The sequence below is a fragment of the Aquila chrysaetos genome, unplaced genomic scaffold (genome assembly GCF_900496995.4).
Source record: "Aquila chrysaetos chrysaetos unplaced genomic scaffold, bAquChr1.4, whole genome shotgun sequence".
In the NCBI taxonomy this organism is placed as follows: Eukaryota; Metazoa; Chordata; class Aves; order Accipitriformes; family Accipitridae; genus Aquila; species Aquila chrysaetos.
Window position 1 is genome coordinate 669,788 of NW_024470381.1, and position 141,687 is coordinate 811,474.

The 141,687-nt window shown below is 47.6% G+C and overlaps 5 protein-coding genes across 10 annotated transcripts in view; 2 read left to right on the forward strand and 3 right to left on the reverse strand.

The window, feature by feature from the left end:
* The first annotated feature begins 35,972 nt into the window (after positions 1 to 35,972).
* LOC115337661 (leucine-rich repeat and fibronectin type III domain-containing protein 1-like protein) lies at positions 35,973 to 111,065 on the forward strand. 4 transcript variants are annotated; one of them, XR_003922209.1, is made up of 6 exons: positions 35,973 to 36,159; positions 77,098 to 77,257; positions 77,845 to 78,119; positions 97,296 to 98,690; positions 99,893 to 100,015; positions 109,147 to 109,260. XR_003922209.1 is itself a non-coding variant. In XM_041121751.1 (6 exons), exons 3-6 carry the CDS (start codon positions 77,992 to 77,994, stop codon positions 109,655 to 109,657), a joined length of 1,548 nt encoding a protein of 515 aa, XP_040977685.1. In that variant the 5' UTR covers positions 35,978 to 36,159; positions 77,098 to 77,257; positions 77,845 to 77,991; the 3' UTR covers positions 109,658 to 111,065. The 4 variants fall into 4 exon arrangements, 3 of the variants coding, with proteins under 3 accessions (XP_040977685.1, XP_029861877.1, XP_029861878.1); XM_041121751.1 differs by lacking the exon at positions 99,893 to 100,015 and having other exon boundaries at positions 35,978 to 36,159; positions 97,296 to 97,484; positions 97,971 to 98,690; positions 109,147 to 111,065; XM_030006017.2 differs by lacking the exon at positions 99,893 to 100,015 and having other exon boundaries at positions 35,978 to 36,159; positions 109,147 to 111,065.
* A 12,202-nt stretch (positions 111,066 to 123,267) lies between these two features.
* On the reverse strand, positions 123,268 to 132,886 carry PPP1R13L (protein phosphatase 1 regulatory subunit 13 like). Of its 3 annotated transcripts, XM_030006016.2 has the most exons (14): positions 132,731 to 132,886; positions 132,345 to 132,406; positions 131,142 to 131,204; positions 130,929 to 131,048; positions 130,670 to 130,828; positions 129,246 to 129,344; positions 128,509 to 128,606; positions 128,024 to 128,387; positions 127,322 to 127,764; positions 126,326 to 126,463; positions 125,999 to 126,132; positions 125,184 to 125,350; positions 124,104 to 124,303; positions 123,268 to 123,550 (listed from the first exon to the last, which is right to left on the reverse strand). In XM_030006016.2, the coding sequence occupies exons 3-14, from the start codon at positions 131,194 to 131,196 to the stop codon at positions 123,512 to 123,514; spliced, it is 2,016 nt and encodes a 671-aa protein (XP_029861876.1). In that variant the 5' UTR covers positions 131,197 to 131,204; positions 132,345 to 132,406; positions 132,731 to 132,886; the 3' UTR covers positions 123,268 to 123,511. The 3 variants fall into 3 exon arrangements, with proteins under 3 accessions (XP_029861876.1, XP_029861875.1, XP_029861873.1); XM_030006015.2 differs by lacking the exon at positions 132,731 to 132,886 and having other exon boundaries at positions 130,432 to 130,828; positions 132,345 to 132,494; XM_030006013.1 differs by lacking the exons at positions 132,345 to 132,406; positions 132,731 to 132,886 and having other exon boundaries at positions 130,432 to 130,828; positions 131,142 to 131,219.
* LOC115337654 (ras-associated and pleckstrin homology domains-containing protein 1-like) lies at positions 131,863 to 134,589 on the forward strand. Its single transcript, XM_030006008.2, has 3 exons — positions 131,863 to 131,866; positions 133,110 to 133,152; positions 134,094 to 134,589. Exons 1-3 carry the CDS (start codon positions 131,863 to 131,865, stop codon positions 134,533 to 134,535), a joined length of 489 nt encoding a protein of 162 aa, XP_029861868.1. The 3' UTR covers positions 134,536 to 134,589.
* On the reverse strand, positions 134,566 to 140,264 carry ERCC1 (ERCC excision repair 1, endonuclease non-catalytic subunit; the record flags this gene model as incomplete). The annotated part of the gene is given in 10 exon segments (XM_030006009.1): positions 134,566 to 134,670; positions 134,764 to 134,832; positions 134,916 to 134,987; positions 135,084 to 135,183; positions 135,272 to 135,321; positions 135,323 to 135,349; positions 138,160 to 138,259; positions 138,330 to 138,433; positions 139,724 to 140,013; positions 140,138 to 140,264. Coding segments are annotated over 10 exon segments (993 nt in total), but the record flags the coding sequence as incomplete, so codon positions are not given.
* A 634-nt stretch (positions 140,265 to 140,898) lies between these two features.
* LOC115337663 overlaps positions 140,899 to 141,687 on the reverse strand; it is a 2,177-nt gene continuing 1,388 nt past the window's right edge. The window contains exon 5 of the mRNA XM_030006020.2: positions 140,899 to 141,328. Coding sequence (XP_029861880.1) covers positions 140,930 to 141,328 — 399 coding nt within the window. The 3' untranslated portion in view covers positions 140,899 to 140,929. The remainder of the gene's footprint in view (positions 141,329 to 141,687) is intronic.

Consider the following 141,687-nt stretch of genomic DNA (forward strand, 5'->3'; position numbering starts at 1 on the left):
AAAATCAAAACAAAAACAAAGAAGAGGCTGCCAGTGAACCGCCAATCCAAGCGAAATATGACTCTCAAGATTTATTTGCAGCCAGGTATTTGCCCAACAGCTTCTGAACAAGACAGGGTGAGAAATATGAACAACACGGCTGTTTTATTCTCTAGACTACAGGATCCTGACAACCTCAGCCTTCACTTTGGGAATAAGAAGATTGTCCATAAAGAAGCTGGGGAATGGCAAACAGCACAATCATTAAATTAAAATATCAACAACCAGCCCTGGGAGCACGGCAGCGCCCTTTCCTTTAACTCCTTGCTATTTTTCAAGTCTGCAAAGAAAAAAATGCTCATGCCCTCAGCCAGACCATGCAGGACGGACTCCAGCCCCAAACTCTTTGACTCTATGATACCTCTTTGACTCCTTTTTTTTTTTGCACTAAGCATAGAGAGAAAGAAGCAACAATGCTGCCGTGTAAGAGCACTTACAGTCAGACCCCTCTGTATCCCGCTGCCAGCTCTGCTTTCTGCAGCACATCAGTTTTCCATGAGATTCACAATCCAATCAACTCCCTTGTGCCTTAGGTAGGTCCTAAGGAGTTCCAATATCTGGAGGCATGGCATAGGCATAAGACATACAGGTGTATGAGTACCACTATATACCACTCTGAGCCCAAATTGTATGAACGCACCGCAGGTGTAGCTGGAATTGCGTGTATGCAATAAAATCTCATGAACTACAGACAGGGTGCAAGGTGGATCTCATGTTGGATGTGCTAAGGAGCAACCTAAGCTCCTTTGAAAGCATTCGAGTCCAAAACTCATCAACAATGCATGCATAAGCAGAACAACACTGAGGAAGCATCATCATATTAATCAACAGACCGCTCCTAAATGAGGCCAGCACAGCACCCCTTCTAGCACACAAAGGCAGAAACTCAAAGCACCACAGGAGAGACTTAACAAAGTTTTTTTGCTCCATATTAGCAGAGCTGAGCTGCAAAAGCATCTCCACAGCAGGGGACAACACTGAGCTGAAGTCCCAGTAAGTGCACAGATATTTTAGGGACAAATTGAACAGGTCAACCAGTCTGAAGTTGGACAAGCAAAGCAAAGTAATTAAACAAAACTGCTCTTTCTCATCATCACCAAGCATGCCTCACCCCAGTGAGAGTCTTGACAAACACCAACACACATATACAGGGAACAAACAGATGGCTGCGTCCCAAAGAACAGCAGCCCAAGATGAACACTAGAGCAGACCAGCAACGAAGAGATTCATCACACAGGGGTTGCTGACAGAGGTTTTTCCACTTTGCTACAGCCTCAGGGCTCTCAAACCTTGGCTCTTCATCCTCCAGCAAAGTTCACAGAGTCACAGACTGATTGAGGTTGAAAGGGACCTCTGGAGGTCACCTGGTCCAACCACCCTGCTCAAGCAGGGCCACCCAGAGCCGGCTGCCAAGGACCATGCCCAGACAGCTTTTGAACATCTCATGGATGTCTCCACAACTCCACAAACTCTTTGCAAGCAGAGATCAACAGGACTGAGGTCAGGGTCTGCTGATGGGTCCTGTGCTGGAAGACAAGAGACAGCTTATATTAATTTTGTTTCCATCCACTGTCACTAAAAAGAGATGCATCCTCAACACCTTGCACATCTTCTTGCTTTCCCAAAAGCCAGAAAATGTGTGTACTCACCACCATCTCCTATTGCTTCATGTGTTCATTACAAGCCATGCTTGCTAGATATGGCTTTACTACTTTAGCCGTGCCAATGTCACACCACCACTTCATGTCATCAGCTCATCTTAGACCTATCCTGCACCCTCCACTGCCTTTTCCTCACTCTGCACTATCCCCACTCCCCAGCCTCCCAGCAAAACCCTCCAGCTCCCCTACTCTGTTGCATCATTTTCTGAGTGCACCTAATGCTGTGGCAGATCCCTCAGAACCTTTACGGGAACCTTCTCTCTAGGAGCATCCAACAGCATTCAGAGCATGCTCTGATGAGCATACCCATCATGACCTGATGCTCTCCCCACCCCATCACCCAAGGGGGGACACCCCCTTTGCTTCCCTCACTTTGATCAACACAAGCTTCTTGCTAAGATATGGGTCAGGTGGACTCAGAATTGGGGACCCCCTTGGAGAGTGTGGCTCAGGACAGATTTTGGGTGAGCTGCTGGATGAGAAGAGCCCTGAAAAGCAAAAAGGAAGAAGCCTGGATACCCATTGATAAAATTTCTGTTGGTACACTAAGAAATCATGGTGTTAGTTATCTGTTCACGTAACCATGGGAAGATCATTTCAACCTCTATTGAACTATTTAAGATTCATGCTATCTCAGTCACCCCCATACACTTTATTTCATGAGGAACAGCACACTGGGACTTGATTTTCAGCACCTATTTAGGATAGATGTATAGACAAATACCTACCTTTGAACAGCTGCCTTTTAAACCTACATCTCATGGGTGTAAATGGCAGAGGAGGAAAGGTGAAGCATCATGGCTATGTCCCATCTGCGGAGAGGCAGCTGAAGGTAGAGCGCACAAAAATTTCACAGGTAACCATGTCGTGACCGACATTTTTTCAAAGATAATGCAATTTTTCTCTTGAAGCTTTGGATGAAAGCAGACTTTCCTTGCCTCGGGCAGAAGCCAGTCAGGTGGAAAGGGACAGCAGGAACAAACCAACAGAGCAGAACATGGTTTGGAAAGAAGTTCAGGATTTGGTATAGAAAAAAAAAAAAGCTTCTTCTCACTGAAAGCAGACAGATACAAGCTGTTAGGCTCGCTGTGCTAGCCCAGTCCTGCATAAAAATCCCCCTCACCTGATCATTTGGTCTCATGTTTATCAAAGATTTTTATTAAAAAGACAGGACCTGAAAGCTTAGTTCTCCTCTTGCTCATCTAAGATAAGCAGGCAATTCCAGCTTTGCACTAAAAATAACAAAAATCAAGCCTCATACATTTAAACTTTCCATCATTCAAGTCACTTTTACGAGCTCAGGACCACAAGCCAAACTAGCAGAAACAATCTTTTTCATGAATCCCATGCAAGGGTGACATCAGATGATGTCCAAATTTGTCCAATTTGTGCAAGCACAACCCTGGAGATGGCTGTTGGTCAAGCTGATGGAAATCTCAGCTTCTAAAGCAGCTCCGCAATGGAACAGGCATCAAGCAAAGCCACAAGCTCTCCGGTGCCTGTTACATCCTCATGTCCCAGCAACTGGTAGTGTTGACCCTCAAGGAGAAGAGATGGTGATCTACCTCCTTTTGGCTTTGCCATAGACTGGGTGGCTTTGGCCAAAACGCTTGAAGTAGGAAGACCAAAACCCATCCCTGGAAACATTCAAGGTCAAGTTGGACGGGGCTCTGGGAAACCTGATCTAGTTGAAGATGTCCCTGATGATTGCAGGGGGGTTGGACTAGATGACCTTTAAAGGTCTCTTCCAACCCAAACCATTCTATGATTCTATGATTAGACATCATCTCCAGTTTATACCTAAAATATTTTGGTTGGAACAACAAAAAGCTGGGAACCAGTAAATTAAATGAAGGATGCAGGAGGGGGAAAAGGGAGCAAGACACACCAAGAGACATTTGTGAAAGACATATTGCTAGTTAGCAGGAGCAGCGGTAACAACTTGTCTGTGCCGTTGTTCATGTTTCAGACTTCTAGCCTTCTCCTGAAATTTTTTAATTAAAAGTGTGACTAAGTCTCTAGCTGCTACCAAAAAAAAATTAAGTAAGGCTGTTGCTGACAAATAGGCTACACCAAGCAGAAGTTGCTGGCTCAATATAAAGCCACTGAGTGTGGTCCTATGACCCCAACAGGTCAAGGTGGGGATCATCATGATGTTGCTGCCCTGAAATATATCCACGCTGCTCCATATGTATGCTGCTCATTTTTCCTTTTTTTCCTTTTCTCCTTCCTTCTGGTCACCTCATCTACATTTGTTCAGCAGCTGAGGCCACTGCCCTGCAACAAATCACCCCGGGCAGCTTTCCTCCCCGGCTCCTGCCTATAAGTCCCTCCTCCAAGAAGAGGGAAAAATCCTTTCATCGCCAAGGAAAATTGTCCCCGAAGCTTGTTTCAGTCTGGCAGGGAGCAGATGAATCATGCAACAGGCCTCTGAGCAATGACAGCAGGAGCCAGTTAGTGTTTCAGAAGAGGTAGCTCCGGGGCCATGGCCGCTTCGCACAGTGAATGCATCTCATGTCAGTCTAGTGTTAAGTCCTTCTCTTTACAAAAAAGGAATTTTTTTTTTTACATAAAATAACTCTTCAAAACAAACATCTCATTACTAAAGTATATGATGAGTGGCTATCTAGAAAGCCTCTCCTTACCATAGAAATGTTTTAGTGAAAACTCTATAGCTCCATAAAACGCTACGTTATAAAAGCGCCATCTGTTTCTTTACATTTTCCTTCCATCTGGGTATTTTATAGAGAGATTTTATAGCCTTTTGCACTTTTATATACCTCTTTCAAAAAAAAAAAAACATACTAAATGGGCAGGATATCCATTCAGAGCTAGGGACGGGAAGGTGAGAAGACTGGGAAGGGATAAAGAACTTGAAGGATATCCTTGAGACATTTCAATTAACAAAGAGCTACACCCCAGCAGTGCTGGATTCCTTCATTTTGCATTTTTTTTTTGCAAATGGTAGGTGACGTTACAATGAAATACAATTTGTTTCTTCCGTTTAATAAACCATCTCCCTCCAGCTGGGAGAAAGAAATGATAAAAGAAGAAGAGGCTGGTTAGGATTTAAAGGAGCATTTGAAAACTTAAATCCTGCTGGAGAGGGCAGAGAGGGGCTCATCCCATGGCACAGTGAGAGCACTGCGACTATGACATTCTTCCCACCAGCAGACCAAAAGATTAAATAATAAACAAGACTGTTGTGGTTTAACCCCAGCCAGCAACTAAGCACCACGCAGCCGCTCACTCACTCCCCCACACCCAGTGGGATGGGGGAGAAAATCGGGAAAAGAAGTAAAACTCGTGGGTTGAGATAAGAACGGTTTAATAGAACAGAAAAGAAGAAACGAATAATGATAACACTAATAAAATGACAACAGTAATAATAAAAGGATTAGAATGTACAAATGATTCACAGTGCAATTGCTCACCATCCACCAATCAACACCCAGTTAGTCCCTGAGCGGTGATTCCCCCCGCCCCCACTCCCCCCAGTTTATATATGAGATGTGACATCACATGGTATGGAATACCCCTTTGGCCACTTTGGGTCAGCTGCCCTGGCTGTGTCCTGTGCCAACTTCTTGTGCCCCTCCAGCTTTCTCACTGGCTGGGGATGAGAAGCTGAAAAATCCTTGACTTTAGTCTAAACACTACTTAGCAACAACTGAAAACATCAGTGTTATCAACATTCTTTGCATACTGAACTCAAAACATAGCCCTGTACCAGCTACTAGGAAGACAGTTAACTCTATCCCAGCTGAAACCAGGACACAAGACAAAAGGACAGCAAGTCTCCTTTGTACTGGCGTTGCACTGTGCCAGCACATCTCCAGAAAAGCTTATAGAGTCGCAACACAGTTGTACTCACTTTTTTCTTCCTGGAACTGCAAGAGAAAAAAAAAAAAGAAACATCACTGCATGTTATTTGAATCCTGATTGCAAGTGCTCCAGGGCAGGCACCATCATGTCACGAGGAGACACAGAGGAAACTGCTCTTCCCCATGTGCAAAATCAAAACCTCAGATAAATACTTAAAAGTTGAACCCCCTAAGCTCATACCCGTATTTCCTTAAGAGAACTTGATCCTTTGGTGAGCTACAAATGCTGTATCAGTAAAAACTGATGCCACACAACAAACCCAAGGAGGATAAGAAGCAGCCAGACACGCCATTTTCTAAATCCTCTCATGTTCTCAAACATTTATTGATGGACACATGCAGAGTCAAAAACCCAAAATCACTGTTCAAACAGTGCAACCATAACATGCCTCTCCATCTCCATCCACAAATGTGCTCGAGCTCTCACGCTGCCTCCAAGCTTGCTGCCCTGACAAAAGCAAACAAGCTCCTGTTGCCCCACACCTTTAATTTTTGGTCTCCACACTGGCATATTGGTCAATAATTCCAGATGCTGTGTTCCTATTTAATGCTTAGTCATTTAAAATCCTTTATTCAGCGTCTTTTCTCCCATGTTTCTTCAGAGGAAGTTACGACTATAGCCATAACTAGTTGAAAATAGTTGAAAATAGGGGGCACCAGCTGAAAATGCTGCAAGATATTACACAAGGAAGAACTTGTATTAAAGCAACACGGGGCTGGATCCGAAGAGACAGCAACAGTAGAATCAGACCTCAATGATTGACAGCTGTCACAACGAGCAGGCAGGATTTCCTCCAGGGCAATACTACCAAAAAAAAAAAAAAAATTAAAAGAAGAGACAAGCACTTCTTCAAAAGCTGAGTCCTGACTTCCCAGCGGGGTCTAGGGAGCTAGAAAAGTCACACTCCCCCCCTTTATAACCCAAGGTGACAAGTGAAGCTGCGGAAGGAGGCGAACAGGAGAGTTTCTCTTGCTTGGATGGGGCTGCAGCAGAGGTCTGCCATTTGAAGAGCAGCTGCAGAGCCATCCTTAGCCTGCCGCAGCGGATTAAGATAACTCCCCAAGCTCCTGGCATGTCTAAAAGATGCTCTCAGTTATCCCACTTCCCACACATTTCAGTTGGTGAGGACCAAACACCAAGGGAGATAGAGAAGTGACGTGACCACGTGTCCCTGAAGGAATAAGGAGGTCATCTGGCTTTGGCAGCCAACATCCGTATTTGCTGCTCAGTAGAGGATGCTTCTGCAGCTGTGCTAAGCCTGAAGTTCGACAAAAATGTGCCAGCTCTAGCGATGCTTCCTCTACTCCCCCATAACATCTGGTCCTGAGAAGATCAGTGCTTTTAGGGCTGAAAACCCACAGCTTGCAAAAGGCACAGGCCATGCCATTTCTCTTGGGATAAGCCTGCTGACCCTTTTTTAGGTAGATTTAGTGCATTATCAGAGCTCCAGGATTATTATTTTTTTTAATCTTTTTTTTAGGTTCTCCTCTACAACACACCTCTGCGTAAGCGAAACCAGCACCAAGGTAGAGCATCCCACTTTTGGCACATGGAGAAAAGGGCTGAAGAGGCAGAATAAAGCCATGTCTATGTACCAGGCTTACAAAAAGCCTTTTGCACTTGGACACAAAGAATGTCACCTGCACCATTTATCACTCGGACAACCCAGAGACAACTTGATTACAGTGCATCATATCTTAAAGAGGAGAAAATACCAGGTATTAAAGGATCTTTAAAACCAGAGGAAGGAACTGTATTGCAAATCAACAGCTAGAAGCTGCAGTCGGCGATTCAGATTAGTACCAAAGCTCACACTCTTAACGATAAGTAGGATTGAGCTTTGAAGAAAACTACCGTGGGAGGTAGAGGATTTGCCACTTGTGTCTTGATACCAAGACTAGATATTTCTGGAAGAGATGCTGTACTCCAATTTATTTTTTGAAGAGGCAACTAGCTGTCATTTAACAATCAAGGGAACAGAAACTGTGACCTAGCAGCCTCTCCTTATCATGCTGAGGGTTGGTACTGGATCCAGTCAAAATTTAAGTGGGCTTAGACAAAACATAAATCCCTGCTTTTAAAGAGCGAGCATGCTATAAAGAGCCATTTAATAAAAACAGTTATATCGGATACCATTCAAATGCGAAGAAATACTGCATAACATGAAGCAAAGCCCTTACCCAGAAGCGTAGTTCAGGTGGGAACTGACTCTGCACACAACACAAATGATGAACAATTTTTTTACCTTCAAAAAAATGGAGTTCCGACTGAAAACCAGGCAGGTCAATCTGAAAGACTGACCAAGGGTAGTAACACAGTATTACCTACTCTTAAATCCCAAAAGAGAATTTTGCTCGTGAGGTTAGTGATAAGTAAGCTAGGAGAGAGAACTCTTGATTTTTGCAGTTGTTAATATGGCAGATACATCAGTTGGTTTTAATTATCCTTGGGAAAAGTTAAATCAGCTTATAATAAGTGGGACCATATGGTCTTTCCTTGTCCTGTAAGTACACTTAATTAAATCCCATTGAAGTTATCAACAAACAATCACATTTTAACACAAACTTGGAAACGGACATGAACTCACAGTCAGTCTTCAACTGAAGACCCAGCAGCCAATTCCCATTTACACCATGAATATTTTGCAGATGCTTAAATACAGCATAGCATACAGAACAAAACACGTTCAAACTCCTCTAACTAATGGTTCAGGCTTGAAGTATGTCCTTAAGACACTTCTCTTTATCATACCATGGTGCCTGTTGCCTTTAACAGTTTCTATATTAAGTTATTTAAGCAATAAGCCACCATAACCTTACATGGTAAGAGCTTTTGAATAAGAAATTAATATCCATATCCATGTTTTACCCTGATTTGGAAATTAATTTCCTTTTAATACCATGACAACCAGAAAACAATTGTTTTAGGGGTATGAAAATATGGATTTTCAGCTCCGTATTTGCTGTTTGCAAATGTCCTGGACTTAATTCAGCCACGCGTAGATGTTCTTCCTGGGAAAAAAGACTGAAGCAAAACAGTTATTTAATACAGACCGTAATTTTACTTCTCGGTCTGTAAAATTGCTTATTTCCCAGGTAGCAGATAGACCAAAGGTTTTTATGCCATAAACAGGCTAAAATTGTTCAGGATCACATTTCTGGTCATTGTTTGCACAGGAATCCAAACTATATTACGATGCTACATTACCAAATATTAAACAGATGAAAGCTCAGAAGTCAAATATTTTGATGAAAACCAGCTAAGGGCAAGAAGACAGTGGGATACGAACAGCCCAATGAGCTTCCATCCATCGTTCAAGCCATCATTTATTTGCAGAAAACCATTTTATAAGTACGACCCTACAGAGCTGAAGCTCCCTTCGAAATTTCTCATTTCGATCAGGTTTTGCAAGCATTTTCCATTCAAAAACTATTACCAGTTGCAGTGTCTTCTACAGAGACGGACACCACCAATGCCATGTAGCAGCACCACGGGCAGCTAACCTGCTGCATCTACAATCATTTCCCAAAGTCAATGAAAATTGACACTTGCCCCTAAATTCTTGCTATTTCCACTTGGCATGAATATTTATGGCACAGCTGATTTTTTGGCTTGTGGGGAATCTCAACTCTGGTAATTATGCCAGAGATTCTATACGTGATGAAAAATTAATCAGATTTCCTGCTAGTTCATTTGATGTTTTTACTTTTAAAAAAAGTGCTTTGATAAGAAAATATATTCGTTAAACTCCTGTCACATGGGGAAAAGTCGTAATTATTCACAGCTACCATGCGCTGTTCAACCCCAAACCCTTTGCAAAGGATCTTTAAGCCTTTAAAATAATTTGTAATGCACTGGAGCATGGAAGAGGCATAGAGTCCAGCATACAAAGTTAAGCTGAGTAATAATATAAAGGGAAATACAGTGGAGGTAAGAATTAGTTTAGGCAGTGAAAATGTCAGGAAGATGGAAAATCTTCAGAAAAGTTCAATAGGTTCCCTTGAAAAATAATAGATCCTGCTATCCAAGCAATCTAACCCTTTTGTTAGTGTTTTGGAAGAAAATCCAACAAAAAAAAAGTCGGTATCACTATTTAATGAGGAAGACCCCTAAGCTTTTAAATATTGACAGTAGAAGTTCAGAAATGAAATAAAAAATGTATTTTGCAGAAGGCAGTAGGGGGAGGAAGGGGGAAAAAGAGAGATAAATAGTTCAAAGGCCCTTCCACTTGCAAATTCAGCAACAGCCCAATTCACTTTAAGTAAAGAACATCATACAAATTCCTCACTGACTTCACTCGTATACCTTTTCTGTTTTAATTTGGGTTTGGAGGATGAAGATGAAAGCAGAGGACCACGAGAAGGTCTTTCAATATTGACCACTGCCAGAGAGACCATCAACCCAACACGTACAAACATACAACTTCAAGCCCCTTTATAAAGTTTAAGTGAATTATGTAAAAATTGGTAGCTGTTGAAAGCAGGATGTGTCATCCCTCAAGTCTTGACATGGAAGCACCTGGGTTTGTTGGGTATTCATTTTCAAAAGCAAGTTTGGTCTTATATGCAGGACCTTGGCCAAACCTGATGACTGTCCTACCTGTCTCCCACAGCAAGGTGTTCAATCCCTCTGTATGAAAAGCTAATTAGAATAATCAAGCTGGTTATATCAAGAAAACACAATATGGAAGACCCTTCCCAATAGCACTTTTAATCATAGTTGTAAATCTAACTTTACTTAAACCCTAGGATGGGCACACTATCCAGCTACTAGAAATAAAGCAAGACAGCTACATAAGTCATGCTTGGTTGATGTACCTATCTAATTAACCTAAGTAATAAGCAATTGCTGTGTTATTACTGTGAAGCTGCCTCTTTGAAATGTCTCTTTTTTTAAAATAAAGAAATAAGATTTATTTTTTTTTTTATTTTCAGTTCCTACTGAAACTAAATTGCTTTTAGGTTTATGTAATGCAAACAAAAGGGGTTTTGCCCTGCAGTGGTGTGCTGGGAGGATGCACTAAGTGGGCATTTTCTGTGCATGTGAGAAAGCAGATTAATTTACAAAAAAATGCTCTTCTCAACCCCTCCCTGCTGCAGTTCAGTTCAGGACAGGGCATTTTGACAGATCATAGGATGCTTCTCCATATGCAAGTGGCGCTCAGCAAAAGAACCCACCAAAACCCAGCAATCTACTGAAATGAAAAGATACTCTGTGAAAGCAGGTGGATGTAGCGGGGATGAGGTTTGGGATGCTCAATGTTGCTTTTACGGAAAGCCCAGTTTTTACAGAAACAGTGCAAAACAACAACAACAACAACAAATTTTTCTGATTATTGACAGGAGTTTTACATAGGTTTGGCTACTTCATTCCTTTGGGCTATACTGTCAAGCAGGATTAAGATCCAGGCTGTCAGTACAGTCTCTTCCCAAACTAGACTAGACCATCTAGTCTTTGTAAGACACAGAGGAAAGAAAAAAAACTAGGAAAATACAGATTCTGCTCACACACACTCACGCCAGCATCTCAAAGCTGCTCAGAAGCCAACACCACATTTTTTGAGCAAGCAACTCACAGGAGACGGGATATGCACTTGCTATGCCTGCCCTAGTTTTCATTCCCTTTACGTTCCGCGGCTGCGAACAACGTGAAAAGGTTTTTGGCATCGACATGTTCTCCATAAACCAGCAAGCAGAGTCCCTTACTCCATCCTCTCGAGGCAGAGCATCTCTCCCCCTTGGCAAGAGCGGCATTAAAACTTGCATCAGCAGCGAAAACTAGATGAAAGGGGTTATTGCCCATGCTCTCCCAGCAAGAGCTACCTTCCTCCTCCTCGCTCTAGTTATCTTGGATGAGTTATCAAGCAATAAGATGGAAACACTAAGTAAAACCCTTACAAGGAGCCAGCTTTTTGGGAATAGATGATAGACAGTGTAAGTATTCAGAAAAGGGCTGTAAGTGCTGTCAAAATAATGTATGTCAAGAAATAGAGCCTGGTCTAGAATAACTATTGCTCCTGTAAGGTTGTTTGTGGTTTGTTTGTTTTTTTTAAAAGCCTTTCTTTTAATTGATATTTGGAAGAAAAATGTTTTGTAGTTTATGGAACTTACCTCTCCTTATTAAAAAAAAAGTGCAGCAGCAGGGTGTTAAAAATAGAATAACCTTCAGCATCAGAGTGAACACTTCCTGCATACAAATCGAGTCAGAAGAGACAGATTAAAAAAAATGGTTTGTGTATACTTCATTTATCAGGAATCTCTTCCTAAAGCTATGGCCTATGCAAGTGCCGTAAATTTTCTTTTAGACTCATTTCCTTTAGAGGGAAACTTCATGTTTACCATCTTAAAAATGAAAAACAAACCTCACACACTACTCATTATTTTTTTAATCATCTTGGTTCTATGCAGACCATAATTAATCCGGGAAAATAAAAGGCTTACAGTTGTATCGCATCACTCAGCAAACCTGCTAACTCAGCAAAAGTATTTCTTCCCTTGCAATGCGTAAAAACCACGATTCAAACCAGAGAGAACTTCAGTGTTCTGGGTCCTGTCATAGGTTCATTGTACTTTTAATTTTAAGCAAATTTTATTTTAAACCTTAGATTTCATTGGGATGCTAATTTGAGCTTTGTATGCAGATACACCCAATTCAAAGTTAGCTGTAATTAAATTTCTATCCTGCAATTGCACAGGACACCAAGAGACTATATGCCAGCTTCCCAAAAAATGGTGTAAAAATTAAAAGCCAGGAAAAAGGCAGTAAATAGATTTCTTTCCATCCTGACCTTAGTATTGGATTTATTTTTTTACCCCTCATTTGATTGATGGCTTTTACATACTACCTCCAAACTGCACACATGCACATTGTTCACTGACTTTAAATGACAATCCCTGCCACAGAATTAATGTAAACAGCTGCAGCTCTGCAGGTTTTCATGGTCTAAATTTCAAGGACCAACATTATGAACACTGTCCTGGTTATGTGAATGTTTTTATTTTTTTCTAAACTGCTTAAATAAAAGTACAGTTCTTCTGCATTTTCAGGTTCAAAGGTTAACATCTGATACTGAGGTTGAAGCATTCTCTCTTTTGTGCCCTCAGGGAAAGAAATACATTATTTTTTCATTGCTGCAGAAGGCACCTCCCCCACCCCACCCCAGGTTTTCTCCTTCATTAACATCAAAGAAAGGACCTTGTAGCCCAGATATAATCCAGCCATAGGACTGACATATCAATGAGATGTTCTGCAGTCCAGGAAAATTTAGTGATGTTGCTCTCTAATTCAAGAAAAAGAAAAAAAAAGGATGTGGGGGGGAATTGATATGGATATTCACCCTGCTTTTGACAACTCATGATGGAGATAAGCTTGGGAAAGCCACCCTGAAGAACACATATCAACAAGCAAGCCTAAAATCCCTGGACTGCTCCATGCTACTTTGATGCTTCCCCAGAGCAGTCCTATAATATTTGATACCAGGAGGACACTTAAGAGCCAAACGTGTTAGCCAAACACCTCAGTCAAAGCAATAAATCTGTGCTCAAGGCCAGTGACTCTGCAAGATGGGGAGCACGTGTTAGTTGCTCAAAGCCCAGGGTGAGTGGTCTCCATCACGATCCACATCTGGACCAATGTCCACTATCAAACCCTGTGAATATGTTTCGTGGGCTTTTATGCCTAAGGTGATCCTGCAATAGCAGATGCCACCATTGTCATAAGAATTTCTTTATGCACTAATGACATTTTTTGCAGTAGGGGATTCAACTGGATCTTCACCATGAGTTGTTCTCACCATCAGAAGCATTCACCCTTGAAGACTTGAAAAGGAAGCCTCTTCCAGAATGTAGTTATGCACCTCTTCCACCATGGAGCAAGTCTTTCCCTTCTTCCCACACGTATAGGAATATTGTAGATCTGTAGTCATGCCACAGACCATCTAGCTGTCTGGATTCCCTTCTCCTACATGGGTTATTTTGGAGACATTAATTTTGTCTTCACAAGGGCGGGCAGTACATTCTTCCTTCACAAGGTATACACAAAACTCCCTGCTTTGCATAAGCTGCTATTACCAACTATTATACAAATTACTTAAGCTGCAGCTATTAGTCTAAAAATACAAGATGTTCCTAGCTATAATGATAAAAGAGCAAGGAAAATATCTCTAGGGCATCAGACAGTCGCATGAAAGGAAAGCTTTACAACTCTATTTTCCATTGCTCCTTCAACTAATGCTCATAATTAAGTAAAAAGGGGGAAAGTCTTTTTGCTCTGCATTTCTCTCTCTCTCTCCCCCATTAAACTATTTCATTAATCAAGTTGCTTTCAAAGTCAAACTACAACAAACAGCCTCCTCTAGGAAATGCGTGACCCATTACTAGTCCTTGAGTTAACTATACTTACACACTAATCAACTGAAAAGCAGTGCATAAAGACTGTTTGAGGTCAAGTTGTGTATATGTTTACGTAAGCCTGGTCCTCCTTCATTTAAGGACCCTGCTGATGAATACTGGTGAAAAAGCTGAGCAAACCCAAATCTAGATGCAAGGGGAGCGAGAAGTCTAATTTGGGTTAGTTATACCCTTTTTACATCATTCTGACAGCATAAAAAGTAGCTAAACCATTGTGCATTGCTCATTTTAAAGGTGAGAGCAATATAAAGTCATCTTCACATCCAGAGAGTTGTGCATCCCTACGCTCACCAGGAACTCAAGAAAAATGCACATTTTCCTCCAGTAAATTACTCCCCTCCCAGTTTCTCAGGACTTCCCTCGGGCTTCCCTTCTGCAGCTGATGCAACTACAACCAGCATTTTATGTGCAAGTCAGGGTTCCCAGTCTTGCTGACTGAATAATTTGCCACAAAAATCTAATTTTATCAGGAACACGAAATGGTTCTTCTCACTTCCAGACTGCAGGTGAGTGACTAAACTGAACAGGAACTGAACTATCAATATTTCTATCACTGAAAAAAACACAAATCCACTTTAAGTTCACATTCAAGGGTTTTACACCATGTTAATGTGAATATTCCATGAAATGAATTAATAGAGCTCATGTTGCTGCTGCTGCAGCCAAGTGAGATGTAACCATCATCCTGACCGCGACTGTCCCAAGATGGTCTTGAGGGACCTGAAGACTGGCGTCCGTGACCATCCCCAGCTCACTTAGACCTTAACGTGGCAAGTTTTGGTGTTGCTGAGCATCAGTAGAAGGGAAGGGGTGGAGGTGGCTTGTCTCCATTTGCTCTTGCTTGAACTCACAAGACTTCAGAAAGCTGTGTTGGCTGCAGGACAGCATCCAACCCTTCCCTGGCAGCAAGCTCTCACTCCCACTCAAGCCTCTATATTTTTATTGAAGAAAGTAACAGTTAATGCTATTATGCCCATTCCCAAGCAGATGGATAACGAGATCATCAATGGGAGAAAAGATTTCCATAAAGCACTGTTGGCACCGCTGGCTTTTCTCCTTATCAGCAGTTGTACAGGTTTTTCCTCATTTTCTACCAATCATCACAGTTTCTTTTCAGCTGCAGCCCCAGGAAAGCCATTTTCCAAGACCTCCCTTAGACCAGTCACTGCATGGCTTTGGGACCTGCATAATACGAAAACTAATGATTTGCTTTCTCCCCAGCTGCTGGTTTTCTTTGATAGTTTGGATGAAAGAGAGGGTGAAGAGTGGTAAGAGGTGAGGATGCCCAGCACATACCCATAGGAAACCCTAAAGCCTTAAACCTCGCTCTTCCACACCAGAACAACCACCACCTCCAATTTTCAAAGGAATTCAAGTTTGCTCCCAAATTCTCTGTTTTTTGGGGGTTAAGTTCATGTTGGGGAAACACCCCCCCCCCACCTCCAAAGCAAGCCATTTTGTATTTCATGGAAGGAAGCTCCAGGGGTTTTTTTTCACCTCTGTACAGCAAACTGACAGACCATATTATTAAATGATATTGTGTTACAGAATCCTGAAATTTAACTAGTTGAACATTATTTCAACCCCTCCTAAGTATCCACCGCTTCCATTCATGTCAAGTTTTTGAGCTGTTTTAATAATGAAAGTCATTCTTTCAGCACACTGTTAAAATGTGATATTTGAAGGTGATGATTGAGGCAGCAAGAAAAGTGGGCAAGAGACAACATACAACCAAGTGACAAAAAATAAAATAAAATAAAAGGGAAGCATCCAGGAAAGGAAGTTAGTGGAACTATGGATTTAGTAGAAAAGAAAAAGCAAAATAAGCTTAACAAATGGCCCCACAATTTCACTTGATAGAACTTGCCAGTAAGGAAAACAAACTGATTTTTGAAATAATAACAAAAAACCCAACCTGAAACTGTAGTCCAGCACCTTTTCTGAGCACAAGCCAGTTGGTTATCTTTATGTCCAGGTTCTCTTCTAGCCCCCATCACTGATAAGACAAAAATTGCAAGCCTACCTCTCCCGAGCTTTTCAATATCATGCAGAATTTTTCACTTCAGGATTTTATTTCTTTTGTCCAGGAACAGTCCCCATCTCCTGATCATGGAAAATTACATTCAGAAATATTCAGCTGCTTGCTGGAGTATGTCTGTCCATTCTGCAGTCCTAAAGCGAGTTCTGTCCTGTTGGAAAATAATAACCAGGACTGAATTAGCAAGTCCTCCAATTATTCTGGCATACGAGTCTTAAGAATGTGAACAGTAGCACAATGCATGCAGCAGTTAATACCTTAAATGCTTACTTGATTGGAATCACTGGCACAAGCCGTGTTTGCAATTACTTTCCCTGAGTGTTACTTAAATACCGAAGCCACAATATGCCACCACCAGGCCCTCAACCTTGCTTTCTGAAAGAAAAATTAAAACAGCTTCCATTGAGAGGGAAGATTATCACTTCAAAATCCCATTTAAAGACAATTTCGCCTGCTCTAGGGTTGACGCATGAGCCTGTAAATTCTTTCTGACTGCTTCAGGGCAGCATTAGAGAAAAATTCCAATGCACAACTGAATTTATTTTGAGCAGCACATCTGATAATCAAGACAAACTCCATGATATGGCAAATAAAAACCATGAGACTCAGTAAAAATGGCACTGTCTGTGCAGGAGCCCATGCTATTTCTTCCACCAGCTTTAAAGCAGTGACTCAGATCAGTGGGGGAATAGGGTGCTTCTATCTTGACCAATGTTGTTTGCAATAGGACACTCTGCAGAGGTGACAGAGACAAGCAATCCCAGTGTATTACTAAAATCCCTGTTTATTTGTACACATACAGCAGATCCTGATGCTTCAAGACTTGGCCTCAACCACCTGCATTGCAGTCTCCAGGGAGAAGCATTAGATGAGTTTCCACTTCTCAGATATTTCATTGCAGCAGAACAGAACTCCCAAACATCATGTTTGCTGCTTCCCCTGCTCCCTTTGAAATAAAAATCTTGCTGCCAGCCACAATGAACTAACTTCTACCGGGTCCTCTGAGACCACCACAGCATGGAGCGATGTCAGGCATTTTCACGGCTTACCATGTTGAACACCTGTCCAAAGTCACCTCCAATACATGTTCAGGTTTGGAGAAGGACTTAATGGGGGTAGAAAATCTAAATGTTAATGTTAGGGACATAAACGTTGCTAGTAAACATACTACTGTCTGTCTTTATTACAGCCTGGGGAAAATAAACCCGTTAATAGTGGTACAGCTCAGGTATTTTGGAGTGTACTCATAGTCAGCAACAGCCTGGATGAACATTAAGGAACAGCTGTTAGCAAAGAACCACAAACAGCACAATCCTGTGCTGATTCAGTTCCTATTAAAGAGAATCTTAAGTCACCAGGTATGATTTTATTATGAAGGACAGGTCTCTGAAAATTCAGGTGAGTAGTGCATCGAGTCAACCGGAGCAAGCAGCATGTAGCAGCACAGGCAGCAAATAGCCTTGCAGCTGGCTTTCAAGGGAATTAAAATCTCAACTTGATGGAAAAAGTGCCCAAAACCTGAGCTGCTGGCCAGGGTCAACCCACAACTTGTTATTGCATTTCAACAACAAAAGGTCAGAGAACTTAGTCCCATTACATGGAGTAGCATTATTCATCACGTACAGACTTCACTGCTGTATGCTGGGCTATAAGCAAGAATACAAGATTAATCTTGATGCTGCTCATGCAGGTGGAAGCGGCTGGGTTGGGCACATTTGGAATTTAATAGGAAAAAGTTCAGTCAACTCTGCTATTGAATTATTTCATGACTTTAGAAGAGAGTTAACTAGCAAAGTTCCAGCTGTGAAACAAGAAATCTCTGTCAATGTGATTGCAGATGTTTGCTTTGTTACCCACAAACACAGGCATTGGTACATGAGCACAAAGATGCGACAGATCATGTCTGAGCAAATGCATAAGGAAAATGAACTCAATTTGTGGCTAGTAGGCAAAATATTAAAAAATGGTTTAAGTTGGGGGGTTTCTTTTGTCTCCGCTTTCTGGATTTCAACTGTTTTGAATAGGCTAGACTGGACAAGCCTTGAAGTGCCAATTATTATTTCAGCAATCATGCTGAAACCAAGAACTACAGAAAGATGAAGTGTGGAGAAAGATACAGGGTATTTACCCTTAAAACAGATACAGGGTATTTACCCCTGTTCCCATGAACAGCATCTCCTTGGGTGGAGATACATCTTCTCATGGGTACCTAGAACAAGGCCAGAACACAAGTGAAGAAGAGTATTTCATTAGCAGACTTACCCAGGTCTTCTCCACCTCCAATATCTGCATTCCTTCTTCTGTTTGTTTTGCTTCTGCGGTATTAAATATGTTGGGTCGCATGGTCACGATGAAAAGCCAAACACAGTATGCTTAGTTGTGCTTGCACATACTGCTCAACAAATTAAATTGAGGGAGATTAATTCAACTGAATTCAATAACACTAACAAAGGAAATCAGGCACTTTCTGCTCCTCCTGTCTTCTTGGCATATTTTCCATTATCTTGGTGCTGGTTACACGGTAAAAGCCTTTTTAATCAAGTGACATGGGCAAAGAAACCAGACCCTACAAATGAGTTTTGATATGGAGACATCATAGACTGAATGCTCAGTCCATTGCTCTAAGAGGTACTCATCTACCTCAGATATCACTCAGATGAGTCTAAGAGACCTAATTTGAGTTCTGGAAAAAAACCAAAGCATAATCTTTCCCCAGCAGGTCTTTTCCCCCCTGTCCCAGCAATACACAAAGAGCCATAGTGAAGAGGAAACACCCAAGACCTAGTAAAAAAAAAGCCTGCAGCACTGCTGGCACACAGTTCAAATGCTTCCAGGTGAAAGAAAAAACTGAGCACCCCAACGAGACAACTTGAAGGTAAAAGCAGTGGGTCTTCTCAGGAGACCCCACTTCACTAACAGCTCTACATAAATCCCTGGCAAACCAATCCAAGTCTCATCTAGCCCACATTAGACTGTTTTTAAAGCCTTAGGTCCATACTAGACCCTATTTACTACATCGCTACCAGCAACAGCTTCTTTAGAAGAGACACAGACAAAGAGGATCATGCATGCATATAGCGATTTCACCAATTTGGTCTTCATATGACATTGCTTTCCTTTCTGGCGACTACTGCAGTTCCCTACAAAGAAACATGGCAGAGAAGAAATAAAGCTCAAAGGTTGGATATAGAAGCAATCCTCCATTAACATCTGAGCATCCCCAGGAAGAAGCAGGCTCAATGCAATGAAAGAGTGGTGGCAAGTGAGATCAATGGACTTCACGTACCTACCTTCTCTCCTTTCAATAAAAAAAAAAAAAGAAAAAGAAAAAAGGATCATTCAGAGGTTGACATGGTAACCAACTGCAATGTGGTACGCATATGGCACTTCACAAAGGGACAGTCCCTACTGAGACAAAGATACGCTGAAGTCCACAATGCAGCCTCCGTGCTCCGAGCAGAGGCTGTGTGCAGCAGGATGGCATTAACTTATAATGTCTTGAAAGTTGAATTTTTTTTTTTTTTAAGTCTAAGATGAATTCTGGTAGTTTTCTTGCAATAACCTTATACTGCAAAATATCGAAAAACGCAATAGAAAATACCTTGTTCAAACCAAAAGAATGAAAGGTATATAACAAATCTCAGTATGAAAGAAACTAAGAAGAAAAATAAAGACAAATAATAATAAAAAAAAAGAGCATCCTAATAGCATGAAACAAGTTGGAGAGAGTTCTAGCAGCAAGGCAAGGACCTAAAGTGGGTGATCTAAAGTGGTTGGACTGCCTTAGTGACCTTGCATCATCACTGTTACATACTCCCATCTGGCAGAGCCAAGGGCCAGTTCTCAGATGCAAGAGCTGCCTCCCAAGAGGTGTTTGTGTCTACCTAGCTGTATCCCTAACTTGGAGCAAACATCTCTACTCTTGTTAGCTATTTCATTTGCTGAGGAGGCCTCTGACAGTGATGCCAACAAGCAGAGGAGTCTTTTGGAAGAAAATACCGCCATGCAACCTGAGGAGCTAGCACCGTTTCAGGAAGGCGTTGCTTCAGCAGCTCTTTGGGACCCTCAGAATTGACTGGAAACTCAATGTGGTCATCGGGTTGGGTCTGGAGACCAGTCCGCATCAAAAGTCAGTTCCAGCAGGAATGACTCATTGGAGAGGAAAAGAACAGGCTCAAGGGATGGTGAACAAGGGAAGGCGTTCTCTGCTAACATTTACTTCTCAGTGTGGATAATACTGACCTCAGCTTTGGCAGCAAATCTTCATTAGCTCATTGCAAAATAATCTGAGATCCTCCACAGAAGGTACAATGTCATCTTTTATAATGGTTTCAATGGTCACCTGGTTATTTCCTCCAATGTACAAAGAACCTTTTCTGATGTCTTCTTGGAAAACAGGAATGAAGAAAAATCGCTGGCTACAGAAGATACTCCTCTAGACCAACAGAGCAATTGAATTATTAGACTGAGCTGAAAACAGTCAACATTTCTAAAAGCAAAGATGTGCCCTCACTTAAAAGAAAAACAGCATGGTACTGACATCTTGAACCAGCCCCACACCAACCCCTGCCTCCTCCTAGGAAGAAATAAAACATCAGGGCCAGCAGAAAAGTCCTCTCATCTGAAAGCAGAGAGGCTTTACTGAGGCCAGGAGATGTGGATGTGGTTAGAAAGGAGACACTCATGAGGACCAAAAGGTTATTTCTTGACCTCCTTATATTCATAAAGAGCCACCAAAGGAAAAAGAGGAGTAGGGAATGCTTGGCAACCCATTCGTCCAACATCATTCTGTCTTGGTAATATAGCATAAAGATCCCAGGACTCAAGGTAAGAAAGGTTTAACCAGAAACAAAGGGAACTGAGATAAGGGGCAGATGACAAGATTAGGACGTGGGCAGGCACTTTAGAAAAACCCTCAGACTCTAGCATGCGAGCCTGTAACATTTAAAGGCTGCCAGAGCCTAAGCAGAGAACGGTGCTCTGATCTGTGATGATTCATAGCGTGCAGGAACACAGATATGATATCCAGCCATCTCTAGAAGGAGGTGTCACAATGCATCTCCAAAAAGCCACTCTCAGTCTGTTATTAGCTCAAGGAGACATCCCTGAAGGCATGGCAACAAGTGCTGAAATACAGTATTTGACTGAAAAGACTTGCTAACTCTTCTTTGCCGAGCTTCAGAGAGTTACCAGACAATTGGTTATCACAGTGACAGTTTGTGCTTGATGGAGAGTGGGCACCGAGGGGCTGAGTTAAACCTGTTATTCAGACCTGGCTGTTTGGTCTAGACAGGCATCAGAAGAAGCAATGAGGTGCCGATGGTCCTTCATCAACTCGGCTGTGAAAGCACACATCCCCTTACACAGCAGAGGAAGATGTATTGCCCCAAAACCGGCCACATAAGTCCCTTTTTGCTTTATTTTTATGGATGCAGAACAGAGTTTAAACCAGCTTACGTTCAGCCTTGAGGATTAAAGGCATGAAGGTACTTCCACTGCTGTGCTTCAGAGTTGTGCCTCTGAGGGTTGGATGCAACCAGGTATTGAAATGAGACATCTGAAAAATGGAAGCCACTTACACCCACTCAAAAGTCGGGGGGGGGGGGAACCAACAAAACAAACAAACAACAAAAAAAACCCCAAACCAAGAAAAAAAAACCCTGTTGTTTTTATTGCAGGTATTCTGGACTGCAGAAGTTTCCCTTTTGTAGCGAGAATGCTGATGGGCTTTTACCTCCCCAGGTCTCTACAGCAGGGTGTCTATTTTGTTTCGAGTGTTACAGCAAGAATACCTTGCCTAGTTGTTCCTCCATTAAAGGATTGTTTATTAAACCAAAGGGCCTAATTTGCAGTTTTCCACAGGCAAGAACCAAGCTGACAAGTATTTAAGGTTTATGTTGGATACCTTTCCTGTGCTGATGCCAATGGAATATTTTGGACTGAACAAGGTGTTTGAAAACCCTGCGCTGCCTTCCTCCTGTGCGGCAAAAAAACCACCTTCTCTGCAGACAACAAGCCCCAAATCCATTCATATACAGAAATCGCAATTGCAATTCTGCAGTCTCTCCTCTCCTCCAGAAAGCCAGATGCCAATAACCGCTTCTAATTTTGAAGTCATCAGTGATGCAAATAAATTCAGATTGCAGCTCTAAGAAATACGGTTCTTCCCAATTTTCAAATGCCTCCAGCCTACAGATGTTAACAGATATGTATTTTCTTGATCTTATTCTAGGACAACACACAACTGGAGAGGGGAAATAGCTGGCGGCGCTCCCATCAGCAGCTGTAAAGCCAAATCCTGACTACACCAGTTCCAAAACAGGTCAGCTGGGCTGAAATAACCACGGATAGATGATGCAAGGGGTAAAGCCTGACTCCAAAAGCAACCTGAGCACCTCAAAGCTATGGTTTACCTTTGCTACCTTCAGCTTCAAAGTCAATCCGCCGCCACAAAAAGCTGGTTCAGATTCAACAGAGAGGCTGGCTGTATATTTTATAGAAAAGATCATCAGCGGCAGCTAAGAGGGGTTGCTCCTCAGCCTGTAGTAATCAAAGACTTCTAAAAATAAAATAAAATTAAAAAAAAACCAACAAAAAAACATAACCAGGAGCTATAAACTGTACTTGGATAGCAATTTGTCTGTGCAATTCATAAGTTGTATTTTTACATCCGTGCTCCATTGTGTCTAGGAGTAGCTTCTGTTTTCTTCCCTTGGCATTTTTCCTACCTGGAGGCTTATCACACAGATGTTTGTGCTGCCTGCTGCCAAGGCCCTGGATTTGACACGTGTGGGAGCACTTGACTCAGTGACCACTTGTGGAAACAATGATATTATTGCTCTGGTTGGCAGAAAGCCATGGGAACAGTGAAGTTCCCAGCGAAGTAATCATGCTGGAAGGACACGGAGCCAAGAATAGTGTAGAGATAAGATAGTTGCTGCTGAGTGGAAAATTTTTAAAAGCTTCTGCCCATGATTGCTGGCTGGCTGCGTCGGACACAGCTAGCAGATATAAGGACTCGTTTTGTTCAATAAAGGGTCTTCATTTGCAACCAGCTTCGGAGTCCGTTTTTCAATTGCAACAGACACGTGCTCGCTTTCATCTCCAAATTCATGTGGTTACGCCGTGGCCAAACAGCAATTGCTGCTGAAGTTCCTAGTGAGCGATTGGCAGACTGGTAAAGGCAGTCGCAAGCACCTCATGGTAATAACATAACACCTTCCCATATTATTCCAGGAATCGGATTAGTGGATGCCCTTTCTTGCCATGCAATTCCGTATATATTGCCCTAGAAATATCCTCATTCAGAGATTAGTTCTTTGAATCAAGAGAGCCCAAGACCCTGAACAGGGCGGAAACTTGCTGCACACACTAAAGAAGCCAAAAACCAAATTGCTCTGATAAACCACGTTCACCAAGGCATTCATAAAACATAGAGGTGGGTAGTTATGTAATTTATTTATACAATTGCATTATAGATGATTTATTACTGATACTCCAGCTCTCGTCTAGCACAGATCCCTGATGGATAGAAACCATTCATCATAGCATCAGCCTAGAGCTGAATATGAAGATCATCAGGGTCCTGCACTCCCGTTTTGGAGATGAGCTCTACACCAGGACCACACCAAGATCTTGGATCCTGCTGGAACCACAGGCACCAGGCTCATGTTGACGTGCTGATCCCATACTCCATGGGACACACTGATTGGTCCCAGGGCAATTCAGCAACATGTCTCAGCAGCTTTCTGGTCCAGATTTCATTCACAGCGTGGGTCCATCATCAGCCAGTACCTCCGATTCAAGCACAGCCTCATGGCAGGATGAGCTAAAGACAGCCATGAGCTGCCCCTGGAGAGAGGCTGGTCACCCCCAACTCAGGTACCCAGAGGAAGTGAAACCAGTTGAGGTTTCCATTCCTGCGACCAAGGATATCACATGCATAGATCTTCCAGATGCCCTTTCAGATCTGCCCCAAGAAGCAGTTGTGTGCTCTCCATATCGCAGCATGGGATATATCCTTAGGTTTTCAGAGACTTCTCTGCACACAGCAATAACACAGGCCTTTCATCTAGTTTTAGCACCTGGAACCAACATCTAATATGAGCACAAACCTCCTGGGGTTTGCTTGGCAGGAGCATGTTGTGATTTAACCCCAGACAGCAACTAAGCACCACGCAGCCACTCACTCACTCCCCCACACCCAGTGGGATGGGGGAGAAAATCGGGAAAAGAAGTAAAACTCGTGGGCTGAGATAACAACGGTTTAATAGAACAGAAAAGAAGAAACTAATAATGATAATGATAACACTAATAAAATGACAACAGTAATAATAAAAGGATTGGAATGTACAAATGATGCGCAGTGCAATTGATCACCACCTGCTGATCGACACCCAGTTAGTCCCCGAGCAGTGATTCCCCCGCCCCCACTTCCCCCAGTTTATATATGAGATGTGACGTCACATGGTATGGAATAGCCCGTTGGCCAGTTTGGGTCAGGTGCCCTGGCTGTGTCCTGTGCCAACTTCTTGTGCCCCTCCAGCTTTCTCGCTGGCTGGGCATGAGAAGCTGAAAAATCCTTGACTTGAGACTAAACACTACTTAGCAACAACTGAAAACATCAGTGTTATCAACATTCTTCTCATACTGAACTCAAAACATAGCCCTGTACCAGCTACTAGGAAGACAATCAACTCTATCCCAGATGAAACCAGGACAGAGCAGGAAAGAAGTCAAGAGTGTAGAGCTGGTACCCACAGCATTAGGCATCTCGTGATCTTAAAGACAAGGACAAAAGAGAGAAATGCTGATATAGGAAGACCTCAACATTCTTTTTTTCTTTTTTTAATTTTTTTTTTTTGCTACATGCCATTTCCCAGGGAAGACCAGTGTTCACAAAAGGCAAATTTGGAGCACCAGGAACTCTTATTTGCAGTGAGATATCCGCAATTTATTTTTATCAAGTCTGCAATAAACCCCCTTGAATACAGGTAAGAGAATGTGACATCAAATGCAAGTGCCAGTGATTAGGCTCCCCCAGATAACATTTTCTTGTTATTTTGGGGGTGGAAAATACAATTCCCCCTCTCTCACCCCCCCCCATCAGCTTCGGTGTTAGCATAAAATGAAGTTTCTTCTGGCATGTGCCCCCTTCGAATAGCGATGTAGGATCACACCAGCTCATACAGCCACACATGGAATGTTATATACTGTGGAATCCTTAATTTTCTTACTTGAAAGTAACTGCTCTTCAGCAACATTTTGTCTCCACGCAGCATTTAATGATGCCCCCCCTGCATGCTCAGGTCAGAAACACACACAGATGCGTGTAGACACATCTACAGGTCAGAAAAGTCTATTCTTCTGATGAAAACAGGGGTCAATTTCTCTCCAAAATACTGTTTCAGTATAAGAACTATGAGAATTAGGAGCTGCTTCTGCAGGGCGGAGAACAGGACCAGAGCTAATCATGGGTATTGTGATGCTGGGAAGCTCAAAACACCTCCCAAGTATCCCCTCTGGGAAGCGCCAGCTTGGGCAGTCACCAACTCATGCTGCTCCTCACCCAACAAAGCACAGAGCGCACGAGCAAGGACCGTCACAGATCAACCCTAAACACACCAGCGACCTTCAGCTTCCAGAATAGGTCAGGAAGGAGAGTCATAGGGTCCAAATAATTTTGGCTGCCCCCCAACCCCTTCCAGTTACGCCTTCCATCTTTGCTTCCACACTTACCATCATAATCTGAATTTCCATCTGAGAAACCATCCACTTCGTTGAGACAAAAATACCTGGAGGTACTGTCTTAGAGAGAAGGCATTACCAAACTCTACCTGCCTTGTCCCTTCTTCCCTTTCTGCTGCACCTATCGTGGACCCAAAGAGCAGGTCCAAAGGGTCAAGACTGGAAACCAGTCCCCACTCCCTTCTTATCGACTTCTCTTCCCCACCCCCCAGAGAGATGAATTATTTTTGCTGCTCCTCAACACATAGCACACTCATTTTCTCCAGCATTTGTATTTGTTATCCCAGCTGTCATCATTTAGTTTGTCAGGTCCTGCAGAGAGTGATCGAGCCAATGGAAATTGCTCTGGCATTAATTACACACGAGGTCCTCCACCGCAGTTACTCCTAATGATGAGATGCCCCAACATGGCAGATACACCGTTAATTTAGCGAAACATTTAAAAACTAGAGCAAAGTACTTAAAAAGGAAGGGCAACCAAGAGCCCTGGTCACACCGAAGCTGTTGTTGCCCCATACCTGTGGTTAAAGCTGTGTATTGGCAGCAAATAAAAATTTCTAGTCCCAGATTTGCTGTATTATCATGCACAGCCCTCCTCAAGAAAATTTGGGGAGAAACTGCCTCACACCTGACATTTGTACCCAACTGAAACCAAGACCAAGCATCCCTGGCCTGAAGTCCCATGGGATGATCAGGGGCAGAGTCGTGAAAGCCATCTCAGCCTTGGGAGCGTGCAATTCCCCCCCCCAATAAAATTCCCATCCTAGGAACAAGAAGATGCAGAGAGAAGTGGCTGAGGAGCATCTTTAAAGGACGCTCAGTAAAGGATCGCTTTCACAGTAAGTTCACTGCTCTATCATTGATCCTGGCACACAGGGGCAAAAATACTCATACCTAGGTGCCCTAAAAAAAATCCCCAAGACAGCTGGAGATGAAGCAGTAAAAGCTCTTTGAGTGTCAGAGGGAGTGTACTGGTTTCAGCTGGGATAGAGTTGATTGTCTTCCTAGTAGCTGGTACAGGGCTATGTTTTGAGTTCAGTATGAGAAGAATGTTGATAACACTGATGTTTTCAGTTGTTGCTAAGTAGTGTTTAGACTAATGTCAAGGATTTTTCAGCTTCTCATCCCCAGCCAGTGAGAAGGCTGGAGGGGCACAAGAAGTTGGCACAGGACACAGCCAGGGCACCTGACCCAAACTGGCCAACGGGGTATTCCATACCATGGGACGTCCCATCTAGTATAGGAACTGGGGAGTGGGGGCAGGGAATCACTGCTGGGGGACTTGCTGGGTGTCAGTCGGTGGGTGGTGAGCAATTACACTGCGCATCATTTGTACATTCCCATCCTTTCATTATTGCTGTTGTCATTTTATTAGTGTTATCATTATCATTATTCGTTTCTTCTTTTCTGTTCTATTAAACCGTTCTTATCTCAACCCACGAGTTTTACTTCTTTTCCCGATTTTCTCCCCCATCCCACTGGGTGTGGGGGGAGTGAGTGAGCGGCTGCGTGGTGCTTAGTTGCTGCCTGGGGTTAAACCACGACAGTCCATTTTGGCGCCCAACGTGGGGAACGAAGGGTTGAGATAACGACAAACCTGACCAGAGCTCGTTAAAACAAATTTGTTATAAGCATTCATTATATTGGTCTAATAGTCACTGGTCATTATGTTGATTTATGTGTTCTTAGAGTTGTTGCTCTGGTTTTTAAAGTTCTGTTATGTATCACCTCGCTTGCTGTATGTAGTCCCTCTTCTGCTGCTTATCATCCATGGGAGGTGGATTAAGGTTTTCGCTTTGATGTATTGTATAACACTGGTTTATGGTATGATAAAGTCATCGGTTGTGGGATTAATCCGGTATTTGCACTCAGCATTGTCACCTTTATACTGCGGGAGCCACCTGTGGGAAACTATTAATAATTATACCATTTACCTTTCCTCCTTGGAAAACCAGTCTATGGGTGGGATACCTCTCTTCCCCTCTCCTTTCTCCTTCAGTCCAGTTACAATGGTGTTTGGGAATTTTGAAAAATTTGAATACTCTTGGGATGTTGAGACCAGCACGGCCCTAGCCCTACTGCTGGGAATTAGCATGCTCCTGAATGTGGTTCAGCTCTTGTTTAAGGTTAAACAACTATTTAAGAAGATCACCCAGAGGTCTGCCCCGAGGCTGGATAATTAGGAGTGCAGGGTGTGTGGGGTAGTATGGGCAAGTACCTAGAAAAGTGGGCACCTCCAATGTTTTGGAAATTCACCCCTGAACAAGTGCAGAATCCAGAAGAACTAGTAAAATATCTGGAAAAGGTATGCTGTCACCCCGGCAGCTCCAGAGAGATACAAATCACTGCAACGTGCTGGGGCCTGGCCCATGCCTATCGAGCCCTGTTCGACACAACTCAGCACCCTCAAGGGGAAGAGAAGGTCTCCGGATCTAACAACAAAACGATGAGCACTGCGGTCACCCAAATCTCAGCAATGGGCACTGCGACCCCTCCAGCCCCGGCGACAAGCACAGCGGCTACCCAAACCTTGGCAACGGGCACTGCGGTCCCTCCAGCCCCAGCGACGAGCACTGCTGCTACCCAAACCTTGGCGACAGACGCTGCGGTTATCCAAAACCCGGCGAGCGATACTGCAACTGAACCAGCGGATCAACCTGCACCAGTATCAGTTGCCCCCGTCCAGAAAAAGAAATATACAAAAAAATCAGCTCGCTTAGCAAAGGATGAAGGTGAACCAGGGTCATCACGGGAACAGGAGGAAGAGGCAGAACCAGAGGTAATAACCCGGTCCCTATCCTTGAGTGAGCTGCGGGATATGCGAAAAGATTTTGGCCGCCGTATAGGTGAGCATATTATCACCTGGCTCCTCCGATGCTGGGACAATGGGGCTAATAGCTTGGAATTAGAAGGTAGGGAAGCCAAGCAGCTGGGATCGCTTGCCAGGGAAGGTGGCATTGACAAGGCAATTGGAAGAGGAACACAAGCCATCAGCCTCTGGAGGCGACTCCTGTCAAGTGTGAAGGAAAGGTACCCCTTTAAGGAAGATGTTATATGTCAATCAAGCAAGTGGACCACCATGGAAAAAGGTATCCAATATCTGAGGGAATTAGCTGTGCTAGAGACGATTCATCATGACCCGGACAACCCACAATTACCCAAAGATCCAGACGAAGTCCAATGCACACGACCCATGTGGCGGAAGTTTGTACGGAGCGCACCATCGTCCTATGCCAACTCACTGGCAATAATGACCTGGAAAGATGAAGAGGCACCGACAGTGGATGAAGTGGCTCGCCAACTCCAGCAGTACAAAGAAAATCTCTCCTCCTCCCTACAAGCCTGCATTTCGGCTGTGGAGAAGCTGTCCGAGGATTTCCAGCAATTCAAAGAGGATACGTCCTATTGCCCACCTGTAAGGACCAATGTCTCAGCTATTAGGAGTGAGCGCTCCTCTGCCCGAGAGAGAGAATATAGAAGGTACACACCGCGAGGTGCCCTGTGGTTTTACCTATGTGATCATGGAGAGGACATGAGGAAATGGGATGGAAAACCTACCTCGGTCCTAAATGCACGGGTACGCGAGCTGCGAGGAAAAACCACCACAAAAGGGGATTCTACTAGGAAAAATGCCGCTCCAGTTTCCAAACAGAGTAGAAGGGCTGATCTTATTTCTGATCCTCTTGAAGGGACTTCTGAGCCAATTTTACGAGAAGTGAATACCGGACACTCTGGCCAGAATGAGAGGGGCCCTGCCTCCAGCCAGGTGGAGGAAAGGGATAACCGGGTCTATTGGACTGTGTGGATTCGATGGCCTGGCACGTTAGACCCACAGGAGTACAAGGCTCTAGTAGACACCGGCGCACAGTGTACTCTAATGCCATCAAGTTATAAAGGGGCAGAACCCATCTGTATTTCTGGTGTGACAGGGGGATCCCAAGAGTTAACTGTATTGGAAGCTGAAGTAAGCCTGACTGGGAATGAATGGCAGAAACACCCCATTGTGACTGGTCCGGAGGCTCCGTGTATCCTTGGCATAGACTATCTCAGGAGAGGGTATTTTCAGGACCCGAAGGGGTATCGATGGGCCTTTGGTATAGCTGCCTTGGAGACGGAGGGCACTGAACAGCTGTCTACCCTGCCTGGTCTCTCTCAAGACCCTTCGATTGTGGGGTTGCTGAGGGTTGAAGAACAACAAGTGCCAATTGCTACCACGACGGTGCACCGGCGGCAATATCGCACCAACCGAGACTCCCTGATTCCCATCCACAAGTTGATTCGCCAACCGGAGAGCCAAGGAGTGATCAGCAAAACTCGCTCACCCTTTAACAGTCCCATATGGCCAGTGCGAAAGTCTAATGGGGAGCGGAGACTAACAGTTGACTATCGTGGGCTGAATGAAGTCACGCCACCGCTGAGTGCTGCCGTTCCAGATATGCTAGAACTTCAATACGAACTAGAGTCAAAGGCAGCCAAGTGGTATGCCACAATTGACATTGCTAATGTGTTTTTCTCAATCCCTCTGGCAGCAGAGTGTCGTCCACAATTTGCCTTTACTTGGAGGGGCGTCCAGTACACTTGGAATCGATGTGCCCCAGGGGTGGAAACACAGCCCCACCATTTGCCATGGACTAATCCAGGCTGCACTGGAAAAAGGTGAAGCTCCGGAACACCTGCAATACATTGATGACATCATCGTATGGGGCAACACGGCAGAAGAAGCCTTTGAGAAAGGGAAGAAAATAATCCAAATCCTTCTGAAAGCCGGTTTTGCCATAAAAGAAAGTAAGGTCAAGGGACCTGCACAGGAGATCCAGTTCTTAGGAGTAAAATGGCAAGACGGGCGTCGTCAGATCCCTATGGATGTGATCAACAAAATAGCAGCTATGTCTCCACCGACTAATAAAAAGGAAACACAGGCTTTCTTAGGTGTTGTGGGTTTTTGGAGAATGCATATTCCAAATTACAGTCTGATTGTAAGCCCTCTCTATGAAGTGACCCGGAAGAAGAATGATTTTAAATGGGGGCCTGAGCAACGACAAGCTTTTGAACAAATTAAGCGGGAGATTGTTCATGCAGTAGCTCTTGGGCCAGTCCGGGCAGGACAAGATGTTATAAATGTGCTCTACACTGCAGCCGGGGAGAATGGCCCTACCTGGAGCCTCTGGCAGAAAGCACCGGGGGAGACCCGAGGTCGACCCCTGGGGTTTTGGAGTCGAGGATATCGAGGATCCGAGGCTCGCTGTACTCCAACTGAAAAAGATATTGGCAGCATATGAAGGAGTTCGAGCCGCCTCAGAAGTGGTTGGTACTGAAACACAGCTCCTCTTAGCACCCCGACTGCCAGTGCTGGGCTGGATGTTCAAAGGGAGGGTCTCCTCTACACATCACGCGACTGATGCCACGTGGAGTAAGTGGATTGCACTGATCACACAACGGGCTCGCATAGGAAACCCCAGTCGCCCAGGAATTTTAGAAGTGATCACGGACTGGCCAGAAGGCAAAGATTTTGGAATGTCGCCAGAGGAGGAGGTGACGCGGGCTGAAGAAGCCCCGCTGTATAATAAACTGCCAGAAAATGAGAGGCAATATGCCCTGTTCACTGACGGGTCCTGTCGCATTGTGGGAAAGCATCGGAGGTGGAAGGCTGCTGTATGGAGTCCTACACGACAAATTGCAGAAGCTGCTGAAGGAGAAGGTGAATCGAGCCAGTTTGCAGAGGTGAAAGCCATCCAGCTAGCGTTAGACATTGCTGAAAGAGAAAAGTGGCCAGTGCTCTATCTCTATGCTGACTCATGGATGGTGGCAAATGCCCTGTGGGGGTGGTTACAGCAATGGAAGCAGAGCAACTGGCAGCGCAGAGGTAAACCCATTTGGGCGGCCGCACTGTGGCAAGATATTGCGTCCCGGCTAGAGAATCTGGTTGTAAAAGTACGTCATGTAGATGCTCACGTACCCAAGAGTCGGGCCACTGAAGAACATCAAAATACCCAACAGGTGGATCAGACTGCCAAGATTGAAGTGGCTCAGGTGGACCTGGACTGGCAACATAGGGGTGAGCTATTTATGTCTTGGTGGGCCCATGATGCTTCAGGCCATCAGGGAAGAGATGCAACATATAGATGGGCTCGTGACCGAGGGGTGGACTTGACCATGGACACTATCGCACAGGTTATCCATGAATGTGAAACATGTGCTGCAATTAAGCAAGCCAAGCGGTTAAAGCCCCTGTGGTATGGAGGGCGATGGCTGAAATATAAATATGGGGAAGCCTGGCAGATTGACTATATCACACTCCCACAAACTCGCCAAGGCAAGCGCTATGTGCTCACAATGGTGGAAGCAACCACCGGGTGGCTGGAAACATATTCTGTACCCCATGCCACCGCCCGGAACGCTATCCTGGGCCTTGAAAAGCAGGTCTTGTGGCGACATGGCACCCCAGAGAGAATTGAGTCAGACAACGGGACTCATTTCCGAAACAACCTCATAGACACCTGGGCCAAAGAGCGTGGCATTGAGTGGGTGTATCACATCCCCTATCATGCACCAGCCTCTGGGAGAATTGAGCGGTACAATGGACTGTTAAAGACTACATTGAGAGCAATGGGGGGTGGAACTTTCAAACATTGGGATACACATTTAGCAAAAGCCACCTGGTTAGTCAACACCAGAGGATCTGCCAATCGGGGTGGCCCTGCCCAGTCAGAATTTTTACGTACTGTAGAAGGGGATAAAGTCCCTGTAGTGCACATAAAAAAATATGTTGGGGAAGACAGTCTGGGTTACTCCTGCCTCAGGCAAAGGTAAACCCATTCGTGGGATTGCTTTTGCTCAAGGGCCTGGGTGCACTTGGTGGGTGATGCGAAAAGATGGGGAAGTCCGATGCGTGCCTCAAGGGGATTTAATTTTAGGTGAGAATAGCCCGAATTAACCTGTATGATATTAGTTGCTATATAACCCTGCTACTGTATGTTATCATTACTGTAATTGTTATATGCTATATCCATAGTACTATAGTAAGAATCACTTAGATCAAGCAAGAAAGAACTGTGATAAAACTGAGCAAAGCGCAGTAGTGATGGAACCAGAACTGACTCCGGCATGCAACAATCCAACGGTGCACACCATCCTCCTGCTGCGACCAATGTCACCTGCTCGTCACACCGCACTGAAGCCCAATTCTGCTCTACTGACTGAGAGGACTTTGCACCATCCCTCCTGCCCAGAAAGGCTGGTATGACAGATGGAGCCCAGAGTGGGGAACTAAATGAACTCAACAAACATTTAATGAACATAACCCATAAACTAAAGGAATGATATCTCTGTGTGTGTATACATATATACATATATATATATGTGTGTGTGTGTGTATATATATATATATATCTCATTGTTCATATGTCTCAAAGGGATGGAAAAGCTGATGATGATTGACCAGGATGTAACTGAAGGTATGGGAACTGAGCATGACGTCAATGGTATAGAATAAGGGGTGGATACTGTCCTGGTTTCAGCTGGGATAGAGTTGATTGTCTTCCTAGTAGCTGGTACAGTGCTATGTTTTGAGTTCAGTATGAGAAGAATGTTGATAACACTGATGTTTTCAGTTGCTGCTAGTAGTGTTTAGACTAATGTCAAGGATTTTTCAGCTTCTCATGCCCAGCCAGCGAGAAAGCTGGAGGGGCACAAGAAGTTGGCACAGGACACAGCCAGGGCACCTGACCCAAACTGGCCAATGGGGTATTCCATACCATGTGATGTCACATCTAGTATAGGAACTGGGTGGAGTGAGGGTGGGGGGAATCACCACTCAGGGACTAACTGGGTGTCGATTGGCAGGTGGTGAGCAATTGCACTGCACATCATTTGTACATTCCCATCCTTTTATTATTGCTGTTGTCATTTTATTAGTGTTATCATTATCACTATTAGTTTCTTCTTTTCTGTTCTATTAAACCGTTCTTATCTCAACCCACGAGTTTTACTTCTTTTCCCAATTTTCTCCCCCATCCCACTGGGTGTGGGGGGAGTGAGTGAGCGGCTGCGTGGTGCTTAGTTGCTGCCTGGGGTTAAACCACAACATGGAGATACAGGAAAAGAGAAAGAGAAGACTCCTTACTACTCATTAACACAGGAATTATTCTGCGGAGCAGTGGGCTATTCCCAGAGAAGGCAGAACACAGTCCTAATGCCATAGTTGTTTTTTAAAAAAATAAATAAAAAAAATAAAAAGATTGACAGGCTGCAAAAGTCTGGTAACCCAGAGGTCTCTTACTGGATGGAAAATTTAGCAAGAGAAGGGAAACAAAACCTAACAACTTCAACTTCTTGACTCGCCTGCTGCATCCTCCCCTCCCTGCTGGCAAATTCCTTCCTAAAACTTTGGAATTTATTAGAGAATTGCTAAAAGAACCCATAAAGTAGCTTAAAACCCACTGTAAAACACTGGATGGAGATGATCAGTGGAAGGTCCCTGCAGGAGGGAGGAGATGGAGGCACAAGCCCCTTCCTGCTCTACATCCTGGAATATTCAAATATCATTTGCAGCCACAACTTAATCAGATACAATAAGTATTCTCCAAATGGAAGAAGACTCAGACCCAGTTTTCTTCCATGCATGCCTGGGTACTTCTCATCTCAGCCCAAAGATGCATTCCCCGTGCAGTTATTAACATCATGCATACACAGATTAGAGTCATTAGCATCTCTACATGGAAAACATTGACATGCAAGCACACAGCTACCTCTCATCACAAAGGGGAAGATACTACTCACTGTAAATATTACAGCCTGCCCTATTCTGGCCTCCTCAGGAGCATGAATCACGTCTCCAGATATTTTTTTTATACTTGGTATTATCAAGGCATGAGTCACAGGAGAGTAGCAATATAGTAGCTCTTCTTGTTCTCCAAACCTTCCACAGGGCAGGCTGAAATCCATTCCTGTAATGAAGTTATGTAGTAGAGGAGTCTGCTTTGTGGTAAGCCATTATCCATATCAACCAACGAGGTATTGTCTTAAAACAAAGAAAACCCCTCAAAACATAGTCTTTACATCCATTAGACTTAAAAATCACATGGGGTGAAGTAAGGATTTGGAGAGTTCATCATTGCTTTGACTAAAGATTCCTCCAGTGCAATAAGGGGAGGATTTTGCAGGGTTTTTTTTGTGGTTAGCTGTTTTTCCTTGCTTCCATGGAATTCACTACCTACGCCTACATTTTACACCCGTGAGAACGGGACCCAGTTTCTCACTACGAGAGGCCACTTCTGCAGCCGAGCAAAAGCACAGGGACCCTGTGCACCGGGGGTCCGCTCAGCATCCCACCGCTCACACAGCCAACCGTACAGACAGAGCAACAACATCCCTGCTCCACATTCGTGCTCTTCAAGTTACATAAAATACAACCCAAACCAAAATACTCCACCAAGCCCAACCTGATCAAATACAAGGTGTGGTCCAAGACCCAAACCAACCCAGCCCCTCAAAGCCCCTGAGATGCTCTGCAGCTCTGAACCAGAAGAGAATCATAGAACCATTTTGGTCAGAAAAGACCTTTAATGTCATCGAGTCCAAGCTTTAACCTCACACTGCCAAGCCTACCACTAAACCATGTCCCCAAGTGCCACATCTACCTGTCTTTTAAATTCCTCCAGGGACAGTGACTCCACCACTTCCCTGGGCAGCCTGTCCCAGCGCTTGACAACCCTTTCCATAAAGGAATATTTCCTAATATCTAACTGAAACCTCCCCAGGTGCAACTTGAGGCTGTTTCCTCTCATCCTATTGCTTAAGAAAAGAAGGAAAGGGGGGGAGGGGAAAAAGGAGGGAGGAAGGGAGGGGGGAAGTCCCACTAACCCCACCTAGACATTACCAGTATCGGAGGAAGGCACTTTACCCTGCTTTTACCTTTTATTTCCTTTTTTTTTTTTTTAATATCTGCACCTGCCAGCACTTTGTAATTAATGACCAATTAACGGCCGATCCTAATTCCTCAGCTCGCAGCTGGTTACCCATCACTGGGATGCTCCCGGGGGATGCTGCTCCACCCTACCCCGATACTGGACCACCGGGACTGGGATGCTCTTGGGGGGAGGGTACCACGTCTCCCCTCCCCGGTCGCCGCACCGGGGCTGCGGCCGTAGGGCGGGGCGCGTTTCTTTCTCCTCCTCATCTTCATCATCATAATCCTCCTCCTCCTCCGCTGCGCGGAGCCGGGGCGGGGCGGCCCCTGCGGCAGTGGCTCTGCCCGGCTCCGCTGGTGCGGGTTGCTCCGCCGGGTGAACGGCGGAGCTGGAGGGTAACCGGCCATGGATGGGGGGGGGGCGACCGGAGCGATGCGGGGTCCGCCGCCCCTCTAGGCTCGCCGGGGGAAGAGGTGAGCTGGGGTGGTGGGGTTTAGGGGTGCGGGGGGGGTTGCGGTTCCCCTCCATCCTTTACCTGCTGCCTCACCAGAGCATCACTGGGGGAGATGGGGTGCTCCTTCCCCCTTCCCCCCCCCCCCCCCCCCGAAATGTTCATCCTCCGGACTTTCTGGCTTTTAAGATTCTCGGCATCGTGTAGGGTAAGAATGAATACCCTGGGACCAGCCAGAGCGATGCTTTCATGATTTTTTTTTTATTTCTTTCCCTCCCAGTTCTTGATAAATTGCAGTGTCATTGTCAGATATGCCTTCCGTTGCTGTGCTCGGTTTTAACGCTTCACCCTGAAGACAGAGGTGGGATCCACCCTTACCGTTGAGAGGCATGCATCGGGTCTGTGAGAATGCAGCTTGAGCCACTGAATTTGAAGCACAAGTGGATTTTTACAGGGCAGAAGGGTTCCTAGTGGGCAGTTCGGATGATGGTTACCGATGCTTTCATCTTGCTTTTCATGCATTTTTGTTCCTTTTCTTCGGTACTTGGATGGCAAGGTACGCCTGCTTGGTTTGCAATCCTATTTTTTTTTTGCAGGGTCTTGAGCACAGCATGTCCTTTACGTGGTGGTACAGCCCAAGGATGGTGTGTTGCGGAGGGGTGTAAAAGGCCACAGCGAGCTCGCAATCGCAACCGGTGTTAACATTGGAGTGAAACAACCCTTTAGGCTCGTTTGCTCTCTGGCGTGGAGGGGGAGCGTATAGCGTTCGTGTCAGGGGTGACAGCGTTGTCATTGAGACCAGCTAAGGTGATTCTCCACAATCGAAGTGGTGAAAAGACTGCATGGACCGTGGAGCCAGACTGAGTTTGCTCAAACAGGAGGAAATCTCCTCCGACAGCATGCTGGGGAGCAGAACAGCATAGGAACTGGGGGCCTTGTTACCAAGAAAATCAGTTTGAGAATGGGGTTGTGTTTTTAGCAAAGGAAGATTTTGTTCTAAAAGAGCCCCAGAATCTCCTATCATAGCTGATTTTTTCTTTTTTTTTTTTTTTTTTGCATTCTGCAGCTGTGAGTGAAAACTTTTGCTATGAAGCATATAGGGTATTTAATCTATTTTTAAACCTTAAAAATACCTTCTGTAGTCTTTAAAAAAAAAAAAAGCGGTGGTTGTACTTAATGCTCAATTTTTTTATGTGCCTGGATGATCATAATTCACAGGCAACTGGCCATTCCCCCCCCCCCCTTTACATAATTTAGGAAGAAATTATATGTTCTTAATCTTCTGTATGATTTTCTAGGTTGGTAAACCGGGCAACTCTGAGATTGCCAGCATTGCTGCGGGCAGTGCAGCATTTTCTCTCTGCTACCTACTGGCTTGTCTGATGCTGGAGGATTTTTCTCCAGCGCAGGGCTTGCTCACCGCGTTTACCGCGAGAGGGCCCATTCTGCGCCTGGTTTTGGTGATGTGTGTGTGGGAATGGAGCTGCCTCACACTGGACCCACGCTTTTCCTGGGGGGGGAATATCTCATCCCCCACCTGGGCTTTGCACTGATGCTCCTAGGGCTGGTAGATCTGTGCTGTTTTCGGACCTGTCAGGATGTTTTTAGAAGTGGATTGCATTATTGTTATAACCTAATGCTTGTAGCGGAGCAAGGAATCACTGGAAAAAAATCCCACCCTCCTGTAGTTGGGGTTGTCAATGCTTTTGTTCAAAATCTTCCATGGGAAATAAGCGGCATGTTTAAGATGCCCCTTGTTGCCACGGGAGGTAATGTCCTACTTGGAGCTGGCAGGTGTGAGCTTAACGGTGAGTTATGGGCATCATTAGGAAGGCATTCCTGCGAGTGGGTTGTCTTGCAATGTTTGCACTTCCAGTTTGCAGGTCAGAGCTGGTGGTTGTGCGCGGTGGAGTTCTTGTACTTGCTTCAAATGAGGTGTGTAATGTGGGTTTGTTGGGGGGAAACCCTTAGGTTAGAAAAAGGATGATTATGCTCATCTCCTCTCCCCTGCTGCCAGAAAACTCCACCAAGCAATTCTTGCATCAAGCTCATTGCCACTGATGAGGATGGAGGACTGCTCTTTAGAAAGAGATCCACGGTCCTGAACTGCAGAGCGAGGGAGAGGTTCTAGCGTGTCCTTTGGCATCAGATACTCCTGTAGACCTGACAAAGAGCTTGGATGGCTGCAAGACAAAGGTCTCCAGGGGCGCTGCACTATGGCTGCCAGGAACTTGGCATGGCAGCTTGTTTGAAGGCTAAATTAGCAAGTTTACAGCCTGAAGCTTCGTTGGTGTTGGCTCCTGGCAGGCAAGGCAGAAGCAGTGTCTTCAACTCTCTTGTTGGCCTCAAGAGCAAAACTTTCTGCTCGGGTAGAGCAGGTTCTGCTGTTCCTGGTAGTGACGTGAATGGGGTGGGTTGCTTCTGAGAAATGTGCTCCCAAATAAGCATGGACCATTCTCACGTCACACGTCTCATCAGGTCTTGGCCTTTTTGGTGATGGAAAGTTTTGGTTTCTCTCCAAAACAGGTGTTGGTTTTGGATGTCTGAAATTCAGCTTTGAAAAGGAAGTGATTGTACCTACTGATGTCCCCCCTTTGGAGGGGAGAGTTTGTCCAGAGGGAGGTTTGTTCCAAATCAGCCCTTCTCCACCACTCTGAGAACAAGGACCTTCATAGCTGAAGCTCCTGGCATGGGGGAAGGGAAGAAATTGCAGATTTCTGTTGTGTTGTTTTTTTTGGTTTGTTCCCCCCTCCCCCCCCCCCCCCCCCCCCAAAAAAAAAAGGAACCTAATGAAAATTTCCCAGGACTTTTTTTTGTCTTTCTTGCAAAAGCTTCTTTTTCATTAGGAGATTCAAAAACCAGGCAGGGAACTTCAAGCTGTTCTTATCTTTTTCAACCAGCTCTACTCGCCTGTTCTGGTGGTGGGCGTTTGGAGTGGGTTTTCCCACAGACTGTCAATGAAATGCCACAGTGACAGCTTCTTGGCCCATCAGTATAATCAGGCTGATCAGATTACTCCCTCCTTTATAAAAAAACCCATATAATTTGCTTGAATTAATTAGGTATTAAATGACTGGATATAGATATCAATTTTTTTTTCCCAATACTTTCTGTGTACCCCAGGTTGGGACATTGCAAGGAGACACTGAACACTCAAATGAGGATGATGCAGGTGGCTTTCCAGGTGGGCTCCTTGTTTGGTCAGAGTCTTTGGATGATGTAGGAGATGGATGGACAAAAGCTAAATGCTTCCTATTGCATCTGCAGATATGACAGCATGTGTGCATGCCTCAACCAATCCCTGGTCCCCACCACAGAAGAGTTTTAGGTTGTGGTTGAAATGAAGGTGAACCTGGCGTGGGCCAAGTAGTATTTTATTTGCTGTTTGAGCTCCACTTGGTTGCAACTGGATTTCCACTTGTTGCTTCTGCTGTTGCAGTTGACCACTGTCCTGGGAAGGGTTCATGTGTTGGTTATCCCTTAAAGGGAATAAAAAAATCAGGCTTCTGACAGATCATTGCAAGGTGAACACCTCTCCTTGGGGTTCACAGTTTATGTTCACAGATAGGCCACTCACCAGCCCAAAATTGGGATTTGTTTGGGTGGGGTTTTTTTCTCCCAAGTGTTGTTTGCCAGCCTGCTCGTAGGCTGCCTAAAGCAGAGAGCATGACTTCACAGCAGATGTTTCTCATTGAACTTATTTTAGAAAATGGGGGGGGGGGGGGGGAAATCATTGTCATCTGCATGAAAGATTTTTCACTAATGTAACAAGGAAAACATTTCTATGGATTGAATTAATGGAGTTTTGTTGCAGTAGGAAATACTGGACAAAGGAAAATTCTTTGTAATCTCAAAAGAGAAGCTGCACTTTTTTTTTTTACTTTAAATTTTTTTGTAACAAAGAGAATCTCCACTTCTCTGATCCAACACTAAGCTCTGTGTTCTTTTCTAGAAGAGCAATTAGTTTGGGAAAACTGGCAACACTTAGCCCCAAAATGACAGGAGTTCACCATGAAGCAGACTGTCTTTGAAATATGTGCATATTCTTTTCTAATCAGTAACAATCACACTTCCAGATAGATTTCAAGGATCACTGAACCTCTGCTGAGCCCTGTCATATGCACTGACTGCAATCCTGCAAAGACCAAATATCTCCTCTCACTGCTGTTCATTCTTTCACTTTTCTTATTCAAAGCTGAATTATTAATATTCTTATGGATGTTCTGTGACACCCAACCGGTTTCAGCCAGGCTTTTGTAATGTAAAAGTGGGAAGTTTTTGTTAAACTTCAGTCTTGCCTGATGGTCGCAGCTTGTTATTGTTTAAGGTGCTTGCAAGCGTATGCTTCATACGGTATCTAAAAAAAACATTTTGTGGTACCTTTGTATGATTCTTATCTTTAAGTTTATTGAAATAATTGTATGTGACTTCATGACTCTCCTTAGTACTCAAAATCTCAGCAATTTCAGAGCAGCTTGTGGTACTTGTGTACGTCACGAGTTTGCTATTTCTTGCTGCACTGGCCTTTAAAGGGTGCAGGTAACGTTGACCTCCGCTTGCCTTTGAACTTCATGAGCTGGGAAGTTCTGGAGTTGTGGGGAGGAGTGGAAGGGATGGGAGGTGGGAGGGAGGGAGACAGGCAGCTTATAAGAAAAGCTTTTCAATTGCTATACTAAAAGAGTTAACAGCTTGTGCTCATGTCGCTGATGGGTTTTTTTGGGTTTGTTTTGGTATCTAATGTGAGGTGGAATCAACTCTTAGATGGATATGCTTTGTATTTTGGAGGTGTATGTGCTTGTCTGTTTTCTGGGATGAATGCTGGGAGCCCTGGCTGTGATGAAAATGTGTATTGATTGGAAAATATCTTCTGGGATCCGGTTTAGCAAAGTCAGCAACTTGATTTCAAGCATGGGCAAACCTGCTCACCATGGTGGACAAACAGTAAATGAAATGTGTGTTGGTGCAGAGATGCATGTCTCAGAATGCATCAAGGAGGAATATTTCTCTGGGAATTGGTGTCGTTCTGTTCATAGTGCCTATCTTCTGTATATCACAGTAAAATGGTGATGTAACTTCTGCTTTGACTTTATATATGCAAGGTAGAGCTGGAAGGTGCAGCCTGGCTTTCATATTGCAAGAAGACCTTCCACGTTTGTGCTGAAGTCTCTCTACTTGTGTTGCTGGCTTGCTTAGATTATTTTGCCAGATGACCTTTATGTTCAGAAAGGGCTTTTTTTTCTCATTTTACTGTCTCTGAAAACAGTTTGGACTTAGCCTATTGCTTCAGGTCATGACTGAAGCCAGAGAGAAGCATGATTTGGGGGTTGGACTAGATGACCTTTGGAGGTCCCACTCCAACCTAAATTATACTGTGGGTTCATGGGATGTAACAGCTGTTAAAACGGTAGTGTTTTCTTGGTGTGCTCTGTGTGAGGCTTTTGCATTTCTGCGTAATAAATAACGATGGGAAACATTGCTTTTGCAGTGCATTTGCCCATCCATGCTGGTTGCAAGCCAAGTCTGGACAGGAGGTCATGTAACTACATGACCATATAAACTCAACCTGGTGTGACAAACTGTTGTCCCCAAGCATGGTGCTGGCTGGGGCTAGGACTGCCTCAACCACAGCTGGTGGTTCCTGCTGGGAAGCTGGTTCATGTCCTTTAGATGTGGAACACGGGGAGCGTGAGCTGTAATCTGTTGGCAAAATACTGTGTGTAGGCGTACTTAAAACTATACTTGTTATGAGCATGAGCCCTGCCCTGTATATTGGTTAGACCTGAAAAAAAGGGTTGAGAAAATTGCATTTAGCACCAGCTGGTAATCTTCTGCGAGACTTGGATCCACTGCCCTGTTGTGCCTGGAAGTAACGAAGGTTGTTCTCCTGGAGAAGACCCTGCAAGGAAAGGCGACTGCCACTTGGCAGGAGGTCTGTGATGGCTGCAAAGCAGCTGAGCATCCTTCGGGAGCTGCAAAGTTCAGTAGCAAAAGGGCAGCAGGCTCCCTCTGTGGTGGGCTCACAGGCATTTTTTTGCTGTGGAAAAACAGTGGGGTCGAACAACCGCATGTTTCCTTTTCTTTGTGGTTTAAAAACACTGATCTATTTAGACTTGTTGCTAGAATTGAACCTATTTCTTTCTACTCCCTCCACTTCACCACCACAAGAGACTTGAGGTACGGAATAGCTCTTTGTTTCCAGCTGGAACGAAACATGGTTCCTGGCACGAGTTCCCTGGGTGACGTTTTCACGAATTCAGAAATAGCCGTGCTTGGAGCTGCCATCTGTCCTGCTCAGCTGCTGCTGAGGCAAAAATATGTGCAAAACCTCTTCTTTTCAGTGTGAAGAGATCATGGGTTCCCTTCATGCTGAACACACTCGAAAGAGCAAGGGTGCTTTGAGTGGTTCTTGTTCCCCTGATGGCTTGTCAGGGATGGGGGGTTTTTTGGTGTGGTTTTTTTGGTTTGTTTTTTTTTGTTTTGTTTTTTTTTAATTAGACAAGGGTTCTCAGAGCAATGTAATTTCCTTTTTTTTTTTTTTTTTTTTTTTTTTTTTTTTTTAATCTGAAAAATGAGATGGGTAGGATGAATGGTGATATGTAGAGCTCCATGCTACCCATCAAAGGGATCGGCAGTAATGCTGTCTTAAGGAAGGCTGTTCCATCTACCAGAGGCTGATTATTTTTGTAGCTTCTAATGATTCATTAAACCAGAGCTTGAATTTAAGAGGAAGTTGTTTGGGGGGTTTTGGGGTGATTTGGGGTTTTGGGTGGGGTGGGTTTGTTTTTTTTTTTTTGGTTTTCTTGGTGCTAATAGGAGCTTGCTTGAGGTGTGAAACACCAAGATTCATGCATTCTTCATGCAAAGTGGGTTACAAATGCTTTCAGTCTTCAATATCTACTGTATAAAATCACTAGGTAACCCAGAAGAGCATAGCTCACTCCTGCTTTCCCATGAAATATGTTTTAAGGGCGTGGAGGATAAGGTGGACATGTTGTTTGGACTTGTCCTTTCAAACTGACCAGGCATGTGGCAGCCTTCAGATGCAAATGGAGCCTCTTAGCACTTACAAAAGAAGCCAGATTATTTAGCTTTTTTTTTTTTTCACAGCCCTTCCTTCTCTCACTGTAATTAGAAGCCATTTCTGTGTCTGAAATTACAGACTCTTAAATTCACCTGAGAGCAGATCCCTTTCACTGAATTCCCCAGTATTATTTATGCCATCAGCAACAGAGAGAAATCCTAGAATAGTGTTATTGCATGGCACTCTGACATTCTTATAGAGCTACTGATTTCGCTGTGATGGCACATTTTTCTCCTGTTCTTATTTTTCTGTCATGAAATGCAATATGCATAAGCAATGCTAAACCAGGTCATCAACATTAAGTTGTCTGTATTTGTGCCTGCTTAGTGCTGGCTTTCTGTGTTATATTAAGCCCAAAGTGTGTGTTCTTAGTTTCATATGATTGGTTTTGTTTTGGTTTTAATCAAAGGTGTGGTCTAGGGTGGCTAAATTATCCTGATTTAAGGTGAATTTCGGGTAGATGGATATAGAGGTTGAATTTGTGGATGTTTTCTTATCAGGCTGAGCTGCCAGAGCACCAATGAGCAACTAAATTGTAAGATTTTTTTTTTTTTTTTTTTTTTAGGGCCAGTGCTTCCTTCTAAAACACAGCTCCTTAATCCTTTGAATTCCATTGAATAGCAGGATGCCCTCAGGCTGGATGTGTATGTACATGGGTTCCCCCTGGTTTTGTATTTCCAAGGGATATTTGCATGAGAATGAGTAACGGTGCAGCATTTTTTGTGTCGGGATTCCTGTGCCAGAATGAATTGGCGTTATTCATAGAATTAATGCGAAGAAAGAGGAGATTTTGGCTGCTTCTTCCTTGCATTGAAGGAAGTCGTTTGACCCTGGTCTTGACCCGTTGTTGGCTGGGATGTGTAGGAGAGGGACCTTTGTCTGCAACTGCTGTGCAACACTGGGAAAGCTGTTGCCTTTTCTTGCAGCTTCTTTATCTTCTGGCTTTTACTTGCTTTACCTTTTTGAATTCAACCTTCCAAAACTGCCTGTTTTCTTGCTTATGGATGGCCACGAGCGGAGTGCGGCGCAGCGGCACTGTCCTACCACGTGTAAATATTTGGAGCCGTTCAGGCTGTTCCAAGATACTCGTCTTAATGCTTCATCAAACACTCGGGTTACCACAGCACAGGCCTGAGTGTGTGTCTTTAGGTCAAGTTTTACCCCTGAAATATTTTAGGATGACTGATGTCAGCAGCATGTGATTCGTTGAATTTTGCCTTTTTTTTTTTTTTTTTTTTTTTTTTTTTTTTTCTGGACATCTGCCTAGGTCAGAGGGTTGCTAGGCTGGATGGGTTGCCCAGAAATTACTTGTATTAAGGAAAGAAAAAAAAAAAAAACAACCCAAAACCAAAGAAAAAATAGAAAGAAAAGACTTGGCAAGGCTTTGGTTCTCTGTGACGCCACTCTTATTTCAAGGTACCTGAAGGGTCTCCTCAACCTGTAGCTTGTGGCACTTGTGGAGGCTTAATTCATTCTCATTTTGAAGCCTTGAATTTGTTTCTTTCCTCCAGTTCTGCTCTTTGTTTTCATTAAAAAAAAAAAAAAAAATTCTTCCTTGAGTCACCATAACTAAGATCTGAATTGCAAATTATGTTCCATCAGAGAAAAAAGAGGGGGTTCCCCAACCCCCTGACTAATCATACCCAAGCAGTGGAAGTCAGTAGTGCTATTAAAGGAGCCAGGATGGGAAAACCAAATGAAACTGGGTGTTTTTCCTGCATTAACATAACCGAGAATCGACGCTTAGCTCGCTTGCTTTTCTCTGAAATAAAATGCCTCTTCTAGGAATATTTTTATAATAGCGCTGGGCTGTCTGCAGCTTCTGAACTCATTCCTGTTGGCTAATTTCATAATTTCTTCCCCTGAACTTCCAATTTAGCACCCACACCTTACTAATTAGCAGAGTTATGAGCACTGGCAGGGAGTTCTTTGGCAAACTTACAGATTTCAGACAAGTATTTGGCTGAGATGGGCAGAAAAGTGGAGGATGCAGAAAACAGAGGTACTGTGAATTGTTCAAATGGCATTTAGGGGTCCTATTCCTCCTCCTTCACTTAATTAGAAGTGAAATCTGCTTTTATGCCACAGATATTATATATGTTACTTATATATGTATACACACACCACTTGCTGGCAGAGAAAGGTCCCACTTAAGTGGTGTGTTGCTTAGCAAGCCACCTTGGTTATTATTTTGAAGCAAAATAAAAATCCCTAAAAATGAGCTAGAGATGACAATGAGTGGCCTTGAGGATGGAGAGAATTCAGAACTGGTCTTTTATTTAGACGAGGATGGGAATAGTGGGAGCTGGATGCACAGAGTGGAGTAAAAGAGCCTGTTGGGAATATCTGCAAGAATCAGTGGCTTGATCTGTTTGAAGTTTTTGCTTTAAAATGTAGATCAGCCCTGTCTGTGAAGAGTGAAAACTACAGTCCTTGTCATGCTTCTGATTTGGGGGTGGGTGGGTTGTTTGGGGTTTTTTTTGGGGGGAGGGGGGGAAGTGTCCTTTTTTCTTTTTTCTTTTTTTTTCTTTTCCTTTTTTTTTCTTCTTTGTGAGGATGTGGTTGTGTGGTGGGTTTTGGGGTTGGTTTTTTAGTGGGTTTTTTGTGTTTGTGGCTTTGTTTTGGGTTTTTTAGCTATATCTGCAGCTGTCTTACATAAGTTGCTTAACTTTGCAGCTCTGGCAACCAGAGGGTAGGCTGCGTCTTTCCCTGGCGGGGCTTGGAAGCTGCCTATGTCCAGGCACATATCCTTTCTTTTAAGGAGGAATGAGCTAAGATTGGCTTTAACAGTTCACATGCTCCCTAAAACTAGTAAAGCCACTCCAGGTATGATTCCACTGCGCAATACAGCATGCTGCAAAAACATCAGATTTATTTCCAAAGCCAGGTTCGGCTGTGTCAGCATGCCACTGGAGGTGAATCAGCCCTGATGGAGCCAGAAATAATTAACCTTGGGTGCAGAGCTGTGCTAATGCAGCTGCACTTCAGTGAATTACAGCATGAGCAGCTCTCTGCCTGAAGTAGATACTTTCCCGGTTGCTCAGAGACCCATTTGGACTTCTCTAATCCTGTGGATGCTGGAGCTGTGCTGATGAAGAAGCATTCCCTGCCTCTGATAATATGAGGTCTTGCAGGAGATCCTTTGACCTCAGTACCGGGGAAGATTATGGAACAGTTTGTCTTGAGTGCGCTCACATGGCATGTGCAGGACAAACAGGGGATCAGGCCCAGTCAGCATGGGTTTACGAAAGGCAGGTCCTGCTTGACCAACCTGATCTCCTTCTATGACCAGGTGACCCGCCTAGTGGATGAGGGAAAGGCTGTGGATGTTACCTACCTTGACTTCAGCAAGGCCTTTGACACTGTCTCTCACAGCATACTCCTTGAGAAGCTGGCGGCTCATGGCTTAGACAAGCATACTCTTCACTGGGTGAAAAACTGGCTGGACAAGCCCAGAGGGTTGTGGTGAATGGGGTGAAATCCAGTTGGTGGCAGGTCACAAGTGGTGTTCCCCAGGGCTCGGTGTTGGGCCCCGTTCTGTTTAATATCTTTATCAATGATCTGGATGAGGGGATCGAGTGCACCCTCAGCAAGTTTGCAGACGACACCAAGTTGGGCGGGAGGGTTGATCTGCTGGAGGGCAGGAAGGCTCTACAGAGAGATCTGGACAGGCTGGATCGATGGGCTGAGGCCAACTGTATGAGATTCAACAAGGCCAAGTGCCGGGTCCTGCACTTGGGTCACAACAACCCCATGCAATGCTACGGGCCTGGGGAAGAGTGGCTGGAAAGCTGCCCAGCAGAAAAAGACCTGGGGGTGCTGGTTGACAGCCGGCTGAATATGAGCCAGCAGTGTGCCCAGGTGGCCAAGAAGGCCAACGGCATCCTGGCCTGTATCAGAAATAGTGTGGCCGGCAGGAGCAGGGAGGTGGTTGTTCCCCTGTACTCGGCACTGGTGAGGCCGCACCTCGAGTCCTGTGTTCAGTTTTGGGCCCCTCACTACAGGAAGGACATTGAGGTGCTGGAGCGTGTCCAGAGAAGGGCAACCAAGTTGGTGAGGGGCCTGGAGCACAAGTCTCATGAGGAGCGGCTGAGGGAACTGGGGCTGTTTAGTCTGGAGAAGAGGAGGCTGAGGGGAGACCTGATCGCTCTCTACAACTGCCTGAAAGGGGGTTGTAGTGAGGTGGGTGCTGGTCTCTTCTGTCAGGTGGCTGGAGATAGGATGAGAGGAAATGGCCTCAAGTTGCGGCAGGGGAGGTTTAGGTTAGATATTAGGAAAAATTTCTTTACTGAGAGGATTGTCAGACATTGGAACAGGCTGCCCAGGGAAGTGGTTGAGTCACCATCCCTGGAGGTATTCAAAAAGCACGTAGACAGGGTACTCCAGAACATGGGTTAGTGGGCATGGTTGATGGTTGGACTCGATGATCTTGAAGGTCTTTTCCAACCTAAATGATTCTATGGGCATGGTGGTGTTGGGTTGATGGTTGGACTTGATGATCTTAGAGGTCTTTTCCAAACTTATTGATTCTATTCTATTCCCACTCAGACCTCCCTAGCCCAATTTGCAAGGAACTAATGCTGCTTGGATATCTCTGTGTTCTTTGGAAAAAGGCTTTGTGCTTCAGTAAGTGCTGGCTGAAGGGGAATGTCCTGGTTTCAGCTGGGATAGAGTTAATTGTCTTCCTAGTAGCTGGTACAGTGCTATATTTTGAGTTCAGTATGTGAAGAATGTTGATAACACTGATGTTTTCAGTTGTTGCTAAGTAGTGTTTAGTCTAAAGTCAAGGATTTATCAGCTTCTCGTGCCCAGCCAGCGAGAAAGCTGGAGGGGCACAAGAAGTTGGCACAGGACACAGCCAGGGCACCTGACCCAAACTGGCCAAAGGGGTATTCCATACCATGGGACGTCCCATCTAGTGTAGGAACTGGGAAGTGGGGGCGGGGAATCGCTGCTGGGGGACTAGCTGGGTGCCGGTCGGCGGGTGGTGAGCAATTGCACTGCGCATCATTTGTACATTCCCATCCTTTCATTATTGCTGTTGTCATTTTATTAGTGTTATCATTATCATTATTCGTTTCTTCTTTTCTGTTCTATTAAACCGTTCTTATCTCAACCCACGAGTTTTACTTCTTTTCCCGATTTTCTCCCCCATCCCACTGGGTGTGGGGGGAGTGAGTGAGCGGCTGCATGGTGCTTAGTTGCTGGCTGCGGTTAAACCACGACAGGGAATTATTTGGCCCACTGTTTTTGAGTTGATGGTAGGAGGAGAGGGAAGATTTTTGAAGGCATTGGTATGATGGTCTCTGAGCAGTGACTATGTGAGTTTGCTGCAGATGGATATATATGACCTTGCAAACTTGTTTGGGACCTGGGTGGCTTCTACACTTGCCCTGGTGCTAGAAGAACATGTCACCTACAGGCTGTCTAAGTGGATCTGCAAAGCTTCATACATTCATCTGGAGACCTTGGAGCATCCCTGCTTCACTATCTGACATGGTTCACAGGTATACCAGGGCAAGTGCATGGGCCAAACCAGTGGTGATGCTGGACTGGAAGTGTTTGAAGGCATATGGGCATATGGGAATGATCTTCATTGCTGCTACGAGGTTAAATGAAGGGGATGATGCTAAATTTGCAGGGAAGGCTCTTGTGGTTGCATTCATACTGTTCCATGGAAGCAGAGCATGGTCTTTAAATGATTTTGCCCATTTATTCTGCCGTCTATGAAAATGGCTATAGCAAATGAAACACGGTAACGTTTTGTTTTCTCAGCAAAATTAGATATCGAAAGGTAAGCAGCTCTTGGACCATGCACTCAAAGACCAAATTAAATATACAGCTAACAGATTGTATGGCCTGACAGTGCACACCATGGGAGGAAACAATGGGCATCAGCAGATGTGGTCAGTTTACAGCTAGATACGCTAAATATTTTTGCACTCTAGAGGAAACCTGGTGATATTTCTTCTGCAGTGTCAGTTTGTCGTGGCTTTTTTGCAGGGGGGTGGTGTGGGGGGGCGGTCTGGGTCTGGTCTTGCACACAAGGATATGTAGACTTGGAGACCAAAAGGACATGTATGTCAGTGGCACATGGAGCATCCCACTGAGGTATGCTATATAAATATGCAAATAGCTTGTGTGGGTGGTGTGGAGAAGGGCAGATGGAGATGTGGATAGTTAAAGTGGCTTTTCCTGTGGTTATACAGTATGTAGCTGGGAAAATGATTTATTTTATATGGATATATGTTGGCCTGATGAGAGCTGTGGGTCTTGTTGCTGCTTTGTGCTTATTGGATGGACAGTTTTGTCCATGTTTAGCAGGAAATTTCCTCTGTCCCTGAAGTCTGCAAGGACATCTCCAGAGGGAATATACTTGATAGCAGAGTATTCTCAGAAGGAATATACCCCTCCCCTGGAAAGCACAGGGTGTCAATCCTACATAGAAAGCCCTGCTATCCTCAGGTCTGTTGATGTTTTGCAGGAATGCTTTGAAAAGTATCCTTGTTTGGTAGCGGAGGCACAGAGAAGGAACAGGAGAGGCTTATCTGGACCAGCAGGTTGTAAGCTGCTGATGCACCTTTCTCCCCCATCTTGCGGCTCTGAGAAATAAATCCAAACACTATTAAGGTGATAATACTAAAGCCCAGAAGTATCAGGACCTGAGGAAGAGGCCAGAGCATTTATCAAAACACACTTAAATGTTTTCAGCCTCCAGCCTTTCACACCATGGTATTGGAGAGATGCCTGCAGGTAATTCTGCATCTACAGGATTTAGACAGCCATGAGTGATGGGTTAGAGTCTATTAACTATGCAGAAATCGGATTTTTCTCTCTGGGGTTGACTGTCTTTGGTTAAAGCTCATGTAGGAGGAGTTCATTCACAGCTCTTTGGAGCGAACCAGCCATCCATGAGCGTCAGCGGTGGAGGTGTGGGCTTGGAGATGGCTTCTCTTTGCCTGGTCTGGCGGGCTCAAGGCTTGGGGAAGCCTCTGCATGGTTTGTTGCTTCCTTGGGTTTCCAGTAGCTGTGGGGAAAGCTGCTTCAGCTCTCTGGGTTTGCTAATATCTCCTGAAAGCAGGAAAAGTGGAAGATGCTGCGTTGCTTGGCAAAGTCAGCGACTGGGATCCAGGAAGGGCTGTGTTGCGGATGGAGTGACGCACTTCACTCATAAGAGAGAAGTAGCAATACCTTTATTGATATGAAACAGCAATTTAACAAAGTTTGACAGTAAATGCGACAGTGGTTTAACAAGATTTGATGGCAAGGTACACTTGAGTATTTACTGCATAGAGGACAGGGTCAGACAAAGCTGTTGGGGAGACCCTCCCATTGAGTCGTGAGGTTCAGAAAGGACCCCCTTGTGTTCTAAACTCCTTCTCAGAGGGGAGTTTAGGTGTGTCTGGATCCCAACTTAGTCAACGGTTTATGTCTAAAGGACTATATGTGCACAATCAATCCTTATTATATCACTTAGGGTTTCAAAGTTTAGCATGCTATTAAACACTTACCAAGAATCTGTTGCGGCAAGGACTTTCTCAACGTTGAGGAGTGACCTTGAGAGGTGTCCCTACTCAAGGGGAGATCCCAGCGTGCAGCCCGCTGCCATGCAGGAGAGCTCAACGGGCCCTGGGCTGTCCACTAGTTATGGAGTAAGATAATTGACTTATTTACATACTGACTACAGAAGTTGGTTTCTTCCAAATTTGGCCCAAGTTGGACGTTGACCAGCACTGTGGTTAGGTGGGTGCATTGCTCAATTTAGCCCTTGGCTATTGCGTTGTTATCTGTCTCCCCTAAATCCACGTGACCAGACGCATCCGTTATGATCAGTACTGGTGGTTATCATTTAAGCAGGGTCATGGGAAATACAGGTCAGGTTGGGGAGGTGGGGTGAGCACACCGCCACAGGCTACTGATGCTTAGCAGAAAATCAGGATTAACAATTATACAAGGAGCATATGGAAAGACTAAAGCAACAAGGCAATGCTAGGACCAAATAAATTTGATGGGGACCGTACTGTGTTGTTGTGCAGCCCTACGAATGCCGCAGAGGAAGCTTTCCATGCACAAGTCTTAACCTGCTGGAAAAGCAGCGCAATTTTTCTTTCTTTTTTTTTTTGGCTTGGTACAAGGCTTACCAGCTACAGTCTGGGGAAGATTGTCACTTTGAGAATAAGGTCAGTTCAAGAGGATTCTGGATGTTGAAATGCAGCTAATTCAGTCGGATGCGGCAACCCTGGGGTATCAAGAAGCTTCTGCTCTAGTATGGTAAATATCAATGTCACAGTCTTCATTACTTTTTACTCACTGGAATATAATCCTCCCCTAAAATGCTCTGAGAGATAAGATTGTGCCTAGACTTCCAGGTCTGCTTTTACATTTACATTTTCTCTGTGACATATGCTCTATCAGGAGCCATTTGCCTTTGTGTGGGTGCTTTTGGAAAAAAGACTTTTCTGCATCTCAAAGCATATTTGAATTTAACAAGAGGATGGTAATGCCTTTCCTGATATATGCTGCATCTTTTAAAGTTGCTTTCTTGCGTATATAATAGTCATTATTACTCTATCTCATTTTCTTTCTTTTCAGCTGTTTGCAAAGGTTTTTTACAAAAGCTGATTCACCAGTGACTACCATGTAATACAATAGTTGCTGCCTTTTTACATGGTGTTAAAATGAAGCTTTAAAACTGTGTCTATAAAACACCAATTTATCAAATCCTCCTGAAAAAGAGACTGTCAAAGCAGGGTTTTTTACATGTTTATTATATTATTATTAAAAGCTTGCAGAATATATGTTTATACTGGATGGTTCTAGCTTGCATCTGCATCCCTCAATGTCTGAGGGAATTTGAGGGATTAAAATTTTTTTCCTATTTTTTTTCCCTTTTAAATTTCTCACCCTTTTTGTTTCCTGCTTTCCAACATGTTTTCTAATGGCATTTGTGTGGCTATTGCTGCAAAAATTCAGCACTAGGATTCTTCTGTCAAGGTGTTCATTAACCTTTGAAGCAGTATGAATTCTAAGGCGGTGGTGGGGGAAATAAATCCCTAGCTGGGACCCAAAAAGACTGTTATTAGTTGCAGAGATTAATGAAGCTTGACACAAGCTGGATTTTGTTTGCAAGCATGCTCCTTTCCCTTCCTAGAAAGGGAGAGAACAAAACATTGATGCCTTTCAGTGGTACAGCGAAATGTGCTTCCTGCAAGTATTTGAGATATGACTGGGATAAGTGTAGAGTAAAAGTATGTCTTGGACTCCCTGGAAAAGCAAAAGGAAATAGTTGAAGGAGTTAATGGTAATTGTATAGTTGCCTGATACCTGTCAGCTGTGTCAGCTCATCCAGCTAGGGATGGTGCAATGCTTAGCTCCCAGAAGAGGATGTTGCCAAAGGAGAGGGTGGCTCAGAGGATGACTCGCATCTGGATGATGCAAATCCTTGCCTTGGGGAAGGTTTTAAAATAAAGGATGTAGAAGGACTATCATGAATTTCCCAAACAGTGTGGGGAAGGTGGAGCTGGAACTTGGGCTATGGGAGCATCTCAAGGCTGGTAGGGGACTTACCGACCTGGTGGTTTTCCATGAACCTGGCCAAGAGTTTGGTATGTTGTCCCCTTTGTGGTCTTCTGATGAGATGCACAGAGCAAGAGGGCAGCTTTCGCCTCTGTAAATGTCCGAGCCAGCTTTCCTGACTGCTTTCCTGCCAGCACGATGGCTCGGTGCCACACGTAGCTTTGGCAGAAGAGCCATCCAACACCAAGATGCTCAGATGGCCGAGTCAGGGGGTGCGTGGTCTCTGTAGCATGCTGACATCACCTCTCCTAGCCTTTCTTGCTTTCTGGCTGAATGACGACGTTAGCGAGCGTAGCTGGCTTTAGACATGTGTGGCAGAAAAAGACTTGACTGCAAGGTTCAAGCAAATGATTTATTTGAACTTCACTTACAGACTTAACACACCACTATTGCAGGTTTTACAGATACAATGGAGGAATGCACTATTGCAATTTTTAAGGCAAGAGTAGTACACTATTACAACCACAACCGATTCACAGACAACCATAAGCACACACGTGTTTACAAACTTAAAGCATAAACAATATTCACTTACCCCTCCAGGTAAGGGCTCTCAATCCCAGGGAAGTTACCTTGACCGGCGTCCCGATCAAGGGGGGAAGGGTTTCCTTCACAAGCCAACTGTATAGTTGGAGAAGTGACTCCCCCATTTCCAACCTGAATCTTAGAGTTTTTATCCCCTGACTTGTGGAATGGTGTATATGACTATGTCTGAGTGGATTATGATATATGCCTAAATGGATTATGTATATCTGAGTGGAGTTTCCCCTTATCTTTCCTTTGTTGGTCTGTGATTGTTTGAATACACAAGGTTGTCATTTGAAACTGAAGCTGAAACCCTCCAGGTTTTGTTGTTTTTTTTTTTAACCTTGCTTCCTCAGCAACTGAATAGTGGTTGGATTGAGACTCAGGGCATACTATTTGTTGAGGGATTTCAAGGCTCAGTTCAGGTTTTGGTTCTTTGAATGGCACAGCCACTGCCCTGTTTAGTTTAGGGTTTATCAGACAACCCAGGGCTAAGCTGTCTACACAGCTCCCCATGAGTCATCTCTGCAGAGAGACAGGGCCTCAAGGCAACCCAAGGCTGGGTCACTTTTGTAACCCCCCCCATGAGTCGCCTGTGTGCACTAGACATGGTGAAACTCATTTGTGAACTATGAGCCGGACAATCCACACAATATGTCCTTTCTTACTCTTTATGGGATCTCTCTAGGTGTGCGCAGTCACTTATCGAAACACGATACAATTTTTCAGAGAGTTCTCCGGTGGTTTGAGAATGACTGAATTATGTCAATCTGCATGCAGGAATATGAATGGAAATGTTTGGGATTTTAATGGGGTAGATGGGAATAAAGGTCTCAACTGGGTTAATGCGCCAGGAATTTGGAATATTGGTAGCTTTGACACAGGTGGTGTATGCAAAGCAGAGGCAGGAAGGCAGAGCTGCTTCTCTTGATGCAAATTTAGCCTGCTTTACAACATCAACTTTCACAGCTAGGCAAATCACAGCGATTCCCATAGAGGTTAAATGTTTTCCTTTGTAATTTTTTTTTTCTCTGTAAGCCAACAGCTTTGTGGCATTAACTAATTGGCTTTAACGTTGAGGGAGTTAAAGCAAAATAAATCCCCAAGTGCATGATTTTGTTCAGAATTAAAATGCATTCATTCATTGTAGATTAGTGGAGTTGGCTAATCCTGATTTGCAGCTGGGATTAAAAGTGGTCACACGAGGATTAAGTGCAGTTTAAATAATCTATTAGGAATGTAATTCAGATTAAATAGCTTGTGTTCTTGTAAAGGCAGTGTGGTTTGGATTACGGCACCTCTGTGTGGCGTGCTCTTCCCTTTCCTTTTCCAGAATGAAAAGTAAGACATTCCTGTAAGTCACAAACTGAGCAGTCATTCCCCAGCAGCTTTTTGGGTTTGGTTTGGTTTTTGGTTTTTGGTTTTTTGGTTTTTTTTTTTTTACTTTCCTTTTAGATTGTGCTTTGTGATGTGCATTTAATTCATTCCATGTTTCCCTACACTGTAAAAATATGAAATTTATAAAGAAAATATTCAATGTATTAGATAATCTAAAATCCAGCTTTGGTTGTGGTGGGGGGTGGGGTGTAAGTAAATAAACCAGAAAAAAAAGGTATTGTTCTGTGTGCTAGAAACTGTATTATTATTCAATAATGGGACATTACTCACCCACACAGATGGTGAAGTAAGATGAGAAAAGCAAGTGTTTTGGGACTGAATGGGGATAGAATTGCCAAAGAAAGATGCCTTCAGTGGGTTTGCTGGGAATTCAGGCTGAGAGGACCTTCCTAGAAAGAAGACCTTCCTAGAAGGACCGTTGTCCTTCTAGCTGGAATGATATCTCCTAGCAGGCTCCATAATGAATGTCATATGGAAGTATTCACTTCCATAGGTATGGGGTTTTTTCTTTCCTCTAGTGCAGTGACTTTTCCCGAGCCCCAGAACTCCTCCCCTCCGTTTCACATGGAGGGATGCTGTGATTGCTGATGCTGACACATATACAGAGAGCCCAAACTTGCCTTGGGTGCACATCTAGTATGCTTGGCAGCCTCCTGAATTGTCTTCTGATTCATTTTTCTGCTTAGGATGTGCTGGTTTTAAACCAGCTTCAGAGATTTCTTGGGGGGGGGGGGGGGGGGTGTCTGCAGAACAAGGATAAACCATGATGACCTACAGTGATGTGTTGAGAGACGGCCAGATGATGCACCAGTTTGTCATCATGTTTATTCAGAGGAAGCTTGCAAGCTTGCCAGATTTATGATTGTCCTGGGTTTAGCTGGGATAGAGTTAATTTTTACAGGAACCTGGGAGTTGGGGGGGCATAGCCGGGGCAGCTGACCTGAACTAGCCAAGGAGCTATTCCATACCATGTGACATCATGCCCAGTATATAAATGGGGAGTGGGCCGGGGGGAGGGTGCTCTCTCTCTCGCTCTCTCTCGACTTTCGGTGGGGGAAGTGGCGGAGCGTCGGGTCCCGGGTGGTGAGCCGTTGCACTGTGCATCACTCTTTTCTGTATACTCTTTCATTAGTACCGTCGTTGTTGTTGTAACTTTTTTTGCGTTGTCCCAGTAAACTGCCCTTATCCCAACCCTCGAGGTTCCAGTTTTTTTTCTTTTCTCTCCTCCGTCTCCCCCCTATCCCACCGGAGGGGGCGGGAGGAGTGAGCGAGCGGCTGCCTGGTCCTTTGTTACCGGCTGGGCTGAAACCACGACAGTCCTTTTTGGCGCCCAACGTGGGGCACGAAGGGTTGAGATAACGACAGATCTGTCCAGAGCGTGTTGAAACAAATTTGTCATACGCATTCCTTATATTAGATAAATAGATGTTAGTCACAATGTTGATTAATTTGTTTACATGGTGGCGTTTTGTAGGTCCTTATATGCTCTATGTATTGCCTGTAGTTACGTTTCTCACCTCTGGGAGAGTGATTGGGATTATCATTTTGCTGTACTGGGCAATGTCGACTTGTGAAATGATTACATCACTGGTCATGAGGTTAAGCTGGTATCTGTATGAGGCAGTGATATCGTTTCCATACTTTGGGCACCTTCTATCGGATTTTATTGGTAATTGCACCCAATCCATGGGGAAGTCGGGGGGGGATACTTCCCCCCGTCCGTTCGCCTCCCTTCTCTCCTTCCGACTAATTACAACAGCTTTTGAGAACTTTGAATATACTTGGGATGCACAAGCCAGTGTGCTGTTAGTGCTATGCCTCCTGAATATGTTTCAGGTCTTGTTTAGGGCTACAAAAAGGCTCTTTAAGAGTACCACCCAGAGATCTGCCCCAAAGCTGGATATTCATGGGTGGCACGGCATGTGGGAGGATATGGGCAGGTATCTAGAGAACTTCTCACCCCCCAGTGGCTTGGAACTTCACTCCCGAACAACTACAGAACCCTCATGAAGTGGTAGAATATTTGAAAGAAAAATGCTGTGGCTATTCCAAAGACGTACAACTCGCTGCACTGTGCTGGGCCCTGGCCAGTATCTACTAAACACTGCTTGATATTAGGCAGCACCCTCAGGGAGAAAAGGGGGAAAAGATGGAAAACAGGACAACAGGCACCATGGCTACCCCTACCCTGGCAACAGGCACCGTGGCTACCCCTACCCCGGCAACAGGCAGCGCGGCTACCCCAACCCCGGTGACAGATACTGCAGCTAAACCAGAGAACCAACCTGTGCCAGTATCAGTCGCCCCTGTACAGAAAAAGAAACACACAAAGAAATCAGTTCGCTCAGTGAGAGATGAAGATGAACCAGGGTCATCACGAGAACAGGAGGAAGAGGCAGAACCTGAAATAATCACCCGATCTCTATCCCCGAGTGAGTTGCGTGACATGCGAAAAGATTTTAGCCGCCACCCAGGTGAGCACATTGTTACCTGGCTGCTCCGATGCTGGGATAATGGGGCTAGTAGTGTGGAATTAGAGGGTAGGGAAGCCAAGCAGTTGGGATCTCTGTCTAGGGAAGGGGGCATCGACAAGGCGATTGGGAGAAAAACACAAGTCCTCAGCCTCTGGAGGCGACTTCTGTTAGGTGTAAAGGAAAGATACCCCTTCAAGGATGAAGTTACATGTCACCAAGGCAAGTGGACCACCATGGAGAGAGGTATCCAGTACCTGAGGGAATTAGCCGTGCTGGAGGTGACTTATAATGATCCAGAAAATGCGCAGTCACCCATAGACCCAGATGAAGTCCAATGCACATAACCCATGTGGCAGAAGTTTCTACGAAGTGCACCACCAACCTATGCCAACTCATTGGCAGTAATGTCCTGGAAAGAAGGCCATGGACAAACGGTGGATGAATTGGCTGTCCAACTCCGGCAATACGAAGGGAGTCTCTCTTCCTCCCTACGGACCTGTGTCTCGGCTGCAGAGGAATTGTCCCGAGAGTTCCAGCAATTCAAAGTGGATATGTCTTCCTCCCCACCTGTACAGGCCCGCATCGCAGCTATTGGGAGTAAGCATTCCTCTGCCCAAGAGAGAGGAGAGAGAAAGTACACACGACGGGCTAACCTGTGGTTTTACCTGCATGACCATGGAGAGGACATGAGGAAGTGGGATGGAAAACCTACCTCAGTCCTGGATGCACGGGTACGGGAGTTGCGAGAAAAAGCAACCAGAAAAGAGGATTCTTCTTGGAAAACTGCTGCTCCAGTTTCCTGTGAGCAGTCCCCCAGATGCAGTAGATGGGCTGATCACATTTCTGATCCTCTTGAAGGGACTTCTGATTCACGTGTGCGAAAAGTGAGTAACGAATATTCTAACCAGGATTAGAGGGGCCCTGCCTCCAGCCAGGTGGAGGAGAGGGACAACCGAGTCTACTGGACAGTGTGGATTTGATGGCCTGGCACATCAGACCCACAGGAATATAAGGCTCTAGTAGACACTGGTGCACAATGCACCCTAATGCCATCAAGTTATAAAGGGGCAGAACCCATCTGTATCTCTGGTGTGACAGGGGGATCCCAAGAGCTAACCGTATTAGAAGCTGAAATGAGTCTAACTGGGAATGACTGGCATAAACACCCCATTGCAACTGGCCCAGAGGCCCCGTGCATCCTTGGTATAGATTATCTCAGGAGGGGATATTTCAAGGACCCGAAGGGGTACCGTTGGGCCTTTGGTATAGCTGCATTGGAGACAGAGGAGATTGAACAGCTGTCTACCCTGCCTGGTCTCTCTCAAGACCCTTTGGTTGTGGGGTTGCTGAAGGTTGAAGAACAACAGGTGCCAATTGCTACCACGACGGTGCACCGGCGGCAATATCGCACCAACCGAGACTCCCTGATCCCCATCCATAAGCTGATTTGCCAATTGGAGAGTCAAGGAGTGATCAGCAAGACTCACTCACCCTTTAATAGTCCCATATGGCCCGTGCGGAAATCTAATGGGGAATGGAGACTAACAGTAGATTATCGTGGGCTGAATGAAGTCACGCCACCGCTGAGCGCTGCTGTGCCAGATATGTTAGAGCTTCAATATGAACTGGAATCAAAGGCAGCTAAGTGGTATGCCACAATTGACATTGCTAATGCATTTTTTTCCATTCCTTTGGCAGCGGAGTGCAGGCCACAGTTTGCCTTTACTTGGAGGGGTGTCCGGTACACCTGGAATCGACTGCCCCAGGGGTGGAAACACAGCCCCACTATTTGCCATGGACTGATCCAGGCTGCACTGGAAAAAGGTGAAGCTCCAGAGCACCTGCAATACATTGATGACATCATCGTATGGGGCAACACGGCAGAAGAAGTTTTTGAGAAAGGGAAGAAAATAATCCAAATCCTTCTGAAAGCCGGTTTTGCCATAAAAGAAAGTAAGGTCAAGGGACCTGCACAGGAGATCCAGTTCTTAGGAGTAAAATGGCAAGACGGGCGTCGTCAGATCCCTATGGATGTGATCAACAAAATAGCAGCTATGTCTCCACCGACTAATAAAAAGGAAACACAGGCTTTCTTAGGTGTTGTGGGCTTTTGGAGAATGCATATTCCAAATTACAGTCTGATTGTAAGCCCTCTCTATGAAGTGACCCGGAAGAAGAATGATTTTAAATGGGGGCCTGAGCAACGACAAGCTTTTGAACAAATTAAGCGGGAGATTGTTCATGCAGTAGCTCTTGGGCCAGTCCGGGCAGGACAAGATGTTATAAATGTGCTCTACACTGCAGCTGGGGAGAATGGCCCTACCTGGAGCCTCTGGCAGAAAGCACCGGGGGAGACCCGAGGTCGACCCCTGGGGTTTTGGAGTCGGGGATACAGAGGATCCGAGGCTCGCTGTACTCCAACTGAAAAAGATATTGGCAGCATATGAAGGAGTTCGAGCCGCCTCAGAAGTGGTTGGTACTGAAACACAGCTCCTCTTAGCACCCCGACTGCCAGTGCTGGGCTGGATGTTCAAAGGGAGGGTCTCCTCTACACATCACGCGACTGATGCCACGTGGAGTAAGTGGATTGCACTGATCACACAACGGGCTCGCATAGGAAACCCCAGTCGCCCAGGAATTTTAGAAGTGATCATGGACTGGCCAGAAGGCAAAGATTTTGGAATGTCGCCAGAGGAGGAGGTGACGCGGGCTGAAGAAGCCCCGCTGTATAATAAACTGCCAGAAAATGAGAGGCAATATGCCCTGTTCACTGACGGGTCCTGTCGCATTGTGGGAAAGCATCGGAGGTGGAAGGCTGCTGTATGGAGTCCTACACGACAAATTGCAGAAGCTGCTGAAGGAGAAGGTGAATCGAGCCAGTTTGCAGAGGTGAAAGCCATCCAGCTAGCGTTAGACATTGCTGAAAGAGAAAAGTGGCCAGTGCTCTATCTCTATGCTGACTCATGGATGGTGGCAAATGCCCTGTGGGGGTGGTTACAGCAATGGAAGCAGAGCAACTGGCAGCGCAGAGGTAAACTCATCTGGGCTGCCGCACTGTGGCAAGATATTGCTGTTCAGATAGAGAAGCTAGTGGTAAAAGTACGTCATGTAGATGCTCACGTACCCAAGAGTCGGGCCACTGAAGAACATCAAAACAACCAGCAGGCAGATCAGGCCGCCAAGATTGAAGTGTCTCAGGTGGACCTGGACTGGCAACATAGGGGTGAGCTATTTATGTCTCGGTGGGCCCATGATGCTTCAGGCCATCAGGGAAGAGATGCAACATATAGATGGGCTCGTGACCGAGGGGTGGACTTAACCATGGACACTATCGCACAGGTTATCCATGAATGTGAAACATGTGCTGCAATTAAGCAAGCCAAGCGGCTAAAACCCCTGTGGTATGGAGGGCGATGGCTGAAATATAAACAGGGGGAGGCCTGGCAGATTGACTATATCACACTCCCACGAACTCGCCAAGGCAAGTGCCATGTGCTCACAATGGTGGAAGCAACCACCGGATGGCTGGAAACATATCCTGTGTCCCACGCCACTGCCCAGAACACTATCCTGGGCCTTGAAGAGAAAGTCTTATGGCAACACGGTACCCCAGAAAGAATCGAGTCAGACAACGGGACTCACTTCCGAAACAACCTCATAGACACCTGGGCCAAAGAGCATGGCATTGAGTGGGTGTATCACATCCCTTATCACGCACCAGCCTCCGGAAAATTCGAACGATACAATGGACTGCTGAAAACTACATTGAGAGCAATGGGGGGTGGAACTTTCAAACATTGGGATACACATTTAACAAAAGCCACCTGGTTAGTTAATACTAGAGGATCCACCAATCGGGCGGGCCCCGCCCAACCAAGACTTGCACATACTGTAGAAGGGGATAAAGTCCCTGTAGTGCACATAAGGAGTATGTTAGGAAAGACAGTCTGGGTTAGTCCTCCCTCACGCAGAGACAAACCCATCCAAGGGGTGGTTTTTGCTCAGGGACCTGGGTACACCTGGTGGGTGATGCAGAAGGATGGGGAAGTTCGATGTGTACCTCAGGGAGATTTGATTTTGGGAGAGAATAGCCAGTGAACTAGGCTGTAGGATATTTAACTGCTAAATAACCTGCCAATGTATGTCATTGTATCTATAGTGTCTATATGCCATATCAAGGGTATTACTGTAAGAATTACCCAAATGACTGAAGGATGGACTTTGAAACTGAGCCAAGAACAACAGTGATAGAACTTGAACTGGCGCCCAGCAATTTCCTCAAGATCAACATCTTCGACCTGCAGACCAAGGGTGTGGGTTGCATCAAATGTACCAGCCAGAAGTTCCAGAGACAGCATACAACAACCCAACACCTCACACCATCTCTCTTATCCTGAAGAAGTGTTACAGCAGATGGAGCCCCAAAGTCATGGACTAAATAAAATTGATGGACACATTGGAGGGATAACCCATTGACTAAGGGAATACTATTTGTATGTGTGTGTGTGGGGGGGTCCATATACATATATATCTATATATAAGACAAGGAAAGTGGTAGTGGTTGATTGGAAAATGTAAGATCTGGGCATGATGTAAATGGTATAGAATAAGGGGTGGATAATGTCCTGGGTTCAGCTGGGATAGAGTTAATTTTTACAGGAACCTGGGAGGTGGGGGGGCATAGCCGGGGCAGCTGACCTGAACTAGCCAAGGAGCTATTCCATACCATGTGCCATCATGCCCAGTATATAAATGGGGAGTGGGCCGGGGGGAGGGTGCTCTCTCTCTTGCTCTCTCTCGACTTTCGGTGGGGGAAGTGGCGGAGCGTCGGGTCCCGGGTGGTGAGCAGTTGCACTGTGCATCACTCTTTTCTGTATACTCTTTCATTAGTACCGTCGTTGTTGTTGTAACTTTTTTGCGTTGTCCCAGTAAACTGCCCTTATCTCAACCCTCGAGGTTCCAGGTTTTTTTTCTTTTCTCTCCTCCGTCTCCCCCCTATCCCACCGGAGGGGGGCGGGAGGAGTGAGCGAGCGGCTGCGTGGTCCTTTGTTACCGCCTGGGCTGAAACCACGACAATGATGTTTAGCAAAACTGTGCAGTCTCTCCATTTTGAGACAGCCTGTTTAACCCCAGCGGGTGGCACTTGTCACAAGTACGTGGGCTTGGAAGAGACCTTGGTTTTACCTTGCCACCCCAGTGCAGGCTTCATCCGGTACCATGGGGTAGAGGGTGATGGTCAAGAATTTAAATGGCTCTCATTCATCATTGTTACAGGTTGTTTGGTAAACTATGTCCTTAAACGATAAAGGATTTCGCTTTACCTGATGCACTGTTTTCTCTGCCTGGGAGAACAGAAGAATTTTACTTCAAGAGTTTTGTTAATGCTTCTCAAGGTGATATAATAATTTATGTGAGAGTGGGAGAACTTGCTAAAGGGCTCTTAATGAGCCCTCTCCACTGTTATTTCATAGGACTGCAGCCTGGATAGTGCTTTTCATGTGTTTAAAGCAGCACTTGCCATCCCAAATTAGCATCCAGCTGTGAGCTGAGGGGTCATTTTGCACTACAGAAAAATAGCAGAACAGCACTCAGTGCTTTCTGGCAGGGGTTACCTGTGGCGTGGGCTCACCTGCTCCGTGTGGGTTCTGTGCCGAGCAGTCAGGTGTGGATTTGTTATGCTCGCTCAGCATATACTGCCCTACAGCATCACGCCTCTCTCTTCCCATTTCATGAGTATCCTTCAGCTGTAGCACCCTCCATACACTCCAGGACTGTTGCTTTGCCCTCTTCATGTGCTTATATCCTCACCCTCTTCAGCTGCAGTAAGTATAAGTATATGCCCTGAATTGCAAATTGTGTACTAAGCAAGGAGGTCACATTTTCTTTGCCTTGGTCAAAGATGTGGCTTGGCTACTTCTCTAAACAGAATGATGAGATAGTGTCTATCTGTCCCACTTTGGCCTTTGAACTACCCTCTGCTTCCAGGATCATTAATCCATTATAGTATTTAGATAGTTCATCTCGCCCTTGGCAGTATGATATTTAATGTGACGCTCTCAGAACTGAGGATGTGTAAGCATTGCTCAACAGAGGGACGATGATTTCTTTGTCACTGCAAGAAAAACATGGCTTGTGTGACATTGCAGCGGGTTTGCGATCCAGCTTTGGTTGCATGCTCAAAGCCCCACCCAAACAGAGCAAAGCTGCACTGGTATCTCTTTCCCAGACAATGTCTGGCTTTTGCATTTTGGAGGCTTGATAGCAATCCGGGTTGCACATGTAGCAGGCTCTCTGCTTCCAAGCAAACCATCTGAACTTACAGTAGTCCCCGTGTAGGAGAGGAGTTTTGTGCAAGCTGCATCTTGAATGACTTCACGTTGGAGATTTTAGCTAGGTCAGCCTTAAACAAGGGTCCACCAGAGATCTTGAGAGTGGACGACTTCTTGTCTTGTTTCTGCTAAGCCTGCAGTTAATTAGATGGTGGTTGCAGTTGCTTTTGCATTTCAGATGAATGCTCCTCCCCAGGATTTTTAAACATCTGTAGCTTGCAGAGTTGAGCTTAGTTTGTTAGGCCTGAGCTATCATCTCCTCTGACTCTTAACCACAGGGAGTTGTTTTTATTATTATTGTGCCATGTGCATTTTTTTTGTGAAAGATACTGTTAGAAGATAAATGATGTTTAGGAGATACTCAATACAATTAGAACTACAGCAATAACCTAGATTTACTGGAGCAGTGCAGCCATTTATTAAGTCTAAGTGTGCAGGTCCTTAAATTCATGTTGGGATTTTGTTTGTCTATTGTTCTGTTTGTACTCAGCATAATATCAGGAATGGGTTCTCTGCCAGAAACAATTCAGAAGATAAACTGTTCTATCCATGAAAACATCAAAGGTTTTTTCCCTTAAGACGGAGTGCTTGTTGAAATAGCCCCTGTTTTTCCAATAGCTGAATTTGAGAGTGTAAAGATGTGATGAAAAGGTCTGATCTTGCTTGATCTTGGAATTGTAGCTACTTTATTTTTCCTCATTGAGACATGAGCCTTCAGACTAATTTAGTACAAGTTACTCCCTTAACAAGCTACACTACTGTTACTTATTTTGATAACGCTGTGAGGTTGTGCTTGCATATGCACAAAAGGCACAGAAGAGACAGGCATCAAAGATAAAACAAGGCTATTGCAGCACAGAAGATTAACCCAGGCATTTTTCCATCTGAGCGAGGAAGGGGAATAAATACCCGTGCCACATGCAGGACTCAAGCACCTAAGCAGTTGTACAGTCAGATCTCTAATTAATCTCAGTGGAAATTTCTACAGGTCGCATCCAGAAAATTTTACCTTGGGGTGTGAGGGCAACGGGGACAGTAAGAGATCCTTAACAAACCTGCTAGCTGTGAAAAACTTAGGTTCCTAATATTAAAAGTTTGGATTCTTATTTCTTTAGCTGTGCCCTAATTTTATCCTTGCTTCTCAGGACCGTCTACTTTGACAGGCAGACATTTTCCTCTACGTTTTAAAACTTGGGGAATTATTGCTTACCAAAGTAGAAGACAAGCAAAGAACATGAAATCAGTTGGCTTTGAGAAATGTTTTAGCAGGGCTTCAACAGATAAAGGCTGTAGGTCTGAAGATCGTGCACCAAAGGAGCATTAAGTCTTGAGTGTGCACAACATTTAGGGGAAGCTTTGTTAGGTGCTAACCATTAATGTTATTTCAGACTTTCTCCATGATTTCCAACTTCTCTTTGTGTGCTTGGGTTGCTGTCTCTCCAAGAGAAGAGTTTTGGAAGGAAATTGTTATTTTGGTTTGAAAGCCCCCTAATTCTATTGGTTTACTTTGACTGTCTTAAATCTTTTATGGTGCTCACAAAGGATGATGCATTAGTGCAAAGTATTTCTGGATTTGAGTATGACTTTTGGAAAGGAAATCACCTTTAGTGCTACTTAATTCCTCTGTAATCTCATCTCACTGTGGACCTCAAACCCAGTATATTTTGCTCAAGCTCTTACGAGCTCTTAATCTGAAACATTTCACTTTTCTTGCTGGCAGTCAAAGGATTTGTTTTGTGTGAGTTTTCTTGCTTCATTTTAATCCTTCTAACAGAATTATAGTCCAGATCTTTTGGATCTACAGAGCCATTACAAGCCTAGTGACAGTACTTATAACCTATGCATCTTGTGAATCCCGCCTAAACAGATACGAGTGGTGGACAGCATAGACCAAATATTAGCAGCAGACACCAGAATGCAATTTATCTTTGGAGAATTAGCACAGAGAACATGCAGATGATTTGCCTGTGGGCTGGGTGTTATGGATGCACGCACAACCAAATCCAACAGGTGTTAAAACTCAGATTTATTCTTTAGTAAAAAGTTAGTTAGAACTCTGGTAACATTTTATAAAACCACAGGCTCAATGATTGTATTGGTTTTGCTGGCAAGGTTTTGGTAGCGGGGGGGGGTTACAGGGGTGGCTTCTGTAAGAAGTTGCTGGAAGTTTCCCCTGTGTTCGAGAGAGAGCCAATACCAGCCGGCTCTAAGATGGACCTGCTGCCGGCCAAGGCCGAGCCAATCAGCAATAGCGGTAACGCCTCTGTGATAACATTTTTAAGAAGGAAAAAAGTTGGGACAGGCAGATTCGGCAGCCGGAGAGAGGAGTGAGAACATGTAAGAGAAACAACTCTGCGGACACCAAGGTCAGTGAAGAAGGAGGGGGAGGAGATGCTCCAGGCGCCGGAGCAGAGATTCCCCTGCGGCCCGTGGTGAAGACCACGGTGAGGCAGGCTGTCCCCCTGCAGCCCGGGGAGGTCCACGGGGGAGCAGATCTCCACCTGCAGCCCGGGGAGGACCCCACGCCGGAGCAGGGGGATGCCCGAAGGAGGCTGTGACCCCGTGGGAAGCCCGCGCCGGAGCAGGCTCCTGGCAGGACCTGCGGATCTGTGGAGAGAGGAGCCCACGGAGCAGGTTTTCTGGCAGGACTTGTGACCCCGTGGGGGACCCACGCTGGAGCAGTGTGCTCCTGAAGGACTGCACACCGTGGAAAGGACCCACGCTGGAGCAGTTCGTGAAGAACTGCAGCCCGTGGGAAGGACCCACGTTGGAGAAGTTCGTGGAGGACTGTCTCCCGTGGGTGGGACCCCACGTTGGAGCAGGGAAGAGTGTGATGAGTCCTCCCCCTGAGGAGGATGAAGCGGCAGAAAACAACGTGTGATGAACTGACCGTAAACCCCATCCCCGTTCCCCCTGTGCCGCTGGGGGGGTTGGTAGAGAATCTGGGAGTGAAGTTGTGCCCGGGAAGAAGGGAGGGGTGGAGGGAAGGTGTTCTGAGATTCGGTTTTTTTCTCATTACCCTACTCTGGTTGATTTGTAATAAAGTGAGTTAATTTCCCCAAGTTGAGTCTGTTTTGCCCGTGACAGTAAGTGATGAGTGATATCTCTCCTGTCCTTATCTCGACCCACAAGCTCTTTGTTATATTTTCTCTCCCCTGTCCAGCTGAGGAGGGGGGAGTGATAGAACGGCTTTGGTGGGCACCTGGCGTCCAGCCAGGGTCAACCCATCACAATGATGTAAAAAGAATTAATACTACACAGCCGACTTAAGAATCCTTAATATTTTAAAATGATGGCTCCAAAACATGCATATCACTCACCTAAAAGCTGAGGGCGCTCTCCCTCAAAGAATTACCTCGGGCAGTGCCCCGACTGCAGACCCGCTGCTGCTCCGAGGAGGACTGCCGACATGTCCTCCGGCGGGACCCCGTTTATACCCCTGTCGAATCTGACCTGTGGTCATTTAATCCCTATTGGCCAAGAAGGTCACCTCAGTGTACCTGGTGCATCTTGATTGTCCAGTTCAAATTTCAACCTGTGGCCTCCAGGGTTTAGGGGTTTTTTTTCCCCTTTCTCCCTGCCTGGAGAAGTTTTGTTTCCTGCTGGTGGGGGGGGGGGGGGGGGGGTGTACTGCCACACTGGGAGCCCTAAGGATAAACTCCATTCTGTTGATCAGAGGATCAGAGGATAACTCTTTCCCCCTGAATGTGATCTTAGAGATAACCATCATTTTCTAGAAGGTGACTTGCATTTTTTGCATCTGCTTAGCTTGTTCACAAGCAGGTTGGGAAATGCCGCACACTGCATTATTTCCTGCTGACTTAGTGAGCTGCATCGTTCAAACTGTGAAGCCAAGGTGATTTATTATGGGCTCTGTAGGTTTGAAAATGATCAACAAATATAACATTTGAACTACTGCTGATAGTAAGGTGAAGTTTCAGTGAGCTCAGCCAGGGTGCAATACACTACTCACATTAGTCTTGTTGCCCAACGTAGATGTGGAGGAGTTGGTCTGCTTAAGGTGTCCTCTTCCATATTGTCCTGGTCTTGTTTGTTCTTCTGAATCTTGGGCTTTAAATTTTACTGCCACTCAGTTGTTCCCGACTTACTGTTCCCAACTCAGTCCACCCACTGCAGTTATTGGCTTCCTTATCAAGGCAATTAAACTGTCTATCAGATTTCAAAAAAGGCCTTAGCTGAAATTTCACCCTGTTCAGATTTGTCAGGAGTTTTGAGAATGACAGGTTTGATTTTTTTTTTTTTTTTTTTTTAAGAGGTTTCAAAATTCCCCAGCATTTCTTCACTTTCCTGTGCCGGTGTTTTTTGTTGCCACCCAGCTGTTGACTCATGATAACCCCTTCTGTGTCTGCTTAATGGTGAAATGTCAAAGTTATATTGCAATTAAAAAATATATACCAGCTGTTCAGTGTCGAGGAGCTGCAATATGGCCAAAAGTAAGTTCAAAATTGTGACTCTTAATGCATCTATGGTAATGATCCCCTGCAGTGGCATCTTAACACTAATTAACCTTGCATTGAACTCTCATTACTGGTAGAACTCTAAACCAAAGCAAGAGATGAAGGGCACAAAATCCCCGATGCTAAACCTTTGCAGGAGGCTGTCGGCAGTTTTTTTGGGATGGAAATTTCCTCTTTTCATCTCAGGACTGTTTTGGTTGTCTGGACACCTCCTCCCCAAGAAAACAGAAAGGATCAAGTCATGTATTTTGCCAAACCCTGAAAGACCTGCAGGACCTGACTCCGCAACCCTTAGGGGTTGGGATATTTGCCCGTTGCTTCCTGCTTTTGAACAACCTCACCCTACAGCTTTTTGTTTATGAATAGATTGTAGGTGTCTAAAACCAAGATTTCCACCACCTCTGTCCCATAATGATGAAGTATTGGAGTTTATCTTAATGTTTCTGGCACATTTGTGTTCTCCTGGAGAACTCTATTTCTCTTGGTAGCATAAAACTAAAAAAATCACTTAATAAATTGCCAGAGTTATATGCAGAACGAGATGAGGCAGTAGGAGAACAACTTCCAGGGTCTGTAAATAAGTGTATCTGTCTTGCTGTGTTGTAATACGGTAAATGGCTCTGTCTGCTGGTGGCAAGGTGAAGGTTTTGTTGCCTGCCACAAGCACTAAAATCTCATTGCTCAGGATCTCTCTTAGTATTGATTTTAAAAGCAGCACTCAGCAAGCATCAAATTATTAATCCAACCAGTAACTTCACAGTTTATAACTCTTAAGGCATTTTTTTATGTTGCCCTACCAAGACACGTGATGTGAAAATAAATAAAGCGGAGGGGTGAGTTCTGGTTTTTTGAATACCTTCAAGGGGAGTGGGAAGGAAGAAGAACTGGAAAGGTGGGAAAGAAATAGGGAAACTATTGCATGCTGTGAATAGTCTCCAAAATCTGAGCCACTGTTCACACCATCAGGTTCAGGTGTGACTACAGCTGCTCACCTGTGCTGAGTGCTTATCACTCAATGGGAAGGAGAAGGGACAGGCTTGTTTGCACAGAATTGCAGCTAAATGAGGAAATTCCCATCTTGAGGGCTACTGCTTCATTAGAAACCAACTTTGCAGAAATCTTGAGTATGATTTAATTTCTGTTAAATAGGTACAGCATTTTAACTGGGCCAGTACTCCTGGATTTTGGGGATTTTTGGTCCAGTTTTGCTGTCAAACAGAATGTGCTGCTGCTGCACGATACCTGGCAGGATGCTGAATTTTGGGCCAGAGAGACTCTCACGTGTGCAAGTTGATGGATTCTTGATGGAAATGTCCATGTACTGCTTAGTTTGAAACATAGTCAATCTAATGTGTTTTTGTACAGGCAGGATAAATAATATAATTCCTGCTAATGGGAATGGGACCTATTAATAGCCTGACACTTGGAGCTGGTTTATGAGCACTGGGGTGCACAGTGTAGTAGATCTATATTAATTTTATTTCCTTAGCGCTCTCCTTGGGCACTTGGGGTACATTACCTTGTTTTATGCAGTAGATGACAGAATCATAGAATAGTTTGGGTTGGAAGGGACCTTTTAAAGGTCATCTAGTCCAAGCCCTCTGCAATGAGCAGGGACATCTTCAACTAGGTCAGGTTGCCCAGAGCCCAGTCCAACCTGACCTTGAATGTTTCCAGGGATGGGGCATCTAGAACCTCTCTGGGCAAACTGTGCCAGTCTTTTACCACCCTCATAGTAAAAAAAAAAAAAACAAACTTCTTCCTTATATCTAGTCTAGATGTTTGAGCCTGTGTTACTCTGTTGTCGTGGTTTACCCCAGCCAGCAACTAAGCACCACGCAGCCGCTCACTCGCTCCCCCCCACCCAGTGGGATGGGGGAGAAAATCAGGAAAAAGAAGCAAAACTTGTGGGTTGAGATAAGAACAGTTTAATAAAACAGAAAAGAAGAAACGAATAATGATAATGATAACACTAATAAAATGACAACAGCAATAATGAAAGGATGGGAATGTACAAATGATGTGCAGTGCAATTGCTCACCACCTGCCAATCGACACCCAGTTAGTCCCTGAGTGGTGATTCCCCCCACCCTCACTCCACCCAGTTCCTATACTAGATGTGACATCACATGGTATGGAATACCCCATTGGCCAGTTTGGGTCAGGTGCCCTGGCTGTGTCCTGTGCCAACTTCTTGTGCCCCTCCAGCTTTCTCGCTGGCTGGGCATGAGAAGCTGAAAAATCCTTGACATTAGTCTAAACACTACTAGCAGCAACTGAAAACATCAGTGTTATCAACATTCTTCTCATACTGAACTCAAAACATAGCCCTGTACCAGCTACTAGGAAGACAATCAACTCTATCCCAGCTGAAACCAGGACAGTATCCACCCCTTATTCTATACCATTGACGTCATGCTCAGTTCCCATACCTTCAGTTACATCCTGGTCAATCATCATCAGCTTTTCCATCCCTTTGAGACATATGAACAATGATATATATATATATATATATATACACACACACACATATATATATATGTATATATGTATACACACACAGAGATATCATTCCTTTAGTTTATGGGTTATGTTCATTAAATGTTTGTTGAGTTCATTTAGTTCCCCACTCTGGGCTCCATCTGTCATACCAGCCTTTCTGGGCAGGAGGGATGGTGCAAAGTCCTCTCAGTCGGTAGAGCAGAATTGGGCTTCAGTGCGGTGTGACGAGCAGGTGACATTGGTCGCAGCAGGAGGATGGTGCTTTGCTCAGTTTTATCACAGTTCTTTCTTGCTTGATCTAAGTGATTCTTACTATAGTACTATGGATATAGCATATAACAATTACAGTAATGATAACATACAGTAGCAGGGTTATATAGCAACTAATATCATACAGGTTAATTCGGGCTATTCTCACCTAAAATTAAATCCCCTTGAGGCACGCATCGGACTTCCCCATCTTTTCGCATCACCCACCAAGTGCACCCAGGCCCTTGAGCAAAAGCAATCCCACGAATGGGTTTACCTTTGCCTGAGGCAGGAGTAACCCAGACTGTCTTCCCCAACATATTTTTTTATGTGCACTACAGGGACTTTATCCCCTTCTACAGTACGTAAAAATTCTGACTGGGCAGGGCCACCCCGATTGGCAGATCCTCTGGTGTTGACTAACCAGGTGGCTTTTGCTAAATGTGTATCCCAATGTTTGAAAGTTCCACCCCCCATTGCTCTCAATGTAGTCTTTAACAGTCCATTGTACCGCTCAATTCTCCCAGAGGCTGGTGCATGATAGGGGATGTGATACACCCACTCAATGCCACGCTCTTTGGCCCAGGTGTCTATGAGGTTGTTTCGGAAATGAGTCCCGTTGTCTGACTCAATTCTCTCTGGGGTGCCATGTCGCCACAAGACCTGCTTTTCAAGGCCCAGGATAGCGTTCCGGGCGGTGGCATGGGGTACAGAATATGTTTCCAGCCACCCGGTGGTTGCTTCCACCATTGTGAGCACATAGCGCTTGCCTTGGCGAGTTTGTGGGAGTGTGATATAGTCAATCTGCCAGGCTTCCCCATATTTATATTTCAGCCATCGCCCTCCATACCACAGGGGCTTTAACCGCTTGGCTTGCTTAATTGCAGCACATGTTTCACATTCATGGATAACCTGTGCGATAGTGTCCATGGTCAAGTCCACCCCTCGGTCACGAGCCCATCTATATGTTGCATCTCTTCCCTGATGGCCTGAAGCATCATGGGCCCACCAAGACATAAATAGCTCACCCCTATGTTGCCAGTCCAGGTCCACCTGAGCCACTTCAATCTTGGCAGTCTGATCCACCTGTTGGGTATTTTGATGTTCTTCAGTGGCCCGACTCTTGGGTACGTGAGCATCTACATGACGTACTTTTACAACCAGATTCTCTAGCCGGGACGCAATATCTTGCCACAGTGCGGCCGCCCAAATGGGTTTACCTCTGCGCTGCCAGTTGCTCTGCTTCCATTGCTGTAACCACCCCCACAGGGCATTTGCCACCATCCATGAGTCAGCATAGAGATAGAGCACTGGCCACTTTTCTCTTTCAGCAATGTCTAACGCTAGCTGGATGGCTTTCACCTCTGCAAACTGGCTCGATTCACCTTCTCCTTCAGCAGCTTCTGCAATTTGTCGTGTAGGACTCCATACAGCAGCCTTCCACCTCCGATGCTTTCCCACAATGCGACAGGACCCGTCAGTGAACAGGGCATATTGCCTCTCATTTTCTGGCAGTTTATTATACAGCGGGGCTTCTTCAGCCCGCGTCACCTCCTCCTCTGGCGACATTCCAAAATCTTTGCCTTCTGGCCAGTCCGTGATCACTTCTAAAATTCCTGGGCGACTGGGGTTTCCTATGCGAGCCCGTTGTGTGATCAGTGCAATCCACTTACTCCACGTGGCATCAGTCGCGTGATGTGTAGAGGAGACCCTCCCTTTGAACATCCAGCCCAGCACTGGCAGTCGGGGTGCTAAGAGGAGCTGTGTTTCAGTACCAACCACTTCTGAGGCGGCTCGAACTCCTTCATATGCTGCCAATATCTTTTTCAGTTGGAGTACAGCGAGCCTCGGATCCTCGATATCCTCGACTCCAAAACCCCAGGGGTCGACCTCGGGTCTCCCCCGGTGCTTTCTGCCAGAGGCTCCAGGTAGGGCCATTCTCCCCGGCTGCAGTGTAGAGCACATTTATAACATCTTGTCCTGCCCGGACTGGCCCAAGAGCTACTGCATGAACAATCTCCCGCTTAATTTGTTCAAAAGCTTGTCGTTGCTCAGGCCCCCATTTAAAATCATTCTTCTTCCGGGTCACTTCATAGAGAGGGCTTACAATCAGACTGTAATTTGGAATATGCATTCTCCAAAAACCCACAACACCTAAGAAAGCCTGTGTTTCCTTTTTATTAGTCGGTGGAGACATAGCTGCTATTTTGTTGATCACATCCATAGGGATCTGACGACGCCCGTCTTGCCATTTTACTCCTAAGAACTGGATCTCCTGTGCAGGTCCCTTGACCTTACTTTCTTTTATGGCAAAACCGGCTTTCAGAAGGATTTGGATTATTTTCTTCCCTTTCTCAAAAACTTCTTCTGCCGTGTTGCCCCATACGATGATGTCATCAATGTATTGCAGGTGTTCCGGAGCTTCACCTTTTTCCAGTGCAGTCTGGATTAGTCCATGGCAAATGGTGGGGCTGTGTTTCCACCCCTGGGGCACATCGATTCCAAGTGTACTGGACGCCCCTCCAAGTAAAGGCAAATTGTGGACGACACTCTGCTGCCAGAGGGATTGAGAAAAACGCATTAGCAATGTCAATTGTGGCATACCACTTGGCTGCCTTTGACTCTAGTTCGTATTGAAGTTCTAGCATATCTGGAACGGCAGCACTCAGCGGTGGCGTGACTTCATTCAGCCCACGATAGTCAACTGTTAGTCTCCGCTCCCCATTAGACTTTCGCACTGGCCATATGGGACTGTTAAAGGGTGAGCGAGTTTTGCTGATCACTCCTTGGCTCTCCGGTTGGCGAATCAACTTGTGGATGGGAATCAGGGAGTCTCGGTTGGTGCGATATTGCCGCCGGTGCACCGTCGTGGTAGCAATTGGCACTTGTTGTTCTTCAACCCTCAGCAACCCCACAACCGAAGGGTCTTGAGAGAGACCAGGCAGGGTAGACAGCTGTTCAGTGCCCTCCGTCTCCGAGGCAGCTATACCAAAGGCCCATCGATACCCCTTCGGGTCCTGAAAATACCCTCTCCTGAGATAGTCTATGCCAAGGATACACGGAGCCTCCGGACCAGTCACAATGGGGTGTTTCTGCCATTCATTCCCAGTCAGGCTTACTTCAGCTTCCAATACAGTTAACTCTTGGGATCCCCCTGTCACACCAGAAATACAGATGGGTTCTGCCCCTTTATAACTTGATGGCATTAGAGTACACTGTGCGCCGGTGTCTACTAGAGCCTTGTACTCCTGTGGGTCTAACGTGCCAGGCCATCGAATCCACACAGTCCAATAGACCCGGTTATCCCTTTCCTCCACCTGGCTGGAGGCAGGGCCCCTCTCATTCTGGCCAGAGTGTCCGGTATTCACTTCTCGTAAAATTGGCTCAGAAGTCCCTTCAAGAGGATCAGAAATAAGATCAGCCCTTCTACTCTGTTTGGAAACTGGAGCGGCATTTTTCCTAGTAGAATCCCCTTTTGTGGTGGTTTTTCCTCGCAGCTCGCGTACCCGTGCATTTAGGACCGAGGTAGGTTTTCCATCCCATTTCCTCATGTCCTCTCCATGATCACATAGGTAAAACCACAGGGCACCTCGCGGTGTGTACCTTCTATATTCTCTCTCTCGGGCAGAGGAGCGCTCACTCCTAATAGCTGAGACATTGGTCCTTACAGGTGGGCAATAGGACGTATCCTCTTTGAATTGCTGGAAATCCTCGGACAGCTTCTCCACAGCCGAAATGCAGGCTTGTAGGGAGGAGGAGAGATTTTCTTTGTACTGCTGGAGTTGGCGAGCCACTTCATCCACTGTCGGTGCCTCTTCATCTTTCCAGGTCATTATTGCCAGTGAGTTGGCATAGGACGATGGTGCGCTCCGTACAAACTTCCGCCACATGGGTCGTGTGCATTGGACTTCGTCTGGATCTTTGGGTAATTGTGGGTTGTCCGGGTCATGATGAATCGTCTCTAGCACAGCTAATTCCCTCAGATATTGGATACCTTTTTCCATGGTGGTCCACTTGCTTGATTGACATATAACATCTTCCTTAAAGGGGTACCTTTCCTTCACACTTGACAGGAGTCGCCTCCAGAGGCTGATGGCTTGTGTTCCTCTTCCAATTGCCTTGTCAATGCCACCTTCCCTGGCAAGCGATCCCAGCTGCTTGGCTTCCCTACCTTCTAATTCCAAGCTATTAGCCCCATTGTCCCAGCATCGGAGGAGCCAGGTGATAATATGCTCACCTATACGGCGGCCAAAATCTTTTCGCATATCCCGCAGCTCACTCAAGGATAGGGACCGGGTTATTACCTCTGGTTCTGCCTCTTCCTCCTGTTCCCGTGATGACCCTGGTTCACCTTCATCCTTTGCTAAGCGAGCTGATTTTTTTGTATATTTCTTTTTCTGGACGGGGGCAACTGATACTGGTGCAGGTTGATCCGCTGGTTCAGTTGCAGTATCGCTCGCCGGGTTTTGGATAACCGCAGCGTCTGTCGCCAAGGTTTGGGTAGCAGCAGTGCTCGTCGCTGGGGCTGGAGGGACCGCAGTGCCCGTTGCCAAGGTTTGGGTAGCCGCTGTGCTTGTCGCCGGGGCTGGAGGGGTCGCAGTGCCCATTGCTGAGATTTGGGTGACCGCAGTGCTCATCGTTTTGTTGTTAGATCCGGAGACCTTCTCTTCCCCTTGAGGGTGCTGAGTTGTGTCGAACAGGGCTCGATAGGCATGGGCCAGGCCCCAGCACGTTGCAGTGATTTGTATCTCTCTGGAGCTGCCGGGGTGACAGCATACCTTTTCCAGATATTTTACTAGTTCTTCTGGATTCTGCACTTGTTCAGGGGTGAATTTCCAAAACATTGGAGGTGCCCACTTTTCTAGGTACTTGCCCATACTACCCCACACACCCTGCCACTCCTAATTATCCAGCCTCGGGGCAGACCTCTGGGTGATCTTCTTAAATAGTTGTTTAACCTTAAACAAGAGCTGAACCACATTCAGGAGCATGCTAATTCCCAGCAGTAGGGCTAGGGCCGTGCTGGTCTCAACATCCCAAGAGTATTCAAATTTTTCAAAATTCCCAAACACCATTGTAACTGGACTGAAGGAGAAAGGAGAGGGGAAGAGAGGTATCCCACCCATAGACTGGTTTTCCAAGGAGGAAAGGTAAATGGTATAATTATTAATAGTTTCCCACAGGTGGCTCCCGCAGTATAAAGGTGACAATGCTGAGTGCAAATACCGGATTAATCCCACAACCGATGACTTTATCATACCATAAACCAGTGTTATACAATACATCAAAGCGAAAACCTTAATCCACCTCCCATGGATGATAAGCAGCAGAAGAGGGACTACATACAGCAAGCGAGGTGATACATAACAGAACTTTAAAAACCAGAGCAACAACTCTAAGAACACATAAATCAACATAATGACCAGTGACTATTAGACCAATATAATGAATGCTTATAACAAATTTGTTTTAACGAGCTCTGGTCAGGTTTGTCGTTATCTCAACCCTTCGTTCCCCACGTTGGGCGCCAAAATGGACTGTCGTGGTTTAACCCCAGGCAGCAACTAAGCACCACGCAGCCGCTCACTCACTCCCCCCCACACCCAGTGGGATGGGGGAGAAAATCGGGAAAAGAAGTAAAACTCGTGGGTTGAGATAAGAACGGTTTAATAGAACAGAAAAGAAGAAACGAATAATGATAATGATAACACTAATAAAATGACAACAGCAATAATGAAAGGATGGGAATGTACAAATGATGCGCAGTGCAATTGCTCACCACCCGCCGATCGACACCCAGTTAGTCCCCCAGCAGTGATTCCCTGCCCCCACTTCCCAGTTCCTATACTAGATGGGACGTCTCATGGTATGGAATACCCCGTTGGCCAGTTTGGGTCAGGTGCCCTGGCTGTGTCCTGTGCCAACTTCTTGTGCCCCTCCAGCTTTCTCGCTGGCTGGGCATGAGAAGCTGAAAAATCCTTGACTTCAGACTAAACGCTACTTAGCAACAACTGCAAACATCAGTGTTATCAACATTCTTCTCATACTGAACTCAAAACATAGCCCTGTACCAGCTACTAGGAAGACAATCAACTCTATCCCAGCTGAAACTAGGACATCTGTCTACAACTTTTAATTTCTGGAGAAAAACAGTCTCTTAACAATTTTTGGCAGGTTTAGAAGAGGAGCTTTAGAAGAGAAGATTATCTTGAGATTGGCTGCCCTTTCTAGGTTGCTGTACCATTTGATATTCAATCCTTGCAGCTGCTGCCTCTGCTGCAATATTGTCACTCCTAATGCTTCTGATAAAGTGCAATTCTGGAAGAGAACATAACTTCTTAATTTCAGGATGGATGGCCACTTCATGATGTCCACAATGCTACGTTGTGAATCTGACTGGAGAATCCATTACCTTGAGGACTCTGTACTGAAATGAACCGTTAATGAAAGCACAGGAGACTCCCAAAAAGCAGCACAGAGTGGTACAGGTTTGACACTCAACTCAAAGGTCAGTTTGAAGGAAGAAGAGCTTAATCCCCCCTGCTTTTCCATCAGGATAGGGGCCCTTTTATGTTTCATTAAGGCCTTAGAGCTATGTTCTTGTATTTGGTCATCCACACAAATTAAAATCACAGTAAAATCCCCCATTAAAAAAAAAAAAAAAAAAAAAAAAAAAAAAAAAAAGGTGGTTGAGCTTCCATTGTTTTTGAACTACCATTTCTTCAGTTTCCAGAGATAGGCGTTTCAGAATTAAGTTCATATGAAAGCAAACAATCTTCCTTTAGAGCAAGAAAGCAATTTTTGGAGAACAGGGCATTGACCCAAGTAGCAACTGGAATGCATGAAGTGCTGCAATTAGAAAAGGCAATAGCCACTACAGCCAGTATGAATAGTCCCCTAGACTAATACTGTGTTAAGGTTATCTACACCTATTTTGTTTGCCATCGTGTAATTAGATTTGGTATTTTGTGTTTTAATATTTGTTTTCTGTGTTCACAGCGTTGCTTAGTTTGGCACTGTAGGTTTTGGGGAAGTTATCAGTAGGTTTTATGATTCAGAAAATAATTCTAAAACCCCTTCTGTGTTCTCTGCCAGATTTGTTGGGCAAATCTTGTCCAGTGTATGCAGGTCTCTGTGGGAAATGCCACTTAGCAGTGAGCAAATGGGCACAGTTGCAAGGGCACATTGTCAGCAGCAACATAAAGCTGCATTATATATAGTCCTGTGTGCCTCCTCTTGGATATGGATATTGTAATTCTTCAAGGAAAATGCTCCAGGATGCTGAGGGTGAATAGAAAAAAGGCTGCGGTTGACTACTGCAACCTGCAGCTGAACTACCAGGAAAAGTTTATGCGTCCAGTGACTGAAAGGTAGGGTTGATATTGGGACTCTTTCCCATCTTCTGTTTTTTACTTGCATTTCTGGGGGCTTTTTATGCAAATGGTTTACATGCTTCTCCTGCACACTCGTCAATACCTGGGAGGGTGTATGTGTTAGATACTGCAAAGGAATTGAATCATGAATAATTCAGTTTATTATTAATAGCTTACTCCAGTTTGGGATAATTAATTCACCAGAATGGACTTAATTTTATAGATTGTTTCAATAAACCACCAGAAAAATGGCTATGTCAGTCCTGTCTCTGAAGCATCCTGTTAAAAATCTGCAATCCTACAGAATTTGGAGCATCCTATAGAGCATTAATGAAAGAGGAAAAGTTTATGTATGCTTAGTGATTCTGGTCAGATAAGGTACCTACAGGTAACATATTCCATCGGAGAGTAAAATATATCTACAAGTTTCACACTGGCAGTTGTTGCAGAAGTACTGTGTAGTTCTTTGGACTTCCATTTCAAAGCAAGATGGATCAAGGAGAAATGAATTAAATGAGAGAAAAAGATAGCAAAGGGTTCATTAGGCTTATTCCCAAATGAGTGCCCTGCAATTCACTGCACTCGGCTTTTTTAACTTGCTGTTGCTGCTACTTTTCTGACCCCTTGGGAGTGTGCATTGCTTCAATTCCTGGTTCTTTCTCCAGTTTAATCTCGGCAATTGTGCATTTGTTTGTCGCTTGTAATGCATTTCGTATTTCTGCTCTGCAGAGAGGGTTAGGAGCGGTTTTAGGGAAGGAATGTAGCCTCCAAGACCACAGAGCATTTAAGATTAATTCATCAGTTGCTTTTTCGTAAGTCAAAACTCTTGAGAATATTTAGGAAATTTGCTTGGAAACCTGTGAAAAAGCTTAAAGTTTTGAGGTCACCAAGGTAAGGACAGTGTTGGATATGCTTTAATTTCTAACATCTGCTAAACTAGAGTTATCTGGAATAGCACAACAAAGTTTTACATGAATAGAGTAAAAAGGGGCTGGAGCTTTCTGATTATCTCACAGCAGCGAGCAACTTGGGTTTCCGTAATGCTTTTCACAAAGTGGAACATCTTGTAGCACTTTGCAAAGCATTTAATTACTGGTAATGCTGATGCTGTGATTCTCTGGCCTAACATTTAAAGGCAGTATCAGAAACAACAATATTCTTTGTTTTAAGTAGTAACGTTTGGAAACCTTTCAGCTTTCAAGAGCAATCCTTGGCTTCTGGAAGGTCAAAAAAATCCTGGAGACAGCTGTGGTTAAGTTCAACCATACCCTTGTATTCCTCAGCCTGCAGAAGCTGTTTTAATTAGGGGAGGAAGGTTATGATGAAGTAGGCTTTTAATAGCCAGTCTCTGAAGTGCTAAAACATTTCTGCAGGAAAGGGGTTTGTGTTGTGTGGGTTTTTCCCTTTTATGCTTTCCAGTGTGAGGATTAACAAAGTGGTGGTGTAAATATGGCAGTTACTTGGTGCTCCAGAAAAACCTGTACAAAGTGTTGTGCTTTAAAGCCTGCTTCCATGGAAAGGAGAAACCTTAATTCGGCATTGGAATCACAGAATCATCAATTGTAGAATAGTTTGGGTTGGAAGGGACCTTTTAAAGATCATCTAGTCCAACCCTCCTGCAATGAGCAGGGACATCTTCAACTAGGTCAGGTTGCTCAGAGCCCCGTCCAACCTGACCTTGAGCGTTCCCAGGGATGGGACATTGACCACTGATCTGGGCAACCTGTTCCAGTGTCTCACCACCCTCATCGTAAAAAATTTCTTCCTTATATCTAGTCTGAATCTACCCTCTTAATTTAAAACCACTGCCCCTTGTCCTATTGCAATAAGCCCTACTAAAAAGTCTGTCCCCATCTTTCTTCTAAGCCCCCTTTAAGTATTGGAAGGCTGCAATAAGGTCTCCCTGGAGCCTTCTCTTCTCCAGGCTGAACAACCCCAACTCTCTCAGCCTGTCCTCATAGGAGAGGTGCTCCAGCCCTCTGACGGTTTTTGTGGCCCTCCTCTGGACCTGCTCCAACAGGTCCATGTCCTTCCTGTACTGACATCCTGCTCATCTCCATGCCAAATATAGTCAAGAGAGGTTGAATATCTCCCTGGAGAAGGCAGAGGGACTGAGCAGAGGGTCTTGCTTGTCTTAATTCAGTGGGTGGAAAGATCTGGTGTGCCGCTGTCGGGTACGTGATGGTGTCAAGAGCAGTGCAGAGAGGTTTCCTATGATGAATGAGGATTTGAAGATTAAAACCAACACCTGTCAGGAATGGTTCAGGTGTAGTTGATCCTTCCCATGCATAAAATGAGACCTTGTCAGTTAAATAAAATATTTATGGGAAAAGGGAGAGAATTTACAAATACCATGAGAGCCGTACAGCAGTATACTTGACGGCTGAGAGGTATGACATATGTGCTGTGTGTTATATGGAAGGAAAAAACATGTTTCCCAACAAATGCCAGCTCTATGTGTGTGAGAATTGTGCTAAATAATGATGCCTGTGGAGCTAGACTCCCTTTTGCTTGCCAGAAGCTGGAGGAAAAAATAGAGCTTTCTGGTGCTCAGGTAGTCTTAGTGTGCTGGACAATTCCAAATAGTCTTCCATTTTTAATATTAATTCACATACAGTAGAGTCTTTTGGGAGAATGGGAGTGGTGAGCCCCTTATTCAAGATTTATAGTGGTGCTTGCTCTTGCCCTGAAACACCAGCTCACTTTCCTCTTGGATTAGGTAAGTTCTTAGTGTTGGAAATCACTGTGTATTATTATTTTTTTAATGTTACGGATTTTTTTGGTGGTGTTTACTATCTGTTCCAATTTAACTGGAATAAGGCGTTTAAAGGAGATTATGTAGATGTACTTATTTATGCACAACATTAACAGCTTGGATGTGTACCTACAGCTAATTTCTAGAACAACCATGTGGGGCATGATGCAACCTGGTGATGTTAAGAGGCACCCTCCACCTCTTTCTAGTCACAGGCTTGACCTCAGATGAAGAGAAGAAATAGGATGTGTTTAAAAATAAATAAATAAAATAAAACCATATTTGGATACAAACATTTCTAAACTGTATTCAGCCAGGCTCACTGAGCACTGATTAAACATTCAGTGGAGATATTCAGCAATACACTTCTCACTTCTAAAAATACTTTGTTTCCAAGCATTGTCATTTAAGGAATTTCTCCGGGGGGGGGGGGGGGGGGGGGGGGGGGGGGCGGGGGAATGCCTTGTAGCTACACCAGAGCTCTCCAGAAACAGCCACTGTAGATGGTGGGTGATTAATCAACTGCTTGAATCTACACCGTGCTCCTGCTAAGGGTCAAGATCTCTGTGTTAGAGCAAGTGTGTTTCAGTTGCTATTTCTTAGCCCTGTTATGAAATGGAAGCCTCTTTATTGTTGCTTGGGTCATAATGACAAACTACCTCATCGTGAAGAGGCTGCCATTCTCTGCTGCAGAAATCAAGATAAGCTACACAACTAGAGTTAATTGGCCCTCTTAAATAGTCTGCCTTTGCTGACAGCTCCTGCGGTGCGTATTATGCGTATCAGCAGCAAGAAGACATTATGTAGTTTTATAATCCAATTCAAAATAGTTTAAAAAAACAACCAAAACCACAACCAAAAAATCCCACCAAAACCTAAAACGCAGGCTTTGTTTTGCCCCCCCCCTTTTTAAATCCTCTCCCCCTCCATCATTTTTAATTCTAGTAACAAGCAAAACCTAGAGGCTTAGCTTGCATTTCAGTGATATTTTTTTTCTTTTTTATTATTATTTTTTCCCCTCTGTTTTTTTTTTTGTTGTTGTAGGACTCCATTGTCTTCTTATCCTATCTGCAGGATAAAAACAAACTTACCATCTGGCAATCTCAACTTTTACATACAACAGTCTCCACTTCAGTCCTTTTTGGAGAATTTATGAGCATTTCACAAACAAGGTGCTCTCTAGGGGCCAAGAGTGAGTTGCTTTTCTAGCCAGTATTGGGTTTTGTCTCCTTTATAGCAGATGCTTGTATGATTATAGAGACTTGTTCCCTTTCTGTTGAAGGCTGCAGATCTTGCCAAATTGTCTTGCCAGAGCACTTGAGTCTTCCTGTGTAGGAAGACCGCAAAAAACCCACAAAAAACCCAACAAAAACCACAACACCCCCCCCCCAACCCCCAAACAAACAACAAAAAAACCCCACCAAACAAAAACCTCTTAATTCTGCTCTTCAACTGCAAAGCCAGACTCAGTGTTGAGTCTGAGGGATGCTTAGTGGTCAGGAATTAATTGATACAGAAGTATTGTCTCTTTTGTGGTAGAGGGGTCATTTGCATGGGGTTCATATTTCAAAAAGGAAAAGAGTAGCTTTTTAAGCATTGCTTGGCAGATTATTTTCTAACTAAATATTTAACATTTATTTCTGAAGGGAATGGTGGTAACTTTTGATGCTCAGTTTGCTACAACCTTTGAGGAGCTTGATATTTCTTTTTTCTTTTTTTTTTCTTTTTTTTTTTTGTCCCCCAAATGCTTCTGAATCCTTTATCTACAAAGGTCAAAGTGACACTTAACATGCTAGTTTCTTTTATTTCCCCAGTCTGCTGTATCTTTTGTGTTTTGAATAAAAATGTCAGTCTAGATTAACTTTTGGCATCCTTTTTGTCCTTCAAAGGCAGCATATCAGCTTTTCAATGTACTCCGGCCAGCGACAAATGCAATTCAAGCTGGAATAAAACTGGGGCACACCACCACGTGGTGGTACATTAACCACCTTCTTGAAGAGTTTTGGTTTGTATGGATGTCTGAAGTATGTGTTAATTGTCTTGATGAATTTTTTTGAACTAATATGTCATCTTTGAATATATACCCAGCAAGCTCCATTTGGATCAAATTGCTTCTCAGCATATCTTTGCCTTGCTACAAGAATTTTATATCTGCAGCACAAATATGCTTCTTGAACACCATCCCAGTTATTAAGGCAAATTAAGAACTATGGTAGAGCCTGTTGAATAAGTTCCATGTGTAGCATGGGCCGATTAATAAGCAGCACACTGGATTATGAACGGTCTCTATAGCTTTATGTTAATAAAGGGAAATACTCCATTGCTTCCTTGCACAGTGCAGTTATCTGGTGAGATGCACTTAAATGCAACAGTCTTAAAGGGCTTCTTGATATCAGGCTGGTCTGAGGCAAAGGGAAGAGTGGGACTGCTGGGTTGTAGGAGAACCAAAGAAGTTGCATTTTGGTAATGCCAGGACAATTGCTAGAAGCTATTCGCTGACCCTCTGTGTTTTTGGGCTGTGAAGCTAAACCATTTGGCAACTGAGGAGAAAATAGATGAGCTGGCAATTATCACAAAGGCTCAGGAATACTTTGTGCTTTTTAAAGTGTAATTTTGGACCTTTGGGCAAGGCACAGTAAAGTGCTAGTCTTTATATCTGCTGTATATATGTGTTTACAGTGGGCTTGTTTCTTATTGCTATGCTGATCGAGCTGGCATCCCCTGACACATGCGCTCAGCAAGAAGTATTTTCCTACAAACTTCTGATTTCGTGGCATCTGTGGCTTCCTGATTTTTCTGCATTAATCAGGGAAGGTGGTAGAGAGAGATCCTGCTTCAAGCTAATAGAAGAAATTGCAAGCTGAGAGGAAAGGAACACAGTAAACTTTGCACAACTGTTCTGAACAATTGCAATTTAAAAAAAAATAAGTCATTAATCTTGATGCCAAGGGGTTTATAAGTCTCTTTGGAAACTGATGCATGCTGGGCAAGAATGCTTGCCTTTGTGATATGGTTTCATTACTTTGTGCAGCACGCGACCAAGAATGGCCTTTTTTTTTTTTTCTTTTCCTCCCAGCTCTGCTGTGGATTTAAGTCCCAGCAGCAGGGCAGAAGGTAGAGATGATGGGGAAACACTGAAAAAAAAAAACCTGAATGTTGTGCTTGTGTTGCAAAAGCAGAGCCCTATCATGTGTTGATTGCATTTTGTTGGTCGTTCTTCATCCTGCCTTATTTGCCATGCTATCTGCAGATGGTGGATTGTCTCTTCATGATGGCAGTAGAGCTTGTGGGGCCCCCCAAATAAGTTGGAATTTGGGATGCTGCTTTGATAAAGAAATTACGATGTGTTTTTTCTTAAACAGAAAAGGAAGGTGTCGAGTGGTACAAACCAAGCGGTCCCCTGCTTATAGTCAAAATCTTTGCTTGTCTCTGGGCTGGTCGTGTCTAAGCCCTGTCCCAAAGTGAGGTGTGCATCAGATTTCAGAGGAACATGCTTAGCTTTTACCTGATACCCTTTGCAGCCAGGAATAGTTGTTCTCTCTAGGTACTGCTGCCTTAGAAATGCTCAGAGCTGTCAGAGATAAAGGCAGTTGCATGCTCTTCAGAGATGAAACAGCAACTGAGAGGGAGCGTGAGGAAGTATCACTGCCAGTTTTCAACAAGAGAGACTTCCCAGGGGCTAACAAAATGGCTTTCAGTGATGCATTGCAGAGATCAGCTGATAAAGCATGCTTTACTGGATTACAGAAGAGTCTTCCCATCCCAGTAGACTGATTTGTCTCAAGTATACCTCTGTCAGTGCCAGCAATGAATGAGTTGTTCAAATGCATTAATATTAAACCAATCAGAATGTTCCCATTAATTTCTCAAATGCAAATGAGCAGGACTGCAGTTTAAGTGTAGAGTACTTTCTTTCCTTTTAAGCAAAGACATTTATTTAAAGTCTTGCTGAAACAGTTTAAAGCAGCCTCCTTGTTATTAGGGACTAAATTTTGGGCACCCACAGAGGGGTAACTTGATTTATCTTGCACTTTGTAAAGGTGAAAGGAATTGCATAAAGGAAAAAAAAAAAATCTTGATGTTAAGTTGATCTCAGCTCCCTAGTACAGTGTTAGAAAGGAGGAGAGCGATTAGCTTTACAACGGTTGCACTGAAATCCATTGCTCAGTGACTAGTCTTCAATGTGCTAACAACTACTGGGAAGAAGGGAAGTTTGAGAAGAATTAAATATTTCTGTAGAAAAAAGACATTTTTCTATGCAGCCCATTTTCTTCATATTGAACCAAAGGTGATTTTCATATAAATATTATTCTTTTGTTAACGTACTGTCTACAAATACTATCATTTCTTTGTCAAGAGTAATGACATACCTGCCTGCATACATATTGAGCATGCAATTTTATGCTTGTTAGACTTTGAATGGTGGGAACGGTGGTGGCATGGGATTTGTAGTGAAATTATTGTCTGCCAGCCTTGTTATAAGTGTCATTAGCTGTCATCAATTGTAAAACATTTTGGGCTAGTTAAAGAGTGGAAACAGTAGAGTTGCTAACAGTGTTGAACATCTTCTCATAGCAAATGCCTAATAGTAGTAGGTGGACACTTCATTACTTGTTGTTTCGCTTCATAAAAATCCCACTTTTCCCTCTTTCAGTAATGCAAGAGAGAAGAGCTGATGCATAATGATTTCTTTTTAAGAAGGCAGCACCGTGACACCTAGTATCACAATCCAACGTTGATTCAACAGTGACTCAAAGCAAACGCTCCAACCTGAGTCATCCACAGCATCTCCTACAGCCGGTCCTTATGTTCATCTCGGTGGGTTCCCATGCAGGCTTGGCCTGCAGACAGTGCTGTTTGGTTTGAGGTCGCAATTCATGTGGGACGGGCGCTGTGCTGACATTTTAAGAGGAGGCTGGGAAATGCTCTCTAAGTAGAGGCAGCGGATGGCACTGGGAGAAGTAGAGGTTCTCTTTCCAGCAGCAGTAGCAGTTTATAGTATCTGTGGTGCAAAACGTGACTGGTGCTTAGGGACGTGGTTTAGTGGTGGACTTGGCAGTGTTAGGTTTATGGTTGGACTCGATCTCAAAGGTCTTTTCCAACCTAAATGATTCTATGATTCTTCAGGATTTTTAATGCCACTGAAGGAGCCTGCAAGTAAGACCAATATTTTTTGTGTTCCCTGCTCAGTCCATCATAGTATGGTTTAGGGTGTCAATCTTCTACAGCTCATTCCATGCAGTTTGCTTAACGTTGCAGCTGAATATATTTCCAAATAATATCAAGTTGCATAATGACTGTGGTCCAGTTAGTGTGAATTAATGGTCTGTAATGATTGCAAGAATGGGAAAGCCTGCAGAAGTGGTTTCAGAAAGTAATATTATGCGGGGAGAAATTGCTGTAGTGTGTGTGGTGGGTTTTGGTGGTGTTTGTTTAGTTTGCATTTCAATGGCTTGATGTTATTTGCAATATGAATGTTTATATGAGTAGTAAGCAAGTAAAGCCCAACTGCTGGTATTTCTTCTGCTTTATTCTGGAGCAGTTTCTTACTGGGGACTGTGCGTGTATTGTTGTACAACCGTAGCTGCACACCCAAGATTTCATTTTACAGCCTTGTAACAGAGACCCAGTGCACAGGTACAGCACTGCCACTTCCAATCGTAATGCCAAAGCTCTTTCCTATGCAAGAGGTTTTATTAATTCATAAAGTTAGTAAATAATTGTGCAGAACTCTGGTTTCTTCTCTGCAGAGAAAACTCTGCAGTTTTCCAGGTACTTCCCAAACATTTGCCTTCCAGCTTTGAACTCAGAAGGATTTTCACAGTCCTGCTAGGAAAGCTCATGTAACAGCTGTGCAATTAGGGGTTGCCATTGCAGGTGGATCCCCAGCTAATAGCAATGGGGATTCTGCTCCTCAAGGCATTGGGAAAGGGCTATGTTGTCCCTTTCTACTGCCTGTTGCCAACAGCCAACACCTCACTCTAAGCTATACAAATACATGTCAAACGTGAAAGTTCATGAATCATCACTGGAAGAGAATAATAGAGGACTTAGTGCACTGAAATCGGTCCTTTTAAATAGCTTGCAGAAGGCCTAAGTGCTATCGAAATCCCACAATTAATAAGTCAGTCCTTTGAGCATGGTTTGGTGAACAGTAAACGCATTTTTCCATTTGTTTTGCAGAGAAAGTGGGTGAGTTCTTGTGTTTTGAAGAACCATCTTGTATTCAAAGACTGAGTAATAAATTTCTAATTTTTTTTTCCCCTTCCTCACGTCTGACATTTGCGTGACCGCCTGCCACTGCTTGTTTCCACTCTTTCATTAAGGCTGCTTTAAGAGAATCTGAGAGTCTTTTTAACAGCATAATAGAGCTGTCTCAATATATTTCCTCCTACAGAATCGTAGAATGGTTTGGGTTGGAAGCGACCTTAAAGATCATCTAGTTCCACCCCCCTGCCATGGGCAGGGACACCTTCCACTAGACCAGGTTGCTCAAAGCCCCATCCAACCTGGTCTTGAACACTGCCAGGGATGGGGCAGCCACAGCTTCTCTGGGCAACCTGTGCCAGTGTCTCACCACCCTCACCATGAAGAATTTCTTCCTTACATCTAATCTAAATCTACTCTCTTTCAGTTTAAAGCCATTACCCCCTGTCCTATCACTACATGCCCTTGTAGGCCTCCTTTAGGTACTGGCAGGCTGCTATAAGGTCTCCCTGGAGCCTTCTCTTCTCCAGGCTGAACAATCCCAACTCCCTCAGACCCCAACCCCAACTGTCTTCATAGGAGAGGTGCTCCAGCCCTCTGATCATCTTTGTAGCCCTCCTCTGCACCTGCTCAAGCAGGTCCACATCTTTCTTATGCTGGGGGCCCTACAGCTGAACACAGTACTACAGGTGGGGTCTCACGAGAGCAGAGTAGAGGGGGAGAATCACCTCCCTTGACCTGCTGGTCACGCTTCTTTTGATGCAGCCCAGGATACGGTTGGCTTTCTGGGCTGCAACCGCACGTTGCCAGGTTGTGTTGAGCTTCTTGTCAACCAACACCCCCAAATCCTTCTCAGGGCTGCTCTCAATCCATTCTCCGCCCAGCCTGTATTTGTGCTTGGGATTGCCCTGACCCATGTGCAGGACCTTGCACTTGGCCTTGTTGAACTTCATGAATATTTATGAAAAGTGTGTAGTGCTTTAGTGACAATACTGTAATTCCTTTGGGGTTGCTACGCAGTAATAAAATGCTGTTCCAGCAGTCTTGACCGATAAGGCAAGATCATCCAAGAGGTGCCATGAAACTTAAGTGCTGGGACAGTTTCTTCTTGCAACCAAGACTGGAGTCAGAAAAGCTTTTGCGGTGAGCTGTAGAATACTTGGGTTTAATTCTTCATACAAAGTTCTCCCTAGGTTTGTTTGGCATAGACTGGTGCAGGGGGTTGTTCCTCCCCAGGTGCAGGACTTTGCACTTCTTCCCCTTGTTGAACTGCATGAGAACTGTCAGCCTATTTCTGCAGCCTGTTGAGATAAACAGCTAGTTGCACTGAATTAATCGATAGAAATGCCAGAACTTGCTTGTGTTCTGTAATCATTGTTTGGAATAGAGTGGATAATCTCATAAAGGGAAAAATCATAAATAAATTTGTTAATTCTTTTGGAAATACTACAATAGCTAATATAGTGAATGCACAGTGAATTGTCCTTGCTGATACTTGTGTGAGCGCTTTCACTGAAAAAATGCACTAATATCAGACTTTGGTGGTCTGTAGAGATCCCTCTGTGTCAGATCATAGAGCGCAGCACAATTTGCATTGTGTGTGCAGTTTGTAAACCTAAATGTGGAAGGTCACAGGAGTGATCTTGGGGGAGTTTCGTGCAGGTTTGGCTGAAGTGGTCATGAGGCCATTATAAGCCCTTGCAATGGTTGCACACCCCTCTTGAAAGCTGCCTTGTGATGGAAGAAAGTGGCTATCACCTCTACGTTACACCAGCATAAGTAGAATCATAGAATCATCATAGAATGATCATAGACCTTGAGTGTTCCCAGGGATGGGGCATTGACCACCGATCTGGGCAACCTGTTCCAGTGTCTCACCACCCTCATCGTAAAAAATTTCTTCCTTATATCTAGTCTGAATCTACCCTCTTAATTTAAAACCACTACCCCTTGTCCTATCGCAACAAGCTCTGCTAAAAAGCCTGTCCCCATCTTTCTTCTAAGCCCCCTTTAAGTATTGAAAGGCGGCAATAAGGTCTCCCCGGAGCCTTCTCTTCTCCAGGCTGAACAACCCCAACTCTCTCAGCTTGTCTTCATAGGAGAGGTGTTCCAGCCCTCGGATCATCTTTGTGGCCTCCTCTGGACCCGCTCAAGCAGGTCCATGTCTTTCCTGTACCAAGGACCCCAGAGCTGGGATCTCATCAGAGTGGAATAGAGGGGCAGAATCCCCTCCCTCAACCTGTTGGCCACAAGTAGGAAATGCAAATTCAGTGCTAAGAGTTTTGTCACAAAGTTCTTTGTCTGAGGGCTGCCACAAAGTTGAGTTTATTGTATTTCATGCAGCTGCCGTGTGAGCACTTCAGTGGAAGTCAGACAACCCTGTTGCTTGTCTTTTATGCAAAGCAGCAGTATCTGGCTCTGAAGCCTGCAGGGAGATGCGCTGTCTTTCACAGGTACGTTTATCGGGATGCCACAGCTCCTGGCACTGCGGCAGCATGCCATTCGTAATTGGCCCCTTTTTGCTATTTTTAGCATCGGTGCCTTATATCACTGGCTTCTACACAGAGACTTGTGGAGCTTTGGGCAATCCCTTCTCCCTTGGTGTTAACAGCAAGTGCATTAACAAAGCTTCATGTCGAGGGTTTTACATAGGCATGTGTCGGGGTTTAACCCCAGCCAGCAACTAAGCACCCCAGCTGAAACCAGGACAGCATGCAAGTCTGCATACCTTTTTTTTTTCTTCTCTTTTTTCTGCCTTTCTTCCTTTTTTTTTTCTGCCTTTCTTCCTTTTCTTTCTGCCTTCCTTGTTGTTCGGAAAACTGTTTTAGAAGGCATCACGGTTTGTTGTGATGACAGGAAACTAAATTAACCTTAGAAATTAGGACCATGCTGGAGCGACCAGATTAGGCAAGACTGCAGAATGCACAGGGATGCTTCATTGCATATCCAAATACTTGATGTTAAACGAGTGATGGGCAATTAACCCTACTCCAAATATTAACTGTCCATATCAGAATGAAGTTATACGCTATGGAGACTTAAGACCCTTGACTCATCTTCCCGTCCTCTACCCAGAGAGGGATATTTTATGGCATTTTATGTTACAGAGGTTAAAGTATGTCTAGAAACTATCCACAAAAGGTCTACCCAGGCCCTTCTAAGAAGATGATTTTTGGTTTAAGCAGCAAAAGTTTCCCTTTTCAGTGTCGTAAAGAGCCATTTGTGGTTTTTATAGTCTTGTAAAATATGTCACCAAATTGCTTCAAGACTATCCTAAAATAAAAACTCCAACAACCTCTTTGAGGAGTTGAGAGAGTGTAGCAGTGCTACATATCAAGGTGCCGCGATTAGATCACTGGTCGGCCCGGACCAGGGAAGAGACAGATAACACACATGGTGTGAGTGCCAACTCCGTCCCTTATTGCGCAGTTAATTCCTTTTATACTAACAACAGTAGGTGGGATTACTGATATGTCATAGGGAGGCGACGACTAGCCTTCTACCTTTCCGTGACATCGCGAGATCTTCCGAACGGTGTTCCCTACAAGAGAGTCTTAAAGCTGGAGCTGCAATTTTCTTTGGTGGTTGGTGCATGGTGTTTTACGCAGTCCTCTACTTCTATCATGCCTCTTTTCCTAAATTTCCAGACACTCAAAGAGCAGTATTTTTGCTTTGATAAAAGGCCTCAACTTTTCCATCTCCTGGTGGGGAAGTTCTGACCAGGAGCCATTTTCTAACATGGAGCTACAAACTTTTGGTGATTTTGCTGGCATTAATCCACCAGACCCAACGGGGCCAAGGACCTGTTCCATCAGGGATCTAATTTGCCTTTCCTGAGTAAGAAGGTGTGATCTAAACTGTACAGCATTTTTCTACTCTGATCATTATGTCCTTCCCTTGAAGGAATGTTTTTGAGCAGTTCTCTCAGTTGTTTAACATTAATTATGCTTGTCTGTTCATCTTAAGAATTGAAAGAATCAATGTCCAAAAAAAAAGCGTGTTCATCTGAAATTCACTGTCCATCAGAACAATGTGCTTTATATATTTCCAAGAGTTTCGTTGTCAAATAGGGGCTGTTAAGAGTCAGATAATCTCAAACAGTCCTTGCACAAGTGGGAACGATAGGAAAATTCTCTGTGATTCTCACAGATTTTCAGCGGTGCCCAGGGAGGTGCTGCTCTTGCTAACGGAGCATCACCTACAGCATGACATTCAGATCAGCCGAAGGTGGAACTGTTTGTCCACCAAATTCCCCAGTACAAGCAGCAGATGGTGAAGCCAGGGAGATAAAAACCAATATGATTTTACATGTACTGAAACACTTCGCTAGGTACAACGTGCTAGGACTTGGCGGTGGGATGTGTTGCAATTCATAATAGATCTTCCAATAAAGAATGAATGCTTCTAATTGCTAATATTGGCTGTGTTTGAGTGTAGCCTCTGTGAAAGATATAGAGCGTGGCTAAGAATAGCTCATTTATCAGTGTGGCAACTCTGAAGTAGCATTACCTCCAGACTCCCTGCACCAGAAGCTGCTCTGCCCTTAAATAAAACATCAATACATAATTCACTCTCTGCTTTTCATCAAGTACATCTTCAGGAGACCTTGGACCATTTATCAAAACCCACAGGAGCTATTTCTGTTTCCTAATTTACATTGGTGTCCTGGCTACCTCAACCACAGATTAAATGGCTCCAGTTCAGGATTTTCGGGGGGGGGGGGGGGGGGAGAGATCAGCACAGCTCATCATGAGCTCTTTGGCCCTTAGAGAAAGGAAAGAGAGAGGGAGGGAGTGCAGATACTCACACAATAAATCCATAAAGCATTTAACCTTTTGGTGGTAATTCCTTCTATACCTTCCTCAATATATGGTATGCACTAAAGTTTAGGAAATGGGACAGAAACTAGTTGTTGTGGGGGTTTTTTGGGTGGGGGGCAATGGGATGACAAAACCAACAACAACCACAAAACAACAAAACAAACAAAAAAAAATGATTTTTCAGGTCTGCTAACACACTTGACGGATGACTGAAGTAGGCGAGGCAAAAATGAACGTGGAGATGAAAGTTATTGCTGTGCTTTTACTTCTGGTTTTCTTATTCTGCACTTCTACAGTAGGGATTGGAAATGTGATTTTTGTGTATTATAAATACAATTCCCCAGTGCCAAGTGGCAGACAGGTGGATTTTATTTGTGCCACCTTCTGGTGATAAAGGAAAAGGCAAATGAGTTCACCTGCACAGTTGACATGTCTGAAAAATAATGCCAGGAAAAAATAAATATTCTATATTTTGTTATTTTTAACATTAAATGGTTTGGTTTTCCTATTATGCTGTGAACTAGATTTAAAAAAACTACAAAAAAACCCTAGTATTAATATTAATTATGGTAATTTGGGTTTGGAGAAACACTGGCTACCAGGTTTGCGGCTAATCTGCTCTGTGCCCAAGTGTGTCTAGAGATTTACTCCCAGTGGTCTTGGAAAAGAAAAAAAAAAAAAAAAGAAGGAAAATTAGCAAGATACTTCTTAAACACTTACTGGAAGTGTTTCTTGCTCACCTACAGGTGAGGCAAGCGACACTAAATTAAGCACATTATTAATTGTTGGTAAATTAAAAAGATTTTTTTTCCAATGTGGTGGTTAATTCTGGATCAGAAAAGGGTAATGATAAAGCCTCCCTCATGAAAAAGCTTTTGTTTTTTTCTTCTAAGGATGCCGATGGTGAGCCCGTCTTGTGCAGCGACCAGGTTGTCACGGTAGTCTGACAGTCAAACAATCTACGTTTGAAATATGTCAGAGCACAGTCTGTTCATCTCGGCCAGACTCAGCAGTGGATAGCCTCTGCTGAAATATCTCCTGTATCAGATTTAATTTTGTTTGTTGGAAAAGCAATGCTTGGGTGGATGAAATATCTCGGGCTGTGTTTCTGTGTGATGAGGGTGCAAGAAATAAGGTATGAAATAGCTGTTTCTAATACCTAATATTAATTTGCCACCCTCTGTATATCAAGATTTCTGTGCCATAGGGAGCCAAGGTCTCTCTCGGACAGACCTGAGTACGATCAGAAGCTGATGCAGCTGCAGCTTTTGTATTCAGGGTACTGTGTGAGGCCAGTGCCAGGCAATTAAATGGTGTAGATAAGAGAATAACAGATTTAGCAAGCCTTTAGTGAGTGCTCAAAAATAGCAGGAAGACATGTCTTTGAACAGGCAAAGGTGGAGGTGATGATGGTATTAGATGTAGAATGGTTGGCGATGATGTTCGACACATGAGTCAGGAACCCCATTCAGTGGAGAATGAACCAAAAAACCAGACATAGCTACATCCCTTAAACTCCACGGAAAGATGCAGATGAATGCCAAATAGATGCACCATAAACAAGTATAGGCTGGAAACCATGTACTTTAATATATTTTGCTAATAATTCCAGTAAAATGAATAGCTAGGTGCAAGAGAAGGAAACAGATTATGCTGAAATAAATATGCATTGCGTTGGAGAAAGGTGCTGTTCCCCAGCAAAGGCACTTGACGAAGGACCATTTTTTGGAAGATGGAGTTTCTTCCTTAAAGCTGGTAAAACAGTGTCTTTACGCATCATTATTCACACAGTCTGCGTGTTTTGCAGAGTGTAAGAAATCTCTGTACCACGGTACCAATTTAAAGCTGTTGAAAATGTTGTATTTACAGCAAAGGCAACCTGAATTCTTTCCAACAGAACAAAGTTAATAGGCCAATAGCTGCGAATTGCTGGAATTAAATATCCCTTCCTTTAAATACCATTTCGACTACAAATGATAGGCAGTGATCACCTAGTAACGTTTTGCTGTAGGAAAACAGAAAAAACCCCTGTCTCTGCACATATTTTGAACATGACCCCCCTGTTGTAGGTCCCTCCCAACTGGAAGTATTCTATTCTATAGGTCTTTATTACTTTGAAATTAAATTACTACCTCAACTGATATTTTTTTTTGCATGAACTTTAAGCTGCAACCGTGCAGATGGTAACTGAGGAAATGAGTCAATAAGCAACAGTTCAGAGAAATTTTTTTTCCTGTGTGCCCTAGATCTGTGGGTAGTCTTATAAGCATGAAATTTATTTCTTTTACTGCCTTCTGTTGAGGTGGTGTGGATTATACTGTCTTTAAAAACACTACTGTATTACCATGCAATCAGATATGTTCCTGATGCGGTTTTTAGGTGATAGTGCCAAACCTGCTTTTACCAAGAATCCAGAGCAACAGCAGTAATTCACTTATATGCAGTTTTTCTTTATGAGTTACCCTTTCTTTGCGATGGTTATATAGTCTGTAAGAGTAATTGTACTATGTTCATTGTTGGCTTTAAAATCATTAATTTTAGTGCCATGGTTTCACATTAGTAACATTTAATATTTTTTTTTAACAGAATAATGGTTTAAGTGAGGTGGTTTTGTCCCGGTTTCTTACAGCCTAGATGGCAGTTAATCCATTAATGTTGCATTAATATTTGCTAATGACAAAACAAGGGAATTACAATATTGCACAGCAGTCTGGTTTTGGATAGTTGCACATCCGTTAATCATTTGTACCTAGCAGGAGTGAAAAGATGGAGCCATTAGAGGCAAGAAGGGTTCAGAGCGCAGGATGGAGTGACGGTGGAAATGGGTTTCTTAAAAAAGCAAATACTTGGAAGATAAAGCTTGTAGTGGACTATATTAAATATTATAAAAGCTGTTGAGAAAAAAAATGATCAGGAAGCAAGACATTACTAAGAGGATGCTTATTAGGAAAAAATTGTAAGTATAAAGTGAACTCGCTTTGTGCAAACTCTACTGTAGGATTTGTTTTCCTAACTCCATTGTTCTTAACAGAAAATGTATCATTTTCTGCATAGAACTGACACTCTTAAATATAAAAAGTGATGTTTGGAATTGGAATTTGAAACCAGCACTAAAAATCAGACAGGCAGAGGTTTGTAGAGCTACAGCTGAAATGTGAAAAATGTGGAGGTGCTCGTGGCTATTGGGTCACAGGATAACACAGGTGGGAAGAAGTCTGAGGGTCTGTAGTCCCATCTCCTGCTGAAAGCAGGGTCAGCTCTGGGATCAGGGCTTTGTCCAGTCACCTCATCCCAAAATGGAGGTCCCACAACCTTTCCGGACAACCTGCTTCCAGAAGATTTTTTTTCCTCATCTCCAGCTTGAACCTTAATTGTATTAATTTCTGCCCCTTGTCTTTTGATCTCCCGTCACGAACCACTGTGACGAGCCTGGCTCCATCTCCCTGATAAATTCCTCGGAGGTACGAGAAGGTTTCTACGACGGGGTCCACCAAAGCCTTCTCTTCTCCAGGCTGATTAAGCCCTGTCCTCACAGCCTCTCATAGCGTCTGTGCTCTAACCATTCCGAGGTTTTGGAGAGGGTTTGGTTGATTGGGTTGTCTCTTTTTCGTTTATTTTTTACAAAATACTTTGCAGAGACTTGGTTGTATACAACTAAAGATTAACCTCTAACAAATGAATACGTAGCAATGGTTAAGAGGTTTAGACTGAGTTTCATGCTCTCCGAATTGAAGTAATAATACTGTATAAGCAATGGGTTGATTTTAATAACGTTTTTACCCTCTGTGGAGCTTTAAATTTGATCTAACCAAACTAATTTCCAGACTCTGCAACTGCGATACTGTAATTCTGTATCTTAAAGATCTGTTGCCCTGTAAAGGAGCTCTAGCTCATGGAAATCATTAAAGTAAAACAAACCAAACCAACAAAAAACAAACAAAAAAAACCCCCAAACCCACAAACATACTGTAAGAATCTGCTGACTTACAGCAAATCGTGCTCTTGTAACCAAAAGCTTTGGTAGTCTCTTTTACAGATAGCTGACTCAGCAGATCATGTTGTCCCCAACTTTGTGCTAAATTGAGGACCATGTCTTGTGTTGCATCGCTTGTTCTCAAAGGCAGTAGTTGATTATTTTTACACTGCATTTACCCACTATATGAAGGAATTGTCATGTGGAACTAACTTTAATCAGCTGTGATCTCTAGTGTGCTAGAACTTAGACGTGAAGTAAAACTACATGGGCTCATTTGCAAAATGACCACTGCCCTTCTTTTGGAGTAGGATTCACCAGCTGGAGTTTGGAATTGGGTTGTACCAAGGCACTCGCACAAAACACATAGTTTGAGTCCTTTACATTGCAGATTGGGAGTTTTAGCCTTTGTGGTTGCTTGAGTCACCACACTTAGCAATTTTCCAGCCAGCTGGAGGTAAAGTAGAAATTAAAATCTACCCTTGGTATAGCAGGCAAGCACTTCAAGTACAATGGGAAATAACTTGGCATACATGAGATTTCGCAGAGATAATTTCATTGATCAAACCTATGTGCAATTATGATATTTATTTTTCTAAAGCTGCTACCTGTGCTGCACAGAACAAAAAATATATACCTGCTTCTGTGATTGAACACAGCCTTGCTTTTCAGAAGTGCCTTTGAATGTATTTCTCCTTCTTATTTGCTGTAGAAGTTTTAGACCCCTGCCACCTCCTGGGGAAAAAAACCCTTGTCCTTAAAACATGCATGTCTGCAAAAAGCTCACTGCTCAGTACAGGTAAGACTGAGGAGGGGCATAGATGAGCTTGAGGGGTAAGACAAAAAAGTTGTTGGACATCTGTAATGGCAAGAAAGTGAGGGGAGCATAATCACAAAGTAAGGAAGTGATATGCAGGTTGAAATGAGGTTCTAGCCCCAGCAAACAGTCAGATGTGTGTAGAGAAAGTTATGTAGATGGTATTTTTAACCTAAAAAAATTTCGTATATTTATTTGCTTTTTCCCCCTCACATTTCTCTCACCAAGTATCAGCTTCACATCTTGCTTTGTTCCACCTATTAAAGTACAACTGTTAACACTGTTGGTTGGGAAGAGCTGCTAGTAGGTAGATAACCCTGTTAGTGCATCCTGGAGAAGCAGTAGTGATAGACTGTTGCCTCACAGTCAATCTAAGAGTTGCTGTCAGGAGGAAAGTGGAGCCAAACTAGCACAGAACTAGAAGCTCTTAGCTCTAAAAACATCCAAGTTAATATTAGCAGGTAATTTTATTATTGTCTCGGAAGGTGTTTCCAGTTTGCACAGGTGGACTTGTAATGAAAACTTCAATGTAAACCTATTTCTAATGCCCAATTAAAATACATTTACATGGATTTCTTCTTTCCCCCCCCCCCCCCTTTAGGTCTGTTATTTTTCTTACGATGGAAAGGCTGGTTGTCTATCTACTGGTTATTAGCACAGCCGTGAAGGCCATGATGTGTCCCAAAAGATGCATGTGTCAAAACCTGTCTCCATCCTTCACAATTCTCTGTACGAAGACGGGGCTTCTCTTTGTGCCCCCCAGTATTGACAGGAGAACAGCCGAACTAAGGTTAATGGATAACTTTATCACTACACTTAGGAGAAAAGATTTTGCAAACATGACTAATCTAATTCATTTGACACTATCAAGGAATACAATAAGTCAAATCATGCCTTATGCATTTTTTGATCTTAAAGGCCTTCACGCCTTACACTTGGATAGTAATAGACTGACCTACATCAATGAAGATCATTTCAAAGGTTTAATTAACCTTCGACATTTAATACTCAGTAACAATCAATTAAACTGTATCTCTCCTGGGTCATTGGATGACTTTATTGAAACAATTGAAGACCTGGATCTGTCCTACAACAATCTTGTTAATGTTCCTTGGGAAACAATTGCCAAACTTTCTAATGTCAATACAGTCAGTTTGGATCATAATCTCATTGAGTTTGTGCCAGAGGGAATCTTCTCAAACCTTCACAAACTTGCCCGTCTAGACATGACCTCCAACAAGTTGAAAAAGATCCCTCCTGATCCTTTGTTTTCCAGAATACCGGTGTATGCCAAGTCTAAAGGATCTCCGCTCTCGTCCCTGGTGCTTAGCTTTGGCGGGAATCCTTTGCACTGCAACTGTGAACTCGTGTGGCTGAGACGTCTCACCAGAGAAGATGATCTAGAAACCTGCGCCTCTCCACCAGAACTGATGGGCAAATACTTTTGGTCTATTAAAGAGGAGGAATTTGTCTGTGAACCCCCAATGATAACACACCGAACCCCAAAACTAACAGTGACGGAAGGCCAAAGCGCCTCTTTGAAGTGCAAAGCTGTTGGTGATCCAGATCCCTACGTTCGCTGGATCTCACCCGATGGGAAGCTGGTCTCTAACACATCTAGGACGATTTCTTATGAGAATGGTACTCTGGATATTTTGGTTACTTCTTTGACTGACAAGGGCACATTTACCTGCATAGCATCAAATGCTGCGGGAGAGTCAACGGCTCCAGTCAAACTTCTCGTTACCCCGTACCCTAACCTTGCTAACAGCACCAACTGTGATAAAGACGCGGAGCCTGGCCCCTCAGATATTCTCATATCTGCCAAGTCGAGCTTTCCAAATGAAACGAAGGCTCAGCAAGAGAAGGCGGTCATGGTTGCTGAGCTGACGTCATCTTCTGCTCTTATCCAGTGGCCTTCTCAGCATCACCTCCCTGGGATTCGAATGTACCAGATTCAGTATAACAGTTCTGCTGATGACATACTAGTGTACAGGTAACGCTGCTCACATTCCTATGCTCATACCACTGTGAAGAAGGTAGTGGAAGTAAGAAAAAAGGAGAGCATAGTTTGACATATTCTGTGTAACGAGAGCTATCCTGCAAAGAGTAACTGTAAATGAGGGGATGAGGAGGCAATGGCTGCCTTAGACTTTGCTTGTTAAACTCCCATTTTTGAGTTACACTATTAAAACTAATAATACATCTGCTTCTGCGCTGCCTCTTGAGGATCTCTAAACTCTTTACAGACATAATTAAGTTTCATAGTCCAGTTTAATGGACCAAGTGAAGCTGATGAGCAATATCTTAGTTGTTAACATTTAAGGAAATTGAGATGGAGATTTTAGTTACCTTTTATGCTGATTAAGTGTAATTATTTTACTTAAAAATATGGGTAAGAGAGAAGAAATCAAGATGCCCAAAGTTGCAAGATGCCCAAAGCTATGTTCTGCCTATATGGATATGGCCTTACCATGTTAAGCCAAACCTTCAGCCTATATCAGTTGCTGCGTGGTTCCTTTTCTCCACTTTTGTGGTGTCATGGGGATAAAACTCACTGGTATGAATTAGACACCGCATGGAAAGTTTTAGGTTATGTATTTGTGTGGTTTTCACATTTGTCCGCTGGAGTAAAATTTACTTGGGAATAACTATTTAAGTCTCAGTGGACAGCGTGCAGATTAAGTTTATAGCTGCTCCCTCATGCAGGGCTGGTTGAGTTTCTGATTATCTGCCTTTCTGTTTATAGGCTTTTGTTTGGGATTAACCAAGGGTGGAAGGGATAAGGAGGGGTAGAATGACTTGAAAGTGGGAGCTAGCATTTGATTTGGATTTAATGTTTCATAGTTGTGCGCTTCGTAAGGATGATAACTTCTCTAAACAGAGTGATAATGATTTTTCTAATGAGTGATAATGATTTTTTTCTAATGTAATGCCACTGGTTGCACTAAAGTTTGGAGTGGAGTAAGCGAAAGGAGAGTGATATCTAATAGCTTCAGAAATATACCTGAAAGTCTGGGTTCAAATCTAGTGCTTTGGTAAGCAGTCTCCTAAGGAAAGGAATGTAGGATAGTTGTTCTGCTGCAATTCCTATTTCAAATGCCTACCATTGCAAGCAAATTCTTGTAAAAAAAAAAAAAAAAAGAACTGTGTATGAAAATTGCATGAAGTCCTTGAAACAGATGTTTCACTTTACAGTCACTTGGGATTTTCAGAAGTCTCATGTTAAAATGCCCATCCCCAGAGTCTCTTTGAGGAAGGATGCCATCCATCCTCCCGTTGTCACGGCTACAAGCTAGAAAGGAAGCAGGAGGACTCAGGGTAAGCAAGGGTCTCTTAAGAGGGGGTGGGAGGATGCCTTGTTGGGATCTGACAGGGATGGTGAGGAACCGGCTGGAAGATGAAGCCTCATTTAATTGTCAGCTGTGAGAACGTTTGTGACATTGCTGTTTGAGAGAAGTGCAAAGTTGCGAAAGAAGGGAAATGTGGAGATGTCTCAATAGCTGTGACTGGGGTTTCTAAAGGGATTTTATTCAATTCTTCCACTAGAAAGTGAAGTGAAGCAAGCAAAGTGAGAAGCAAGAGCTGGTGGGTGCATCGCAGGCATGGCCAGTAGTTTAATAGAGGAGTTTAATGGGATTTTTCATCCTTTGCCATAACAGCTGCTCAGCCGACTTGGCAGCCTTCATACAGTTGCAGCAATTCATTCTCGATGAGTTTTAAACTTCCCAAAGTCTCTAAAAATAAATGAGTGACTAGCGTGGTAGCTTGTTAATAAATCTATAGACTTGAATACTACTGCTGCTGCTGAATGGCCTCATTCCTAAAGAAGAAATGGGGAAGAATACTATATTTCCATGCCCCTTTCTCAGCCCAGATTCCTGTTAACCAAAAGGCTCAGGTTGGTAACAAAACCATAAAATACTTGATGCTTCAAATCACAGAGCAGTGATTTCAAATAATACAATGTAATAGACTGTAGTATAATGAGCGTCTCAAAGATGAAAATGTGTGCGTTCTCATTCAGTTCCCACAGTGAGTAATCATCAAATATAGATCCTTAAAGGAAGTTTTGTGCTAAAGTGAGAGGAATGGTAATTGGGCAGCAATTCTGCATTTGCAGTTATCTGAACAACTGCTACTTCAAGTTATGCTATAGATGTCGGAGTTTTTTAAGGTGAGCGCGTTAATGTGCACTGGAGAAACAGGAGCCCTCCGATTTGTTTGCTGACCCTTTGCATGGTCAAGATGCGTCTCAGACTCCGTGTTTCTGGTAAGGTATACAAACATCTCTTTCACGGAGTCAGTCTGTTGATATATGAAGATGTAAATAGATGTGCAGTAGCATACCCAGCAGTGGCTGTGCTTCAGTGCTGCCAAAGGAGTTTTACAGAAGGTGAAAAGCTTCCTTCTACCTAGAGGACACTGTGTAATTTATTTCTGGCAGGCAATAGCTTGCTGCGTGGAAAAAGTATTAAGCGGTGCAGGATGCATCAGAAACCTGTCGCTTCTGTCAAGTTGAGCGGTACCATGGGAAGAGCAGTTGCTATGGCAACTTTGCTTTATCTTGCGAATTTAAGTTGCTCCTTTGACTCCTTTATTTTTCCTCACCTTTCCATTTCCTTCTCCCTCTGGATAGGTAAGTGTGGGTAAGTGCATGTTCATCTGTGCCCGTGCTAGGAGCCTATGGAGGTGAAGGGAGGGAGACGATATTCTTCCTAATTTTCCCTTTGGACTGCAATCAAACTATCCGTTGGTGTATGTGAGAATAACATACGTGCCCTGCATATGGTTACACTGCCTGTGTACACTTGCACATAAGTGCACCATAATTGCTCCTTGTTGTTCCCAGTTTGGGAGATTCACAACACATGGCCACACAGCGTTTTTCCCAGTGGTGAATGTGGAAAGGAAAATAGGAGTTGTGCTTCTGACTCTGCCAGTTACTGTTGCCTCAGGTGAGTCACTTAACTTCTCACTTTCTGTGAAATGGAAACTATCACGCTGACCCATCTCGGGACAGGGGTTAGCAAAACTGAAAGCAGACATTAGCTATGGAGAAAGAAAATTGCATCAGAGTGAAGCATCTGGCAAGATGAGTAGCAACAATCCAGAATTGGTAAATTAAGGTGCAGGTAGCAATTTGTGGAAAGCATCAGTATTGAAAGTAAGCGCCTTGTTTGTTTTCAGAAGAAAGGTCGGAAACTGTTGTTGTACAGCCATGTATAGAGTGAATCAAGAATCGTAATAGCCACTTTGTGCAGCTTTTCCTTCTCTGAGATATAAACGGATCTGTATTCTTTAAACAGCTTACAGTCTTGATGCTGATTACAGTTCCTGCGCAATTTGGACTTCACAATGCTATAATTTTAGTTTAACTGTCATTGCTCAAGTGTCCTGCCCAGGTTTCTAGTGCTAGTCTCGGGGAAGAGATATCAGCAGAACTGACCTTTCGATACTAAAATAGTAGTGATGAATATTATACAAGCTTTAGAAAGCAATAATTAGAATCATAGAATCATTTAGGTTGGAAAAGACCTTCAAGATCATCGAGTCCAACCATCAACCATGCCCACTAAATTAATCTGGGAGAGAAGCCATGCTATTTTATTGCTGCTTTGTCATGATGCACACACATGTTTGTGTATACGTATAGATGAAAATGCTCCTCTTCTGTATGCTGATAGAGTTCATATGTATCTTTATGAAGATGACTCCTTGCGTTAGGTTATGGGATAAAAGGCTCATCTCCACGGGACCCTGGGCCACCTCTCTCTTGTAGCCTTGCTTGGTGTGCAAGAGAGAAGTGGGGCAGCAACTGATGCTCAAAATGCCCTGAAGGGAACTGCAGGTGCTCCTATTCTGTCTGCTGGTGCTTCCTCAAATGGCCAGCAAATTAAAAAAAAAAAAAAAAGTGATTTTGTATTTCTGAGCTAGGCTGGATAAACTTCAATTTTTACCGCAGTTGATATAAGCAGCAGATTACTAATGCTTCATAACAATCTGATTGATGTCCTAGTCAATTAGAAGCCGGATCTCATAACATCAAAGGCAACAGTCTCCTAAGCATTGAATTTAATCTTTAATAGCTAGTGATCATCTAACTTTAATTAGCTGCAACTACATGCTATAAATTAGAAGATGAGTATTTAATAGTGATGCTTCTCTATAGATAATTGAGAGACTATATATTGCATAAAACTGTTGATAATATGTCCTTGTTTTCTCTGTTGAGAGAAAAACTTAGAAATTGAGAGGCAGACCATTTTTAAGATGGAGTACAAAGTACTGTTGTTTAAAGGGCAGAGCTGTCACTCTTGGGGAAAAGGTGATATATTGCCAGATCAATATAGCAATGATTACATCTGTTGTGTGAAAAGCAGTTGGAATCAGCCATGCTACATCTGCTCAAAAATTCTTAAATTAGTTCAGTGCAGTGCAATGGAAAGCCTCAGGACCGTGCTAGATTTCAAAGAGTGAAGTTTGAAAGAGGTTTTATAGCTCCTCATTGGTCAGGCATGTGCCGTAAGACTTTGTGTTTCCTTTCTGGGTGCCCTTGACACACTGGACCCTGCACGTGCACCGTAGGGATGGACTCAGGTTTGCAGGGGGTGCAACATGCCTCTCAACCGGTGGAGTTGCTGCGCGCACGTGCAGTAACTGTAGTGATTTTGGAGTACATCAGGATTGCTATGGTTATCCAGCAAGCCTGCACATGAGCGGTGGCTGTTTGTCAGGAGGAAATCTTGGACAAATGGTCATGTTTGCATTTCTTCACCTAGCCAGCAGTCATTCCTCAAAAAGGAGGATATACCAATGGAAGTCCAGAAATACGGGAGCCATCTGACATCTGTAAATATCACGTGACTTGTCACTCTTTGGCTTTAATTTTGGTATCTTTTTTCCTTATCTTGCAACGTAGCAGTTGTCATGGCAGTTTCCAGGCATCTTCAAGGAGTTTCTCCTTGGAAACCTCTTCTTCAGGTTTCCCTTTCTGAGGAAAAACCTTACATTCTCATAGTTGACTGCGTGCTGAGTTAATCAGGATTACCCTTACGAAGTTGGTTTCCTCAAACCACAGAGGTCACTTCTCCATTTTCATTCCCCTCTTTCCCATGCCCCCGTGATCTTTGTTAACGAGGCTGCCCACCTGATCGCTGCTGGAGCTGCATCATGGTTTATCAAAATAAGACCCTGCAGATGCAAATGATGGATGGTAGTTGTTGCGTTATGGAGAGATCATTCAAATGTGAAATATCAATGTCTTGTTTCCCAAGCATTTAAGATGCTGTGCTTTTTTTGGAGGGGGAAAACATCCCTGTTTCCTTTTGTACTGTTGATGCAGAAGTATGGGGTTTTTTTAAGAATAGTATGAATAAGAATCAATTGCTGTCATTTCTTCTATCAAAAATTTTGGCATGATTTGTGTGAAAGCTCAATAAATAAGAAACCTGCCATCAATGCTTCATAACTGTCTGTATCTTCTGGTGCACGGTCATTTCGTTTCCAGACTGTAGCATGAACCATGTGAAAATAATTCTTTTGAAAAATGCAGCCAGCAGCCTGGGTTCAGTAACGGTCTAGGATTTTATCCTGTCTTAGGATGGTGGTGCTGGTTGTTGTTTTTACCTCCACAGATGTCATAGATCATATTTGGGTCTCAGTGGGTGTTTCTGTGAAAAAAAACAGACTCTGTACTGATTGCTTTTTAATCCCTTTAATCAGCTGAGTAAATTGGGTGCTCAGGAGTTTGTTGACAGAATCAGTTCAAAAAGACCTCTTGTCACTGGGGTCCCTCCCACACGTCAAATTCCCCATCCCTTCCTTTCATCCCCATCCTTCCCTTCCCAATTCAACAGTTGAAATGGTAGAAAAGAAATTCTGTTTTTCAAACCTTCAAAATGGTGGCGTTGGATTGGGGGTTGGACAAAGTAAAAGTGGTTAATTTGAGGCACTCTGGCCACAGTATTATACTTTCCTATGGGCAGCATCATTGATCAATTAGAGTCCAAACAAAAGACTCCATCTCGATTTCAAGCTGCTCAGTTTATTTTGTTGTTGTTGACAACGTTGCTAGGAAATATTTCCAATCTCACAAAATGATGTTTTGTGAGCAGATTTTACAGTTGATTTTTCACCAAAGGGCTTTACTTGTTACTGGCTGACTACAGATGGCAGGGGAAACGCTGGCACGGATTATGGTTTATAGATGTTAGTGCTCTTAAACCAGTTACGTTAGCACTCTTCATTTAAATCTGACAGTTACTGTTCTGCTATTGATCCATTTGAAAGATGGTGCTTGTGGGCCAACATGGAGAGTCTGTGACATTAGAGACGTAAGAGAAAAGGTAGTATACTTTCAGCTACAAAAAAAAAAAAGATTTGACGGAATTGTGTCTAAAAACCACAGTTTTGGCAGCTTTTATAGGTAATGGGAAGCGAGCTCCTGATGAAACTCTAATGTAAATGAAGAGGGCTTTTTGAGAAAAAACTGATGGGTAGTAACTGTGAAACAACATAATAACATTTCTTGAAGAATTAAAAAAAGACCAAAAAAACCCCAAAAGAATAACCAAGTAAAAGGTTTTTGCATCCCTGGAGATTTGAGAATCTCCTGGCAGACATGGGTTTTGGGTTTCTGTATTGCTATTGCGAAATGTCTTTCATGCAAACTAATTATTTAAGTAAATGACTTTGATTGCTGTAAGCTCTTAGTTTCAGATTGAATAATTCCGCTGAGAGGTTGATAAGCTTTACCCCACTTAGAATCACAGTGCTCCTATATCCCAGTCACTTGGGGTCATCAAGGGTCATATGGCATCCCGAGTATGTTTTGTAACAAACCTACAACCTAGTTAATGGTGCTTAAACTGGTATTGGGTCAAACTAAGTGCTAATGGAGATCTTTGTTCTGAAGATGCCATTCTCTAAACTGTAGTCTATGGGTTCTGGTAGAATGATAAAGCTTTCAGATGATAGCTTGCTCCCAGTATCTACCCACATGTTTTCTGGCCTTTCCTACAAGTCCTCGCCATTCACCACAGCCTGGCACTAAAGACCTGCCTTTGTTACAACCACTATACTCAAGCTTGTGCTAATTTGTCAAGCTGATTGAATTTAACCGCTATTCAATCATTTATAGCATTACTGAAATAAAGTAAATACCGTATAGGGAAGACTATACTCTACTGCAGAAGTAAATGCTCTGCAGGCATAAGCGAGAAAACATGCAGAGGTTAACTACTGACATGGCTGTAGGCAGATTGCCTACTCAGTTGTGAGCTGTCCTTACTCATTTGTAGAGGTTTCCTTGAAACTTCCTAAATATGCCAAAATAGCTACCTTTCCCAGGAGACATGTCTGTGAATAACTGCTTAGCCAGTGAAGAAACCTTATCAAGACTACATGCTTCTCCTTATTCATGGAGCTGAAAATAGCCTTGTATTACCAGAAAAGCTGATAGAAATCAAATATATATTTGGTCTTATTGAACATTTGTACAGAAGATTTGCACAGGAGATCAGAAAGGTTTAGAACCTCCTCTTTTGGGTGACAGCTACTATAAAAGTATTTCAGCAATAGCTGGGCACACTGTAATACAGCATATTCTGTACATAGCTTTCCATGGAAATTAGTCAAATTTCAATACAGAACTCTTCATTGAATAATCCTGACAATAAGGCAATGCAGAAAGTTGTTTGAAAGAAGAAGTGAGCATTAAAGGCTGCTGAATAAGGCAAATAATATGGACATTAAGCTAGAAAACTGTACTTTGCATAATTTTTGCAATGACACCTCCCTCTCACAGATGGGCAGGCTCCTAAAGACTAGAAAGATGCTTTCTGTCTGGTGTTTCCTTTCTATTCCTGTTGCTTAGCTGGTCTTTTAAATGGTGTCCTCTTCTGCAGGGGTTATCTATGACATCCCTCAATTTTTTACATATTGTGCCCTGAGGTTCGATGACGGTTTTGTTGATGTCAAGTGATTTTAGACTTTGTGCCATGGTTGGATGTAGTTGCCAGCAGTATTTTCCTGAGAGGCATGACTGATTTCAAAGCCTTTTAGTGTTTGAAGACAAGCAACTAAATTCTCCATCTTCTCAGTCACATCCCTTTGTATCACAAGCAAGAATCTTCTGCTTAGTTTCAGTGTAACTTGGTGTTTGAACTGAGGGAGGAAAGCAGTCCAGTCTGAGCCACGGTGTTCTCGTCATGTCTGGTCACTGTGAAATGTGGCTGAACAGAAGACTGAAAAGTTAATTAGATATTTGTCTGATAATTGATAATGGTATATGTTTTAGGAAGGCGAATGTCAAGCCAACCGAGTGGTGCTCTGCGAAGCACTAGCCACACCTGAGCATCGAGGGCCACGTTCACGTGGTGAGTGTGGGAGAATCACCGTCTACACACTACCAAACGTTGTACCTGGAAAAGCAAAGGATTGATGAATTGCTTTCCGGAGTCCTAGTCCAGTGAGACAACACAACCTCGGTGTTTTCTTTGACATGGTGTAATGTTATGTAATGACACCACTGAATTAATTTGTGGAAGACAGGAAAGAGCAAGGAGCACGACGTACTTTGAGGATTTAGTGGTCAGCCGGTATAGGAGATGTATAACTGCAGAGCAAAAATCACGACAAAAGGCTTGTTCCATAAAGTAACGCTTGCAGGGCAGAGAAGGGAGGAGTCTGTTGTTAATGATTGCAACTGGGAGACCTCATTCTGCATTGCCTGCACTCTGAATGAGTAACAGTGGCCATGAGGAATTTCAAGGGCTTGTTCTGCTGGTCTGAAGCAGTTGTTAGCTTTGCACATTTCCTCCTACATTAATGTTGGATTAAATATCTCATTATGTACACGCTAGGAGTTGTTTGGGTGTTTCAATTTGACAAATGAATCTTTGTGTAGTTTCCTCTCAAACCCTGTTTTTTCCTGCAGTAAAAATGTCATTAGCCTTAAAACCCAGCATGTGGTCACATTCTTTGGAGGTTGTGAAGCTGCTGTTATAAATTAAGGCTGGGGCAATGGTTATGAGTTGTGGTTTGGGAAATTCAAATCGGACATTTGGGGAAAAATATCTACTAGGAGGGTAGTTTAATGCTGGAATGATGCCTAGAGAGCTCATGGAAGGTTTTCAAGTGTTGGCTAGGCAGAAGCGTGGTTGACCTGATCTACTGTTTGTGATACTGCTCTGCATGGGAAGCTGGGCTAGAGATCTCTGGGGGTCTCCTCCTTTGATGTTTCTATGAATCTGTGATGGCGCATGTACATTGACAAGGGAGTGATTTGGGTTTTTCATAGTCACAGAAATTCAGTTGTTATAAATGAAGTGGTAGCAGCCATGTGTTTGGAGAATGGTCTTCTGAAGGTGTAGCTCTTCTTTCTTTCCAGTCTAATCATTGTAGAGTCCTTAGTCCCACGGATGACTACTTGGAAAAGACCGTATGACAAGTGGTTAGTCTTCACCACCACCACCTTTGTGGCCAGGAGAAGGCCACGTGCCCACCCACTATAAATGGATGTAGTTTCACCGATTCCTCTGCAACAGTGCTACTTTACTCCAGTGAGGAATCTGAGCCAAACATATGGAGAGCTGGTCTGCAATGAGATAATGTGATTCGTACGCTCATGACTGGGGTCTGTGGGAATTTGTAACATAGCATATACTCTTCTTTTGGGACCCTTCTCATATGTTGATTTAGTACCAGTGCTACTTTGTGGTAAGGGAATATTTGGAACTGACATAGAACAATCTCAACGGTAGGGTTGCATCAAGGTAAGGAATTCAGTAGATGCTGTTATTGGGCTACAGAAGATACCACTTAGTTGCAAGTGCATATGCTTTGCTCTGATTGTTCTTACCAGTCACCTGATTATGAGACACTGAGCATCACAGAGCTGTTAGAAGATGGAAATAAGGTTAATCTGTAGACCACAGGTTTGATTTTGCCTTTTTCCCTCAATCTTCAAAATGTGCTTCCTGTGTATATAAAATTACTAAAATACATTTTACAGTGTTTAGTTTTATCCTTTTCTGCCATTTAAGTCCTTAAGTATGTTGCTTCGGTTCCTTTATGTTTTTTTGAAAGGCTGACTATATTCCATTCTGCATAGGGCATGTTATGCCCTTTTATGCTGAAACTGTGGAAATTTAAGATAATGCAGATCAAAACAATAGATCAAGCATGACTTCTCCTCTGGCCATTGGCAAGCGTGTGCACTCTAGTCCATGTTTGTTTGAAATAGCCAAGGTAAAGATATTGCCATCACTAAAATCTGTATCTTCCATATCTACTGAGAAACCTAGGGAATGCTGGATTTTTGCTGCTTGGTCCGGTTGCCGTGCTCATCTTCTGCTCTGTTAGTTTCCTCACAGTGGCATTGATAGTCAAAAGAGCTCTCCTTAGGCTCGATCAACTTGGATGTTTACTGTACTCATTTTCTCTTCCAGGATGATTCCAGCTGCTAGTAAATACATCTTCTTGACTGATCTGGTTGCAGGACGCGAGTACAACCTCTGTGTTCTTGCTGTTTATGATGACGGATTGACATCTTTGACCGCAACCAGAGTGATCGGATGCGTGCAGTTTACAACCCAGGAAGAATACAAACAGTGCCGATCCCTTCACGCGCAGTTTCTTGGAGGAACCATGATCATCATTATTGGGGGTATCATTGTGGCTTCAGTTCTTGTTTTCATCTTCATCCTCCTCATGAAATATAAAGTCTACAACAACCACCACAAAAATAAAACTACTAAAGTTAATAATGTCTGCTCTCAAACCAATGGAAGCCAAAGTGGCTCGATGGCTCGATCCACTTCTAAACTTGCAGAGAGGTGGGAAAGTTTGCACCAGGAATGCTCGGGCTCTTCCATCAAAGGAAAAACTGTTGTAGATTTGGATTGTGAAAAAGTGACTCCAACCAACACAACCTTTTTAACAACTGATCCGTTATCTTAATGGCCATTTGATGGAACAGGACACACCAAGGTGGTATTGCTTGAAACATTTTAATGTGAGTGGTTGTATTTTAAGCTTCACTACTATTGTCTATTTTTAAGATCAGATGGTTTAAAAAATATTTTCTTAATCTGTATACAGTTCTTGCATTCTTAACTATTTTGTTTCAATGTATTAAATATAAGTGTGTGATTTACAAGATTTTTTTACTGGTTCTTTTATAGCATACACCTCTGGTATCAAGGCAGCAGCATAGCTAAATTCTACTAGGTTTGACTTTGGTGAAATGCACTATTTTTTCATTTGGTTACCAACCAGCAGCAAAATTGTACTCTCAGGATCCTCAGACTTCCTTTCTCATGGCAGAGTCACTTAGCAGCTTAAACTACTCATCTCTTCAAGGAATGATTTGTTCTAAGTTACTAGTTTCTCAATACTGAGTTATTTTTGCCATAGGTATGTTGTATGTGTGCTGCTCACAAAAGAAGTAAAATTAGCAGAGGTTGCCCACAGGAGAAAAAAAAAATAATATATATACACTCTTAAAAAAAGGAGACAGAAAATTGAAGTACTTTAAGTACTTTAGCATATTCTCTCAATTTTTCAGTGGCACAGAAATACGAACTCATATTGTTTGCTTTGTAACAGCTGTTATCTGTTGAGACTGTGCCTTTGAGAAACCTCCTCTTGTTCTTGGTAGTCAGATTTACCTTTGTTTGGGCAGGAAGATGACCTGGTTTTGTCTTTTCTAAATTGTCACAAACCGATTGAAATTAGATGTGTTTCACTGTGCACGTTTTTGCTATGCTGAAAACCATGCCATAATCTCCCCCTCTGAAAGCATACTGGTGAAGATTTTTTTTTTTCTTTTTTGTTGGTAAAGTTGTTGATTGAGGACCCACAGATTAAAGCTTCTGTGTCCTGAGGCACATTGCACTATCTCACTGTGACACTGCATCTTCAGATGGCTTTTATATCAGTCTCTTATTTCTGTAATAATGCATGAAGTGTAATGTAAGTGGCTGATAGATGAATTATGTGAATGTGTCTGGTCAAGTAATTTTAATGCATCATATTGAATAATGAAATGTTCCTTTTGTTTCAAGGGATACTGTCAGATCAAGGTGGGCCCGAAGTTTAGGTTTTGAAATAACTTTTACAAAGCCTAAGAGGAGCCGGTGACCTCAACTAAACAAAATGTCCCCTCTGCCATCCTCATTGGTTGGTGTTTTTTTTTTTTTTTTGCGTTGTTTTGATATTTGGCTTTGAAAGCAAAACAAGAGAAAACACGAATACCTTTTATTTATTAAACCTCAAGAAATGGAATGTGAAAGCAATTGACAGGAGAGGCTTGCAAGCTGAGGGACTGGCTTGTGTCTTTTAAGGTGATTGTGTCACAACTTGGCAATTAACAGAAAGAGAAGTATTTTTCCTAAGATTGTCCCTTTAACAGACTCAAAATATTTCTCCTGTTTGGATATGAAAGAATGGACCAAGAAAAGTTACCTGGCAGACAGCCAAAGGCTGTTTAACTACACAGCAATTAAGTACTATATTTTAATAGAGTTAGTCTTGTAAACTGCCGAAGTACAAGGCATTTTTTGATGTTTCTGTGATGCACAGATTTGCTGAGGCCTATGTTCTGTTTTGATACTCAACCATAAATGGAGGAAAAAGTAATTTGAAGGGATTCTGTTATCAGGCATATTTGTGACAGTGAGGTAAGACTATGCAGCTACACTCATGTTAGTTTTCTTAAAAAAAAAAAAAAAGCTATATGTGCAACTGTGCAAATGGATGCTTCTTGTTATGGAGATGATGATGACTGTGTCCATGCTTTCCTGGATTTTCCTCTGGCTTCTGTCTGCCTTCCAGGGCTGCAGACTCATCACTGGCACTCCTAAGGTACAACCTCCTGAACTTGCCCATGGTCACTGATTTGAAATGCTCTTGTAATCCCCACCTCTTCCAGCGAGCAAATTTAACTCGTCTTTGGCCAGACACAAAATTCAATGCTGGAATTTGAACATGGTTTTCTTAATTACTGCAGCCTGATTGCTATGAGTATCATGAGTGGCTCAACCCACCTGTACATTAAATCTGTTTATTGGTAATATCCTGCCATTTTCTGTCAGTAGCAATTTCTGTTGTGCCCTTTTATTTGGTTCCTACTTGTTAAATATGAAAATGCTGCATGGCTGAGCAGCATCAGGTGGGGTTCAGGGACTGTAGCTGCAAATGGTCTATTTTGACACTTCATAGCATGTATGTACCTAACATGGGTATCACAGCAGCCAAGCCTACCCCTTTTGCTGGCCACAGGCAGAGACAGCATGTTAGTCTGTTCTGTAACTGCTGTTCTCTCTTGCTCCCAGGTTGTCCATTTTATCATTAGAAGAGCGTCAAACCAGTATGAGCTGTGCTAGCAGCATCCTTGCCTGCATGCAGTAGCAGGGGCATACTGGATTTAAGTATTACTCCCTTGGAAATGGAATTGGGGTTTGGTGTGTTTCTCCAGGTTGTTTTAAGAGGTTGAGGTTATTGGAGAATGACTCTGAACTCCTGATGTCTCTATAACAGAAGCATAAAAATGTGGAAATCAGCAGGAAGCTGCTTCTGAAGCAATTACTCCTTCAGAAAGATTATGGAGGGGAAAAAAATGGGGGGATGTCATAACCAGTGCTGTAAAGGATAACCTTAGGTGAGCAGGAGGCAACAGTGGAGCAGTAGTTGAAGGGGGGGAAAGGCTCAATAAAGGCCATGCTCCTCCTCACCTGCCCTCATTCCTGCTGCCTCCCCTCGCTGCTCTCGTTCGGAACGTTGGCCTCTCCAGGTGAACATGGCTGAAGTTGGGAGGAATGTCACTCTTCCACAGGAGACCACAGCCTGCCCCTCGCTCTGTGCCTCCGGACTGCCATCTCTCCCCTCTGCTCCATGAGGAGTCCGGAAGCTGTGGTGGTGGCACCGAGCTTGTCAGGGCAGCGGGGCAGGGGAAATGGTGGCTGTTGCCCGCCAGGCGCTGTGGTGGCAGAGGGCGGGTGGGAACGCCGCCTCAGCGCTCCGGTACTGGCACTGCTGAAGCTGCAACGCACATGCGCGTTCAGGCCAGTCGTGGCTGCCTGCTGCCCACGGGGGGATGGTTGTGGGGTACCACCAGGGCGGAGGAGCCCTGGGTTGGGGTGGCAGGGCTGCACTCTGGCCTCTGTAGGGGTGAAGAGAGGAAGATGGCTTGGGCTTGCCTCAGCCTGACCTGGTTGCCCCCTCAGAACCTCTCAGCACCCCAATGCACCTTTCTAATGTGCTCTAGAAGCCTCAGTTTGCCCCCTGGTCCCTGCAGCACCCCTCTCAGCCTCCTTGCACCCTCTCTTTGAGCCTCAGGAACTGGCCCTTGGCCCTCACTGCACACAAAAGTCCACCGTTGGCCTTCACTGGGGCCAGTGGAGGGCTCTCAGGCACACTCCAACTGCAGGACTCCTCCGTTTGCCCTCTAGCTGTCTTAGGATCGCTCTAGGCCTCTCAGGACCCCTCCTGAGGCCTTCATTGCCCCCCCCCCCCAGGCCCCTCTGTGGGACCTCTAGCACCTTAAGAAGCCCCACTGGAGTGGGGGCCTGGTCCCCTAGACTCTACAATACACCACTTCAGTCCCCTCGGCTCTCCTCCATAGGTCTTTGTTATGCCCCAGAGTCTTCTGTTGCTCGTCCAGCTGCCTTAGGAGGCCCCTGGTCTCCAGAGGACCACTTGTGAGGCATTCATGGTGATGGAGGCACTCTGCTTGTCCTCTAGTCCCCCTGCAGTTGCCCCCTTAGCACGTCTGGACTCTGCTTGGAAACCCTCCTGAGTCCATCATGGTGCAGGGCAGTGGCAAAGCAGCAACAGCAGATGCTGGGGCCTTGCTGGGATGCCTGGAGAGCCACAGGATGGCCGGAGCTGGGCACACCCTTCCTGTGCCCTACCCTCACTGCACGATGGAGGGGACTGCAGGCCCCTGTGGCACACCTCTGCTTCTCCTCTTGGGTCTCGGCTGAGCTGTGGGAGTGGGAGCGTGAGGAGGGTTGCTGCAGGGCCATGAGATGGGGCTGTGACCCGAGGCCTTCCCGGGGCCGTCGTTCAAAGCAGCATCCCCGCACCCCAGGGTGCTGTGTGTGGGGAAGGATTCTGGGACTCAAGCAAAGGAGAACTTCTGGAGGGCTGCTGGCAAGTGTGGGCATCAGGCAGCTCTCTGGGCAATCCTGATTCCTTCAGGGGCTGCCATTTCCCCTTTGCCCTCTGCCTCCCTAAAGAAAAGACTTCCCCAGGGGGTGAACAAACGCAGCTTCTTCTGGGGAAAGCCTTGCTGAGGGGTAAACTTGTAAAACAAGCCTGGGGCCAGGGCGTGCTGAGGGGCGAGCTGTCCTGCAGGCAGCAAGACAGGCTAGGGATGACACTGTCTGCTCAGCACGTGACACAGCTGAAGGATACCACGGGTTTGGGCTTGTTGTTCCAGCTTTATTAAAAATACACCCGCTTTCCCAAGGAAAACTGCACCTCTGCCTGGCTCAGCAGCACCCACAGCACAGTGCTCGCAGGCTGCATCCTGATATCCGCTGCACCCTTGGAGAGTTCAGGATGAGGGTGGTCTAAACTGCCAGGGAACAGATGGAGAGTTTGCTGTCTTTTTCCATGGGCTGAAAGACTGCAACCAAAAGAAACAGAGCCGAGATGATGCCCCATGTCTGCAGAGACCCCCAGGCATCCCCTCCAGACCATGCTCACTACTCACCCCTGCAGATTTCAGCCAGCTTCTCCCTGCTTTGGTCCCTCAGGGGCCGCGCAGCAAGCCCTAGGCACAGAGCACTGTCAGACCTCCCACTCCCCAGCATGCTCCCAGCAGCACAGCCCCAGCCCTGCTGCCTTGGCTGCACACTGTCCTCCCCCTTACCAGGGCTGAGCCCAGGGAAGACCAGTAGCCGAGGGGGGTGGGACTGTGCAAGGCGGCCACCAAGCCCACCTGCGTGGGCAGGGGTGGGAGAGGGAGGCCAAGGCCCTGCGCAGGGCAGCTGGGGCTCTGCCAAAAGAGGGACCCTGGGGGCTGTGGCTCACCGATGAACCTCACGGCCACCTCTCACAAGGTGGCCTGAGCATCCTCCAGGTACGGCAGGCTCTGGCTCAAGTATTCTTCAGCCCTGCTCCTGTCCTGCACCAGCTGGAGAGAGAGAGCACAAGGGTATGGGCATGTCACAGAGCCTCCCCAGTTGGCCAGAGCAGTCCCTCCTCCTGGCACCCCTCGTTCCCCGTCCCCCCCAGGCCATTCCCATCTCCCAGCCAGGAGCTCTGTGGGAGTAAGTTTGAGAAAGCGCCACAGGCAGAGGGGTCCAAGGGGTGCTGAGACCCCTCCATCCCACTGCAAGGCCCAGATGGGCCAGGGTCCCCAGGTCCTGGGGCTTGTCCTCACCAAGCACTCTCCAATCCTCCATGTCTGCTGTGTCTGCACCAGGTGTTGGAGCTCTTTCCACTTGAGGAGCTCTGCAGTGGTGATGAGGGCTTCCCCAGAGACCTGCAGAGCAGGGAGATGGCACCACAGCCTGGGGAAGGAGAGCTGGCATAAGAGTGAATCTTACACATTTAATGTTGTTGAGGGGGAGAGGCAGGGCTCGGCAGTGCGCTGAAAGGGAAGGGATGTCCTGGGGCCACGCCAGGGTGTCTGAACATGGGGCTCTGGGACACACCGGAAGGCAACAGGGAGGTCCTGAGGGGACATGAGGGCAAAGGGGGGCCTGGAGGCACCCCAAGAGCCCCCAGGTGCCCAGGGCTGAGCTGGCCCCATGCCCCCCCCACCAGGGGAAGCCCTGGCCCTCCCTGCCCAGGTGGTGGGTCACAGTGGGACCCCCCCCCCACTGCACTGCCTGTGAGCAGCACGGCTGTGGCCCCCAGCCTGCAGTGTCCAGCAGGACAGCGATGGGACAGGGCAGGAGTGCAGAGCTGGCAAGGAGCCCCTGAGCACAGCCCACATCTTTCCCTGGCAGCCCCGGTGAGGCTGAGGCGTTTCGCCGAAGCTTCCCCCTTGCCCATCCCTTCCCTCCATCCCGCAGGATGGCGCAGAGACCCCCCAGCCGCCCCAGGGTGGCCTGGGAGGAGGACGGGGCTCCCCAGGAGAGCAGTTCTCCACCAGAGCCCGACGAGCTGTGCATGGTCCAGCCGCTGCTGACTGGTGAGTGAGGTGCCCTGATGCTCTGGGCAGGGCTGGGGCCAGCGAGCGCACCCTGCTCGATGTCAGATTCACGTTTCCCTGGCATGCTGGCAGCGCAGGTCCCATGGGTGGTGGGCATGATGCTGCCTGAATGACTCGGGCAGCTGAGAGCTGGCCCCAGCACAGCCTCTCCCAAGGAGGGAGAGAGCAGAGGGGACCCAGCTCCTGCTCCGGGGCACGGGCAGATAGAGGCAGCTGGGCTGGCAGCAGGCAGTGATGCTGTGGGATGGGGACCTTTCCTGCCTATCTGCAAGCCAGTTCCTCAGCCCGGTGCACTGGAGCCTTTCCCCACCACACTGTGCTCCAGCATCACAGCCTGTCTGCCCTGCACTCTCCAGCCCTGACACGCATGGGAAGACTGCGCCAGGGGACCGGGCACGGGGCTGGATGGAGGGCAGAGCTCCTTCCTCTGCTCTCTCCTGCCGCCAGACTCAGAGATCTCTACAGCCCTCCCTACTCTCCTCCTTTATTAGGTATCAGCTGGTTACCCATGTACGAAGAAGAACAGGAAATCGTGGACGTCATCCAGGCCTTTGTCAGCAGCCCAGAAAAGGTAACCACGGCCATTTCGAACACGGCTGTGCTGGAGTCGGCTGACAGGGGCTTGACGTGCGGAAACAGACTCCACAATCGGTGAGATTGTAAAGTAGGTATGTTCATTCAGCGCTGGGCAGCACGGGGGGTAGTCCCACCAAAGTCGTGCGCGCCCGACTCGGCAGTTTGCTTCAAATTTATAGTCAAGTGTTACATATACATGGAGTTTCGCAATACGCCTATACATAGGCATGAGCTATCCCCGCTTCATATTAAAATTAGTTCCAAAAGTCACAAGGCCGGTCTTGGCTGGTTTTTGGGGTCCACTGCTGCTTCTTATCAGGGACTATCTCCTGCCCCAGCCAGCCTCAACAATGCAAACATTAAGCACCACTTCTCATCCCCTTGGGCCGTGTCTACCTCTACTGAAATTTCTTTAACTTCATTATAAGCTAGATAATTATTAAACAGTTCTTATCTACATCCATATATCTACTATATCTACTAAGGTTCCTTTGGCTCCCCATTTCAGGCTCTGCTGCCAGGCTGCTGGAGGTGTGCTGGCTGGGCAGAGCTGCTTCTCCCAGGCCTCCCACACAGCACTGCACCCCCAGTGCTCCAGTCCCGCTGGCTGTGTGTCCCCAACTCTCACGCTCCCTGTTTGTCTCTCTGTCCCCCGGCTGCCAGGAGGAGGGACAGAAGATGAAGTTCCTGAAGTCCATTTGCAACTTGTGCACAAGCATCAGGTACTATACCTTGTCACAGTGCCTGGATGTCTTCTGCCACAGATAGGAGCTGGCAGAGAATATCAAGGTGAGGGGACACCCGGCGGCTCTGGGAAAGGGGACAAGGCCCCCTGGCACCAGCACCCTCTGAGGACAGCCCTTGGGCAGGGCTTGGGTCTGGTGGCACTGGGTGCTGGCAGCTGCCAGGTCCCATCCTGGTTGTGCTCTGCAGGTGCTGCTGGAAGAGGAGCCCAGGGACCAGCTGTGCACGGCAGTGCAGCAGCAAGCCATACTTGCCATCGCCGAATTGAGGTACCTGCCTATCCCTCCTGGGGACCCCTGCCCCAGAGGTCTGTGTCCACCTGCACAAGGCCTCGAGGCACTGCTCCCACCATCAGTGTCCGACTGGCCCCTCTCTCTCTTTGCATCTCAGTGGAGATGGTGCTGGAGGGCAAAGAGAACATCTTCCTACACATCTGCTTCACGAGTGTCTTCCTGCTTCCTCCAGAAAAGGAAATGAGGAGCCTGGACACTTACCTCTATGTTCAGGTAAGGGCTGGGTGAGCTACAGGAGCCCCCAGTCCCTCTGAGCTGCTCCCTGGCCACCCCGTGCTGTGATATGACCAGAGATCCAAGGCAGGGCAGGGGCTCAGTTTTGCTTTCCCACCTTGTCCATTCGTGCCCTTCCCATGGGCCTGGCCACGTCCAATGCCACAGGCTGCTCTGCACACAGCAGACTGTCTGCCCCTGGGTCTCTCCTGGGCACCACAAGGCACCACGGGAGTCCTCCCTTGGCGCTGGGAGTTCAGACCAGTCTCCTGGGGGTGAGAAGGACAGCAGAATCACTGCCACAAATCTTTGTCCTCCTTGCAGACCCTGCAAGCCATGGACACCATGCTGGAGACAATGGTGCTCAGCTGTCCTGCCTCCAGAGTCAGTGAGCAGCTGCAGAATATCTTGCAGGTCTGGCATGTGAAAGGGGGGGGGCTTCACAGGGGCTGTTCCTCACCCTGGGGGGAAGGGGGTGTCCACTCTTGAGTGGATGGTCCCCACCCCAGTGCCATGCAGAGAGAGCACACTGCAGGGAGGGTGCCCACCTCCCTTGGGTAACCAGGGGCTGCCCAGCAGGCTCTTCTGGAGCACAGTGCCTGCAGAGGGTGGCATCTGCCTTCCTGCCCGGCCACAAGGTTGGCCTGGGGGATTTGTCCTAAGCCTGCGAGGGACTCTAGGGGCAGGGACCCCACTACAGGCTTTGCTCGAGATCCCAGGAAGCCTTGATGGACTGTGAGAGTCCAGCCTGGGAGCTGAGCAGTGCTGCTTCTGCTGAAGGCGATGTCTGCTCCCAGGGCACACCAGCAGCTTCTCTCTTCCCAGATGCTGCTGAACTTCACCAACTCTGAGAGAGCAGCTGTGCGGGAGAGGGCTGTGGGGAGGATTAAGGTTCTGAGCCTTTTGCTGGCCAACAATTCCACACTGAAGGTAAGGAGCCAGGCACCCTCCAGCCAGGCCATCTCCCCCTCCCTGCACACCAGAGCAGCCTGCAGCTCTCCCCATGCGGGGCTGCTGCCCAGCTAGCTGCTTTGGGAGCCACGGCCAGCATGGCCCTGCAAAGCCCTGACTCACCAGGGATTCAGCCCTGGACACGCTCTTGGGTTCAGGACTTTGGCACCAGCTGCCTGCCCTCAACCCTTCTGCTGTTCTGCCTCCCTCGCCCAGGCTTGGCACTGCTTTGGACGAGACATGTATGGCCCTGTCTGCTATGGAGACATCCAGATCCCAATCCTGGGACAGCTGCTGGGACGTCTCCTCCTTTTCCGATCTTCCAAGGAACAAATAAGCTGTACGGCTTCTGATGCTGTTTCTTTGCTCCATGAATTCATGCATAATCAAAAAAGTAAGGGGAGTTGCGGTGGGCTTCATCCCTGTCGTGGTTTAACCCCAGGCAGCAACTAAGCACCACGCAGCCGCTCACTCACTCCCCCCCCCCCCCCCCCCCCAGTGGGATGGGGGAGAAAATCAGGAAAAAGAAGCAAAACCCACGGGTTGAGATAAGAACGGTTTAATAGAACACAAAAGAAGAAACTAATAATGATAATGATAACACTAATAAAATGACAACAGCAATAATGAAAGGATGGGAATGTACAAATGATGGGCAGTGCAATTGCTCACCACCCACTGACCGGCACCCAGCTAGTCCCCCAGCAGCGATTCCCCGCCCCCACTTCCCAGTTCCTACACTAGATGGGACGTCCCATGGTATGGAATACCCCGTTGGCCAGTTTGGGTCAGGTGCCCTGGCTGTGTCCTGTGCCAACTTCTTGTGCCCCTCCAGCTTTCTCGCTGGCTGGGCATGAGAAGCTGAAAAATCCTTGACTTTAGTCTAAACGCTACTTAGCAACAACTGCAAACATCAGTGTTATCAACATTCTTCTCATACTGAACTCAAAACATAGCCCTGTACCAGCTACTAGGAAGACAGTTAACTCTATCCCAGCTGAAACCAGGATAATCCCTCTGCACACAGACATCTGCTTCTCTTCCTGACCTCCTTTGCCCCTCACAGCTGCTCCCCGTAGCATCCCAGCTGTCATTTTGCTGCAGAAGCTGAGTGCTCTCCTGAAGTCCAGGACCTCTTCTCTGCTGCTCTCCTTCCTCCCTGCTTTCAGGATCTTGAACCCTGATGTTTTGCAGTCTCCAACAGCCAAAGCCACCATTGATTACCATGTCCCAAAGCCACGTCTGCCCTGTTAGTGAAGAGCTGATCCATCTGTGCATCACCATGGCTGGCCCCTCCAGTGCCTGGAGCAAGAAGCTGTTCCTGACACCTTTCAGAAATCTCCTTGACCGCTTCTGTCCTGCCATCTTGCAAGCAGATCTCAGGGCCATTTGGTAAGCTTGCTGGCAAAGCTGCTGTGTCTTACTGACTCTTCTGTGTGTCCCCCACTGTTTAGGCAGGTCAATGCTAAAGGCTAAAGCACCATGGCTCCATTGGGAAGATGTGATCTTCTCCTTGCTGCGTCTGACCACCATCAAAGACATGGTAATGAGCTTCCCCCTTGCCAGGACTCTTGTCCCTGCCACCAGCAGGGGACTTGTGTCAGCAAAGGCATCCAGAATCAGCAGGGCTGGCATGGCCTCACTGGCCCTGGTGAGAGGGTTCCTGCTGTCCCCAAGCAGGGACCATGCGAGGGCTGCACTCCAGTGTCCCAGCAGCAGCTCCAGCCCTCCTGGCCACCAGCAAGCCCTGCTTCTCTGGAGGGCCAGCACACTGTGCCCAGGAGCCCAACCCTCCTCCCTCACCTCCCTCCCTCTAGAATAGAATAGCATGAGATAATAGAATAGAATGGAATAGAATAGAATAGCATAGCATAGCATAGCATGAGATGGGATAGGATAGGATAGAATAGAATGAGATGGGATGGGATGGGATAGAATACAAGATGAGATGGAAGAGAAGAGAATGAGATGGGATGGAACAGAACAGAACAGAATAGCATGGGATGGGATAGAATAAAAAAATGAGATAGAAGAGAATGAGATGGGATGGAATGGAATAGAATAGAATAGCATAGCATGGGATAGGATAAAAGATGAGATGAGATGGAATGGAATGGAATAGAATAGAATAGAATAGAATAGAATAGAATAGAATAGAGATGGGATGGAATGGAATGGAATGGAAGTAGAATATTTCAATTATCTTCAATAATCGGTGCTGTGAGATGACTGGACAGACCATGGGGCTATAACCTTCCCCCTCCTTGGGCTGCCTGGGTGGATACTGAGCCTGGCCCCAGTGTGATGTGGTGGAAGCCACAACTGGAAGACCACAATGGCTCGAGGGCTGCAGAATCAGACGGCCTTTACAGGAATCCCTGAGATGGCAGTCCATCAGAAGGAAGAGTGGGTAAGGATGGTCCCAAAGGGCAAAAGCAGGTCAGAATCATAAGAAACTAAGGGAGGAACGCCCAACTAAGGTGAAATGAGGGAGGAAATCCCAGCTGCTGGCCCAGGCAGATCCAATGACCCTTCCCATGTGGCCAAAATTTTTGGAATTAATAGTAGTAAAAGCCCTCGTATACCATGAGTGGCGACCAATAGATATTCTCTTTACTCATAGCCAGAGGAGTCTCAGTATCGATGATTAAAGCGAAGGACGATCCTGGCTTCATCCAGAAACCTTGAGAAAGGGTTTATCTAACAAGGAATTGCCAGAAAAAGACAACAGTTCCCAGTAGCTAGGATAAAGTTAACCCTGCCGAATCGAAGAACGCGAAGACCCACAGCAGTGCTCGGGCCCTTAAATATATTAGGCATGGATATATTAAAAGTCCAACCCATAAATACTCTATTTGGCACTTGGATGCCAAACCCTCAGATTCCAAACTCGACAGTCTCTACAGACAAAAATGCCAATCAAGGGCTCGACCATCTGTATTGGCTTTGTGTGGCAAAGTTTTGGTAGCGGGGGGGGGGGGTTACAGGGGTGGCTTCTGCGAGAAGCTGCTGGAAGCTTCCCCTGTGTCCGACAGAGCCAATACCAGCCGGCTCTAAGACGGACCCGCCGCCGGCCAAGGCTGAGCCCATCAGCGATAGTGGTAGCGCCTCTGTGATAACATTTTTAAGGAAAAAAAAAAAAAGTTGCTGGGACACACACAGAAACGGCAGCCGGAGAGCGGAGTGAGAACATGTAAGAAAGAGAAACAGCCCTGCAGACCGCCAGGTCAGTGCAGAAGGAGGGGGAGGAGATGCTCCAGGCGCCGGAGCAGAGATTCCCCTGCAGCCCGTGGGGAAGACCACGGTGAGGCAGGCTGTCCCCCTGCAGCCCGGGGAGGTCCACGGGGGAGCAGATCTCCACCTGCAGCCCGGGGAGGACCCCACGCCGGAGCAGGGGGATGCCCGAAGGAGGCTGTGACCCCGTGGGAAGCCCGCGCCGGAGCAGGCTCCTGGCAGGACCTGCGGATCTGTGGAGAGAGGAGCCCACGTTGGAGCAGGTTTTCTGGCAGGACTTGTGACCCCGTGGGGGACCCACGCTGGAGCAGTGTGCTCCTGAAGGACTGCAGCCCGGGGAAGGGACCCACGCTGGAGCAGTTCGTGAAGAACTGCAGCCCGTGGGAAGGACCCACGTTGGAGAAGTTCGTGGAAGACTGTCTCCCGTGGGAGGGACCCCACGCTGGAGCAGGGAAGAGTGTGATGAGTCCTCCCCCTGAGGAGGATGAAGCGGCAGAAAACAACGTGTGATGAACTGACCGTAAACCCCATTCCCCGTCCCCCTGTGCCGCTGGGGGGGTTGGTAGAGAATCTGGGAGTGAAGTTGTGCCCGGGAAGAAGGGAGGGGTGGAGGGAAGGTGTTCTGAGATTTGGTTTTATTTCTCATTACCCTGCTCTGGTTGATTTGTAATAAAGTGAGTTAATTTTCCCCAAGTTGAGTCTGTTTTGCCCGTGACAGTAAGTAAGTGATGAGTGATATCTCTCCTGTCCTTATCTCGACCCACAAGCCCTTTGTTATATTTTCTCTCCCCTGTCCAGCTGAGGAGGGGGGAGTGATAGAATGGCTTTGGTGGGCACCTGGCGTTCAGCCAGGATCAACCCACCACACTGTCTCTTTCATGACAGGTTGCAGATAAATTACCTAAAACCGACCAGGATTAAAGAAGGGACATCCCAGACCATGTGGCCTCATGCTCAGCTATAAAAGCTGGGAGGGGGCTGGAGGAAGGGGGGGGACGTTCGGAGGGACGGTGGTCACCCTTAGGTGTGACGGAGCCCCGCTTCCCTGGGGATGGATCAGTACCTGCCTGCCCATGGCACCCACCTGTGTCACCCCTCTGGTCCCAAGCGGGGTGTCCCCACTCATGTCACTCCCTCCCAGTCTGATTCAGGGTGTCCCCACCTGTGTCACCCCCCCTCCCAGTCCTGAGTGGAGTGTACCCATCCATGTCACCCCTACAGTCCCAAGCAGGGCATCCCCCCCCATGTCCCCCACTCCAGTCCCAAATAAAGTGTCCCCATCCATGTCACCCCCCCATGTCTGATGCAGGGTGTCCCCACCCGTGTCACCCTCAGTCCCCACAGCCCCCACCCACCCCCCCGCGACGCAGAGGATGGACCCAACCAGGTGTAGCCAAAGGCTCTTTACTCCCCAGAAAAGCCAACACCGTGGGGTGACACCCGCTGTCACCAGCCGGGGGGAATATGTGACACCAGGGGGCGGGGAAGGCAGCACCCCGGTGCCTTGCTCGGACAGGGGGGGACGGGATGGGTGGCAGCCAAAGAGGTGCCCGCTGGCAAGGGGGACCCATGCATCCGAGCGGCTGGGGGGGCCGGGGCCGGCTCAGGGCCACCTCGTGTCCTCAGGCCCCCCCCTCAGACCTTCTTCCGCTGCGGCCGCACCCTGGGGAAGAGCTGGGGGAAGGGGAGGGTGTCAGGGGGAAGGTTCCCCCCCGCCTCAGCCCCCCAGGACCACAAGCCATGGAGGGGCCAGGGAAGCCATGAAATCTGCCCTCAAGGCAGCTGTGGGGACCATGGGTGCTGTGGGACCCCCTGAGGGATGTGGGTGCTGCAGGTCCCCCTCGGGGCTGTGGGTGCGGGTACCCCCATGGGCTGTGGGGTGGCCATGGGTGCTGTGGGTGCTCCCCCAGGGCTGTGGGGTGGCTGTGGGTGCTGTGGACCCCCCTGGGGCCATGGGCGCTGTGGGATCCCCTGAGGGATGTGGGTGCTGCGGGTTCCCCTCAGGGCCATGGGTGCTACGGGTACCCCCCTGGGGCTATGGGGTGGCCGTGGGTGCTGTGGGACCCCCCTGGGGCCATGGGTGCTGTGGGACCCCCTAAGGGATGTGGGTGCCGTAGGTCCCCCTCGGGGCCGTGGGTGCTGTGGGTGCCCTCCCGGTGCTATGGGGTGGCTGTGGGTGCTGTGGGACCCCCCCGGGGCCATGGGTGCTGTGGCATCCCCCCCTCACCCCAAAATAGTTCCGGGGGACGTAGCCCTCGTGGCCATAGAGGGACCCCCACCACCAGTCGAGCTCCTCCTGGGGCTGGCGGCGCAGGACGGTGACGGGCTCGCCCTCGCGGAAGGACAGCTCGTCCCCGAATTCGGCGCTATAGTCCCACAGTGCGTACACCACCCCGCTGTTCAGCACCCCCATGCTCTGCTCCACCTCTGCGGGGACGCGGACATCAGCACCCTGAACCCCCCCCAAACACTCCCCATGGCACTGCACCCCTGGCACCCTGCTGCCCTGAACCCCCCCCAGCACCCTGTAACCCCCCCAGCACCCCCATGGCACTGTACCCCTGGCACCCTGTTGCTCTGAACCCGTGCCCGTCCTGGTATCCCCTCCCAGTATCTGTACCCCTCCCAGTACCCCTTCCCAGTATCCATATCCTCCCCATACCTCCTCTCAGTGCCCACTCCCAGTACCGGTATACCCCCAATACCCCTTCCCAGTACACACACCAGCCCAGTATCTCCTCCCTGTACCTATATACATGCAATACCCCCTCCCAGTACCCAGACCACCCCAGTATCCCCTCCCAGTACCTGTATACCCCCAATATCCCCTTCCAACACCCATATCCTCTCAGGACCACCTCCCAGTACCCATAACCTGCCCCGTACACCCTCCTAGTACCCATACATGCCCAGTACCCCCTCCCAATCCTCATATTCCTTCTCCCAGTACCCATACCATTCCAGGATCCCCTCCCAGTACCCATACTTGCCCAGTATCCCCTCCCAATCCTCATATTCCTTCTCCCAGTACCCATACCACCCCAGTACCCCCCTCCCAGTACCCACACCCCACCAGTAACCATACCTGCTCAGTACAGCCTCCCCCAGTACCCATACATGCCCAGTACTCCTTCCCAGTACCCATACCACCCCAGTACTCCTTTCCAGTACCCACACCCCACCAGTAACCATACCCGCTCAGTACCACGCCCTTCCAGTACCCATATGTGCCCCGTACCCCCTCCCAGTACCCACACCCCCCCACATGTCCCCATATACTCCCAGTTCCCCCCCCGTGCCCTGGTACCAGTAAGGTAGTTGTAGCAGTCGGTGTAGCCCTCCCGGTACGGGTCGCACTTCTCCACGGCCAGGCTGCCGTCACTGGTGGTGGTGGCAAAGATGGCAGCTCCGTGGCGCACCAGGGCCACGCACACCCCCGTGTCGTTGCACGAGGCTGCGCAGTGCAGCGGCGTCCTGGCACCGTCGGGATGGGGGGAATTTTTTTGGGGGGGGGGGGGGGGGGCAGAGGATGGGCTCCGCTGCGACACCCCCCCACCCCCCCCAGTGTCCTAGGGAGGAGGGAGCCCCTTTGCCCATCCCCGTCCCTCAGTTACGGGGGGGTCAGGGTCCCCCGTCCCTCCCCGTCCCCAGTCACCGAGGGCTGTTGGGGGTAACTGGGGTCCCCATCCCTGTCCCTGCTCACCCAGGGTTTTTGGGGGGTTATTGGGGTCCCTGTCCCCCTCTCTCCCCATCCCCAATCACCCCAGGCTCTGGGGGGGTGGGGGGCGGGGGGTCCCCATCCCTGTTCCCCATGGCTGTGGGGGTCCTTGGGGTACCTGTCCCCATCTCCTCTGGCTCTGGGGGTCTGGGGGTCCCAGGTGTCCCCACCCCTCCATGTCTGTGGGGTTCTCAAGTCCCACCCTCCGCCCCAGCAGCTGTGGCCGGGGGTCCCCCATGTCCCCACCCCGTAACAGTGGGTCCCCATCACCATCCCACCAGCCACAGCTGTGGGGTCCCTTGTCCCCCCATCACCATGTTGGTGGGTCCCCGTCCCACCAGCTGCAGCTGTGGGGTCCCCCGTCCCCCCGCCCCCGTGTCGATAGGTCCCCGTCCCCGTCCCACCAGCCGTGGCTGTCGGGGGAGTTGACGTTGGCCCCGCTGGCGATGAGGAAGTCAACGATGCCGTAGTTGGCGCCGCAGATGGCGTTGTGCAGCGCTGTGATGCCTTCGTCGTTGGGCTGGCTGGGGTCATTCAGCTGGGGACACGCACTCCTGTCCCCACACCGCTACCCTCTGCCACCCCCAGTGCCATTCCCCGACACCCCCGAGCACCAGGCACATTGCTCTCCTTGTCACTCTGTCCCCCATCTCCCTGTCCCTGCTGTCCCCCAGCCATCGCCACCCCAGCCCTCGTCCCTGCCACCCTGTCCCCGCAGTCCCCTCTCCCACCTCAGCCACCGCCTGCTGCACCACGTCCAGCTCCCCGGTCAGGGCCGCATCCAGCAACAGCACCAAGGGGTTGAGGCGCACGCGGGCCCCGGGGCGCCTGCGGGGCGAGGAGGGGTCGCGCAGGGCCGAGCGCAGCTCCTGCGGCAGCCAGGGGGTTAGGGGGCGCTGGGGGACAACAACGAGGCACCCGGCGCTGTACGGCACCCGGGGGACCCCGGGGACACCTCCTGGGGCACCCAGTGCTCTACGGCACCCGGGGGACCTTGGGGACACCTCCAGGAGCACCCAGTGCTCTTCAGCACCCGGGGGACTCTGGGGACACATCCCAGTGCACCCAGTGCTCTACGGCACCCGGGGGACCTTGGGGACACCTCCTGGGACACCGGTTGGCACCACAGTGCACCCATGGGGACTGCAGGGCCACCTGCAGGGCACGTCTGGTGGCACCACGCACTGCTTGCCATTTCATAGAATCATAGAATGGTTTGGGTTGGAAGGGACCTTTAAAGATCATCTAGTCCAATCCCCCTGCCACGGGCAAGGACATTTCAGTAGACCATGTTGCCCAAAGTCCCATCTAACCTGACCTTGAACACTTCCAATGATGGAGCATCCAGTTTCTTTGGGCAACCTGTTCCTGTGTCTCACCACTCTCGTAAAAAAATTTCTTATGGTCAATCAAACCTAGCCTCTTTCAGTCTAAAACCGTTGCCCCTTGTCCTGCCACTACAGGCCTTGGTAAAAAGTCTTTCCCTGTCTCTCTTATAAGCCCTCTTTATACATTGGAAGGCTGCAATAAGGCCTCCCCAGAGGCTTCTCTTCCCCAGGCTGAACGACCCCTGGGGACAGCAACCACTGCCTGGCACCTCGGGGGGCTGCAAGGGACACCAGGCACCACGTGGCACCTCAGGGGGCTCCAAGGGACTCCAGGTACCTCGTGGCACCTCGAGGGGCTCCAAGGGACACCGTGGCACCCCGGGGACCGCAGATACTTACCGGGGCGGGTGCTGGGCTGCTGGGGGACTGTGGTGGGGGGCTGTGGCGGGGTGGCCGAGCCTCGGGAGCCACCGGAGCAGGGGGTGGCAGGTCGGACGAGGCACCGGTGTCACCGGGAGCAGAGGGCTCGTCGCGGCGGGGCGGGCGGTGCAGGAGGCGGGTGATGAGTTGCTGGTACTGGCGGGTACGGGTGGGTGGCAGCGCCGGTCCCGGGCTTTGCTCCATAGAACCGCGGCGCTTGAGGGGTCGCGGCATCTCGGCCAGCACCCGTGCCACCTCCTCGAACTCGGGGACCCGCTGGGCCTCGGGGGGCAGCAGGGGCTGCAGCCGTGTGGGGCTGAGCGGCCGCTCCAACCCCTCGGCCTCCCCACCCTGAAGCAGCCGCTCCAGTTCTGGCTCCCCCTCCGGCGGGACGGTCTCGGGGGGCACGGGGCGCCCAGATCCTGTCGGGGGGGCTGGGGTCAGCACCATAACCCGCCACCCTGGGTGGGTCAGCACACAGGAACCCCATGGACCCCCCTAACCCCCCCATCTCAGCATGCTGCAGCCCCATTGCCCCCCCCCCAAGTTCTGTACCCCTCATGCTGCAGCCCCCTGGTCCCCCCCAAACCCACGTCCTGCTGCCCACAGACCCCCCCCCAATAACCCCTATGTCTCCCCACCCCAGACCCCCCCCCGGACCCCACCCCACGGGCACCTCACCTTCACCACCGGTCAGCGCCGGGGGGGCCTGGGGCAGCGCCGGGAGCTGGGGCTGCTTTTGGGGTGCACGGGGACCGGCGGGGGGGACCAGGGAAAGCCCCCGGGGACCGCCGACCCCTTGCTCCCAAAAAGCGTTTTGCAGCTTGAAGATCATGGAAAGGGGCAAAGGTTTGTGGCGGGGGGGTCGCCCGCCCTGGGGGGGCACGGGGATGCGGGAGACGGGCTGCTGGGAGAAGTGCCAGCTGCGGGGCAGGGTGCCGGGTCCCGAGCGTCGAAAGGGTCCCTCCGCCCGCCGCTCGCCCGCCAGCGGGGACACCTTGTAGTTACGGGGTAGCGTGGCACTGTGCCCCCCGTAAGCACCATCCTGGAGGAGGGGGGGGGGGGAAGAAGGCGTCAGGGAGGGAGCCAGCCCATCTGCCCACCTACCCCGGCGTCAGGCACCGGGGCTGGGGATGGTGGCCGGACCCCCACCGCCGAGTGGTCACCTTGCTCTGCCCGCCGGCCCCATCCAGGCTCGACTCCCTCCAGGGTGCCAGCGACAGCCCCAGGGACGGCCGCAGCCCCGGCTGCCCCTCGCCGGTGCCTGGGAGTGGGGGATGACAGACCTCAGTGCTGTGCCGGGTTCGGGGGGGGACAGGGCCCCCACCCCAGAGGCACCCCGACACTCAGCACCCAGCACCCCACACTCAGCCTGGCAACTTTGGACCGCCCCTCGCCCAGCAGCCCTAGACCCCCCCAAAAGCCCTAAACCCCTCCCAAAAGCCCCAGACCCCCCTCAGCACCCAAACCAACTCCCCCAGACCCACACACGGTGCCCCCCAAGCCCTGGACACCCCCAAAAGTCCTAAACCTCCCCCCCAAGCCTTGCCCACCCCTCAGCACCCAAGCCAACAGCCCCAGACCCCCCACATGGTGATGCCCAAGCCCCCCAGGACCACCCCCCCAGCCCACTGTACCCCAACCAGCAGCTCCAGACCCTCCTGGTCTGTCCCCCCAGGCCCAACCTGTCCCTGGACACCCCAGCAGCCCCCCAGTTGCCTCGTGACCCCCCCATCCCCACTGGAAGCTCTATCCCCCTCCGGCCCCTCAAAATGTCCCCTCCACCCCCAAACCTTCCTTAATACCCCCTAGCCACTTCAGATCACAGCCCTGGCTTCCCCCAGCCTCCCCCAGTGCTCCTCAGCCCCACCATGTGCCCCCCCCCCCGGCCCCCCCAGCTCACGGTCGTAGCCCCCCGAGCTGGGGGGTTTCTTCTCATAAGCCACGTCCAGGTCAGACTCGTTCCAGCTCTTCTGCGGCCGCCGCTTGATCACAAGGTCATCTGGGGGGGACACACAGGGATGGGGGCTGAGGAGAACCCCCCGACATGGCCCAGACACCCCCCACCCCCCCTGCCCAAGGTGCTCAAGTTGGGGGATGGATGGGGGCACCTCAGGGTGGGGCAGGAGCACCCAGTGACAGGGTTGGGGGACACCCCAGGATGGGGACAGCACAGGATGGGGACACTGTGGAATGGGGACACCACAGGATGGGACAGAAGCACCCTGGGACAGCTTGGGGACACACCAAGATGAGGGATACCCCATAATGGGGTCATCCTGGGATGGAGACAGGAGCACACCAGGATGGAGACACTCCAGGATGGATTGGGGATACCCCGGGATGGGGACACCCCAGGATGGATTGGGGGACACGCCACGATGAATTGGAGAATACTCAGGGATGGGGACACGCCGGGATGGGGACATGCCAGGATGGATTGGGGACACCCAGGGATGGAGACACCCCAGGATGGATTGGGGGACACCCAGGGATGGGGACAGCCAGGGATGGGGTCACCTCAGGATGGATTGGGGGACAGCCAGGGATGGGGACAGCCAGGGATGGATTGGGGGACACCCAGGGATGGGGACAGCCAGGGATGGGGACAGCCAGGGATGGGGTCACCTCAGGATGGATTGGGGACACCCAGGGATGGAGACACCCCAGGAGGGATTGGGGACAGCCAGGGATGGGGTCACCTCAGGATGGATTGGGGGACAGCCAGGGATGGGGACAGCCAGGGATGGATTGGGGACAACCCAGGGATGGAGACACCCCAGGATGGATTGGGGACACCCAGGGATGGGGACACCCCAGGATGGATTGGGGGACACCGAGGGATGGGGACACCCCAGGATGGATTGGGGACAACCCAGGGATGGGGACACCCCAGGATGGATTGGGGACACCCAGGGACGGGGACACCTCGGGTGGCTCAGGGACACCCCAGGGTGGAGCAGTATCTCACAGTGGGATTTCACAGAGAGGAACAGGAGCACCCCAAGATGGGGACACCAGCACCCCCCAGCCCAGGGACTGTCCCCACCGTGTGTACCCCACCACCAAAAACACCGCGGTGGCCTTACCCTGCGCCCGGAAGGTGACGGTGGGGCTGCTGACGGAGGGGTACAGCCCGTGCACCTCGTAAGGGGGGGGCGCGGGGGGTCGGGGCGAGGGTGCCCGCTCGGGGAAGAAGACGGGTCCCTCACCCGGTCTGGGGGACCCCCCGAGCCCCAAGAATTCGTAGGAACGATGGGGACGAGGGGAGGGGGCTCGACCCCCCGGGCTGGGCAGAGCCAACCCCTCGTAGGGCACCGCCAACACCTTGGGTCGGGGTGAAGGGGCCCGATCCTCCCCCGGGAGATAATGGGGGGTCCGGGGGGAACCGGGGCGACCCAGTGTGTCCCCCGACATCTCCAGATTCTCCGGTGGCAGGCTTCTCCGGCCGAGGGGCGAGCGGGTTCGGCTGGGGCTGTACGTCTCCTGGGGATGGGGAGGGGTGGAGGGGGCAGGTTGGGTATTGGGGTGGAAGGGGAGGCAATGGGGTGCTCCCCCTCCCCTCCCCCCAAGTCCCAGATCCTACTTTGGGGGGGTCCAGGGCCGTCGGTCCAGAGGGATTCGAGCTGCCGGGAGAGCTCATCCACTTTGGCCACTGCTGTGTCCAGCTCTACTTGCTTCAAGTCCATGTGCTGCATGGCCAAGGCTGGGGGGGGGGACAAGGGGGGAGGACACGGGTCAGGCTGCACCCCAAAAGGGTCCATGTCCCCCCCCCCCCCCCCCACTGCCCAGCACTCACACTGGAAGGTGAGATCCAGCAGGTCCTGGGCGCTGCGCAGCCGCTCGCTCGCCATTTTGCCACCTTGGGGGGGGGGCAATGGGTGGGCACCCCCCACTTCCATGGCAGGGGGCAGCCCTCCATCCCCACCCTGTGCCCCCACCCTGTGCCCCAATCCCCTGGGAACGTGGGGAGCAGAGGCGTGTTGGGACCCGTTCGCCTCTCGGGGATCATCATCATTATAATTACCAGTAATTAATCCATCGCAAAGAATGGGGTGCCGCCCGCAACCCCCCCCTACCCAGGGGCAGGGCCCTGGTGGGTGCAATGGTAGGGTGGGGGGTGATGCACCCCCCTGCTAAAGGGGGGGGGTGGCAGGACCCCCCCCCTTTTCATTGGGTTCACCCAGCCTGGGGGACAGGGTGGAGGAAGGTCTGCCCCCCACGAAAAGGGGGACCCCCCCACTGTGTGTGCCCCAATGCCAGCATGGGGGGGGGATTTGGGGTGTCGGAGGGGCACCCTGTCCCCCCCCCCCCCCCCCCCCCCCCAGCGCCACGGCCCCACCCAAGCGGCCCCACCCGGCCCTCGCCCCTGGGGAGACGGGGGACAAGCCCCAGCTCGCCCCGGGTCGGGCGGCGAGACGGGAGGGGAGCTGGGAAAGAACCCAGGCGTTCAGGCACCCGTGGGTGCCCCCCCCAAACCCAGCACCCCAGATCAACTGGACCCAGGTGTCTGGGGACCCATGGGTACACCCCCCAAACCCAGCACCCCAAACTAGACCCAGGTATCCAGATACCTGAGGGTGCTCCCCATCCTGAGCACCCCAAGCCAGACCCCTGGTGTCCCAGGCACCCAAGGGTGGTCCCCAACCCTCCCAGCACCCCGAATCGGACCCAGGCACCCAAGGGTGCTCCCCCCCCCCTCCCCAAGCACCCCAAACCGGACCCAGCCATCCCAAGTGCCTGAGGGTGCTTCCCCCCCCCCAGCACCCCGAATCAGAGCTGGGCACCCAAGGGTGCTCCCCAACACTCCCAGCACTCTGAACTCGACCCAGGCATCCAGGGGGGCACCCAAAGGTGCTTCTCCCCCCCCCACTCAGCACCCCAAACCAGACCCCAGCATCCAGGCACCCAAGGGTGCTCCCCCAGCACCCCCAGCACCCCAAAACAGACTTAGGGGTCCAACCCTTCCCTTCCCCAGCCCCACGGGGGGGGGGGTCAGTACCTAGCGGGGTGCAGGTCGGGGTGCCGGTGGGTGCCGGTGGCGCGCCCGCGTCCCCGCGGCCTCTACACCCAATTCCAGAGCGCTGGGTCACGCGGGGGAGGGAGCTGAGCGGGGAGGGGGGCCGCACCCTGCGCCCCAGGGTGCTGGGGGGGGGGCAGATCCCACGGGGGGGGGGGGGCGGGTCCCACGAGTGGGGGATCCCACGAGAAGGGGGCAGATCCCACGGGGGGAGGGGTTAGATCCCACGGGGGGGGTCAGATCCCACGGGGGGGTCCCACGAGCAGGGGGCAGATCCCACGGAGGGGGAGGGTGTCAGATCCCACGGGGGGGGTTACGGGGGGGGGTGGGGGGGTGCAGAGCCCCGGGGCTCCCCCCGCCCCCGGTACCTGCAGCGCCGGCGCCTCACAGCCCCGCTCCCGCCCCCGCTCCGGCTCCGGCCCGTCCCGGCCGGTCGGGCGGGTCCCGGTGCACACCGGGAACTGTAGTCCGGGTCTGACCCCCCCCCCGTCCCAGTATTCCCGACCCCCGGGTGACCCTGGTCCCCCCGGATCCCCTCAATATCCCCGCGGGGTCCCGGGGGGTGTCTGCACCTTTAAAAGCCGCCGACGGGTTTCTGGCCATGCCCATTAAAGGGCGAGACGAAGGCGTGGCCCCACTCTAGAGCCCGCCCCCCGTTCCCGCCGCCGGACCGCACCAACTGCCCCGCGGGGATGGGGGGGGGAAAGGGGGCGCTCCCGCGCTGAGCGGCTGGGTGGGCACGCCCAGGGGGCGGGGCCGGGGCCACGCCGTGCACGCGGCGGCATGGAGGGTGAGCGGGGGGATCTCGGGGGGGCACGTGGGGGGATATGGGGGGGCTGGGGGAGCAGAGGAATATGGGGGACACATGGGGGATATGGGGGGGCGTGGGGGAACTGGGGGGGAGGGGGTTGTGGGTGGCATATGGGGTCGGGGGGGCTAGAGGGGACAGGGGCGACATGGGGGGCAGGGGGATGTGGGGGGCTAGAGGGGACGGGGGGACGTGGGGGACAAGAGGGGACTGGGGGCACACGGGGTTGGGGGGGCTGGAGGGAACACGGGGGACATAGGGGGCTGGGGGGGGCACACGGGGGACAGGAGGGGGTTGAGGGGGTATGGGGGGGGCCACAGGGGCAGGAGGGGGGATGTGGGGGTCGCAGCGTAGCCCCCCCCCCCAGCCCGTGACCTGGCTGTTCCCAGGGCTGGTGCGGTTCCGGTGCCCCCTCCCAAGTTTGAGGCAGTGGCCCCCTCACCCCCCCCGGGACTGCAAGGGCCTACCCTGGGGGGTCCCAGCACTGAACTGTGGCTCATCCGCGCTCCCGCCGACTTCTGCCCCGAGAGGTCAGCTGGGGGGGATGACAACACAATGACATTTGGGGGGCACAGGGGGGTTGGCATCGGGGGGGGATATGGGGTGGCAGTGACAACTGGGGGGCACAGCGGGTATGATAGGGCTGGTGCCATGGGGGGGGGGGGGTCACAAGGAGCTGACAGTGCCATTGGGAGGGTATGGGGGGGGCGGTGACAGCTGGGGGGGGTCACAGTGCCATTGAGGGGGGCATGGGGGGGAGGGCAGGTCTGGTGACATCAGGGTGGGCTCAGGGCGCCGGCAGCGCCATGGGGAGGGGGGTGACAGGGAGGCCGTGGTGCCATCGAGGGGGTCACAAGGCACCATGGGGGGGTGGCAGTGCCAGCAGCCATGTACCCCCCCCCCTCACTGCCCTGTCCCCGCAGCCTGGAGGGCTGTACGGTGCCGCTGGATGGCTGCGGGCAGCTCCAGCCCCCCAGGGACGGTGACGGTGACAAGCGGCTCTACAGGCTGCGGGGGGTCCCAGGGGGGGCCAGCAGCACCCTCCTCCTGGCCCCTGACTCCCCCACCGGCCCCCTAACCTGCGCCCCCCCGCTCCATGGCTGCCTCACCATCACCGAGAGCTTCGGGCCCCCTCCCAGCGTGCCAGTGACCGTCCCGGTGCCCAATCCACTGCCAGCCAAGAGGAAGATGATGATAATGATGGAGACTCTGGAGGCACCTGAGGTGTCCACCCCGGAGAGGGTGGCACCTGGTGAGGGGAGGGATCGCAGGCCGGGACCCCCCCCAGATGTCGGGGTGGCTCCCGAAGAGCCAGAGGTGCCCAAAAAGAAGAAGCAGCAACACAAGGGGGAACAGCTGGAGTGACCCCCATGTCCCCCCCCCCCCGAAGCCGTGTCACCGATAAATGCCATTTATTATAAAACCAAAGATTCTGGGGGCGGTGGTTCATTTGGGGACCTTGAGGAAGGGTTCGTGCAGGACATCGAAGAGCCGCTTGGCCTGTAGGAGGGGACATACACACACACACGGACACAAGGGGAGGTGTGAGGGGGGCGAGGGGCTGCGTCCCCCATGTCCCCTCGTTGCTCACACCTTCTGGGGTCCGACACCGGGGCAGAGGGACAGATCTTCCCTGGAGGCATCCACCACGGCTGCCAACGACTGCGGGACAGGGAGGAGGGTGAGGGGCTTGGGGACCCGTCCCCAGTGTGCCCCAGGGTGGCACGTCCCCAGGGGTGACTCACCCCAAAGGTGGTGAGGAGACTCAGCGCATCCGTCTTGTTCACCGACTTGATGCTGGTCAGGCAGTCGGTCATCTGGAGGTGACCAGGGTGGGGGTGGGGGTCAGGGGACCCTCGGGGTCCCCAAGGTCCCCAAATTGCGGTGGCGGGGAGGGAGGGTGCATAGCTCACCCGGGAGAGGAAATCCTGCTCCACACGCTCCTTCAGCAAGTCGGGTGGCTTCTGCTCGTAGGCCTTGTAGGTCTCCAGGTACCTGCCGGCCTCCTCGGGGCTGGGGAGGGCACGGGGAGTGGGGGGGGGGGGGGGCACCCACAGCTGACAGTGGGGACCCCCAAGGGTGACGCAGGGACAGTCCCTACCTCCAGGCTACCAGGAGGGTGCAGTCGGCCAGGATGCAGATCTTCGCCAGGCTCCTTCAGTGCCTGGTGTGGGTCCTTCTGCGGGGAGAGAGGGGACAGGAGAGGGAGGGGATGGGGACTAGAGATGACAAGGAGAGGGAGGGGACAGGGATGGGAAGGGACGGAGGGGACAGGAGAGTGAGAAGATGGGGACAGAGGAGCCCAAAGAGTGAGGGGACAGGGACCTGAGAGGATGGAGGTGACCAGGAGAGTGAGGGGATGGGGACAGAGGGACAGGGAGAGCAAGGGGACAGGAATGGAGGGGACAGAGGGACAGGGAGAGCAAGGGGACAGGAATGGAGGGGACAGAGGGACAGGGAGAGCAAGGGGACAGGAATGGAGGGGACAGAGGGACTGGGAGAGTGAGGGGATGGGGACAGAGGGGACAGAGGGACAAGGACAGTGAGGGGACAGAGGGATGGAGGGGACAGGGACTGGAAGAGTGAGGGGATGGAGGGGTGTCCTAGTTTCAGCTGGGATAGAGTTAACTGTCTTCCTAGTAGCTGGTACAGTGGGATGGGGACAGAGGGACAAGGGACAGGGAGAGCGAGGGGATGGAGGGGACATTTTCTCTTTCAGCAATGTCTAACGCTAGCTGGATGGCTTTCACCTCTGCAAACTGACTCGATTCACCTTCTCCTTCAGCAGTTTCTGCAATTTGTTGTGTAGGACTCCATACAGCAGCCTTCCACCTCCGATGCTTTCCCACAATGCGACAGGACCCGTCAGTGAACAGGGCATATTGCCTCTCATTTTCTGGCAGTTTATTATACAGCGGGGCTTCTTCAGCCCGCGTCACCTCCTCCTCTGGCGACATTCCAAAATCTTTGCCTTCTGGCCAGTCCGTGATCACTTCTAAAATTCCTGGGCGACTGGGGTTTCCTATGCGAGCCCGTTGTGTGATCAGTGCAATCCACTTACTCCACGTGGCATCAGTCGCGTGATGTGTAGAGGAGACCCTCCCTTTGAACATCCAGCCCAGCACTGGCAGTCGGGGTGCTAAGAGGAGCTGTGTTTCAGTACCAACCACTTCTGAGGTGGCTCGAACTCCTTCATATGCTGCCAATATCTTTTTCAGTTGGAGTACAGCGAGCCTCGGATCCTCGATATCCTCGACTCCAAAACCCCAGGGGTCGACCTCGGGTCTCCCCCGGTGCTTTCTGCCAGAGGCTCCAGGTAGGGCCATTCTCCCCGGCTGCAGTGTAGAGCACATTTATAACATCTTGTCCTGCCCGGACTGGTCCAAGGGCTACTGCATGAACAATCTCCCGTTTAATTTGTTCAAAGGCTTGCTGTTGCTCAGGCCCCCATTTAAAATCATTCTTCTTCCGGGTCACTTCATAGAGAGGGCTTACAATCAGACTGTAATTTGGAATATGCATTCTCCAAAAACCCACAACACCTAAGAAAGCCTGTGTTTCCTTTTTATTAGTCGGTGGGGACATAGCTGCTATTTTGTTGATCACATCCATTGGGATCTGACGACGCCCGTCTTGCCATTTTATTCCTAAGAACTGGATCTCCTGTGCAGGTCCCTTGACCTTACTTTCTTTTATGGCAAAACCGGCTTTCAGAAGGATTTGGATTATTTTCTTCCCTTTCTCAAAGGCTTCTTCTGCCGTGTTTCAGTTGTTGCTAGTAGTGTTTAGACTAAAGTCAAGGATTTTTCAGCTTCTCATGCCCAGCCAGCGAGAAAGCTGGAGGGGCACAAGAAGTTGGCACGGGACACAGCCAGGGCACCTGACCCAAACTGGCCAACAGGGTAAAGAGGGATGAGGAGAGTGAGGGGACAGAGGGACTGGGAGAGTGAGGGGACAGGGATGGTGGGGACAGAGAGGGGATGGAGGGGACAGAAGGACGGGGAGAACGAGGGGATGGGGATGGAGGGGACAGAGGGACAAGGACTGTAAGGGGACAGGGATGGTGGGGACAGAGACTAGGAGAGTGAGGGGATGGAGGGGACGGAGGGGACAGAGGGACGGGGATAGCGAGGGAATAGGGACGGAGGGGACAGAGGGACTGGGAGAGTGAGGGGACAGGGATGGAGGGGACAGAGGGACAAGGTGTAAAGGGAACTAGGCCTTAAGCCTCATTGTTTCTAAGACTATTCATATCAGACATATAACTAATGATTAGAGATTGTTTTAGATGTGATTAATAGAATGCAGGTGCTTATAAAACAATATGCATAAGTTGCTTGTTTGTCCCTTGTGTAGCCCTCACCATGGCTGGCTTAAAATCCAGTCAAGCTGAATCAACAGAAAAAGGATCATAAATCTTAGACCTAAGACATAAGAATAGATAAGTGATTAACTTCAGAGTAAGATGAATTAATAAAACAACCTGAGTGATTCTCAGAAATTCAAAGGTGATCTTTGATGTGTAAGAAGATAAGTGACTGTGGTGACCAGAGACCACCTGCCTATGACCGCTAACTTCAGAAGAACCGAGATGAGACAATAAGAATCAGTTGAGACAGGAAAACATATGGGACTTTTGAAACCACTGGAGAATAGAGAACTGAGAGTTCGTGGGAAAACACCAAGAACACCAAGAACTTCTTTTGACAAGACATCAATTGCATAATGTTTTGTAAAATCACATATATAGAAGGCGTTTTTGAGTTATCCTTCGCCATTCACTGCGGTGGTGGCCCAACTCTGAGTTGTTAATAAAGCAAACCTAGAGAAACCCATGACTAAAATTCTTTAACACAAGGACAGGGATGGTGGGGACAGAGAAACGAGGAGAGTGAGTGGATGGAGGGGACAGAGGGACAGGGAGAGCGAGGGGACGGAGGGGACAGAGGGACAAGGACAGCGAGGGGACGGGGACAAGGAGCCTCTCACCACGTCGACTTGGAGCAGCAGCAGCTGCAGCCCGTAGCTCCTGCCCAGGTGCCGCAAGCGGTCATGGATGTAGCCAGGGTTGAGGTGGTGGTACCGCAGGCTGTGGGGGTGGGGGACACACAGGAGGGACAGGGTGACTCCGAGGGGACCCCCCAGGAGCCGCTGCTCACCTCAGGAAGAGGGCGCAGGTGCTCTGGCCCAGCACGTAGTCAGGGACGACGTCGCCGAACTCCCAAGGGACGTTGCGGATGAACTTCAGGACCGGGTTGCCCCGCTGTGGGGAGAGGGCAGTGGGTCAGGGGACCCCAATGGCCAGGGGGGAGCATAGTGGGGGGGCCCTGGTCCCCCTCCGTGTCATGGGACACCAGGGGACAGGGCCCTTCCGTGTCCCAGGGCACATGCTCGCATGCTGCAGGGGACGGTCCCCCCAGACCCCCAAAATAGCAGGGGACGGTCCCCCCAGACCCCCAAAATAGTAGGGGACAGGCCCCTCAGCCCCAAAATATTGGGGGACGGTGCCCCCAGAGCCCGAAAATATCAGGGGATGGTCCCCCCTCAGCCCCAAGATATCACAGGACGGCCCCCCCGAGCCCCAAGATATTGGGGGATGGTCCCCCCTGAGCCCCAAGATATTGGGGAATGGTGCCCCTGAGCCCCAAAATATCAAGGGATGGTACCCCTGAGCCCCAACATATCAGGGGACAGTCCTCCTGAGCCCTAAATTATCAGGGGACAGTCCCCTCAGCCCCAAAATATCAGGGGACGGTGCCCCTGAGCCCCAAAATAACAGGGGATGATCCCCCCAGAGCCCCAAAATATCAGGGGACAGTCCCCCCTGGGCCCCAAGATTCCAGGGGACAGTCCCCTCCAGGCCCCAAAATATCAGGGGACAGTCCCCCCCCGAGCCCCACGACACCAGGGGACGGTGCCCCCCCCCTTGAGACGGGGAGCCAAAGGAACCTTAGTAGATATAGTAGATATATGGATGTAGATAGGAACTGTTTAATAATTATCTAGCTTATAATGAAGTTAAAGAAATTTCAGTAGAGGTAGACACGGCCCAAGGGGATGAGAAGTGATGCTTAATGTTTGCATTGTTGAGGCTGGCTGGGGCAGGAGATAGTCCCTGATAAGAAGCAGCAGTGGACCCCAAAAACCAGCCAAGACTGGCCTTGTGATTTGGATAAATGCCAAGGAGCAACTGAGTCTGTGCAGGGACAGAAGGTTAAGAGTTCACTGTGAAGAAGACATACAGCCTTCATCTTCACGACCCCCGAAGACCACCACAAGAAGGCACTGCACAGGTGCAGTTGGGAAGAACTTAGGGAAATGACTTCTTGGAACTAATTTTAATATGAAGCGGGGATAGCTCATGCCTATGTATAGGCGTATTGCGAAACTCCATGTATATGTAACACTTGACTGTATAAATTTGAAGCAAACTGCCGAGTCGGGCGCGCACGACTTTGGTGGGACTACCCCCTGTGCTGCCCAGCGCTGAATGAACATACCTACTTTACAATCTCACCGATTGTGGAGTCTGTTTTCTGCACGTCACCCTCACCTGCCGCGGGCTGACGATGATGCTGCTGCTCTTGGCTCCCGGTTTGAGCACGGGCAGGGGGGGGACGTCCCCGGCGCTGCCCCCCCCCCCTCCCGGTACAGCTCCCCCCGGGGGACCACCACCGCCAGGTTCGGGGGGCTGAGGGGGTCGGGGGGGAGCCCCAGTCGTGCTAACGGGAACCGGGACCGGTTCGGTGGTTCCGGGACAGGCCGTGGGGACCGACTGCTGTACCACGTACTCGGCGGGGGGAGCCGGGGGGGGGGCCCAGAGGGTTTGAAAAGCGACGGGACCTGATGGGGAGGAGGCGGGGGGGGCAGGCCTGCGTGGGGCCTCCCACACCGACACCCCCCCCCGAGCCTCCCATGGGGCCCCCACGGGCTCCCCCCCGCCTCAGCCTCCCCCGGCCGCCGGTACCGAGGGGTCGGCGGGACCCTCCTGCCGCACCGTGAACCGCCTCCGCTTCCCCGCCGGGACCGGGGCCGCCTCCATGGCGGGGGTCGTAGGCCCGCGCCCGACCAGGAGCGGGGTCAAAGGTCAGGGGTCAGCGCGGGGGGCGCCGGGAGGGCTCCGGTCTAGCCGCAGGGGCGGAGCCACGGCGCGGCTGCTGCGCCCGCCCGCCCGCCCGTCCTCCCCCATCCGCACGGCGATTCGCCGTCGCGCTGTCAATCAAAAGGCAGCGCTCCGCCTTTCCAGTTCGGACTCGCGTATGCGTACTACCGCGCTCCCCGTTTGCCCGGCCCGGAGCCGCTTTGGTCCTCCCGCCACCACGGTGGTGGGCGTGGCTACGACCCTGAGGCCACGCCCCTGGGCGCGGGGCGCACGTGGGCCCGGTGGCGCGGAAGGCGGGTGTGTGTGTGTATATGTATGTGACAGTCCCAACCCCGCGTGTCCGTGTGTCCCCATCCCAGGTCGGGGATGTGGGGGGGGGGGACCCCGGGGGCCATTGGGGACACAGGGGGGGACCTTGGGGGCCACTGAGAGAAGGACACATGGGGGTCCCCGAGGGACACAGGGGGGACCCCAGGGGCCACGGGGGAGGGGCACGAGGAGGGGGGACCCCAAGGGCTATGGGGGATGTGGGGGGGGACAGGGACCCCAGCAGCCACTGGAGCCATGGGGGCAGGACACGGGGGGGGGGGGCACACGCCGCGGACACAGGACCAGGACACATTGGGGACACCCCTGCACCTTTATTCTCCCGCAACCCTACAGCCCCCCTGCACCCAACCCCTCCCCAAAAGCACGGGGCTCCTGGCGGGAATTGGGGGGCACCGGTGGGCCACCCCCCCGGGCATCGCGCAGGCGAGGCCAGGCACGGGGATCGCGGGTGGCACGGGCCAGTAACCGAGTGTGCCGGCGCAGGGTGGCGATCTCCCGCTGGGTGCGCCGATTTTGCCGGAGAAGGGCCCCGGTCCGAAGAGCCACTGCCAGCAGCCCCCCCCAGCGCAAAAACTCCACTGTCACCCCCAGCCGCTGGTTTTGGCAACCCGGGCTCCCTACCGGGGCAGCCATTGCAGTGGTGTCCTGGCGGGGGATGGCAGGTGACAGGGGCTGGAGCAGGAGAAGCTGAGCTGGCTGCCAGGGCTCTGGGGGGGCTCCCAGGGGCTGTGGGGAAAGGGGAGGGGGGGAATGAGGCTGGAGCCAGCATGGTGCTGGAGAAGTGCGGTGCCGGAGCTGGCTGGTGCTGGAGCCACACGCTGCCAAACCAGCCCGGTGCCATAGCTGTGCTGTGCCAGTGCCACACGGTGCTGGAGCAGCCTGGTGCCAGAGCCACATGGTGCTGAACCAGCCCAGTGCCATAGCAGTGCCATGCCGGAGCCGCACAGTGCCAGAGCAGCCCAGACTAGACATAGCCTGGTGCCAGAACCATATGGCTCTGAACCAGCCTGGTGCCACAGCAGTACCATGCCAGTGCCGCACGGTGCCGGAGCTGCATGGTGCTGGTGTAGCACTGTATCGAAGCA

Coding starts and splice junctions, on each gene's coding strand:
- LOC115337661 (XM_030006017.2), top strand. CDS start 77,992: ATGGATATTGTAATTCTTCAAGGAAAATGCTCCAGGATGCTGAGGGTG. Junction 78,120..97,295: donor ATGCGTCCAGTGACTGAAAG/GTAGGGTTGATA, acceptor CCCCCCCTTTAG/GTCTGTTATTTTTCTTACGA. Junction 98,691..109,146: donor GATGACATACTAGTGTACAG/GTAACGCTGCTC, acceptor TTTCTCTTCCAG/GATGATTCCAGCTGCTAGTA.
- PPP1R13L (XM_030006015.2), bottom strand. CDS start 130,985: ATGAGCTCTCCCGGCAGCTCGAATCCCTCTGGACCGACGGCCCTGGAC. Junction 126,464..127,321: donor GCAGCCCAGCACCCGCCCCG/GTAAGTATCTGC, acceptor TGGCTGCCGCAG/GAGCTGCGCTCGGCCCTGCG. Junction 126,133..126,325: donor TGCAGCAGGCGGTGGCTGAG/GTGGGAGAGGGG, acceptor GCGTGTCCCCAG/CTGAATGACCCCAGCCAGCC.
- LOC115337654 (XM_030006008.2), top strand. Junction 133,153..134,093: donor TGCACGCGGCGGCATGGAGG/GTGAGCGGGGGG, acceptor CTGTCCCCGCAG/CCTGGAGGGCTGTACGGTGC.